At 37.5% G+C, this 123,891-nt stretch overlaps 3 protein-coding genes across 5 annotated transcripts in view; all 3 read right to left on the bottom strand.

Annotated features, from left to right (window-relative positions):
- Positions 1 to 3,929: 3,929 nt before the first annotated feature.
- LOC134804080 (calcium-binding mitochondrial carrier protein SCaMC-2) lies at positions 3,930 to 69,998 on the bottom strand. Of its 3 annotated transcripts, XM_063776988.1 has the most exons (7): positions 69,611 to 69,998; positions 63,400 to 63,526; positions 61,288 to 61,375; positions 56,247 to 56,358; positions 5,463 to 5,621; positions 4,532 to 5,105; positions 3,930 to 4,327 (listed from the first exon to the last, which is right to left on the bottom strand). In XM_063776988.1, exons 1-7 carry the CDS (start codon positions 69,782 to 69,784, stop codon positions 4,143 to 4,145), a joined length of 1,419 nt encoding a protein of 472 aa, XP_063633058.1. In that variant the 5' UTR covers positions 69,785 to 69,998; the 3' UTR covers positions 3,930 to 4,142. The 3 variants fall into 3 exon arrangements, with proteins under 3 accessions (XP_063633058.1, XP_063633059.1, XP_063633060.1); XM_063776989.1 differs by lacking the exons at positions 56,247 to 56,358; positions 61,288 to 61,375; positions 63,400 to 63,526; positions 69,611 to 69,998 and adding an exon at positions 21,448 to 21,715; XM_063776990.1 differs by lacking the exons at positions 56,247 to 56,358; positions 61,288 to 61,375; positions 63,400 to 63,526; positions 69,611 to 69,998 and adding an exon at positions 21,269 to 21,407.
- A 6,545-nt stretch (positions 69,999 to 76,543) lies between these two features.
- LOC134805134 (nuclear receptor subfamily 2 group E member 1) lies at positions 76,544 to 80,839 on the bottom strand. The gene is made up of 4 exons (XM_063778433.1): positions 80,831 to 80,839; positions 78,374 to 78,662; positions 77,427 to 78,100; positions 76,544 to 76,726 (listed from the first exon to the last, which is right to left on the bottom strand). Exons 1-4 carry the CDS (start codon positions 80,837 to 80,839, stop codon positions 76,544 to 76,546), a joined length of 1,155 nt encoding a protein of 384 aa, XP_063634503.1.
- Positions 80,840 to 98,167: 17,328 nt separating this feature from the next.
- The window catches only part of LOC134804132 (ras-related and estrogen-regulated growth inhibitor), a 38,894-nt gene continuing 13,170 nt past the window's right edge, over positions 98,168 to 123,891 (bottom strand). Inside the window, exons 2-5 of the mRNA XM_063777076.1 lie at positions 101,313 to 101,369; positions 100,774 to 100,847; positions 100,024 to 100,200; positions 98,168 to 99,438 (exon numbers count right to left, since the gene is read on the bottom strand). Of these exons, the coding sequence (XP_063633146.1) occupies positions 99,205 to 99,438; positions 100,024 to 100,200; positions 100,774 to 100,847; positions 101,313 to 101,369 (542 nt within the window). The 3' untranslated portion in view covers positions 98,168 to 99,204. The remainder of the gene's footprint in view (positions 99,439 to 100,023; positions 100,201 to 100,773; positions 100,848 to 101,312; positions 101,370 to 123,891) is intronic.

A 123,891-nucleotide genomic window follows, 5' to 3' on the forward strand; every position in this document is an offset into this window, starting at 1 on the left:
ATTGTTTTATATATTATACTTAAAGTTGAATTTAAAGAAAAAGGATCTGATTTCTTAGGGTCATCTGAGGCGAGACGTAATTTCTCAACTGCCAGACATATTCCGTCACCACACACATTCCGGCTGGAATCCCGTAGCGTCTGCGGGCAGCCTTAGAATTCTTAGAAAGTCAGATGCTTTAACAGCGTCTACAGTATAATTTATACCTACCTACACTATTTCTTGGCCATTTTAATTAAACTGAAATGGTAAGAGATCCGTTATTTAATACGAATAATATAATTTTGACAAAGCTGAATAACGAATGATATCAAGATAGGTATATCCATTTTTCTAAAACAAGAGTGGCCCATAAATAATTTCCCTAGAACTTATTCATGGGGCTTTCTTACCTTATATGAAAATGCTTAATACCTATTAAATATGGAAAATCACTGTATATTATTTGAAAGACTATCTAAGAGACGAGTCAATTATAAAGACTGCATATGTCCACGCAATGTTGCATTCTTCGGAAATGTAGGTACAATATCCTGATGGCTTCACTTTACTTATTGTACTCGTCTTTGCTTAAATAATAAGGACAGCTTGCTAGGCAAACTCCCGCTACGGACTTAAGATTAGGTACTTTGAACTATACAGGCTGTCCCTAGCCATTGGATAAAGCCGAAATGTACATATGTATTAGGGTATTTAGAACCAGTATACAAAGTATCATAACAATCGGTGTAGCGGTTACGAAGAAATTAACAAATTACGATTTTTTTTACTTTGGAGCAACCTGTATGTGTTAGTAGCTCCTGAGGTAATAAATAGTATGAAACCTTCTTCGACCGTTTTGATGATCTTTTTTAAATATGACATTAATAAGATTCTGACTTTTAACAAATGTCATCATTGCCGCACATTTTCAAACAAATTGTCAAAAGCACTGCCAATGATTAATACAGTAATATGTTTCTTTTTGTTGTCTATTATTGGAAATAACTTTTGTTTGATAATTTTTTATTTTATTTTTTGTTCTAATTAAAAAAGAATTACCGTTAGAGCATTTCTGAGAAGTAACTCTACGTGGCATTTCAGGGTTTGTCCAATGGCTAAGGTCATCCTGTATATGTACAGTCGTCATCAGATATACCATAGCGGCCAAGGTATTCACAAATTCCTTGACAATGTCCCTATTATTAGAACGTTAAAGTGCATGTTCAGATATTTTTGAGCACCTTGTCTGATAGCGACTGTATATGAAAACTACCACTTTACATGGAGTTTTTAAACAAGACATGTATCGAAGTTTATTTAGTAAATACGTAGGTAAATCGCGTCTCCCCCTTTTATGAAGGGACACTGGAGATATAGGTAACAGAAAGACTTCAGAACTAGAGAGAAAGATTAGATACTTTACTAGGAGTACGCCTTCTAATATGGGATCTCGGACCCCACCCCAGACTCCAGATAGGTACGTATAAGTAGGTATATGTCGTTAAATTTCTTAGGCATCCTATACCTACCTACAATTTTCAAAATGGTTCGATTAATAATCGAATAGTGATTTTTCTCAATGCCTATCTAAAGTTTAAAAGAGTTCAAATGCCTGAGGCACATAAACATTTATTATAAACGTAAGTTAAAATGATAATTTGTGACTATGTTGTTTGAATATTACTGTTAATTTAATTAAGAATTAATAGATCGATAAAAAAAACCTCTATTTTGATTGTTTAAACAAGTGAGACGGATCGGATCTATTGACATCTTCTACGCGCCTTAGGGCGTCCGCTAGATGACGTGGTTGCACGGAGCGGGTGTTAACGAAAATTAGTGTGAGGATGGTATTCCACCTATCCAATTTCTTTGTCCAATGTGTATTGCGTCTCACATTTTGCTTAATGAGAGAGTGAAACTGAAAAGCAATGACATTTGGACAGGTGGAATACCACCTAGAGCAACGCTAACTGGCGTGGACTCGAGCGACGGATTTTACCTACAATGGCACCCGCGTGCGTGCGCCCTATTCCTGCATCTAGCGGACGCCCTTAGGTCCCTAATACATCAGTCTCTAGCCTATGAGAAAATTCCGAATATTTTACATGTGGAAATTTCGCAAATATGGAAACCTTCTGACGGCACACCAGTAGTGGAAAACGCTGGGCGAGGCAGTATAGGTCCTTGTATTTAACATGGCTCTGGCGCATTCACAGCTAGATTTTAAGTATTTTTGAGCTTTAGCAGCTAACTGTACATTCCTTAAATCCTTCATACCTTACTCTAATCACAGCTCCCACATTTGACATGATTACTCGTCGTTTTGTGATTACTTTACTTAAATTGGAAAAATGGACATTGCATGAATAAGTATGTAGTTTTTTAGATACCTATCATATATTAAGATGAAGCATAGAATAAGCAACTTACTATACTACAGTTACTTACGTTTATGTATGGTGGTCTTATACGAGGACGTTTGATTGCTATATTTGCTATTTCTTTACTTCTATCTGCGCATTCAGAAGTTTAAGAAGTATTTTTTTTAACCCATATATGCCCATTGGGTCGTTTTCTATTACAATTAATAGGAAAGAAAGTTGGTAATCTCAAGTCGTTCAGAACAAAAACTAGATCTAGGCATATCCACAGTATTGCCGGTTCATTTACCGGATATTTTCTGCGAGATAACTTTAGCTTCTGCAAATATAAAATCTGGTACTATTTGCAAGTTACAAGAATCAGTTGCTTTTTCCCACATCCAAGTAAATTATTGAAAATATAACTCTGCAGTGACTTGGCAAGCGACAGTGTGGAAGAGTCACTATAGAGGTCCAATTCCTTTGTCAGCACCACCCCATCTCGTCCCGTGGGTGTCGTATAAGGCGACTAAGGGAAAACTGGCGACAGATATGCATATGAGCAAGGCTCGCCCGTATCCTTAGCGGGGTCCTTGCTCACAAGAGCTGGGCGCGCGCCACATCGAAAAAAAAAATCCTTTGTCACTGTCAAGTTGATGTAGCTTAGCTTAGGCTTTATCTTCAATCATATTATTTTAAAATAACACTTCTATTAACCTTGACCAATTCTATAGCTCAGTTCCTATAGAATAGTAAGTTTGGAACAGACTAAGCAGGCCACAAGCAGGCGCTGGCACCCCCTCGATAGAGTGAGGCGAGGCTCGAGTACAGTCAGCAAAACCATTAGATTAGCACCCCTGCATACATATTTGTATGCAGGAGTGCTAAACGAATAGTTTTGCTGACTATGTAGTCATTGCATTATTATGTACTCCTTAGGTATATTTAGGTAAACGTTGTCTCTTCTGTTGGTACTGTTGACAGTACAGTGACGTCTAAAATATTTTAACTATGCACCCTATGCCGTGGTAATACGGCACTAAATAATCAAGGAAGACAGTGAACTGTCTTTCCTTGAAGTCGGTCTATCGGCGTAACTAGCAAACCAAGAATAAGTCTCACGTTTTACGAATCCAGCCCATGAAATATTTCCTGACATAAAAAAAAAAATTAACAGCAATTTGAGTTCTGTGTAAGTTTATTTTTAGAAACGTTGAGGTTATAGTTATTACGCTATGTGTTGAAAACCGTTTTAAGTACGCTTGATGTTACCAATTTTATAATAGTAAACTAGTACAACGAAATAATGCCTATCTATACTTGTAAGGCCGTCCGCTGGCGCGGTTGCTCGTTAACGAAAAATAGTATGAGCGTTGCTAACTGGCGCGGACGCGAGCGACAGATTATACCTACAATGGCACCCACGTGCGTGCGCCCGCTCCGTGCACCCGCGCCAGCGAGCGGATAGCGGATGCCCTAAATGAGTTTTCAAAAAGTAACACAATAATAAAAAAAATAAAAAGAACCCAGACTGAGAGAAGCGCTAGTTACGCCAAAACAAAAAAGGAACGAAAAAAATCAAACTTAAAAAAAAATTACGTTATTTATTATAATCACAGATGCTACCCAACCGGGCCGGACAAAATGCAATCATTAGCTCACCATAGTACGACGCGTACTCAAAAATGGAATATGTCACATACATAGAATAAATAAGACTTACATACAGCTATATACAATCAAATGCAAAATTTGCTAATATGCTTAAGTGATAACTCAATAATGTTCGGTGCGTGATCACGTCATATTGACGCCTAGGGACCGGCTAGCGTACTCGTAGACGACGTAGGAGATGGAGACGGCGGGTATGACCTTGATGAAGTTGGGGGTGATGCCGCGGTACAGGCCGCGGACGCCTTCTCGTTGGACGATGTCCTTGAACACGCCGCGCATCGTGCCTTCGGCTACTTTTGCTGCTTTTTCTGGAATAAGGAAAAGGATTGGTTAATGTTTTAGAATTTTGTCTCTAGACAAGTGTGCCGTTCCACAAACCGTTCCGTTCTGTAATGGGAAACATTCTAGAAGCGACCGTAGAATACACTCCACTAAGACATCATTTTCTTCAAGCTCATGAGCGCTATTATACCAAACATTATTTTAATTAATGATGTTTTCTCTATATTTACCTTGCGCTTGCAACCTGGTCCTGACGAGCGCCAGCGGGTACGAGCACACCTGCCCCAGCGTGCAGGACGCACTGCCACACGCCAGCAACAGCAGCATTCCCGGCTGCCCGTTGTGGTGATACTTGTTTATGTACTTCTTCTTCAGCGTCTCGTAGACCGCCAGGTCTATCCCGGCGTACGGCACGATCCCTAGGATATTTGGAATGTAGCCTTTATAAAAGCATCTGAGCCCCTCGCGAGCGTATATTTTCCGCGCGGCGTCCAGAATGCCGCTGTACTGGCCGGTTTTTCTAAGCGCTAGTCGCGTTTTGAGGACCTCAAGAGGGTATATGACTGTTTGGCTGATTGCCCCGGCTGTAGCGCCGGCGGCGAATCGCTCATATATCTCTAGAGGCTGGTTCTTTCTGTCGCCGAGGATTAGACGCTTGACTTGCTCGTAGGCGGCGAACTTTATAGCGGATTCTGGCGCTATTTTAATGACGTTGATGCCGTTTCCGCGCCAGAGGCCGGTGATGCCGCCCTCGCTTATCATCCTCGCTAAGCACTTGCTCATGCCTTCTCTTGTTGGATTCACCTGGAAAATAAGAATCGGGGTTACTTGAGCGGTGGTTGAAATCCGGTTGGATTTGCTATTATCCGTCCAAACTTAGTACTATTATTATAAATTCCAAGCTTTGATTGCAATTATGCTGAAATATAGGTATGTAATAATTAATATCTGTGACTTTTAGAGAGTGAGTTTATTTTGACTTTGGAAAACAATCACCAGAAAGACGCTCACAGTTACGTGCCAATGAGCATGTCCCAAAAATTCTAACAATCAGCCGTGCGCTGGCTCGCCCCGAAAACCTGCTCTTGACACACTGACTTGCGAAGATTGTACGCTATAGGTTATGTAATAATTAACTTGCAGAACCGAACAGTTAGTTACCTGCAGGAACACTTTAAGTCGGTCCAAAGGCGCCGTACAGGTCCGGCTGAATGCTCCGGCGATGCCACCCGCCAGCAGATGGCGCCACCACTTGCCCGTCTGGAGTTCGCTCTGTGTAAAGTCGTCGGGTACGTTCATGTCCTCCCCGATGTCCAGATACTGGAAGGAGAAGGTTCTGTTTAGTTTATGATTGCCTGGTATCATGGAATATGTTAAATATACAACCAGTTCAGTTTACAATATTGAAACAGTTTAAAGCAGATGCTCTTGCTGCTGAGAGAGGAGTTTCGTAAAAAGTCTTCAGAGGTAGCTACTGTAAACACCTTAACTTATGCTTGCCGAGGACAGCTGGTTGAACTTTTAATGCCCTGCAGTGACGTGTAGCCTTGTATAAAATACTCTTGAAGAAACTACTTTTCATGGGTAATTCTCTGCAGCCGATCGTGCATAATTTTATAATATCCCCTGGAGCGCCGCAGAATTACCGTAGTATGGAACTCCTATACTAGTTACCAGCACACGTGTCTGTGTAGGGCGCTCCACGGGATATGAGCGAGATACGTTCTACTGACAATGGAAATAAAACGGAGTCTTTAGGTGACACGAGGCAAAGATTATTCTTTTTCTGGCGGCATTCAACTCGCGCGTTTGCCAAAACGTTAAAAATACTCTAACCATTCGTGTGATAAAAGAAAGATTTTTGTTAGGCTCACAACATTACGCTCATGACAATATGTAGAGTGAAGAGAGAATGCATCTAGAGTAAACGTTTAACTAAATTGTGAAAGGACTAGGAATGGCGCGATTAATCTACTGGTAGTAGCAGTTAAGTAAAAATCTACATATCTGTTTATCGTATGGTAAGTTACTGAATTTAAATTAAATATTATTCTAGAGATTGAGGTTTGCACTCTACCTATGCCTATGTGACACTCTATGACCTTAACGTGTTGCGAAGCAATTCCAAAATGTTGTAATAATTGAATGAATGATTTCGCGATATGTTATATTTTCCTGGCATGATTCGACTAGGATGTGCCTTAATCTTCTATTATTAAATGTACAAGAATATTAACCAGTAACTGGCCACTTAACAAAATCTCATTTATACTTGGTCAAGCAAATCTTGTCAGTAGAAAAAGGCGCGAAATTCAAATTTCCTATGGGACGATAACCCTTCGCGCCTACAATTTTTATATTTGCTGCCTTTTTCTACTGACATGATTTGCTTCGCCAAATATAGTTAGTAGCAACTAATTTTATTCTCAAACATGGTCCACTAAATTGTTTTGAAATTGTAAAATAAAAATAACCGAAAAATTCGATCAAAATTGTTAAATAAAAATAACCGAAAAATTCGATCAGGATTCCTATCAAACACAGACGAAGGGTTATTACTCGTAGTAACCGCACTGTTAATAGATTTTTTTAAGTTGTGAAGTGGCCAGTTACTGGTAAGTATGTAACTATGTAGCTAGTGATAAGTATTTTACCCTAATACAGGGTCTACATGTTGTTCATGTTCATACTCTACATCGTTATCATCATCATCCTCGACGACGTATGGCTCGTCCACTTCGGGTCTGACGTATTTCACTTGTTTGAATTTAATATTAAAATTAGTCCACGCATGGTACAGAAGCCGCTCCGCCTGTGAGAAACTAGGGTCAGATCCTCCAAGTATACAAGGCCTAATTACCTAACGGATATAGAAGTCGTTTTGACGACTGTGGAAATACTTAAGAAGCGTCACTTCTCTAAGTAGTCGTGAATAGAACTGAAATCGAATCTCCGTTGCAACTCAAATACAAAATGATAGCTATTTAATAGAAACATGTTACTTGCACATGGTGCCTCTTACTGCTAAAGTTATCGAATTTATAGCTTTTTCTCGTGGTATATACAAATTACACAAATAAAGGAAGTATGTTTATACTTCTTTATTGGAAATGTTCTTTAGATCCTAGTGCAGTAATATTATTTGACAATTGTATTTTATGATTCGCATAAAGCAAGTCAACGACCAAGCTACAGTAAGTCTCGGCAAGATTTTCAAGTGCTTTAACTAACATTGATACAAGCTAGCTTACAAAACAATGAAATTAGATTTTATAGTAGATTGATTAATATTTGCGATAGAAACAACTAGATAAAGAAGTGACTGCTTTCAAATGTGTTTTTATTATACCTATTGAATTCTCATTGAACTTCATTTAGGAATTCTCAAACTGATATTGGAGAAATGTGTTTAAACAAGCCAGATATATTACCGCAGTCTCCTTCAATCTGTAATGACCCATGATCGTATGTTCCAAGTCAACGGTGAGAGTCAGCAAAGCAACGTAGGTCTGCCAAAGCATGGCTTCCTGGTATCCTGTATAAACGATAATTTTAAACACAATTTTTCCCTTGCTAATCATTATTTTTAATTTTGCCCACCAATTGTGCGATGCCTAAGCATGTTTTCAAGACTGTTACTTTGACAGATGTCAGTTTACAGCTGGCATGTAAGGGAGTTTGTATATGTAGGCAAGCGATGTTTACTGATGTGATGTAGCATTTCCATTTTAACAACTCCCACCTGAACCACCCTCACAATACAATCTTGTTCCACCACAATCACCACATAGCTGTGCTCTGAAACTCACTTCAGTTTTCAAGGTATGACAGTAATTTACCAACATATTTTCTGGTTGCACTATCTTATTACGTTACGTACGCCTTTTTTTCATATACAAAACAAACTTCACTACATTCCTGGTTTTCCTACCACCGGTTTGGGGACACCTAACACCTAAGTACCCAATTAACATATCATTTGTATTATTTCTTTCCCATTCATCAGATAGCTGAGTCTGTGCGGAAAGAGAAGAGTCGTGGAACGTATGGGGCCCAATACATTCCATGAGTCTTCTCTTTCCGAACAGACTCCATGTTATAATTTCGAATCATTAGACTCAATACAAAGTTACGTATCCACGCTTAACCGTATTATGTATGTATGTATGTATGTCATTAGTCATTAACGAAACATCCGGAACCTCGGACTAGCGCGAACCGGTTCCATCCAGAAATGGAAAGTGGGCGCCACACATTCGCCAAATTCTTTCTTTTGTGTTAAGTAATTAGAAAGTTATGAGAAACGTTTCGGCGTTACGTTACATTGCTGCTGTTATATATGGACGCAGAATGCTAATGAAACTATACACACTAATACTACGTTTAGACTAGCTGGCACGACCGTTTTGGCTTTATATCTGCATTTACTAGCAAAAAGTCGAAACATTTGAGCAGGTTGACACATCTGCTATTTCTCAAATATTGATGAGATGATCTCGGATCCCAGTAGGAAACGAACTCGTTAATACTAGGTAGAGTTGGACCAAGCTGAGTCTATATGGCGTTTGCAGAGCAAAGGTGTGACAGTATCATCATTAAAGTCAAATTTCTATGAAAATGAGTTATATAATGAATATGACACTCCCTCAGTTTGTTCAGTTCAAGTACCTAGGTGCAAAGATAGCTTAGACTCTAGCTATCAGTGCTATCACACAGAGTCAAGCGCAAGTTTAGAAGAAAGGGGCAGTACTATAAGAAAAATATCTATAAGGCTTATATTAATATTTTAGTCTAGTGGTTCATTACTTTCATTAGTTATTACGTAAGTACATCATTCGGTTGCTTTCTAGAGGCGAGTCTGCCATTCATGGCACAGGTAACATCTAAGTATGTATAAAATAAATACGTTTTAATAATCATGTTACGTTTACGTGGTGGGTAAAAAAGTCCCTGTCCGAATTAGGTAGTTATTCGCTAGTACTAATAAATACCTAATATAAAATTTAATAAAATGATGGAATTAGAACAATTGAACATTAATCAGCTCTGCGCCACAAAAGGCGGACTTTGCTCTGTGTCACACATGCGGATGTAACTGTACCTACCTATGGTTTGATATTTATATGTAAAACGTGTTGGTATATGATATTTTTCCTAGGATTTAAGACTATGAATACCCAGATATGATGCTTAGGCTTTACGCTTTCACTCATTGGGTCTATGATTCATTATACTTAGAGGTCTACCTACTATCACTCTGCCTGGAAACATGTTCCGTTCAATTCCATTTAAGCTTGGTAATGACAAAGACACATTGATTGAGTAAGATGCATAAAATCTAAGACAATTTCTTGCTTTGAATTTGACAGGTAAAAGAGATGGCGCTGTACAGCTCTATACATTTTGCGGTAAGACTGATTGTACAAAGTTCACGTTAGACAATTCAGTGACCGCAAAACATACGGCGCATTACAGCGTCATCTGTCATGATGTCAAACTAAGGGGCACGTTTTTTTCTTAAACTTTACCTCTCTATTACAATCAATTCCCTTAGGTAATGACCTTTTCTATGTATAGACAATTAACCTTGCTGCAGCCTTCTTATACCACATTCCTTAACATTGAGATCTAACCGTGACTATCACTATCGTCACTTTGTGGGTGTTTTTGAAATGTCAATGCCACTTCTACAGAATGCGGGACTTTGATATGATTTTAAAGTTCCCAAATTGTAGATAAAAATTATGAACAGAAGATGAAAGAAAAGGGACCACAGGATATAAAATAAAAAATCCTATTTAGCGTTTATTTCCCAGATATAATGTATTTGACCGAGTTAAAGGATTAAGAGAGGAAGAGTTCATAGATAGAAGGAAAGCCCAATAAGCTACGGCAATACAGGTTTAATGTTTTATTCCGCTAGGTGGGGTAAGTACAGTCACCACACGGGATTGTTATGCCATTTAGGGTTCTTGTTAAATTGGAAATTCTATAGCATAAATATTGAACAACCAATTTAGCTAGGAGTCCTAGCTCCTAGGTCCTAGCCTAGGACCCTAAATGGCGTACCTAACAATCGCGGAGCGTGATGGTACCTAAGTATCATAGCAATTGGGTCGCTGTTGCTCATAACCTCGTTTTTGGTGTTCTAGCCGACCAAATTCGACACTGACCCCGATAGACAACCTTCGCAATGCCGGGTTATGAAACTGTTACTTCAATACGGCTTGATAAAAAGTTGTGTGATCGATTGATAAAAAGTTTAGTAAACCGTTTTGTTACAAATTGTTTCGGACTGTGTGATCGGACTTTAGTTAAGGGTCTTAATCAACAACGCATCACCTTAACTTAAGACTTAACTCCCTTTGTGATTAAACTCTTGGAACGGCATATGTCCTAATCAAAATGTCACTTACAAGCCAAGATCGTGGGTAAGCGAAACAACATAAACCTCAGGGACCTGAAAGCATTGAAATAGCTATTATTGAAATAGTTAGTTATTGACAGCGAAAGCCATCTCGGAACACTTGTCTTATAACTCTTATAAGCGTTCTTGGCACTGTGGGCACAATTATATTAAGTGTCCTTAAGACATCGGTTACACGCTAATTCTGGCGTCAGTTCAGTCATAAGTTCGAGTTTTGGCTGATGCCAGAATGATGGAAAATGGACACAGTTACACGATCAGTCCAGACTAACAACAGACTGATAAAATTACGACACAGTCGTCGTTTGGACACAGAACGCAACACAGTCATTTAGTCTTGTCTAATATGGTGTATCTCGGGTCGCTGATAACCTGTGACGGTGGCTGCACTGGCGAAATACGCCGTAGATCTGGCATGGCAAAAAGTGCAATGGCGAACCTCGACAAGATATGGAGGAACAGAAGTATTCGTCGTTCAACCAAGGTGCGCTTGACCCAATCTCTGGTATTCTCGATCTTCGTTTACGGTGCCGAGACATGGAGCTTGAAAAGTCGCGACAGGGCAAAAATCGACGCTTTTGAGATGTGGTGTTGGCGAAAGCTCCTACGCATACCCTGGACGGCTATGAGAACCAATAAGTCTATCCTAGAGGAGCTGAAGATCACCACACGGCTCTCTACAAAATGTCAAGAACGCGCGCTCAGCTTCTTTGGTCATATCATGCGGTCTAAAAAGCACGACCTAGAAAGGCAGATTATCTTGGGCCAAATAGAGGGCAAGCGAGCGCGAGGAAAAGCACCCACGAGATGGTCTGATGTTGTGAAGAGGGTGGTTGGCGGCAACATGCAGTGCGTGACCCATATGGCCTATGATCGCACACTGTGGAGACGTAGCATACATGGTCGCGATCCTCAGCAATGAGGGACCGAGGAAGAAGAAGAATATGGTGACTGACGAGAGAATGACACAAATAGGTTACACGATCAGTCTCCTATCAGTTTTATGTCATTCAAAATGGACTGACGAATATTATCAAAAAAATATTAAATTTTCATCAGTCTCGACCATCAGTCCATCAGTCCGCGTGTTACACGATAATTCTCCCGTCATTCTGACCAGAATGATGGACTGAACTGACGCCAGAATTAGCGTGTAACCGATGTCATCGCCCAAAAGGTTAAGAAAACTTTTAAAATGTGAAGTGCTTATTAATGGGCTTGGCCGGCCCAAGTATTTTACAGATGGCGCCAGCATAGGTTTTACCTGTCAATCCTACGAATAGTGTCAAATACTTTTTTTTTTGGAAATGTATGCCCTGGGTACGAGTCCTTTAAGCCAAATCCCATAAGTAGAACAAACCTAGAAATAGGTAAAAGCTAATGCTGGCGCCATCTATAAAAACCTTTGACAGTTGCCAACCCCATTAGTTAAACATACCTAAAGTATATCTTAATAGTTCTGTGAATTGGCAACGCGTTCGGATGATTTGTGAGTCATCGCGTCATTGCACGAGACACACTCGTGATATAACTTATTATGTTTAAAAGTACCTACATGTGGGTATGTATAGCAGTGGACATCCCCAGCGTTCGTAGAATAAAACATAAGTACTTTTTGGTATTATTAAATGATATTTAGAAGTACATTATTTATATTAGAATTAATGACGTTTGGAATTGATTGTTTCTCGACTGTTAAGTTTGCTGACGATAAGATACGAGTATGAACGAGATTATTGCTCTGTCTGTGTGATGATATTGAAATGTCACCGCTGGTAACGTACGCGTGCCAATAGTTGATAGGATCATTAAGAGTAATAAATAAATCCATTGCGATCTAGAACGAATGATGTTCGCTCATTGTGTGCGGTGCGTTACCGATGTCTAAAAGTAAGTGTCGTACGTAGTTAGAGCCAAGTTAAGGATGACAGGACAGGTGATCACGTGATGCTTTCCATAGAAAAGGATGCGCCGGAAGGTCCGGCCCGGACACGGCCCGGTCTAACGTGAGTCATCCTTTAGAGCTCGAATCGATATCGGTGGACAGTTCATACAAATCCATCGGTCTAACACCAATATTTCGAATTAAAGGATATTTATAAATTAATATTAATAATAGTATATGGTGTGGAAGGCTATATATGCACACTAGAGATTCTCATAGAAGGTCAAACTTTGCACGATTTCAACATCTATCATTCCAAATCTATTTGAGCGTTTCTTTTATTTTTTGCCATTTTTATATCATCATCATCATCATCATCTCAGCCTATATACGTCCCACTGCTGGGCACAGGCCTCCTCTCTTGCGCGAGAGATTGTGACATTTTTATATATTTTGCCACTTTTGTGTTACTCCTACTCAGAATCACGAGCTCTTTCGATTCTAATGGGATAAAAAAATATCCCAGAGTTTTTTCCTATTGTGTTACCATTTCCCCATATACTTTGTATGGCGGTAACAAAAAGGAAAGTTTGAAAAATGTATGGAAATTTAAGGACACTTTTTTTCTCCTATAAGGATGAAAAGGGCTCGCGATCCTGACTAGAAATAACACAAAAGTGACAAAAAAGGTCACAATATATAAAAATGGCAAAAAATAAAAGAAACGCTCATTTAACCAGTTGACCGCCAGAGACGTCAAATGACGCGCGCGGCGGCAGCCTAATACCAATCTCTGTGCATTGTGACAAGGTTTTCGATGACGCACCGAGCACACGATATACGTACCGTTTAAAGGCATTGTATGTACAGTTAGCTGCAGAGATAACTGCAAACAAGTTTCTATGCAGCTTACTGTACATACAATTATGCACTTTCTAAAGATCGTTTAATTCCAACCTGTCCAGATTTGGCTTCAAAATTTGATGTGCAAATTATGTAGGTATTACCTACAAAACTAACCAATTCATATATGTATATAACTACGACATCATAGATAAACTTATCATATTTGTTGTACTTTGCCTTCTAATATCGGCGTGGCGCGTCACTTACAATTTCAAGGAAAGTCTAAAATATTTAGTAATGAATGTTATAGTAACGCGTAAACAGTTACTTAAATTTGTAATCAGTGTTATCAAGATAATTTTATCAGTGAGCGTCACCGTCATCTGTTTGACAGGAATAGGATGAAAACATGAAAACTAAGCGAGGCAGACTATGTTCTGATTTTGGAATGTGTTTGTAAAATTTGGAATGTGTTTGTAAAATTCTGTTGGATGAAAAGATAACTTTGCGCCGTCTTGAACAGTACAGTTGTAGTGCATAATTATTTTCCATCGTATTTTCACGGAATCGTACGAACGTGATGTCTTGCTATTTCAGTCAGTCTCAGTACAAATGGTACTGACGTTGACGGAATACGAACGTTTCCCAGAAAATAAGATGGAAAACAATTATGCACTACTTACATCCGTACAAAGTGTAAGAAGTAAATAAACTTAATATTTTGATAGAAATTTGACATGATCAATGACATAGCCATTGCAAATTATGCCTTGCAGAGTTAGCTTGGTCCGACTCTAAGTTTGTATAACTATATTTACTTGTTTTATTCCAAAGTATTGGCAATGAATAATATTTTAGTATAAATTACACATAATCTATGTCACTGTTCCAATTTCAAGACTCTTAAGATAATTTCAGAGACACGTGTATTGAATAAATCTTTCCAGTTGACATATATTTATGTATTAAGTACCTACTTATATATATAGTGAATGGATTCACAATGACATTTAGGTCGGAGCGGTATCAGACCGAGTTTATAGGTCATAAAATCAACGTGACCGTCTATTGGACATAATTACATTAATACATATAAAAACGCAGAATCTACATACATATTATATTGAAATGTGTAGGTACCTTTTTTTCATGATTCTACCAAATACCGAGCAGCTAATTATTCGTTACGTTATGACGGGATTCTACTCATAAAAAACCAAGGGGCGCAATTGCAAACTACCTATATATGTACACAGTCAGCAGCAGAAGTTAACTTTATTGTAATTATTGCTAAGAGAATAAGAACGTGTGTAGATCATTTTGAACACCTGGACCGCTTAGCCACTTCTGCTGCTGTACCGAGACACCTGTTGTTGCAAGCATTGGAATTATCAGCTTTTCCACTAGAGAGGTGGGCATTAGTGGCATTACCAATACGCGTACTTAGCGACGGGTGGTGGTTAATCCCGTTGTATTTAATGGGTTTTACGTAAAGTACCATCGCAGCCGGCTTCGTTTACAAAACCATTCAAGCATTTGAGTATGAAAGATATATTGACTATATGTCATGCAAACACAAAAATACTATAAAATGCAGTTGCAAACATGGAGCATCGTCATGGGCAATTTATCCTGAAATCTTGGGATGTAAGGCCATTCACATACAGAGCGATCTGCCACGCTGAGCCACAAGCCTTAGTTATTTACCTAACAGTGTGATAAATAAATATATAGATAAATATGTATAAACACTGTAAATATAGTTCAGTTTTAGTCTTAGGTAAGCTAAAATGAAAATGTTTAATTAATTAGGGTATTGAGAAATAGGGCCGGACTTTCCGGCCGACTCAAATTACAATGTTATAAAAAAAAAAATCTAGGTAGGTAGGTATTTGAGTAAGTTTCGCCCATAATATTTATATTTACTTAGTTGGTGAAATAAGAGCTAGAGGTCGTTCGCGTGTTTATCACTTAAATAGTTAATAAGTTTTTGGCAAAAATTTAAATTTTGGTACAAGCTTTTATTGCTGACTGTACGTTTCTTTCCACAGGCAACTAATACTCATTGAGACAATTCTAAAAACTCCAAACACAATTAGGTTGCATTGTTTTATCACAGAGTTCCTATGGCCACCTTCTGTCTCCATCATCAGATCAGCTCGATGGTAGGTACCATAATATTGCATTGTCACCCGACTTACATATGTATGCAAATTTTCAGCTTCATTGGATGTCGGGAAATGGGTCAAATTAAATTTGCAAGATTTGACCCGTACAAACATACATAGTTACATACATAACTACATACTTACATAGGTACATTGCAAGTTAAATAAAAGCTTGTAATAAAGCGTGTCATTTTTACCGGCTGGTTTTGAGTTACGTTTTAAATATGTGTAATTCCACGAACACTAATCCTGCCATGTTTTCCTGTCAGTTATCGGAGGCGTAGTTTCCCGCGCGCTGCGCGGACGCATGACGTCACGCGCACGCGTCGACGCCGCGTCACGCGCAAATAGGGCTGTTACGAATACTTATATTTTTATTTACGTTTTTGTTTTATACGTCGGCTGTAACAATTAGTGTCTTTGTATGTTGACAGTCGTAATATATTTATAATTTCATGTGTCACGGCCGCCAATTTAACACCAAATACACATAACATAACTGCAGTAATTCGGAAGAAGTAACAGGTTACGGAATTATTTACCTAACTGAAGTAAAATGAAATTAAATAAGCCATTAATTATTTAATTAGAACGAAAGCATATTTAGATTAGAACCGAGCATATTTAAATACTTATTTAATATAGTGAAAGTACCTATAATAAACGTACAAATGATGGTTTACAATACCTACAAGTCTGGCGCTTGTAAAAATATCATTGAACTTGGTCCAAATATCAGTACGCTGATAGTCGTGACTTATCATTTGTTTGGGAGATATATTAAGGCGTATTAAGTCTGCCATTTCGAATGTAATAAGCCCGCTAATGCAGTGACATCCCTGGTTATTATACCTAAACTGAACAACGGTGATTGTCGTCACTTTACGTCTGGAAATACAATAGGTATTAGTTCCGTTCCGGTTGAGGAAAAGTTAACGCAAACCGCCAAATTATGTCAAGTTAATACAGTTAGACCAAGAAATTCTGCAGCGATTTTGATAGCCCACGCAGTGCAAGTGTTATAATTTTATAGAAGTATGACGTTTAAAGTAACACTTGCACTGCGTGTGCTATCAAAATCATTGAAGACTTTTCTTGGTCTAACTCTAACATTATAGAAATCTACAGTCATCGTGATTGTACGAGAATTAAATACAGTGTGACTCAATAGTCCCATAAACAAACACAAAGTCCATAAATTTTGTTTTAAAAAGCTCAATTCTTATAAATTTCACTGTCACTTTTTACAAAAGAGATCATCTAGATTCTAGACAAAAGTCGGAATGGCCTCCTGTACAAACGGAAGTTAGAACAAAATTTTGACAGTTCCGAACAACTGACTGGCCGATACCGTCCGGCGGACTGTTAATCAGTGGGCCCCTTAATTAGGACAAGCTTAGTCCTTGCATAAGGTACTTATACAAATTGTCAGCTACCATTTTTGTATACAAAAAACTATGCTACTTTTCTGGGTCAAATACAATATTTGGTGGACGATAGAATTACATTATTGTTCTTGATTTCTGTCAGTCGCACTCAGATATATCGGTTAGGAGCGGCCAAGTCGCTCACAAATATCTGAACACGCCTCTATTGTCAAGGGGTTAGAGTGCGCGTTCAGATATTGTGAACACCATGGCCGCTCCGATATATCTGATGGCGACAGTACAACGAGCGACCCGCCAAACGGTAACTAGGTCTATAGCGCTGCACGTGTTAGTTTAACCCTATTCGTTATCTGATACATATATACTGTCATATTGCAGTTTTGTAATAAGTCTAGGAATGTGTTTATCGGGCTGGGTATGCGATAAGCGTGCTTTTGGTATAGTTATACGATGTATAACACACAACTCTTGAACAGAAGTCACCCTGGTCTATGCAATACCCAAGTAACATTTTAGTCCTATAATTTTAGTTTTTATCGCTAAAAGCTTGTATAGACGTCGTATTAAGGTTTCAGAGATGACCACCTGTCGTATAAAAGCGCTTGGCAACACCTTTTTGCTCTATAGGCTTATACAGCTAATATATTCTATAAGCAATTGATGTAAAGGTTTACATCATCATTTTATAGAGCCGTTACAGGCGTGTACTATAACAGGTTCAAATATAATCACTATAGAGCAATATTACTGTATAATAGTATTTGGAATCACTTTTATGCAACTAATTTGCGCTATTAAGGTTCCCTGCCAAGCCGCTATAGTTTTGTGTTTTAATAGTGACAAAAACCCAACTATACAACGATTTTAGGATATAGTGGCTTTAGAGATGACTGCTATAGTACATAATACTTTAGTAGTTTGCGCTATTAAGGTTCCCTGCAAGCCGCTATAGTTTTGTGTTTTAACAGTGAGAAAAACCCAACTATACAACGATTTTAGGATATAGTGGCTTTAGAGATCACTGCTATAGTACATAATACTTTAGTAGTTTGCGCTATTAAGGTTCCCTGCAAGCCGCTATAGTTTTGTGTTTAAACAGTGACAAAAACCCAACTATACAACGATTATAGGATATAGTGGCTTTAGAGATCACTGCTATAGTACATAATACTTTAGTAGTCATATGAACACTATTATAGAACTGTTTTGCTCTATAGTAGCGTTTTTGGGACATATTTATAGCGTTAAAAAGCGCTTTAGTAGTTTTAAAATCCCTATTATATCTCATCGCTGTAAACGTCACAATGACTCTTTTATATCACAAAACTGTTGTATAGTGGTTTTGTTTTTTCTTTTAAAAGACAACAGCGTTATAGCTGAGTTTTTATGTCTTTTATAAACCGAGTTAGATACATAAAGGTAGAAAACGACTACTTGTAAATGATCAATTTGATCTGTAATGGCTACTTATATCTTGCTTATATAAGTTCAGGCCTAAGCCACATAATGTGGTTCCGTACAAAATATTTTTATATTTTAATGAATTGATAAAAAAGACCCCAGTGATATTAGTGATTGTAGGTGAGATTTATCATCAATGATTTAATACAAGCATAAAATCGTGACGGTTTAGATATTTATCGACATCCATTATTAGCACATTTTTTTTACCAATCTCATTGAAAAAGGAAACAACAGTAATGACTACATCTAAATTAAAAAAAAATCCTATATCTTTCTAAAGAGTTTGTAGGTGCAACTGGGTCACAGCAAAATTCTTTTGGAACCCTAATTTTAATCATGATGGCGGTGAATATTTCGTCCTAAGTTCTATAGTTAGCCTATAAAAGCGTCGGATTTACTTCTTGGCTGTATAGTAGTAACTATGGTGAATATCATAATATTTTATTAAATTATTTTATTAAAAACATAAATAAATCTAGGGGGCATTTAAAATTCCTCATTAACCTAATACTATTCTAACGGTAAAACTTCCGTCCCATATACTTTTTGCACTAAAGACCGAATTATTCGACATCTAAATGGCGCATATTAATATAACGTCTTTATTTATCACCATTTTACTTAGTACCGTTTTTGTGAAGTAAACACACAACAAGTAGTAAAGGAACTATGAATTCTACAATAGTATAAAAAAGCACTATAATAGAATTTCAAATACTACTATAGTATAAAACAAGCACTATAATGGAATCTCAAATGCTACTATAGTATAAATTAACACTATAATGGCGTTTCTGACAACAAATTAGCACAAGAGTCATGCATTACATCACTTTTATAGACCTAAAACGTCACGGCTGACACTGCTACAGGTCTACTATATCACTGAATGGCACTAAAGATACGCCATTTCGGCTTTATACAACCTTCTTAGGTCTTTTATAGGACCTTAGGTGGTATTTAGGAAACGTTCTATTGACCACTATAGTACCACAAATTGTTACTTGGGTAATAAGTGTCAGTTTAACCTTATGTAGACCTATAATGTTCTAATTTTATAAGCACTGTGTGTGTACAAACAGCAACACTCCTAACTGTACATCGGTGGACCTTGTTACAAAAGGCATAAGGTCCACCGATGCACAGTTAACAGTGTGGGCGATGGTACGCACAGGTCCTATAGTGTTTAGCATAAGTACAATCATGGTAAAAATTGTATGGGAAATTGTTAATTTTTTTGAAAGATAAATTGAGAAAATTATGATTTTAAGACATGGCTGTATTATAAAACAATACTTATAAAATCGCATAGCATAATAGTCTAAAATACATATAGTGCAATGTATGTATTAGGTACCCTCAAAAGAGCTTCAAACTCTTTTGACAATTCCTCTTTACGCTTTCTTCTTTCCTTAACATTTAATGAACCAGCCAGTCTAGCATAACTTGCGTTCTCGCGCGCGAGTCCATACTTGAAGTCGCGCTTGATGTATGGAGTCGCGCGCGAGAACGCAACTCATGCTAGCAGGTCTGATAGCATGAGTTGCGTTGTCGCGCTCGACTGTATATATACTTCAAGTCGCGCTTGACATATGGCGTCGCGCGTGTCAACGCAAGTTTAATTGTACGCGTACAGGGGGCCTACCGCGAAAACCGAAATTCGCAAATTGCGGGGATCTTTCTCTTTTAGGTACTCTCATTAAGACATAATTAGAGTGACGGAAAAAAATGCCCGCAATTGACGAACTTCGATTTTCGCGGTTATAGCCCGGGCTGATTCAGCCAATGATTAGCTAACTTGCTCTTCAATGACAATTGATTCATTGATTTGCTATTTGTTGTCAATGAATGTCGGACTCGGAACTAACCCCGAGTGATTTATATCTTTTGTAATTACAATTTAAGACGTGATTTTTATTATTTTTTCTCTAGTTTAAGAGCATTTCCTTGAATCGTTGTAAATACTTAAAACACCGATTGTGGTAGTAATTAGTCAAGTGATTAGTTTCAATGTGAAACATACTTTCTCCAAAGTGTTGTTTTTTTTATCTGTATAAATAAGTAAGGAGATCTAGAATATTCCCTACTAGGGACTTTTAACTCGTTAATTACAAAATTCGCTCCATAGAATGATTGGATGAACACAATAGTAGGTAAGTACTCGTACCTACATAAAATCGATTCTAACATTTGAAACATCTTGAGATATAAGTAAGTAATTTATTATTATTTAATCAAATACAGATTAGTATAAGTAAGTACATTAAATGTATTGAATTCATCCAAAACGCTTGTATATCTTTCGCATAGCAACACCGAAGCTTAATTCTAGAATAATCAAGAATAGCTCCAAACAAGCACATGTCCATCGCATTCCCTCACCCGTTACTAATTGTAATTTTACCCATTTTTAACATTTCCAACGCTCGATCATTCTGTCGTCCACCAAAATGTCAAGGTCCTTACTATTATTGACATAAAGGCGATTACGGCCTGCATTATTAATTTTAATGGTTCCATATGTCGAACCGTTTCCCTAGCAACAGTCCGCACCGCACCACGTGAGTACAAGACATTCCGCACGAGAATAAAAGAGGGCGAGACACCTTAGAAAGAGTGGGTAGATTTTGACAGTTTGCCAGTTGCATTGAAAATTTAGTTCCGTATTTAATAATGCAAGAATCAGACATATTCGCGATGGCTTGAATGCTTTCCAAATGCCACAGGTGTCATATCTAGACAGCTCAAGGCTAGAAAGTGGCGTTGGAATTGTAATGGTTCTCGGTTACCTTTACGATCCATTCCCAAGCGTCGTAATAAGATTCCATATCCATGGTGAAAGTCACTTATAATTTCTACTGTCACTAAGAAGAAAGATCAAAGTATTCTCGATCGAAGTGACCGAACAGAAGTCTAGACTCGGACTGGCACTAGCGGGCCGCTAAGCACTAATTTAGAATGCATTTACCTTTGCCAAACATCTTCGGAAGACGATCAGGAAGTCCTCGAAGACGTCGCCCGTTCCGACCGTGAGCTCATCCAGTTCCAGAGACATTTCTATATTATCTAGTTTACACGGGTAAATAAGATAAATACTATTAAAAATTAAATTCTATGATCACAGATCGTTTGCTTTGGACTGTCAGATCTTATAGTCTATAATACTAGTTTAGCTAGGAGTGCGGGACGCGAAACGCGTTCGATTCGACCAGCGAACGGTGTCACACTGGCCAGGCGGTCCTCATGTCGGTGTTTCGTCATCCTTCACGGACATAATTCCACACACTTTCCAACTAGAACGCTCAAGAGAACCATTGTGGGCGCGCTCTCCAACAACGTTAAGTTTATACGGTAACAATTACACGTGTTCGCCTGAGCTTGAACTCGGTAAGCGAATCGGAATGTGAGACGAGTTTGTAGAACTGTGAACCGCATGGCAGCGGTGCGAGGCGACGAGCCAGTACCACGATACCGGACGACTCTAATCAAACGAGCAGTTAACAGTGAAGCTAGCGCGATAAGCAGCCGTCTTGGTGATACAGTGGTACAGGCATAACAGCTGATAAAGAACGTTCGGTCAGGACAGGTTACTGGGGGCTCGGCTGCGCGAATTGCGATAGCGAGTTTAGTTAGCAACTTCGGTTGGATGTAGACGAAGGTGAAAGCGATTAATGTTGCGCCGAGCTCCTTAGTGAAGATAAAACATTCCATATATGTACTTAAATTTTTGCCATTAAAAAAAAACAATAAACTACGCTTTGCCGTCAATACATCGGTTAAAAAAACTTAGGTACTTAATTATTTACATTTAGTGGTTAGGGTAAATGATCTTTCCGAAGAATGCACTTAAGTAATGTCACAAGTGTTTATACTATTAGAGCTATTAGTATTTACCACACAATAGCAAACACTAAAACTTGTAATTACTAATTAATTGCGTCTAATTAATAATAAAGCTCCAAGAGCTAACCAATAGTTCTGGGTAATTAACGATCTAGTAAAATAAAAGTAATGCTTAGATGGCATTTGTTTTTTGTTACTGTATTACAATAGACTAGACTATACGAGTAGATAGAGGAACCATGGACCCCCCGCAAATAGAGCGAGTAGCATTTTTGTATGTAAAACATCTAGTCGCTATAATTTCTTTGTATCTACTATGTATTTTCGTCGTAAAACTGTTTTTTTTTACTAAGATTTTAGTTGGTGCCTACTTCTATACATTGGGGTATGTTCTATGCATTGAATTTCAATGTTCAAATTCAATATTCATTCTTGCTTCTTATTTAAGCAAAGATGACAATTTTTTTGGCGGATAATTGTCTGGACCAAGTTAACTCTGCATACCATTTGCAATGACAGAGTGTGGCAATGTCATCATTAATGTCAAAATTCAATGTAAATATGATGTTTATAATGACATGTGACATGGCCTCACTTTGGTCTATTCAAGTTAGCTTAGATGGACTCTACCAACAAGTCACCTTAATCCTTAGAGCATTTAATAACCGGAGTCGCCTTTAAGAGCTTACCCCTCTGCCGAAAACCTTGCACAGTTGTGCAAACTTTTGTATGGACTGACGTTTATCTGACATGGCTATTTGTACGTTACGTAGAAATCATGTACAAATAACATTTGGCGTGCCCCTCCCCCGCAATAATAATCGGCAGACTGTTTTGTACAGAAAATGACCGACAAGGCGTCTCCAGTTACTAAATGCTCTAAGGCTTAATCTGTCACATTTGGGTTTCCTCACTCCGTCCTTAATTGTTTTTCAATAAAAACAACACGAAAAAATATAATAGCATCAAACAATTGTGGTCAAACGTATTGTTCTACTATAAAAACTGGACTGCACCATTACTATTTTTTGTCACATTACTCACTTTTTGTCGAAACTATCGTTTCCCTTACATTACATTCCTTTCTAGATAGTCTGTCTGAAAAGGGACAGCCGATTTTAAGTCTAGTTCAGTGAAACATTTCGTCACAAGCGTTCTGGCATCTTACACTAGCCTTGGTTACATCAGAGAAATGCGGAAGTGTTATTTTTGGGGCTGCCGACTGACAACGCACGAATATAAATCGTTAAGCAACAAGCCAATCGATGCGATTAATAATCGCGTAATCGATTTGATAGCACGAAAACGGATTCTGTAATCGTCGACGGCAATTGTGCCTAGGTATTCTACCTATCTAGGCACAAGTGCCAGGCACTTCGCATTTTATTACGAAAATTTGACTGCGCGTCTCTAATTTATAATAAAGAATAGAGCCTCTACCATCAGTTTTAACATTGACATAACGCTTACGTCTACGTAATTTACTTTCTGTACATCTCTCTTGCACTATTGCTCGCATATGTGAGTACGAATACGTTCTTTTATTGAAGGCTAGAAAACTTTGTACTTCGTATCGGATCGGAAATACTGAGGCGGTAGATCATTCCACATTGATATTGTGTTTCAAATTGTGATTATGATTATGTAGTCTGTCTACGCTAAGTTTACAGTTAGGCAGTGACAATGTATGGGAGCTCTATAAGTACTTGACGTATCACTTTCACGAAAATTTGGTAGCAGTCTAGCTCACAGTTCATACTTTTAAATTCTGCTTAGTATTTGAATTGAGATGCAACGGCATTATTATGTCTCCAAGTTTTAGGACCTTTCAAAGTCAACATAAACGAATCTGATTCAGATCTCATTAATGCCATTCATAATATACAGCAGCGCTTAAGTAAAAGCTGTCGTTAAAAGCACTTTGGCCTGGACGTAAGGTCGAAATTTGCTTAATTTGTATGAACATCGTTTGTAACTAAGTCATGCATGCTGAGCTCATCCGTCCGTCATTCAAGCGCTTTTATAAAATCTAGACCTGAGCAGTTTTTAGTAGTTTAGTGCATACATCGAATTTCTAGAACGTGATTTAGCCAATTAGTTATTTATTAGACATAAGGAGACGCCTGAGGCACATGTCTGACCGGTGGCTAAAAAGCGACTAGCTCTGGGCTACGAAGTATTTACTCTCGCAATAATGTACTTGTACAGCTATTTCTTATTAGTATTTCATTTAAACCGACATGCTGAAATAACATGAAACTTTGGTCCACCCCACACTAGCGTCGGCGTCTAGTCAGCGCTATGGAAAATGGCGTCGCTGCAAAGTTGCGCCAACGTTGCGTCGAGCAGCAGCCATATAGTTGACTAGACGCCGACGCTCAAAAGACGCTAGTGTAGTTTTCATTTAAATGTGGAGGTGGCTTTTCGGGTTCAGATTTTGGTGAGTTATTTTCTTTAATTAGATGGGGTTAAGGCTTCTTAGAAAGCGCTATACTATAACAATTGAACTATTAAGAACATATTCATTTTAAAGAGTCTGATGCAATCGTTCACATAACACGCCCTCAATGACTTAAAGATGCGATACCACTTTACAGACGAGATAAGTTTACGCGATTCACTGTTTTTGTGTTTTCGCGATATGAACGATCGGGTCAATCTTACATATCATATTTGTATATTTGTATGGAACGTAGCTGCTAAATTTAGCGAAAACAAAACGTGAAAGTCCTTCGCAATTCCAAAAAAATTAAAACAAAGAAATTAATTTTATTTTTATAGTCAGACGAAGAAACGGAAAGCTCATGGTGAAACACACGCAACTTTTATGCTTTTTACTGATTAAGTAAATCGGTAAAGGTTTTACACCATAATATTTCATCATCATCATCATCATATCAGCCCTTTATCGCCCACTGCTGAGCATAGGCCTCTCTTCTAGTACGCCACTTGTCCCGGTCCTGAGCTTATCTCATCCAGAAGTGACCCGCAATTTTCCGGATGTCGTCCACCCCACCATAATATTTAGTGAGATCAAAGGATACGTCTCTCTTATGTACCTACATACCTACAGTAAAAAAATTAAATTTCATAAAGAATAGTGACTTGATTCGATAAATGTAAATAGCTTATTGACAAACTGCTAACGTTACATATAACATTGGCGGTTACCTTTATTTTATTTCATACAACTTACAATAACAAACAAACTTTGCTTACGACTACAGACGGTTTGGTGCACGGAATACATTTTTTTTTTTTATTATTAGTTTTTTATTTAATAAAGTAGAGAGTTATTCTTAAGAATAGTCATAGCCCCGCAAAACTCAACAATGAGTTTGACTGTGGGGTCATCAGTCTCTAGTTATTAACTTAATAACTTATAGTAATTAAATTACTACAATATATTATGGTAGTGTTTTTTTAACATAGTTTTATATTTAGGCTTATTATTTTCACGTCTTATGGCTTGGTGCAACCTAGTCTTAAACTCTTAATAGTCAAATCAGTTTCTTTTTTTAGAACTGTCAAAACGATTTGCTAATATGGAATTTATATGAAATATTACACAAAGACGTCACGGTCAACTACGTTTTATATTTTTATCCGATTTATTGAATAAAAATTGTGTTTAAAAATAACTGCTATCTATGTTTTTCTAATAATTATCTGGTGCTTTTCATGCATGGTGTGCAATAATTTCTTTTAAATACAGTCATATGCAGGGACCGGAACCGGTTACCTTAACCGGGGTTTTTCATAGGGTTATTTTAGAAGTGGTTATAAAAACCCCTACCATAACGGTAACCGTCTGATAAGGTAACACTTTGATTCGGTAACCGTATCAGATCGAGTTAACCTCGGTTACCGGTAACCGAAATAAAAACCCAGTCGATTCAGTTACCTCATAATAAGGTTTTGAACCAGTTCAAACGATTGTAATCTTTACGCACACTTAAATTGAACTTATTATTGAATAACCTTGGTTGGCATGGGCGGTCTATTGAATCTCCAGCACAAACACGTTTTTTTGTCGGTAACTTCGCTTATTGTCAATTCAAACAATATTGTACTTTGAGTCCTTAAGCTAAAATTGAAAACATTATTGAGCGATTACAGTATTATTTTGGAGCGACAGCCGCAGCGCGGCCATTCCTTTGTTTATCTTTATACCTGTGTGTGTTCTTATTGTTTTTGTTCATTTCGGAGCAATACTAGTTTGGAATTTTTAGAAAAGGGCTTACTGCAAGTATACACCATCCTATCCTAGCAATATCTGCTATTATTTAGTTATATTTTTAATGCTACTTAGATATTATTTTTCTATTTTCGGGTTCAAACTTGGTATGTACCTACAGATTAAAGACTGATTTAAGGAAAAATTTTAACCTAACTAGTAATTTTACTGGTAGGTATAGTTTATCTTTAGATAGAGTGATTAAAAAAAACACTTTGTGATAAAGATACATGCGTTAGCGGATTGTGGTAGTGTGGTAGATATTTAACCATTGTTGACAAATGACATAATAGTTATTATGAGCTTATTTTATAATAAGCAATTACTTTTAAACGTTTTCAGATGCGGTGAGTTGTGTCAGCTAAAAGTCGTAATTTACCTTGTTTTGCTTAATGCAGCGAGCAGAAAAAAAAATATATATATTATCTATAGCAGTGATAACCTTATTTTAATACTTCAAATCTTTCATTAATACCAGAATTCATTATATTTATTAAGTATCTGTAACATTGGTAGGTGAAATAATTTTGATTAAATTAAATAGATACATACTTAGTAAGCAGTGTTGGGCATTCAAGAATAAAATCATTATTTGAATAAGAATTCCTAAGGATAAAATCATGTTGATTTTATACCCGTCAAATTTATGCAAAAAAAAATTAATAAGAATAATCTCATTCTTAATCAAGTAAATGTAATCATGATTTTATATTCTTAATAATATTCCTGGATTAAAACGTAGTCTGGGTGCCGTATAGATAGAAGTAAATAATAATAATTTCTTGTCTAATTTATACCTAATTTTGTTCAATAAAATCTTAAGAATTTAATTTACTGCCGCATAGTCTTTGTATTGGTCGATACCCGTATTGCTTTTAATGTGATAACTAAATCATCAGGTACAATTCAGCTGATCTGATCGGATGGTGGATAGCGAAACACTTCAATGGCTCACTGTGCCTAATTTAATGTAAAAAATAAAATACCGGCCAAGTGCGAGTCGGACTCGCGCAGGAAGGGTTCTGTACCATTACGCAAAAAACAGCAAAGAAATCACGTTTGTTGTATGGGAGCCCAACTTATATATTTATAATATTCTGTTTTTAGTATTTGTTGTAATAGCGGCAACAGCAATACATAATCTGTGAAAATGTCAACTGCCTAGCTATCACGGTTCATGAGATACAGCCTAGTGACAGGCAGACGGACAGCCGAGTCTTATAGGATTATTAGGATCCCGTTTTTACCCTTCGGGTACGGAACCCTAAAAAAGATGTTTTTAAAGGTATGATAAGGAATAGCTCGATATGGTGTATTCCTATTTCTCTCCGCCGGGCACAGATGGGAATAGGCACTTCATTTAAATCATTCCCATATATATGTCCCCACCTCATGTATCGCGGCGGTCACGTTGGGCAGGAACAAATGGGGAAAGTATTCATGATTTTTTCTGTTTTCGAATTATGTTTAGTATGTAGTTTCAGTGTCCGAGTTACTACCGAGACTCATTGTGTTTTTAAAAGTTCAGCTGATATTTAAAATTTGCATTCATTATTAGACGGAAATGAATAGATATTAATATCGTTTGACACACCGCCTACCACACGTGTTTAGCAAATGCTGACAAAAAATTCACCACGCCACGACTTAATCTTATTGTTATTGCCAATGAGTAATAAATGACGGTCTCAAGTGGAAACACGCCAAATAATACAATACAATTCATGCTGCGATCTGCGACTTTCTGCAAATCTAGTGATAAGCGTAGGACTATTTTCTTACCTGCTGTAATTTGCTATCTCATTCACTTTCCGTAGGTGTGAAAGAGATAGAATACGCAAGACCTCAAGGCTGATAAGAATAATAAACAAAATACATACTTAATTGGCAAAGGAATATACATTGAAACCATCATAATTATAATTTCGCAGTTTACTTTATATGTAGTTTCATTATCAAATTATCATCGCCACAAAATAAACAAAATAAACAAAATAAACAAAATAAACAAAATAAACAAAATAAACAAAATAAACAAAATAAACAAAATAAACAAAATAAACAAAATAAACAAAATAAACAAAATAAACAAAATAAACAAAATAAACAAAATAAACAAAATAAACAAAATAAACAAAATAAACAAAATAAACAAAATAAACAAAATAAACAAAATAAACAAAATAAACAAAATAAACAAAATAAACAAAATAAACAAAATAAACAAAATAAACAAAATAAACAAAATAAACAAAATAAACAAAATAAACAAAATAAACAAAATAAACAAAATAAACAAAATAAACAAAATAAACAAAATAAACAAAATAAACAAAATAAACAAAATAAACAAAATAAACAAAATAAACAAAATAAACAAAATAAACAAAATAAACAAAATAAACAAAATAAACAAAATAAACAAAATAAACAAAATAAACAAAATAAACAAAATAAACAAAATAAACAAAATAAACAAAATAAACAAAATAAACAAAATAAACAAAATAAATAAATAATATAAATAACATTCATAAAATGAATATTATTAATAAAATAAACTACATTAATAAAATGAATATTATTGATAAAATATTAATAAAATAATTATTATTAATAAAATAAATATCATTAATAAAATAAATGAATTATAGTAAATAAATAAACAAAAAAGTTAAAACAAAATTAAGAAAATTAACAAAGTTAACAATTAATAAATTCACTATTTTTTTTAGTATTTTACTGACGGCACATCACTAAATACGGATGTAGCAAGTAGCAAACCTATAAGCAACCGATAATAAAGGTTACCATAACTGAATAAAAACCTGTTAAAAACCCCTAACAAAAACCCTATCGCGATTGGGTTTTGAGATTAACTCGGTTAAAGGTTAACGTTACCGTTTCAATAAGCTTACCATTACAATCAGGTAACAGCATGATAGGGTTACCGAATGATACGGTAACCGAATCGATTGGGTTACCGAATGGATAGGATTAAGCGTAAAGAGGGGTTTTCCGGTCCTTGGTCATATGTATAACGGTAAAACATCGTCACAAACTAGTTTCAAGATCAAGCCATCAAAAGTACCAGGCGATCATAACGAACAAAGAACACGAAACACGAGCCAGTGATAATTACGTAACGATAATTGTTTGGTCACGGGCCATTTGAGTACTTAGGCTGTGACTGGACAGTACTGACCATTAGGTACTTTGCACTAATGGAAACAGGACCGGTCACTAAACAACGTAGGATATATCTAAACTTAGTATATTTAAGGAGCAAGTGGTTTGCTTATCTAATACCTTTAAACGAGCAATTCTTTTTTATTGATTTATTTATATGTTTATTTATATATATATTTTGGGGATCTCGGAAACGGCCAGATATTTAAAATAATATAATGACATTGTTATTATTGACAGTCTAATGATTGGAATGAAATTAATTACTACGGAAATTGTAATGGAACGAAGGAACTCCCACATTGTTAACGTCATTCTCACTGGTAGAGTCTTACCCTCAATAAAACATTTAGAGCCCATCTACGTGCACACTAGCGCAACTGCTAAATAATCGTGATTATTTAAATTTAACGAAAGATATTTAAAAAAGGGGGCCGCTACGTACTGTATTTTGTATTTAAGTATCTTTTGTGAATACATAAACTAGTTTTTATGTAGCTGGATTCGTCGATCTATATGAACTCAAAACAAAAACGGCCGTTTTAACTTTGGACGCATAGATTGACGAATCAAGCAACATAAGTAAAAACTAGTTCGTAACGTCAGCAAGCTGCACACCTGTGTGTATAAAGAGAACCTTATGATAATTAACGCCTGTTTCGCCTGACTGAATTGACGTATGTAACACAGTAACTACTATTACTATAGTCCTTTCAGAGTTGGACTGACTGAATTAGCAAGTGCTTGAGCGTTGCGTATGATACCGGCGAGATCCAGTTTAGCTTTTGGCATTTCGCAGAAGGTATTGGATATTTTTTTACATAGTTTGCTCGATTTGGGGAGAATGGAGTCTGGCGAACGAGTTGTTGAGTTGACTAGGTACATATAAAATATAAATTTGAAGTGAGACAATAACAAAAAGTAGAAGAGACAGCTAGTTTTGTTTTTTGCCCCATACATGAGGCCGGCTTTGGAGATAAAATCTACATTAATTAATTAGGTTTCCAGAAATAGACATCTTGTATGAAACTAAGCCAATTTCCGGTCTGTTCTGGGCATCAGTTTGGCAAACAAAATGTCAAGAGCTGTTTCATATGTAGTTCAGACTATGCATTTCCGCAAAGCTACATGGATTATGGATGGACAGAATTAAGAGAAAATATCAGAAGATTTTATAACAATACTAAAAGAACATTAGGTATTTACAACAGTTATTAAAACTGCTGATTCTTGGCATAAGTTCGAACAAAAGAAGGAAGAGATTAGGTCAATGGCATTCAGCCATTTGGTTGGTGTAGTTGTATTTAGTTGTATATCGTTAGACTGCATACCATAGCACCATAGCAATATAATGTTAGTACAAAATAGTTAGTGATATTGCCGAGATGCCGAGGGATCTGACGAAAAAATTTTTAAACAATTTTATTTTCTGAGTAACAGAGAAACAGTTTTAATAACATGCTAGCATGCATGCATAACTTCCATGAGACACAGACATGTTATAGTACATTATTGTCGAGTCTCGGAAGTAGCTACTTGCAGGCTGAGGATTCGTTTTAAACGGACGACCTTGGGAGTCCGTTTAATTGAATCCGAAGCCAGCAAGTAGCCTTCCAGCCGAGTCATATATAGTGCTTTTCTCAAAAATGGTGCAAGAAATATAAATATCATAGAAATATTTTACAAAAGCAACGTTATTACGTATATATTTTCACAGAAAAAAGTAGAAACAATTGATAATAAAATTAGCTTTGCCGCCTTTTTATTTTTTTTAATAAAAAAATAGAAGTGTATTTTTCTGCCGAAAATACGTCAACCTATTTGAGACAGCTAAATAGTCGCGGTACTAATCATCTGTTTGGCTGTTTAATGGGCCTGTGCCTTCATTTGATATGACCATTTCAACTTTTAAAAAGTTTGGAACTCGACAAATAATGGAATTTGTATGCAACATTGCAGTCCCAAAATCGAGACTGCAATGTTTTTAACTTTTTATTTTTTGACTGACCATAAACTATGCGCTTCGCGACCTATTTTTTAAACGGCAAAGTCGACTTTGCCGTCCATTTTTGAGAAAAATATATTAAGAACGTAAGTGACCCGTTCTTAATATATTTATCAGAGAAACAGGTAAACATTTTAACACGATTTTACAAAAAAGAAAAGGAATTTAAAGAGGCGGCCATTTTTTCCAATCTTTGACAACGAATTCATATAAAGGTACCTTTCCGATCCTCAGATGTCAATTTTTATCATGATTAGAGCAAATTTTCCGTCGGACGTACCGTTTTTGAACTACGAGCAAAAAACTGAAAAAGAGTAAAAAATTTTCCACAACTCCTCGAATAGAGCAAACTCGGATTACATTAATTAAGAACAAAATGAGGGTTTAAGACGTTTTCCAGCTTGCTGGGAATTAATTCCTGGAAAAAAACTAATTTGACTGGCCTATTATAAGTAGAGGGAAACGGTTGATCATTAACAAATATTACTCGTAATTATAATACCTATAAGTGCTTATTAGCGTAACGTGATTGAACTATGAACCTTGATTTCTAGTTTATAGCGTAGGCAATAATGATAAAATAATTGGCATAGCATGATCTTAATAATCTTATTTGTGCGTATTTGAATAGTTATTAACAATTTATAGAATTCCTAAAATGTGTGTGACGTACATGCCAAGTAACTGCATTTTTTTGCAGTAATGCCTACCGGTAAGGTACCCTTTGTGTGTATTTAATTTGCTTTAGCGTAGACAAATCTAGAAACTGACCGTACGCTCGCTCCCTGGCGTCGCCAATTGGGGCTGAGGCCGTGCTAGACCGACAACGGGGAAGTGCCGCGTCACATTGTTTGTTTATAGTGGAATATTCTGTGGTGTTATTCTCTTATTTATTTACGTCTGGCTGGTCGCTAATAATTACCAAACACTGTCCAATGCAAAGTGTTTGCAGAGTTAGCTTAGTCCACTCTATATAACCTATAGATCATATCAAATGCGAGGTTAAAAGCCTCATAATGGCTGCATTCTGTCTCGTAGTACCAAATGTTGAACCTTATTCTCAAATGTCAAGATCCAAATCGACTGTGTACCTTAATTCGGGCCGCGACAGTACATTTCAAGGTGAAGGGCGCGCACTGTTAAAAGTTGAAGGGAGAAAGGCTCGTCTTTACGCCAATACGTTTAAGGATTTATTTCCCTTGGAGTTTGTTTAGTATTGATGTCCGCCGAGGTCACCATGTGGGGTTTCTAAAGGCGTTCAAGTTCAATCCGCTGCTAAGCCGAACGATACTGCATAGGAAAATGTACAGTGGCGTTCAAAAGTGCATGGATAGATGTCGACCGTAATGCCTTAAGGCGCTCTTATACTCGAGTTTTACGTTTTCAAGGGGGTGAAGCAGACGCGTGGTAGAACGGGCAGGCGGGCGCCCCGCGCGGCGCACCGCACCATTCCCGCGCAGGACGTCTACGTCCTTATTCTGACGACATAGGTATTCTGAATTGTCAGTTCCGGGATTTTTTCCGGCATTTAATATTGAACAAGATTTATTAGCAAATTCGAATTTTGATGAGTACTTAATGAAATTAGTTAAAAATGGTAGGTAAGACGGTGAGTGTAAATAATTGTTATTATATACAATATGAGTGTATACCGCGACAAACTGAGAATCTAATCAAATGACACCAAATTAATATGAGACAAAAAATAGTACTTAGACATTAAAAATTTAATAGAGCTAGACCAAGAAAAGTCTGCAACGTTTTTGATTGCACACGCAATGCAAGTGTTATTTTAAACGTCAAACTTCTATGAAATTATGAATTACACTTGCACTGCCTATGCTACCAAAATCGTTGCAGACTTGGTCTAACTCTAGCAGTCAATTTCGGGCAAGTAGGTAGTTAAAATAAGGTATCATTCCACTGAGTATAGTGACAAACAATACTCCCGTTCCACAAGTTGACGCCACCAAGTACCTGGGCTTCGTTATCGACTCCGGGCTAACATGGTCTCTGCACATCGACTATGCGTGTGACAGGCTGTCCTCGGCGTGCTATGCCCTCTCGAGACTGGCACCAACGTTAACGAGTGAAAACTTAAAAAAAGCCTATTTTGGCTATTTTCACTCCATTCTAATACAAGGTGTTGATCTCTGGGCGGCATCCGCTGGCCGGGATAGACTGTTCAAATTGCAAAAAAGAGCGTTGCGCATCATTGACCGAAAGCCTACTGATCACCCGGCTCAGGACCTGTTTAGGAAACATAGAATCCTGACTTTGCCATGCGTCTTTGTTCTAACTGCCTGTAAATATGTTCGGTCCAACCTACAAAATTATAAAACTTACGGTGACAGGAATAAAAGGCTGTCACGCAGACAACACCTTCTAGTAGCACCCCGTCGACGACTAGCGAAGGCCCGCGCGATGCTCGAGGTTGTCGGACCTAACCTGTATAACCGTGTCCCTGTGGACATTCAAAATTCGCCTAGCGATGCCATATTCACCCAAAAACTTAAAAACATGCTCATTGAATTAGCATGCTATAGTATAAACGAGTTTCTTCAAAGGGATCGTTGCACTCACTTATACATTACATATAATATGCCTATTGTAAACCTACTCTATAACGTAAATAGTCATAAATTATATAATATAATTTTCTAGTTTTAAGATATTGACGTGTAAACTTTACTTTGTGTTTATAAATAAAAAATCTGAATCTGAATCTGAAAAGGAAGAATACTAGCAAAGTTAAGATAATTTGTGGGACTATTGAGTTATGCATAGCTCCAATAAGTAGATAAAATTAGCTATCTTCACAAAAAAGAATTATAACTCTAACTGTAATTACTTACCTACCTACTATTTTTCTCAATTTTGAATTGACGAGTAAAAGTTAAGCATTTAAAGATTATAATGACAAAAAACACTTCTACTTCGACATTCGAATTAGTTAATAGCTCAAGAAAATAAAAAAAATCTGCGGAAATAATTCGTATAATTTTGAAAATTGGCACAGTTATACCTTGTGGTGTCCAGATAACCATGCTTAGCGGGTGTGATGAGGGTGTAGGGGGGAGGGGGGTGAAGGTACAGAAATAATCGATCTGAAAGAAAAAAAGTGTTTTCCCCTCTAGTTCCCCTAACTTTTTAACCATATGTCCAAAAAATATGAATAAATCGTGAAAGTGCTTAGTATACTTTCAAGGAAAAATATAGCAAACCTGAACGCTCCAGCCGTTTTTGGGTTTTGCCACAGAATAATTAATAGTACTACCGTACAGAAAGGAAACTTCCTACAAAAACGAAGTTTGACAGCGGTTCAGGGTCGAATCATGCTGTCCCTTTGTAATATATGGCACTATCCCTTTCGGCTATTTAGGGTTGTCAAAAATCAAGTGATTATCTTATCTGTGGTCGTGCACGCAAAAGGAAGTCAAGTGGTGCCAACCCTAATAATTGCTCGGAGCAATGCTGAGCCGAGCGGAGCCGAGCTTGACCGAAGTCAGGAGTTTCGCACCCCTGGTTTTGCAATCACTCAATCAGACTATTTTGACGTACGGGTAAATGCGGAACCCATACTGATCATGGCCCGACATGCTCTTGACCGTTTTTTTATGTTTCATGAGCAGGTCGCTAAGTTTGCTTATTCTAAACACAAAAAATGATTTATGATGAACAATTACGAAAAAACGACGTTTTCTTAATTCGTATTTTATTGTCTCTTTGTTAACTTCAACCTGTAGCTCCTAAAGAAATTACTGCTAGATATAAAAATCACATTTTTCTTCCTGATTTCGAGGGTGTCAATAACTCAATTTCGCAAAAATTGTCACTTATGGTTTTTTTCCTTAAGGCGGCAGAATTGTACTTACACTTATTTTCCTTAGAATGTAAATACCTAATCCAATTAAACACAAAACCATTATAGCCATTTTTCGACCACTTCCACAAAAACGCATGTAGGTATCTCGGAAACTAAAAGTGTTGAAATGGTTACCACCATACACTAAACACTCCCACATATGTGAATCCTGTATATCTATGTTTAAAAATTATTCAATCTGATTAATTTTATAGCCTTTTAAAATATGTTTACACAATTTATCAGTCGTGACTGAATTCCGGATTGGTTAGATGGGTGTGTGCCTTTGCTGCCCAACTTGTTATAAAATGGCAATATGACGGACGAATGTCTGAAATGTCACCGTATTTAAGTATTATTTTGCTTTTCTTCGTAAGTATGTTGAAAAACATTGTGTGTATAACATATTTGCATATTTATACTGTGATTACCCATTTTATGAAACGTCCGCTAAACTAGCATAGGTCCGACGCTGACAGTGGTCACGGGCGTACTTGCGTGAGGAATGGGCGCAAGGTATTGCCGCGTAGGGTGTAATTTAGTAGGCAAAATGTTGAATTCATCAACTGATGAATGAAAAAATTAACGTATCGATAAAAGGACAAGCAATAATGAAGATTTACTTAAAAGCTATCGACTGAAGTAAGTTTCATATACATTTTCGTTGTAGTACTTCTAACTTAAGGAAATAAAGACAGCGTTAGGCATGTTTTCAACTTAAGATTCTATCGAGAAAATAATGAGCCGTCGTGTTTCTGACAAGCAATAACATAGTTCAAGGACTGAAGTCATACATACTAGAAAATAATGCATGAAATCCTTGTAAAAGTCTGTAAATATGGTGACAAAAAAGCGCATTTTAGTAGTAGTAGTATCGCTGAGGATAACTTTCGCCGCAGATTATATAAGTTCTTACACTTTTGCTTAGTAAAGTAATATCAGACCTACTTTTCGGCTTGCCTCAGTTCCTAAACAATGGGCTTGCGTGAAAACTATAGCCCAAATTCTCGTCTTGTAGGTAGTCCAGCTCAGCTATGACACAGAATCAGTAATAGTAGGTACACTATGAATCGTTCATTCGTTGGTTATAAAGCAAAAAACAACGGATTGCACTCCGGGAGTGCCGGCAGAAGTGAAAACTCAATGACATTGTAACAGTTTTTCGATCAGGTCACGTGTCCGTCTTACGAAGCGTCTTACGTCTTACGCCGTCGCGAGTTTAACATTTTTTCCCCATCACAAAAAGTGCACAGCGCCGCTAAAGAAGTTTTCACTTCAAAAGTATGTTCTGTATTCTGATAAAGTGTATTCGATAAAGCAAACTAGTAACCAAGCAGCTATCTTTAAACTTTTATTTTCGGCAATTTTATCGTAACACATGATTCGCTTATTGCCTTGACCGCTAAGACGGCCCCGATATTGACCCTGCGCGATACCGGACTTGAACCAAAGTACACACAAGACATACGTCCAGTCTTACATGACCCTCGAGTATAATAACAACTACGCGTACTCAGAGCTCTGACTTATACTAGTTCTTCTACTCACAAAGCATTGCACAAGTTTAGTCTTATAAGACCCTCAAGTACGTAATAAATACGCTCACTCAGGGCTCTAAGCTATACTGGTCTTTATAAATGCTGAACAAGAAGCGCTCTCAATAACATGCAAGTTATCGTACTTGTAAAGTGGATTTACTGTAAACATGTATGGGTTCAGCGGTCGGATAGTTTCATATTATGTTATTAATTGTCGTGGCAATATTATAATAATAGTAATATCGAGAGATATAATATATATAATTTGATTTGCCTACAGTTTGGACAAAAAGTTAACACGTCAAAAAATACGAGTATTCGGAGCTCGAGCGAAGAGACCGTCTAAGATCACAGAGGCGTTGACATTGTTTCTGATGCAATTGGATGATGCAAAACATATAAAACTTGCATAAGCTCTTATGTATATTAGGGATCAAAGGTCTTTATTTCACATACTAATTATAATATGATTCTCAGTATAGGTATGAATTCCGTCGTTTTAGTGTTTTTTTATTTATTTATTTATGCTCACAAAACAGGTTATTGTGTTTACATTAATGTTGGAGGTGCAGCGTTCTGAACTAGACTTTAACCCTTATGTACACATGAACAATATTTACATCGCGAAAGTGGACCGTTTGGTAAAGTAGACAGACCGGAAAAGTGGACCGATGGTAAAGTGGACACATCGCGAAAGTGGACCTTTTGGTAAAGTACACAGATCGCGAAAGTGGACCCTTTGGTAAAGTAGATTATGCTCTAGCGCAGAAAAGTGGTGTACTCCTCTGCGTCCCCGTCCCATGAACAACTGGGTGGAAACAAAATGGAAAAATAGTGTCTTTATTTCCTCGTCTGGAACAATTGGTAATTCTTTAATTTTACAAATCCCACGTTGATCCTTTTTTTATAAAAAATGATGTAACTAATTTGTTAAAAACAAATTATTCTTGATTTCTTTCGTTGAATTCTATTTACTCGATTTCATAAAGCGGGAACCAAAAGGAATACACCAAAAATATTTTTTTAAACCTTACGCTTGCGTAAATGAGCAAAGGCAGAATCTTATACAGCCACAGTTAAACGTTTGTACGATATTAAATTGGTTTTTAAAGTTATTTAGAACTATATTCATTAAAATAAAATAAAATACAAGATAAAAGTTTCTTATATTATTAATTAAATTGTTATTTAATATTAAAAATACTTTTATAATATTATGACGTGGTGCGGCGCACCATGGTCGCGGTGCGGTCCGGTAGTCTGTTGCGGCTTTTAGAACGAAAAAGTATAAAATTAAAAAAGTACGAGGCAATCCCGCTGATTTTCATACTATAATGAACAAATTATTTTAAAATTGTTGTAGTTTGTAAAAAAATGTGTGTTTTCGTAAATATTGCAATCTAAATGATTTTCGTTAGGGGTGATTAATCTTCACGCATGTAAAGTCTCCGATTGCAAGTAAGTCCTAAGGAAAAAATCATGGCCGTAGGTTTGTTATGTACTTCAATTACTGATTTTGCGAAATTGCCTTGTCTTGTTTGCTTTCCTCGCATTCGATATGAAAAGTAGAGTGTTTAACTCGGGTGAAAGGCACCGTTTCTGTCTCGGACTATTGGCGCTCTCACTGCGTTCGAGCGCCAAACTACCTCGACAGAAATGGGTGCCTTTCAACCCTTGGTTAACAATCTACTATTTCTTTACTTCTATGAAATGTTTACTTCTAGTTATGAAAAAGTCACTACCTACTACCTATGTACCTACTTGTAAATTTGTGTAATTCGATATTGGATCAATTTTAACTGAGTGTTACTACTGTGTACACTAACTGTGGAACAGGTAATAATTGGTCGATTGTACAGTAAGAACAAAAGCCTCATAGCCGTCATAGGACACGGTATCGAAGCCAAATGACGATCGTTCTATTGTTTGAAACAGCTGTTTCGCCCAGCAACTGCATTCACTTCATAACATCTTACGTTACACGGCAAAAATAACCATATTACATTAAAGCAAGGTTTAAATTAGCTTGTTTTGTACTAGCTGGTGGCGAAATCACGGTATGGCTTCATGGGAAATGTCTAGGGCAATATTAGATATATAGTTTCGTTCGACTATCTGAGTTTCGACCTCATGTGTTCAGATCATCAGATTCAGATAGTTAAGGAATTTGTGAAACAGATTTGTATGCAGCTTCGTATATATAATTATAACCAATAACTTGATTTTTTCCTACAGGGCGGAAAAGCGAAGTTTTATATGCGACAGGCGTTTTCTTAAGGGGCCGGTATATGACGTTTTCGATTTAGACCTCACTTTGTGACCATAATTTGTTCAATAAATGTTTAATAATTGCATTAAATTACACGTAAATCTGTTCACGAAGAAACCGTGTACCGACTCTTCATGCAATTATATTTATAATTTGCTGTTATTCTCTACAAATCGACACTAAAAGTATCAAAAAATCATAATATGGAGTTCCGTTTGAGACAGAAGCAAAACAATTTTGTCTTTGACAGTAATTGAATTATTGTGTGATTTTGAAAGCTAGATAACTCAACTACCAATTTATTATCGATTTATATTTTTACTCACAAAGACAACACAGAAATTCAATCTCAAATGTAAACTTTCGAACAATTTCCATACATTGACGCCATCACTCTAAATTCTTCTTTGACTCAGATGCCCGCTGGGCTCGAGTCAAAGCAGACGTATAGCTGCTTTGACGCTAATGACAGCTGCTTTAGACAATTATATTGACATTAAATCATATACGCATACGAGAAAGTAAACCAGTAGATAAATTGTATTTCAAAAACTAGGGTAAATAAATAATAGCTCGCGTCTCATTTCAAATTTGATTTGCTATTATTAACGGGTCATAATGGTCGAAAACCGCAGTAAACTATCTTAAAACATTACGATTACAGTCGAATTTAAGTATTATGTTACTTCAAAACCCGCTTAAAATGAAAAAAAGTTTAAAGACTCATCTTTACTGGTTGGGATTAATTTTCATTATGCTGGTATTAATTTTGGGTAATTTTAAAAACATATATGACTTCTGTACGTCAATGAATTTTGATGACAATTGTAATTTTGTATTTATATTAGAGATTAAAATATTGCCTATTAACCGGAAGCGTTATGTAATTCGTATAAGTAATACCTGAAAGCCTTGTACCTAGATCTGTAGGTAATACCATGGAACATGGATTACGACGAATAAATGATTATGTAGGTATATGCCGTTCGTTCCCTCTACATATATGTATAATGCGTGTACGTGCTGTTCTCTTCAAGAAAAAATAACGGCTAGACCAGCACTAAGTATTAGCGAGTTTTTGCGGCTTTGGAGACCGAGATAAAGCTTACAGGCCAATACCGCTCCGGCCTGGTTATTGTTATGTATACCTATGTATCGAATGTTATATAAAGGACCATGGGCAGAAATGTCCCCACCCACCAACAGAAATGAAACATGTCTCATTTAATAGATCTTAGCAACCTGATGATTTTTTACTATGACGAGGATCGCCATATGTATGGGGTTTTCTTGGAAAACCGTGTTTTGTTTTTACATATTTTTTGCTCATTTCATTGAAAGTTTTTGTTTTTTTATTATACTAGTTGATTGATAAACAAGCATGCGGGGCTGCGTGATGGTAAACAGTCACCGCAGCCTATAGACGGATGTAACAACTCATGGTTATCACGTAATACGCGTTACCGACCATGTGACGTAAAGATCTTATGCCACAATACCCAGTAATTGCACTGCCATGTCTCACCCTTCAAACCGGAACACCGCCATGAAAACATAACTGCTTAGGGACAGAAAAAAACCCCATACATAGGGCGATTCTCGTCATAGTAAAAAATCATCAGTTTGCCAAGATCTATTAAATGAGACATGTTTCATTTCTGTTGGTGGGTGGGGACAGTGCCCATACAAATTTGCCCATGGTCCTTTACTATAAAAAACAATGTTCGATTTCAATTAGGTCTACATTTTGTGCATATCTGAAGTATTTTCGTACTAAACTTGAAAATTACGTTGAAACTAAATAAAATAATTATTCCAAATGTACAGTCACCTGCAATAATATGTTACACAACGAAGGCCGCAAAAATATCTGACAAGATCTTATTTGTAGTGTAGTGCGTAGACCCATAAGAGCATGTCACATATTTTTGCGGCCTTCGAAGAGTAACATATTATTGCAGGACTGTACATAAATGTTTCGGTGATTTTGAGATTATTTTCCAAGTTCACATTTCTCAACTGATTCTCCGGAAAAATTGTAAGCAGGTTCGATAGAATTATCCTGTTTCGCTTTTTTTGGAAAAAGTTCAAATAGGCAAAAATTTAAAGGACTAAGGCGCTAGTAGGGTCTGTGACACTTAAGATCATTGTGATTACGCCACGTAACTATCGACAACTACATCATAAAGGCTACGATCGAAGTTATTCAGCACTAAAACAATACCGGTATAATTTATTGATTTATTTTCATTTTATTAATTTAATAGCGAAACAAACATCGAATATACCACATAAAAGTTAATCAGTGAAGATACCTATTAGGGGTACATTATTAGCCAACACTGTTTCCACTTAAGCGGTATCCAGACTAGTCAATTTTTCGCCAATCTGATTAAATTGCCCGATCGAATCAGGACGTGTGGATACAAACACCAATTTGGCTCGCTGCATTCAACCGCCGATAATGACCGATATTACCGATAAAATGAGGTGCGGATGCAAGAATACCAATTTGTGACACCAGTATTTTCGTTCTGGAGCATTTTTTCAATTTAGAAGGCTCTAATATCACCATAAATCTAAAATTGGTGATTAAATTGGAGATGACATATTGTTTTATTCTGTAATTTTACAAAACGCGTATCTCGACAAAGCAATATTAAGTAGTAAAACAGTCAACAATCAAATGAATTAAATAGGTACGTCACGTGTGACATGAACAGACAAGGAAAGCAAGATTAAATGTATTGTTTCTCTTTCATCTTTCAATGGAACGCTTTTAGAGTCTCTGTTCCTCAAAGGAGGCTAGTGGTCAATTCTAGACTAAAAGTCAAATCTTAAAAAAACATGATCGGTCACTGACTTGTCTCAGTAAAGTGAGGTAGTGTGCGCGAAGTGCGCTTGTGTGTGAAATGGGGTAAATTGACAGAATCTGAAATTTTACCCACCGCTACCGTCGCCTTAACGATCGTAAGGTCTCCGAGCTACGAATAGGTAAGCAAGCATTTCGAGACTGGAGGAGCTAGGGTGGTTAAAGTAGTGCTATCCCCTTGGACTAACTACAGCGAAAAATACCCAGAAAAACTAAGTAGCCCCAGCGTTTCATATAAATTTTACATACCAGACGATAAACAATACAACGACCTTTGGCTACAATACGGTATCTTTTTACGTCTAGACAGAGTTCGGTATCTTATCTTATCTTGTGCCTACTCAAGGGCTTTTTCGACCATCTCCATGTGTCGGATGATAGAGCACAAGGGCAGCGCTTTGAATTCCTTTGGTTCTAGAAATCCAGAGCTATACAGAGTTACAGACACTATTAAACAATTCCATTGCAGTACCCAAGTAGCCCTTACTGCCATTGCACGTTCCTGTTCCTATAAAAATAAAGAATATAACCCTGAGCGAGGGTTCAAAGGCCACTGTAACTGTAATTTGAAACAATCTCATCTCAACTTAGCCCTGTAGTTTTAAATTGCAGTATGAACTCCTGAATGAACGGTTTAAACTATCTTTGTGAACTGCACGTTGCTCCGACCTTTGACCGACGTGGACGCTTAAAGTGATGGATGGCCGAAGACTGGTAAACGGTTCAAGATTCAGGCAAACCAAGGGTGATCTCCTGTTCTAACAGTCGTTACAGATTTTAAGGTCAAGTGATTAGGTAGGCACTCGAGTTGAAGTCACGCACACAACCAAAAAATCAATAAAAAGTCATGTAATAATGACGGCGATATTTTGAAATGAGTGTTCTTTTTTCGTACCGATAGCAAGTTGAACCGCCAACTGCAAGATGGTCTAAAAAGTTTTTGTTTGCCTTAATATCGTGCGCTGAAATCACATTCATTCATTCAATATTGTTTTTGCGATTTACTAGTATCTGTGTAGCTGTGTGTGTAATAATTTTCGTCAACTCTCCTGGCGATACCTGGCGAGGGAGAAGATTATAATAGACTTGACTATTGGTGAATTAGGTCAACTGAACATGTGATCAATTTTTAACCCTATTGCCGCCACTTGAGATGTATTTTTTGGTTTTTATTATCATGATTTTAGGCGCGTCAAGTGGTCTGGCCCCTTGTAATTTGCGTCGACGGCGTCATCCTTGCGACGCAATACTCAAGGGGCTTGTCGGTACACACTCTAATGTTCTCCAGGCGTTTTTGAGCCTCACTTTCATTTTCTTTTTTCAAATTTATAAATTTACTTTCATTTTAAATATGCACCGAGCGTATGCTGCCTCTGCCCTGCGGGCAAGGGTCTGTGAAATAAGGAAATATGTATTTGGTTACTCAGTTACTTCAACGGATAACCCGAAACGCCATTTAAATCCGCCCTGCCTATTCTACAAAACATTAGTACACAAAAATCCACAACGGTGACGAGTTAAATCTGACTAAAGACCACGGGTTGGACCAAACAATCTGTCAAAGTCATCATCATCAAAATTCAATAACATTTTACTTGTATGAACTTGATAAGTTTGACAGTAGGTACTCTATGTGACTGCTTCCTCCTCCATGTTTAACGTTGATCAATTTGTGAGGATGAGGAACCCGAAAGATTTAAACAATATCGTAATAGTCTGTGCGGAAAGAGAAGAGTTGTGGAATATGGGAGTCCATAACATTTAACGAATCTTCTCATTCCGCACAGACTCTGCTAGTGACAGAAATTTCCCACAATGTTTTATCATTCGGCCTAGTTTAAAGGAAATTATGCAATTTCCCTCATCTTTCTCAAATCCAGGGCACAAATAAGCGCCGACCGTTGACCTCAATGTCTAGATTGTCTAGAAGGTGTCCTGCGCAATTCGATGCGTATTAGAATTAAAAGAGCCTATGTAACATTGTAACTCAAGGCTGTTAGAACATTTATTAGTTAGAGCAGTACAATTGGTTCAAGAGATTTGGGTGTGTCGATTTGGGTACTTGGATTGATTATTCGGTGAAGTGATGGAGGCATCGTTAGCAGCTCATCGGGTTGGTAATCCTAATAGTTAAATAGAACGTACGTTTATATTACTATACTTAAGAGACTTAAGAGGAACGAAATCAGAGGGCCTACCGCGATCATGTTCGACGTGTTGCCTCTCTGTCGCACTTGTAAATTCGTACATAAGTGTGACAGGGAGCCAACACGTCGAACGCCATAGGCCCTCTGGTACCACGTCATACGTTTTTATTGCTATTGGTTGTAGCTATTGGCAGTGGATAGGCAGCAAGTGATACAATTCGTTTGTCTTTATGTCACCTTTGAAATTAGTGTTTGTAATAATTACTACGAAAAGGTCTTCGGTACATTATCGGTTCATAATACCTTACTATCGGTTCATAATACCTAACTTTATGTCTGAAATTTATTTGAAGAGCTTTGGATAAAAATGATATAGGTATATGTACGGTACGGCCAGACGCTATCGCTATATGAAACTTTAAATAACAACACGAAGTTATATAAATAATGGCACAAAACATAATATATTTACTAAAAATATTATGTTATATTTAATAAATATATTATGTTATGTGCCTGTATTACTACTGTATATTCATTAACAGTTAAAGATAATATGTTTAGGAAGGAAGTGTCAACTAGTTCTATATTTGAACACTAGAGTAACACAACCTATTCTAGGATATGATGTAGGTATCTACTGTATTTAGCAAGATTAGCAGTACAATACTACGACAAACAAACGGGCATTACGATTGCTAACTAAAAACAGTCTAAGAAAACATATACATAAGTCTAGAAGTATTGACATAAACATGAGGATTTCTTATAATCTGGTCCCTTAAGGGGCCGGTATATGACGTTTTCGATTTAGACCTCACTTTGTAACCATAATTTGTTCAATAAATGTTTAATAATTGCATTAAATTACACGTAAATTTGTTCACGAAGAAACCGTGTACCGAGTCTTTATGCCATTATATTTTTAATTTGCTGTTATTCTCTACAAATCGACACTAAAAGTATCAAAAAATCAAAATATGGAGTTCCGTTTGAGACAGAAGCAAAACAATTTTGTCTTTGACAGTAATTGAATTATTGTATGATTCTGAAAGCTAGATAATTCAGCTACCAATTTATTATCGATTTATATTTTTACTCACAAAGACAACACAGAAATTCAATCTCAAATGTAAACTTTCGAACAATTTCCATACATTGACGACATCACTCAAAATTCTTCTTCAAGTCAGATGCCCGTTGGGGCTACACCGGAGCACACATGTACTTCTTCAAATGAAAATGACAGCTTGATTTTCTTGCTTTTGACAATTATATTGACATTAAATCATATACGCACACGAGAAAGTATACCAGTAGATAAATTGTATTTCAAAAAATAGGGTACATAAATATCAGCTCGCGTCTCATTTAAATTTGATTTGCTGTTATAATGGTTGAAAACCGCAGTAAACTATCTTAAAACAATACGATTACAGTCGAATTTAAGTATTATGTTCCTTCAAAACTCGCTTAAAATGAAAAAAGTTTAAAGACTCATCTTTACTGATTGGGATCAATTTTTATTATGCTGGTATCATTTTGCGTCAGTTTAAAAACGTATTTGACTTCTGTACGTCAATGAATTTTGATGACAATTGTAATCTTGTATTATATTATAGAACTTTTATCTTTAAATATTGCCTATTAACAGGAAGAGTTATGTAATTCGTATAAGTAATACCTGAAAGTCTTGTACCTAGATTTGTAATACCATGGATTGCGACGAATAAATGATTATGATAATGCCGTTCGTTCCGTCTATATGTATAATGCGTGTACGTGCTGTTCTCTGAAAATCTTCAGGAAAAAATAACGGCTAGACCAGCACTAAGTACTAGCGAGTTTTTGCGGCTTTGGAGACCGAGATGAAGCTTACAGGCCAATAGCGCTCTAGTTATTGTTATGTATACCTATGTATCGAATGTTTTATAAATTACCTATAAAAAGCAATGTTTTATTTCGATTAGGTCTACATTTTGTGCATATTGCATATCTGAAGTATTTTCGTACTAAACTTGAAACTTTCGTTGAAACTAAATAAAATAATTATTCCAAATGTACAGTCGCCTGCAATTGATGTTACACAACGAAGGCCGCAAAAATATCTGACACGATCTTATTTGTAGAACCATAAGACCATGTCACATATTTTTGCGGCCTTCGAAGAGTAGGTACCGTCATTATCACCAACTTTGCCCGCTTTTTTTTTTAAAACGAATTTCTCAAAAAACATCACATCATATGACTTTTTTTGCTCAGCACGTCCATTGTCATCAAACGCATCAGTTTATTTGAAAAAAAAATATTTTTTATCGTGTTTTTACCCATTTTTTTGCGTTTTAGAGGGCGGGCAAAGATATCCGGGGTATTCGCCAACATTGCCCACGTCAATTTGGTATTCAAATACAGCTCGTATGATGATGATGTCTAAGGATCACTTAAAGGTTTTGGGCAATCCTACCATTCCCTGTTAATAACTTAAGCGATAAGTGTAAAAACTTTAAAATAAATTTGCTGGACAATGTTGCCTACCCGTTTTTGCCCATTTCCAAATAAGGCTCGCCTAAGCATTTTACAAAGGCTAGGGTTGTCACTTTTGAGAAAATCTGTTACAATAGTTTAATGGCCAAAAATATGATTTTTGTTGTGTTTTTCATTCGTTAACGGGTTAAAACATCTAAATAAAGGATAATAAGACAAATAAATACAGTATATATTTATAAACTTATTTTAGTGTACAAACATAACCTTCTTTTACTTGCGAAGTTGGGTAAATTAGATGAAAGTGACAACCCTAATCCGTTTTTGGTGGTGTGCAATGTTGGTATGGATGCCAAATTACCGGATTACTTTGCCCACCGCTAAAACTTTTGTGTATTTAGGCCTTTTTAGTTCAAATCTCAATAGACATAATCTATGCTTCATGTGTTATAACTCAAACCCGGAAACATTTGTCAAAGGGTTCTTAATTTTTTCTACTTGCATTCATTATTTATCAATTTTTTGCCCGCCGAAATATACCCTATATTAGACAACTCGCTCAAACTCAAAATTCCCAAGTCAAGTTATGCACAAGTTTGTTATATAGTTTTGTCAGAAATATACCTAACCTTCTTCTCTCTTCTTCTTCGTCGTAACCTCATGACTAAGGGTCGTGACCGCCATAAGTTGCGTTTTCTTGGATTGCTCTCCAACCTGGCCGATCTTCTGCCTTCCGCATAGAGCCCTGGAACTTGACGCGTGTGACTGCCTCAATGGCATCAAACCAGCGTGTGGGTATTCTGCCTCTGCCTCTTCTGCCCTCAACCTGGCCACCGATCATCAACTTCTCTAGACTGTCGGGTTCCCGCCGGGCCAAGTGCCCAAAGAACCCGAGGATACCTAACCTATTTTCTACTAAAAATAGCAGGGTGGCCATAACTATTATAATTTTTTCTACATTAACGAATTTGTTTAAAATTGTCGTTTTGGGCAAAGTTTCCCTGGAGGCAAAGTTGGCGCTAATGACGTAACATATTATTGCAGGTGACTGTACATAAATGTTTCGGTGATTTTGAGATTATTTTCCAGGTTAGTTTACTAACAATCAAGTTAGTAAACTAACCGACGTATAAGTAGTAAGGTACCGCTATTGTTTAGCGATACCGATTATTTTTAAAGGTAAAACTATACCGTTTGAAATATAAAGATATTAAAATTACAGCAGGGACAACCATTTTTTATAGGTGTACCTAAACCATCATTGGCCGAGCGTTAGCAAAGGTCTCCGTTTCAGCTTGGGCAAAAATGCTTTTGTATGTTCTCCTTTGCAGATCACATTTCTCAACTGATTCTCGTGAAAATTTGTAAGCAGGTTCGATATAACTATTCTGTTTCGCTTTATCCGCCAAAATGAAATTGCCACCCTGCCGAAACTTTATTTATTTAAATTCCTATTGAATGGATTTTGCACCTTATGAAAAACCGTATAGAGTAGTAAATAACATTTTACATCTGACTTAATGACATCTTGTTTTATTCGCTTTAATTGTACAAAACGCGTATCTCGACAAAGCAATATTAGGTAGTAAAACAGTCAACAATCAAATGAATTAAATAGATACGTCACGTGTGACATGAACAGACAAGGAAAGCAAGACTAAATGCATTGTTTCTCTTTCATCTTTCAATGGAACGCTTTTACCCTCAAAGGAGGCTAGTGGTCAATACTAAACTAAAAGTCCAATCTTAAAAAAACATGATGGGTCACTGACCTGTCCCAGTAAAGTGAGGTAGTGTGCGTGAAGTGCGCTTGTGTGTGAAATGGGGTAAATTGACAGAATCTGAAATTTTACCCACCGCTACCGTCGCCTTAATGGGTTATTTATAGTTCTTTTTTTTTTTTAATTAGAAAGAAGGTAAGCGATCATGACGTCTTTTAATTGAAAAGCGCTTTTTAAAAATCAGTGCTCAGAAGCGCTTTTTAAGAATATAAAAGATCGTATTAGATTCATAATTGTTACATATTTGCCGTGACTTATTTTTAAAACGTGGTTTTCAATTAAAAGTCACATCAAGATTCACCTTTTTTCTAATGATAAAATAACGAACTAACGTATGCGGAGTGAAATTTGGACAAAGTTCAATATTGTTTTAAATAAAAAAACACCATTATTTTTTAAAATAATTATGTTCTTATAATAATGTATATATCAAGGCTTAATGTAAAATATAGTTTACTCCCATGCGAGATGCTTTACGGCAGTTCTGTGGTACTTTGTCCATCGCTGTCGAAAACACAGATGTCGGCATTTTATTCAGCTCCGATTTTATTTTTCGAATCAAACTCTGTACATTTTTGGGACGAAAATTATTGCAATATACTCGCCTCTTTAGATTTGCCCAAAAATCTTCTATAGGGCGAAGTTGCGGAACATTAGGTGGATTTGATGTCTTCGGTACGTATGGGATGTTTAACTCCGCCATTTTGCTAAGGGTTTTTCTGGAATAATGGCTTGAGGCTAAGTCTGGCCAAAACACTACATTTTCTCCTCTATAACTCGTATTTATGAAATCACGCACTAATGGCAAACAACGCTCTATGTAGCGGTCGGCGTTCACAGCTAAACCTGACTCAAAGAATACAGGCTTAGACATTCCGCGTCGACTGATGGCAAGCCATAGCAAAACTTTTTTAGGAAATTTTGTATGCTCAACATATTTGACGTTCTCATCGGTTGGACCATTGGTGTTCTCAAAATAGTATTTGCCTTGCCACTCGTTTCCATCTAACGTGAAATATGACTCGTCATCCATAACGCAAGTGACATTGTTTTTAGCCTAAAATATTTCTTTGACTAATTTACGCAGCCGTACTTTCTGAGTGATTTCTTGGTTTTCAGAGACAGTGGGCTTAACTTTTCTACATCGCTTATCGACCCATGTCTTTAAGATATTTTTTAACAGTTTTGCCGTCAGTTTTAAATTTTCTTCCGAGCTCTCTATAAAATTTTGCGACACGGCCGGCCGTAATTTTCTTTAATCGAGCTCTCTCAGAAACCTTGCTCAAGCTGGAATAGTTTCCAGAACCAGGCTTTCTAGCAGTGGTTTTCTTCAAGGCAAAGGACGCCAGCATATTATAAATAGTGCTTCGACTCTCACCCATTTGCACAAAATGTGCCTTTGATTTCGGCCATAGGGGATGGCTACTATAGAAATTACATACTGTTTGACGACGGCGTTCTTGTTGATTTACCATAATTACAAAATTAAACACCCAATCTTTATTAGACTTGCCAAACTGATTGACAGATATATTGACTTTAAATTGACAACACATATTTTTTATTTAGATTTTTGTGGTTTTATATTTTATATATACAAATTTTGTCCAAATTTCACTTCGCATACGTTATAGCGTACAACCGCCATTTTCACTTAGGTACTACGCGCAGACACACCCATCATTCAATCATACAATATACTACCGATCAGTCACACTGATACTGCCCGTCAACGCAATTGGACTACTTGATGAATCACGCCGCACTTTGACCATGTCACAATGTCGTTGGCTCTAGGGTTGCCATGTGAATAACTATGTTAAAAACCTCCTGCGCATTATAGACTGGTCATATTTTTGTAAAAATCGATTTCGACTGGCAAATCATATTACTTTTTGGCAACCGGGTTTTTAAAACCTAATTAAGACTCCGCTGAATCCGATTTTGCCGGTTGCTTAATCGAATTCTTGACTGCAAGTGAGATATTTAATATTAAAGGTCCTTTTTTTAGTTTTTCCTAAATATCTCTTAAACGGTGGCGCATAGCAAAAAATGTTCTACTACATAAGTAATCTGCATAAAATTGCCTTCAAGAAAGATACCGTACAATTTTTCGCTAGGAACAATATTTAAAGAGATAGAGACGCGGGAAAGTTAATTATAATCACTTATAACTCTTATAAGGTCCCTTTTTAGTTTTTGTAAATAGCTCGTAAACAGTGGCCAATATCAAAAAATCTTGTTAAAAGTTAATAATCTACACAAAATTTTCTACAACGAGCGATTGTAAACAAACCGCCTTGATGCATTAATGTCATAGGTATTTTACTGTCTGTGAAAACTAGTCAAAAATCAGTTTAAGGCACAGTAGGTATAAGTTACTCTATGGTTTACGATAGGCGGTAGTCTTCGAGCAACACCGGCTTCCGACAGTGTTGCTCGAAGGCGGTAGTGCTTCACTCTGGCGGCAGAACATTGCAGTAATACCCACTATTCAACCGCCCATTACACCTTTCGTGGGATTCGTGGGCAACTACTAGCCCCTTAACTCGTTACAATATGCTGTGGCTACAGTATAAGTTTCCCTCTGCTTTGACCAACTCCAAACTTTTAAGTAGCTTCCTGTGGTTAGTTGCGGTTTCTAAAAACCCTGATACCCGCCAAGTTCCCGCGCAACCTGACTAAGGATCCAAGAAACGTACGAGTAATACTTTCTAAGAGATAATAACTCGCCCGTGAAGAAAATACTCACTTATCGCTGATTGCCGTTCGTCGGACGATACATCTATCTAGTTTCTATTTGTACCTATAGCCATTTTACAACGCCACAGGGGATGGCACGATGGCAGTATTGACCGAACAAGCACTTTGCAAAGCAATTTGCCTGAAGTGGACGCTTCAATTGCGCAATGTTGTGGAAGGCTGGCGAACAAATATGTTTACGCGCCGTTACAGCGTAGTATCAAAACAATACGGTATTTATTTTGTTGTGTATCTATGTAAACAACATGGAAAAGTGATAATCAGAACCAATGTGTATGATTTTTAACTTAAAAACTATAGTCTTGACTTGACTAGGATTTTCGTACTGGTAAAACTACTTACCGAGTGAAAAGCACTATCTTTGTCATGCCATCTAACCATAGCTGAAACATTCGAGGATTTTTACCCAATTAACATTCTAATAAACTAGTGGCTCTGCTGGGAACTTAAGTAGACCCCGAGAACCCCCATGGCTCCGACATTTTGAAAATTTTCCGAAATTGAAAGGCAAAAAAATCTATAGTACATTGTAGGAGAGGACGGAAAACCGCTAAAAGATGGACGAGTGCGTTTGAGGGCCGACACGTTAGTGGAGGCCCTCAAATAATACGAGTCCATCTTTAGCGTTTCCGGCCGAGGCATTACATAGTGCTTTTCACGACTACTGCGAGGAAATAAGAAAAATTTGCATAACTATAAGTACTAGCCCGCGATTTCTCTGGTAGCAAATTACTAGCCACTGCCTGTGCTGTCTCTTGAATTTCGGTAGGCGTCAGCGTAAGAATATCATTTTCTTCACTAGAAGAACTCATTTTTATAGCGAGCGTAGATACGTGTTTCTTGTATTTTTTAGTCAAACACAATTTACACTATCCAATTCAGTAAGTGTTTTCAGATCCCGCCTTCTTTACTTTTTTTTATCACTTTTAAGAGGTCTTTTTCTGTTATTTGCTTCAAAACGACTCTAAACTTAGAAGCGTTTTTGCTAAAAAAAAAAACCACAAACAGCTACAAAAGTAAAAAAACGCCTTAAGCATGATGCACTGAATGGATAATTGTTAAAAAAAATGAACTGAATGGTTTTGATATTTCTTTTTTTTTAAACAAGAAATTGGTCCTATAAATAACCTAATTTTATTTTTGAAGGAAAAAGTTGCGCCAATAAAGACCTTTTATTGATTTTTATGTTTTAAATGATACTCATTGCTGTAGCGAACCGTCACCAATGACAGATGATGATAACAATGGAGCATTGTGGTAGTGGTGGTTCAGGTGCTACAGCTATTGCCTACTTTCCAGCTTGGTTTTAGACCATCTATTGCCACATTTCCGAACAGTGGCGTGAAAAATAATTATCGAACGTGCTCATCTAATTTCACGAGAATCTGTTGAAAAATGCGACCTGCGGGCGCAGCATGGTTCCATTTTTATCTTCTATCACTATGCCCGTCACTTTCGCACTTACATGCTCGTTAGAACGTGACAGGCATGGTGACAAGCGATAAAAATGCGACCGTGCTACCAGGCCTGTAGAGGAGAACAGGCCGACAGCCGGACATTCGAAAGCATTTTTGCCCAATCTCAAAACGGAGACCATTCTCGGTAATAAAATGCTATATATACATGCTATAAATACGTGGACACTATCAGAAATACCACCAAAACAAGGAAATGAAATATTCGAAACAAGTAATAATTCGCACGTTCATGTCCGCAAATACAATAACTGATAAGTTGATAACATATCGTCGAGACTTCCGCCTTCGCCGTAACAGTTACAGATGGTAGGTAATCCGGTGTCAAAACACAAGGACGCTGTCGAGTCCGAAGCGGAAATAGATAAAGATAATAATGCATAATTTGCGAAAGTAATTCGGTCTTAATAAAATGTGACTAAATTGCATCATAACAGACTTGATGACATTTTGGGCATACCAAACGCTTATGGACATTGGGTACTTTGAGGAGGATAGATACTGAGGGGAAGGAGCAGGAATTATTCCACTCCAGCGTCGCCATGGTATCAGCTACGGTGACACAGTTATTTTAGTAGGCAGGAATTATTCGAGGAGTAGATAAGGTAAGTCCCTCTTGGTAATGGTTGGCCAGACTATAAATAGGTACTGCAAAAAGAATCTTTAAACAGCACACCATCGGTTTGCAATAATGTTAAGGTTTACGAAATTTAAACATCGTGGGATCGTACAGATTGAATGACAAAAGTAAATTACAGAAGAATAAATTGTATTTCGTCTAGCGTGTGTAAAGTATTTATTTAATACAAATCGTAAAAGCGTGGTATTTGTCATTATTACAAAAACATAAAAGTAATTTAGTTAGCCGCCTAATACCGACAATCTGTCATGGCAAATAGCTAAACATAAGCATTGCCGTGACTTAATAACCAGGCGCTACGTTAACGACTGACGCACTGAAGACGTCCTATTCGTCCTATTTGTAGTGCACACTTATTTTCCATCGTATTTTCACGGAAACGTACGAACGTCTTGCTATTTCAAAAGTACTGAGCACTGAGGTTGACTGAAGTGGCATGACAAATACGAACGTTTCCGAGAAAATACGATGGCAAACAATTATGCACTACATCTGTAGCTATTTTGACGACAAATTGTGTTAAATATTACTTGATTGTCTGCGTTATACCCTTATAAATAACTAAAACTATAAAAATGCTGTAGTATTTCTATCAGAGATGTAGATGATTAATTAAAATGCTTCTATCACTATGTTACACAATTGTTGTTTATGTTTAGAACTTATTATGCTATGCCCTAACAGGATTGGTCCATGACTTAACTATGTATGTAATAAATACCTTTTAATAACATGGTTGTAATGAATATGCTATGAAAATAATATAAATCAAATGTAGTATCTGTCAGCGCATCGTTACTGGCGATGATAAAATTTCAGACGTGGCTGCCGTTTAGGACGTTTTATATTTCTTGCAATAGATGTCGCTATAAGCGCTTCCCGAAGACGTGGTATAAACGAATTCAACCGTTACAGTGAGTTTACAGCCCGCTGACAGACAGACAGAAGGATGGATGCTTAGTAACGTTCTGGTACGGAGGACTGTAAAAAGGTTCAAGAATACTTAACATTCAAGAACAGAAAAAAACAACTTTTGACTATTATATATTAATTAATAAAGTAATATAGTTCTAGGATGTCTCATATTAAGTGTGAACTACAACATAGTTGTCCTTACATCAACAGTTAATACCGTTAATAGTGAGTATTGAGAATAGGAGTGACGTCACACGACCTTCGATTGCCGGGCAATCAGAATTCTGCGAATCAACGCTGATGATCTCATGGCATTGTTAGATCACCATAAAGGGCTAACCTTAGTTAACCAATGTTGAACTGATTGACAGTATTGACACAGGTTCCGATGTTAACTAAATTGTATTATAGTAATATTAACTATTTTGAGTGGATGTATAGGGTCGAGGTGGGGTAAATATAAGACTAAGTTTTCTACACTCCTAAACTTATTATATTTCATTCCTATTCCATTTAAAAATAAGTCTACACATAGGGCTGCTTTTTAAGCGGAATAGGAATTAAGTAGAATAAGTTTATGAGAGTTAAAAAGTTAAGGCTTATTTTTACCCGTGTCTTATATTTACCCCACCTGAATCTAGATGTTTATTCTAGGGATGTACAGATGTTTGTTCTTCAGTAGCTAATGCAAATACGGCAGACAATTTTTTTTTATTTTTTTTATTTTTTTTTCAGAAAAGTATGGTACATTTTAAACTTATATTAGGTTCGCCAAACTTACGTTTAACGGCGTATTCTGACATAGGATACTTTTTATCCCAGGAATCATCCCATAACCATGGATGAAAATGGAAGTATAAAATTACTATGGATTTCGGGCTTGAGTTATAGCGCGATACATCAGTAGAAACAAAGAGAATTTGAAACAGAGGAATATTGTCAAAGTAAATTATGAAGTCAGTACATTTACGCCATTTGACTTTGATTCTTATTCTTTCACTGACATGTGTTAAATTTGTTAAATATCAAAAAGTATCGCCATCTACTCGAGAGTAGGCCAAGGGATCGCTCGAAAAGATTGCACCATACGTTTGGCCTATCATGGCAAGTTTAAAACTTGTATTGTTGATAGTTTTAGTATAATAATATGTTACATTAGAAAACCAGACCGCACATGAATTTTATGAATAGCGTTACGAGGGACGTCGAGACTTCAGTGCGTTCTATTGGAGGCCAAAAACCGCCATGGAATTTTTAACTCGCAGAAATTATGAAACCACCTAGGGGCTATTCATAAATTACGTCATTTCAAATTAGGGGGGGGGGGGTCTGGACATCGGATGACGGTAGCATGAAGTAGGAGGAAATGGGGTCATTTGAAGCATGATTTTTGGATGATTATAGGGGGGGGGGGGTCCAAAATCGTCAAAAATCGATGACGTAATTTATGGACAGCCCCCTAGGTTCCTTCTAAAATAGCTGACCCTGCCTTCTTGTCTATTTACAGTAAGTACATCCTGTATTTTTTTAACGAAAACGAAACAACGAGGCATGGTAAACGACTCGGAGGTCTGCTATGCCTGTCATGCCATGCATTAGGCACAGAATGAACCACCTAGCAAGGAAGTTGCCTACCTATAGAATATAGATATGCCTCGCGCGCCTTCGATACCTAGATACCTCACCATGCGAATTGCGTACCCACCAAATAGTGGCCGTCGAGAGCAAATAATAAGGTACTCACAGTAGAATGCCTCCAGAAGTGGATCAGGGCGTGGATGTCGGTGGCCGGAGCCAGCAGCAGGTAGTCCCGCCATTCGTCGTAGCTGATGTTCAGACTGCCGTCCTGGTCCATCCTGCGGACAAACTGGGAGGAGTGAAGAGACTGACACTATGCGTTCAAGTGTAAGATGACGAATTCACCACGCTTTTGCGTCGTAATTACTAATTTAGCATGAGAGAGCGCTTTTATCGGTTACAGTAACGGTGGAAAGTAGCATGGTGCGGCTTGCGATGTAGCAGTAGGTTAAATACTTTGCAAGCATACGAGCGCCTATGTGGGGTGATCGCGAGAATTCATATATGCCTCAAATGTGTATTATGTACCTAAACCGAGCTGCATAATTGCATTTTCATCACGAATGTTCACTCATAAAGTGGCCATGCAATTTTGCAGACGGGTTTACCTAGGCATATGTCTAATGATGTCGCTGTAGCATGGCTTAAATGTAGAGAGTAGTAGAGAGTAGATAATGTTTATTCGTGACAAAAAGAAATAAATAAAATAACAAGTAACACAATAACACGGTCACGAAATGGTCCTGACTCAGCAGGTGCTAGCCTGGTTAGGCTAGCGCTGGCCTTCCGTCGGGGCCATGATCTTTTACATCTAAATTATAAAAAGAACACATTATGACTACAATAATGTTATACAATAAAAATTAAAAATTAAAGATTAAAGTGAGTGGCGGTTGTGGAACAGACAAAAGGCAGTAAGTACTTAGGTACGCGTCAGGAGTACTTAAATGTAGCTTGTCTCAAGTTTGAGACACTCTTCGTTTAATTGGTTGAGCATAAACTTTTTAAAAGTTTATTTAAAACTGTGAATGTAGTTCTCTTCAGTTTGTAGATACAAAAGCTGTGGCAGTATCTTTTAACAATTATTGCTTACCTTAAAGCAGATAAAAATATACGCTTGCCCAATCTAAGTAGCCTATTTATTAACATATTGTATAAAAAAAATACAGCATAAGCAGTTGGGGTAGCTTCTATACAAATAATACCATAGGTCTAGCACAACTCAGACAGTTGGTGAACCGTTATTATGGTACAGTTTGTTATTATTGTTTAGCTATTTGCGGCTGATTTTAAGCAACAATTAGATATGTACTCATATTCAAATTCCAAATCCACTATTATAAATATCTTGTAAACTTCATTTTAAGTGGTACGCTGGTACGGCGTAATGGAACTGCCTACAGACACTAACATATTCTAACAAATTAAATACTATGCAAGAAGCATGTAATTTTCGTGTTATCTTTTTTCTATGACTGTGCTTTTATGGCGATGTGAGGCCATGATGTGGGATTGCATTATTAATAGTACATACATTATTGTCGAGGTAAGGAACGTTGTCATTTGCAGCCTCCAGTGTCTACATTTAACGTACGACCTTTGGAGTCCGATTAATTCACACTCAAAGGTTTAGCCTACAGAATTTGGCCTACTTTTGAGTTTAGACAATTCCAAGTACTTTAAGTTTGTCAAAAAGTAAGCCGATGTATTTCTATCGCATGATTCCAGTATTCAATGACAAGGACAACGATAGGTATGTACAATGGTGTGTACCACAAGTGGAAGCCGGCTACATGATGACTTACCACCAAAAACTAGGCCACGCATCTTTTCTGAAACACCAGCACTTAATTACCTACATTGTTAACATTTTGTAGGTAGTTGTCAATGTAATGCAACAACGAATAGTAGGTACGAATAAAATGTATCTACCACTGTCCACACAGTAACTAAAAAAAACTGGCCAAGTGCAAGTCGGACTCGCACACGAAGGGTTCCGTACCATTATCTATAAAAACGGTCACCCATCCAAGTACTGACCCCGCCCGACGTTGCTTAACTTCGGTCAAAAATCACGTTTGGTGTATGGGAGCCCCACTTAAATCATCTGTGAAAATTTCAGCTGTCTATTTGTCACAGATCACGAGATACAGCCTGGTGACAGACGGACGGACGGACGGACAGCGGAGTCTTAGTAATAGGGTCCCGTTTTACCCTTTGGGTACGGAACCCTAAAAAGGTCATCCAATGGTCAGTTAACCCTTTGAACGCCACGCCTATCGTGCGCGGCGCGTCATCGTGAATCTTGCCGGAATGCATGAAGGTTGATATTTGGCTGTAGCATTACGACCTCAGTCGCCAATTTATATTGCGGTGAGTATAGGTCCTAGGCACCCGCGTGCGTGCGCCCGCGCCAGCTAGCGAACGGGACGCCCTTATGCGTGGTCTTTGCATACAGAATATTCTATTTTAGTATGAACTAGCAATTTCATTGGCCTTGGCAATTTACCATGCAGACATAAACTCTGTACCTTAGAGGCATAATAACTGAAGTCGATTAGTTTTACACGCGACTGCATTCCTTATTTTAAGTAGCATATGTCATAAAATGGTGTAAACATTCGCTCGTTAAATACAGCTCTCAGGCATAGATTGTCGTGCGGACGGTCTAATTTAAACAATACGTAAATTAAATTGTCTGTAAAGAGAAATTTGGGAATATCTATGTAGCAGCATGCAGAATATTGATTTCTTTTAACCGATAAGTGTAATATAAAAGATAAATGGGACGATATTTATTTTGTTGTCAAATACTATCGTCAAATTTCGATAAAATTAGGGGGGTATATAGAAGAGTTCACTACTTATTTTGAACAGTATAAGCGCAATATCCATTCCAAACAAACTTCCACTGAGTTGCGAAGTATGGTACTTTATAGTTTTTTTAGCATTAGGAAAAAGGTAAACAATATTCACGTGTTTTTATTGAAAAACGCATTGAAAAATAAGTCACGGCAAATATGTAACAATTATGAATCATACTTAAATGATTATTTACATTCTTTTGCTTTCATAAGTAAAAGTTACTGATTTGTAAAAAGCGTTTTTCAATTAAAAGACACGTCAAGATCGCGTAGTCTTTTTCTAATGCTAAAACGAACTATAGTAGGTACATATCTGAACTGAAAATTACATAAGTACACTACATTATTATCGGTAGGTACAATTTGTGATTTAGTATTTATCCCGCCCACAATGAGGAGCTGTTAAAAGCATCCAAATTTCATCCAAAAGTAACGAAAACGAAATCGGACCAAATGCGTGCGAGCTACATCACAGAGATAAGTATTAGAAATTCGCTGTGCAGAGAAATACTTCATAGAAAATAGAGATGCATTAAAAGAATCATTGCAGTTATGACATAAGTAAGATCAGAAAGGGCCTCATTCTCGGTTGCCCCTTAACAACGTCGTCGCGTTCTAGAGAAGCTATGATAAACGCTGTTGTACGCAGCCTAGGCGTCAGCCGGAGACCAAGGCCTAAGACACCCCCACACTAGCGACTCTAGACGAAACTACAAAACTGTAGACGGAGTCCATTTCGGAGGCTCGAGTCCTTTTGGGTTGCGCTTTAAAAATACTCAATAAAAGGGACTTCAAAGAATCGATTTTTTTAGCGCCATTCGTAAAAACGAGTCAAGTTCTTCAAATTCCTACCAGCACTAATTATACACCTTTCACAGATTGAAACAGCCATACATTTATCTATATCATTCTGCCGCATAAGCCCTGTACGTTGGCTGTTTGCCATGAGAATGCAACAATATTGTGTGTTGACAATTGTCATAAAGATAAATCTGGTATAGCCAGTTTAAAACTGTTTTAGTTCCTTTTCATTTAATTTCTACTACCTACCGCTTGTCGGACGGTAGACTCTGACTCTCAAAAGACAATAGTGTCGCTCTAAATTACATATACAGGGTGATTCATGAGACGTGAGCAGGACTAATCCTGCACACCCAGTAACTGATAATTGATATTTAGGTGAAACAACCACACTTTTTCCTATTTTTTTAACTTTTTGGTGAGGGCAAATTCAATTCTCTACAATCATGGTCACCCTACAACACCTAATTAATAAACATAAAACCTCTTTAACCGTAATGCCATCATTTTGATTTCGAAGAAAATAAACTGTCAAACTTGAGTGAGATACGAGTTTTCAAAACTAACCAGGCCCCAATTTCACCACGGTGACAGGTGCGACAATTGTAAAACATCACTGTTGCTGACGTCACAGGCATCCATGGGCTACGGTTACCGCTTACCATCGGGCGGGCCGTATTCCTGTTTGCCACCATCATTGTATTATTAAAAAAAACTTTATTACATCGGAAAAAAACAGATATTTCTCTTGCTAAGTTTATGACAATTGTCACAAGAAACACGACAATTGTCACGAAATTCCGACATATAACTCATTTCCTGTCAAGATTCACCGACAATTCTACAAATATGTCAACTAGAAAAAATAATTCTTGTTTCACAACATAATTGGCATTTTGCTACAATTGTAATACGTACAATTGTAGCAAAATGCCTGTCATGTTTGTAGGTATTTCTATAGAAAATATTTTATAAAATTGTAATATGTCACCTGTCGCTTGACAATTGTCGCTCGACATATGTCACTGACAGTTGTAGCCGTGGTGAAATTGGGGCCAGACCGTGATGACACTGATGACAGTGACAATTTGACACAGAATATCGGTAGTTTAGTATTCTAATTTTAGGATCACCATGCATGTCGTAAATAAATTAATAACTTTTTTTTCAACACGACTAGAAAATTAACGTTAACCTCGCTAACTAATACTGATACGAAACAGTTGCTTATAATTTACGAAATGCGCAGTGTTAGTCCTGCTCACGTCTCCTGAATCACCCTGTATATGCCGTCGGAAGCTTTCCAAGATTGCGAAATTTCCACATGGACAAAAATTCAGTCTTCTCATATTTTCTACGGGAATCGAAATTCTCCATTTTTTTTTAACTTTTGAAAATATTCCGCAACAGAGGGCCTACTGCGAGTAGGCCCTCTGTTGAAGAGAAAGATTTCTCTTTTACTCCAATTAGGGCGTAATTAGAGTGACAGAGAAAGATGCCCGGAATTTGCTAAATAGCAGTGAAATCGCATTGCAGTCTCACCTTTTTAGCAGGTTGGTGGCCTCGTTCCTGCCGACGGCTATCCCGAGATCGGCGAATGCAGATATGAGCTCCTCCAGGTCCACTTTCCCTGTAAAAATAAAGATAAGACTAATCTTAATTTTGAAGCATTATCGCCAGCCTTTATAAGTCCCAATGTTGGGCACAATCCTCTCAAAAGATGTCGTGCCTTAGTCCCCATTCTATAAAAATAAGAATTTAGGTTTCTTGATATTTACTTCACCGAAAAGCTACCGAGTTGGTAATATCAAAGATATTACGTACGTATGTTTTGGGAAACTTATGAGAGAGGGTCGAACCTACGCCCTCCAGCTTAGAAGATACAAGGGTCGCGAGAAAATTAAATTATTGCCGTAACTATTAAGTAATTCGAATTTAGTTAATTTTGAATTTTTGATAGACAATGAAATACACCTGTATTTTTTGTAATAATAATAAATATATTTTGTGTATTCGAAACTGATTGTAAAAAGTAATTAACTGTAAAAAAATTAACAGACGTTTCATACATAGGTATTTTTGTTTAATGATTTGGCTATTCGTGTTTCTTAAAAAGTGCGAAGTCATAAACTCTTCATTAACTGACTGTTGTTCCTTAGTGGGACACTAATTAGCGAGATTCCATTAATTACAAGTTGTTGTTGTTATGTCTATTGTGTTTTGTTTTGATAAATTTTAAAACACAACTGATATTTTGATAAAGCATCAGCAATTTTTATTCATATCTACGGTCATAGTCCAACGCACAAATAAATAAATAAAACAGATCTTGTTATATAGATACTGATAGACGATGTATGTACTTACAGCAAACTTTTCAAAATGCGACCTAGAAATTGAAACAGGTAAGTACAAACAATAACACTCCTATTTGTACATCGGTGGACCTTATTACATAAGGAACAAGGTCCACCGATGTACAGTTAACAGCGTGGGCGACGGTACCTATATTTTTCAAAATCATTAGTTAATGATTTCGCTTCAAGGGGCGAGAATTAACGATTTTTACACGGACGAAGTCGAGGGCAAAGGGTAATTAATTTATAAAACTGCTAAAAGTGGCATCAAGATTAAAAATTGCTTCTAGCGTTATTTTTATTTAACTTTAAGGATTTATGTTTTCGTAAAACAAGGCATTCGTAGGCACTCTTTGTGCCTAAGACCAATGGAGTGTACGTACTAAGATTCGATTGTTATTGCTCGTGTTTGAGCGTGACGTCACCACACATTATGTATGGTGATCTGGTCCCGTTTAACAATACATTATGCATGCGCCTGACAACATCGAGAAGTCCATTTGAAAGTAAAGGTGATGTCAAGATAAATCCTTGGGATTAGTATATGATTAAATCTGTTAAAACGTTATGCCAAGCTAAACAAGGGACATTCAATGAGCTGTCCCGTACAAATGCATTTTTATATAACCTAATTTTTTTCAATGTTTCAAGTCAATGATTATTTCACTGAGCATCTTTCAAATCCCTCGTGACAAAAAATAAAACTCATATACATATAAATCTTCGGAAAATTCACATTTAAACGGGGCAATGGTAGACAATTTCTTGGAATGCTACAGAACATAATTTTAATGGCGTAACTATACTTAAGGTGGCAAGCGGGCAAAATGCCACGGGCTCCTAGCCCGATTGGCGCCACAATTTGAACGAAAGCCCGTGACCACAAGCTTCGACATTTTGGAAACTGGAAGTCGTTAATATGCTACTCCATCTTTGTTCTTGTCGAGATGCGAAAGCTATAGTGTAGGTAGTGTATGAACTCGGTGAGCGTGATGTTGCCGGCATCTTTACCGTACTTGGCCGTGAACTTCTGAAGTGCCGTTTCCGTGAAGTGCAGTCGACGTCAAAGAGATGTTTACTTTTTTCGCCTTATTACAAAACAGTGAGTTACAAAAGTGTAAAATATCTTTGTCGTCGACTAAGTTAAGAAACCCGCGCTATGCACTAACATACGTGATACACAACATCTTTCTTTCTTTCTTGTCGAGATGGGAGAACTGCAGTGTGATGTTGTCGGCATCCTAACCGGACTTGGCAAGTAATTACTAGTTCAATGTTAAGAGGGCAGGATACGCACCATCTTGGTTCTTGTCGAGATGGGTGAACTGCAGGCGCAGGTTCTTCTCGTGCTCGCGCACGTAGTGTATGAACTCAGAGAGCGTGATGTCGCCGGCATCCTTGCCACCGGACTTGGCCAGGAATTTCTGGAACAATAAAGTTATTGAGATCAGAAATGGGAAAACGAACTGTTTTCATTAAGCATAGGTTTTAAAACTGTGGAGTGTGGCAATTCTCGAAGGAGGGGTGGTGCGTACAGTTCTGGCACTGGCGTGCGCCTCTTTGAGGAATAACTGTAGCGACAGTACGAGCGATAAGCAAGTGGCATTCTCTGATCTAGACGAATCTTTTGACGTGCCGTGAGAGGTCAAGAAAACACTGAAATTAAAAGATGCTAAGCTAAACGACAGGCCTTCCGTAGACAACAAATGTTATTCCCAATAACCGTTTTATAACATTCAAAGTAATATGTAATTTTAATTGAAAATAATTATTTCGTAAAAACTGGTAGAAATTAAAAACATCGCACCATAAATTCAATATTTAGATGAAACTTGCATGTTTGCAGGCTCAGGCTCGTTATAATTAGTGCTACTTTTTGTGTTGGACAATACTGCTAGTGCATGTATTAAAATTAAATATTTCCTACCCCCCTTAATCATAAACGTCTACTAAAGTTGACAAGCCGCTAATAATCGTTTGTCCCTTTCCGACGTATTGGTATGATGGAAAGGGACAAACGATTATTAGCGGCTTGTTAACTTTAGTAGACGTTTATGAATAAGGGGGGCGTCTTTACGAGTCTCCAATGTATCGACAAATAAACCACATACTTTGATTCAGCGATATTATTAGTACGCCGACACAGACGGACTAAATTTAGGTCACTCGTAGGACACATGCGTTCACCTGCTAGTGCAGCTAATGGTAATTCTCTTCAATCATATTAAGAAATGAGAATCGATAAGCTACCTCCTATTACGTCTATAAGGGTGAAGTGTTCTAATATTGTATATTTGGAGAATTCAACAATGTATAACATCTTTATCTGTGGTAAGAGGTGTACTCGGCCTCGGCCTATGCTAAAAGTATGCCAAAATACTGTTCTAAATAGCATGTCAATCTGATATTAATTTATTAAAATATGTAATTATAAAGGTACCTAGTTAATCATAAAACCTTTTAAAACTTATGAATCTTATGATTTAATAGGTATATAAATTTCTTGCCAAAAAATGACTTGCTTTGCATCAAATCAAATTAACAGTAGTAACATATTAGATTAGACTAATGTGACGATCACTCTTTACGGATTCACACGCCGTTCTGGTGTGTGACTGAGACAGCACTATGCTGTGTGAGTGAGACAGAGTCACTAGTTTATGTCTTGATAGAAACTCCAAACCAAAAGGTCAACAAGCTAGTTTCCATTCCTTGCTTCTATAACTTTCATTCCGATTCAGCGTAAACTCGGAACATTTAATTAGCAAGTCGATTTCCGATCTCAACTAGTTCGCAGTGCGTTCAGGCGGAGAACGTTAAATACACGCCACTTCACACCGCTGCTGTTGCATTTACCCCGATCAATACGTGTCATAGATTAGTAGTACATTGAAACTAAAAATATAAAGCCTAGAAACCTAGTTACATTATGGCCGGCCTGTTAACAAGCTAAAGGCTCCGTCACATTGACGCGGAAGCGTTCCGAAGCGGTTGCGGGCGGCGCGGTAGCAAGGCGGTGATGTCACATTGAGCGCGGTCGGCGGATTGTAAACGTTTTGATCGCGGACCCACGTTGCAACCGCTTTGTAAGTTACCTTTATTATTCCCACTTATTCCCACTAGTTACCACCAAGTTGTTACCAGTGGTAACTACTGGGAAAAAAAATCCCACCGTATATATCACTAAACAAACACAAAGGAGTCAGTAACATATGTGAAATTAAATCTGGACAGAGTTTTGAACATGTAAAAAGTAAAAAAATACTGAAATGATATCTAACTCCCAATTGAATGTCTATACACTGTGGGCTAAAGTAACCCGACACATTTTAACCACGCATTTCTGAGTCATAAGGAGCAAAAAATGTTATAAGACTTGGTCAAATTCATCAAGAAAAATATTTATTGTTAGATACTTTTGGCGCGTTGTTTCATACTGTACTATTGATGCTGACTGACTATACACAATGTAATTCAGATCTTCACCTTTAGATCACAAACATGATTTTGTACTAATTACTCTGCTCTATTAAATGCCATTTTGTCTGCAAGTCTGCGCTTATGAACAGTGATGTCTGTGGTATTGATACAGCTGGAATTACACAAGCAAATAAAAATTGATAATGCATGAAACAGAACAACCATAAAAAAATATTCATTTTCAAATTATGTCAAAAATTGTACTATAATATTATATTATGAACGTGAAAGTAACTTTATCTTCTTTAGGGGCATATATGTCCAAACCTGCTAGCATGATTTGCGTTCTCGCGCGCGAGTCCATACTTGAATTCGCGCTTGATGAATGGAGTCGCACGCGAGAACGCAACTCATGCTAGACCGCCATGTGTCAGAGAAGTGTCTCCATGGTCAATTCATCCGAATGTAACAATGCCCTGATGTCAGAAAGCCCAGACGTAACAATACCAAACTGTTGAACCAATAACTGATGGAATGGAGACATTTAGAAGCCCAAGGTAGGACATAGGATAGTTTGTATCAATCATTATCAGCACACGCAGAAGAAGTCGCGAGCAGTAGCCAATAAGTAGTAACTAATACGAGGATGTAATAAAATAAATATCTATTCTTTTAAGCACCAGGAATTGCTTCGACATTTGGATGTTAGATGTCTTAAGTATGCAATACTAAATAATAATGTGTCCAATTGTAACAATTTTTCTAAAATGCTGTTTATGTTTCTCTTCTTATTACTTTTTCACGCCACTGTTCGGAAATGTGGTAATAGATGGTCTAAAACCAAGCTGGAAAGTAGGCAATAGCTGTAGCACCTGAACCACCACTACTACAATGTTTCATTGTTATCATCATCTGTCATTGGTGACGGTTCGCTACAGAAATGAGTATCATTTAAAACATAAAAATCAATAAAAGGTCTTTTTTGGCGCAACTTTTTCCTTCAAAAATAAAATAAGGTTATTTATAGGACCAATTTCTTGTTTGAAAAAAAAAAAGAAATGTCAAAACCATTCAGTTCATTTTTTTTTAACAATTATCCATTCAGTTCACGCTTAAGGCGTTTTTTACTTTTGTAGCTGTTTGTGGTTTTTTTTAGCAAAAACGCTTCTAAGTTTAGAGTCGGTTTGAAGCAAATAACAGAAAAACGCCTCTTAAAAGTGATAAAAAAAGTAAAAAAGGCGGGATTTGAAAATACTTACTGAATTGAATAGTATAAATTGTGTTTGACTAAAAAATACAAGAAACGCGTATATCTACGCTCGCTATAAAAATGAGTTCTTCTAGTGAAGAAAATGATATTCTTACACTGACGCCTACCGAAATTCAAGAGACAGCACAGGCAGTGGCTAGTAATTTGCTACCTGAGAAATCGCGGGCAAGTACTTATAGTTATGCAAATGTTTTCTTATTTCCTCGCAGTAGTCGTGAAAAGCACTATGTAATGCCTCAGCCGGAAACGCTAAAAATGGACTCGTTTTATTTGAGGTGAGTTGATTTACTCAAACGACTCGTCCATCTTATAGCGGTTTTCCATCCTCTCCTACAATGTACTATAATTTGTCCTAAGCAAGAATGTTCCTTTACACAAGATGATGGTTAAATAGTTTTGTAACACATGTAACTGGTAATAGAGCACACTTTGCTGCGGGTTCTAAAACCCGATGATGCAGTGTTTTATAAATGTTTTCATGTAATCAATCTAATGTGAAATAATGTAATATTGATAGCTCATAACAATTATTAATGTGTCTAGGCAGCCACCTAAGCCTGCATTTCGACCAGAGACATGCAAGGATGCAATGCGAGGGATTTGTTTATTAAGAACCAATAGAATCACTTCTGTCTGCACAGGACCGTGACGAATGGCGTAAAACGAAGTAGGCCTACACCCGAAGGGTAGAAAAAGGCTAAAGAGAGAAGAGAGAGAGAGAGAGAGAATCACTTCATTCGTTTTGCTCGGCGTGTAGTGATTCTATTGATTCTTAAAAACATGTGTTCACAATGCATCATCGATTCATTGCACATCTCTGGTCAACACGGAGCCTAAATGTAATTTTTTTCTTAATCAGTTTCAAGATTGTACAATGTCAATATACCCTACTTTGCATAACAATAACAAATATACCTAATCTTTCTTCTTATCACAGATTACCTGGATGAGATTTTTGGTTAAATCTTGACAGAAGATAAATCAATCTCTTTATCAACAAGTCAATGGCAAATATTGCAGTTCAGACAGTGAGAAAATTAGCTTTCTTTCTATATTTAATCATGGTTTACCATGGCACCTTTCATTATAAGGAGAAATTGCTACTTCAAGCTAGGTTTAGTCAGTCATAGAGAAATACAGTAAGAATACTCCATACATCAGTTTTGGTACCAAAACGACTATTATTTTCGGAGTCGACATCTAGCATTGAGTAGCGGAATTATCAGTACCGCTACTTGATACTAGAATTCACTAGTGTCGCGACTCACGAAAATTTTATTGTACAACAATTTACAAATAATTAACGCAACTAATATTAAAAGCAGAAGGAGTTGAAAATAAAGTTCTGGTAAATCCGGTTATAATATTAGCTGAAAATTGTTGAGGATTAGACTTTTCGGTTGGTACAACATCTATTGTCAATTTCTTTCTTCGTGGTCGTGACCTCATGTCTGAGGGACATGACTCCTATGGGTTATTCTTCCTACCACTGCTCTCCAGGCCTCTCGATCTTCGGCCATCTGCATCGTTGCCTGGAGCGAAGTCTAGGTAATATTTTGGACCACATCGGACCATCTACTGGGTGCACGCCCTCTACTCCTTCGTCCGTCGACACTCCCGGTAATAATGCGCCTTTCTAACGTGTCCGTGCCGCGTCTGACTGTGTGTCTGAAGAATTTTAAGAAAGGACTCTTTGGGTACAGATGGTGGATAGCCTTGTGATGATATTGAGCTCCTCTAAGATAGACTCGTTTTATGCGGCATTTAGTCCAAGATATATTGAGCACTCTGTGCCATCACCACATCTCGAACGCGTCTATCCTTCTAAGTGCCCGGGCTTTCAATGTCCAAGTCTCGGAAGCATACAGGAAGATTGAGAAGATAAGGGTATGCATGAGCTTTATCTTTGTTTTGCGGTTAATTCTTTGGTTCCTCCAGATCTTCTCAATTCGCTTCACTGCTGCTTTTGCCATCTGACCTCGCCTGACTATCTCCTGGTCACAGTCCCCATCATCGCTAATTTGTGATCCTAGGTATACAAACTTGTGTACTGTATCGAGGTCACGTAGCTTGTTTGTTCTCTGTGGATGGCCGCTCCGGTTGACAAACATCAGTTTGGTTTTACTCTGACTGATCAGAAGACCATATTCTGTGCTGATGTGATCAATCCGGTCCAGTATATCGGCGAGTTCAGCTTCTGTCAATTAGCAGTACTGATAATTCCGCTACTCGATGCTAGATGTTGACTATGAAAATAATAGTCTTATTGATACTAAAACTGAAGTATGGAGTGACCACTCTATGTATTTTTATCTCTATGACTTAGTTCATAAACTTTAGCATCCATAGATCATCTAGAAAAATGCTACTTTGACATTGTTGTAAAAAAATGTATAGCTATTGAAGTTTATAATAGGTTGTAAAAAAATATGATAGGTACATAGATAAAGAATGATAAACATAAGTAGCCACTAGCCAGACAATTAATAGAGCAAGAAATTTGAACATAAAGAACCTTCTACAATACAAAGAATTTCGCTTTTGGCACATGCAATCAAAACATCTATTTTGTAAAATTCTATTTTGAAACTGCGCAAATTTTAATGATATGACAGTTGCTATTAGGTATGTAGGTTTATGTACATTTGTATTGTTAGGTACTTTAATTATTAGTTGCTACTCCAATTTATATGAATAAATTAAAGTGAGTCATAACTCGAGCGAGTCACACGTGTGGCGTTTCGTCGGGAATAGCGAGGCGAGGTGAAACCACCGTTATTTATTCCATAAAGCATACAATAAAAAATGAAATTCTAACCTCTGCATAACTTCGGTTAATGTGTGGAGCCAGCTCCTTGAGCGCGACCGACAGGTCATGGATGTCGATCTTCCCATTACCGTCGATATCTAACTTAGCGAACACTTTTTCTAGTCTTTCTTCGTCTTCTTTTGGTAATTCCTCTAATTCCAACGGTGGATGACACTGCACCATAATGTCTATCGTCTGCGTAAGTACTTGTTAAACAACAAGATAGTGATATATCTTCGGAGGTATTGGTATAGTCATACATAACTCTAAGTTAAGTGAAAATTAATTAATATATTATAAATCATTTTTGGAAGATTCGCACTCGCTTTCCGAGAACAGCGAACCGTTGACAGCTAGATGGAAGGACTGCACTGCGCACCCACACACACTACTAACATTTTCCTTGTCGCACACACACATCCCTGACGGTACATTGGCATGAGCGTTTTTAGGTCATTCTGAAAAAATGCGCCATCTGTCGTGTCCTGCATTCCAACCAAATTCCAACCAACTATTGACTATTAATTTTACTTTATTTATTTCATTATTAATTATAATTCGTTTTGTTATTTCATAAAAGAAACGTGTATGTAAAATTAATAAGTAAAATCGTAGTAGGTTATTGCCACATTGCAGATTATTAGAGCCATCTATGAGCTTGCTTTAGTAAACAGCTTAGGACAGTGCCATCTCGTGAACGTTCACCAATATTATTATTTGCCTCCTACCATGCTCATTCGAAATGTAAGTGTAATAAGAAATATAAAGATGGCGCTTGCAACCTCAAAAAACACAATACAGAACACTACAGAACATGAAAAACTTTGTTCCGTGTCAGAAAACTACATATAATTTCAAATCGCTCTTTCAACCACCTGAAAAGGCACTTGTATCTAACCACATTGGACCATTTGGACTTGAAACTAAAACAGAGGCCTTGTTTATGTTTTAAACAAATTAAAATTGGATTTGTATTGGTTATTGGAGAGATGGACCTCGGGCCAGGAACAGATGTCCATGATCAATAGCATCCCGGGCGGGTGAAACCTCGTAAAGTGGTTAAGGGCGATGTGTAATGAGCCCTCGTGGACGTCAGCTGCCGTTCTGTTGGTGGGTTGCTGAGGAACGGCATCCACTCACGTAAAGAAAGCATAAAAAAGTAATAAATTTAGTCATCGCCTCCCGATTGAACTTTGTCAGAAGATTGCTGGGCTATTACTGTCATGTCAATGATGCTACTAATTTATACGAATTACTTAATGTCACTAATTCATACGAACCGAATAAGTTATAAGTACCTATTTACTTGTTTAAAGTTAAGGTTTAAATGATTTAATATTTTTGTTTATTAATATTTAATTTGATTTATTTCATAGCTTTTTATTTCCAGTCTCATATATGTACTTTAGCTTTTGGCTGTCGTGAAATAACTCCCTCGTTTCGAATATTTCACTTACCCCCCCTCGATGCACGATGTAAGTACCTACTATGTAGGTAGGTACGTTTTTAATCTTGAATTCAGAATATCTTTACAATAAATTTACAAAAAATGTCTAGATTTATTTTGTGTTGTTGAACGTGAGTATTTAACCCTTATCTTGGCATTGTAACACTCTGGATACATGGGACATTAAAAAATCTAGCAAGTTCACTTTATTACTTACCTAAAAAAATAAATACTTAGGTATGTCGTACAAGTACATTATAGAAAAAAAATAGTGCACATAAGGGTTCACCAGCCACATTTTATCCAAATCTAACGAAAAAAAAAATTCAAAATCGGCCCATAATCAGCAGTCGGTATAACGAGTGAATTCATCAAAGCGTCATCACGCGGTAGACAGCATTACGTCCCTTTGTTTGCGATGAGCCCTCCGTTGACGACAGACCGACAGACATGTGCGTTTGCTCTATATTGTGTCCAAATCCCCATTAATCTCAAACTTTTATGAGCTTTTGTTCACCCCCTTTCTATTTTTTTCCCAAACTTACCCATTAAATATAATATAAAATAAACCCTATTTCGACCTCTGAAAGTTCATTTTCAATAGCGGCTAGCGTGATCCCAATGCCAAGCTATTTTGAAGGGTATTGTATAGAGAATAGAGTTGGTTTTCTAGTGGATTAGGAAACAGGGTTAACTTTTGAGTTTATAGACTTTCGGTCGCGTCAATTTGTGAATTGTCATTTTGACATAATAGCGTGCCATCCCTAGATTATTGGTCGAAACCCGAGGACAGTCTTTACAAATACGCTTCGGTCTCCTTTTCTAGCAGGGAGTCAGATAGAGATGGAGATATAATAATAGAAATAAAAAGCTACTTAGCGAAATATGGCTTTATTATTGAGTGAATTTGATGAAGTATAATAGGGATGGGCTTTTATTCAGACGTCAGATCGGACGTGATGTTTTGAACTGACTTTATTGTCACGGATAAGCGACCCTAAATATCTGTGACCGATTTTGTAGTCATTTTTTGTGTGTATGTAATTATTTCCGTTAACTTTTTTTTTGAAAGGCATAGGGTTTGTAAGAAGTCATTGGGGCTAGAATTGTATGGAATCAACCAGTGCGTAAGTTACATGACAAATAGAATGATACAGAATCATTAGTCCACTAAAAACAATTCTGTGGGTTCCAAGTTTCTTTTTTTATTATTACATACTTAATTGGTTTTTTTTTATTAAGTATTTTAGGTAAGATGTTATAATAATTAAGCATATTTAAGGACGTAACTATGATGACAAATTGACAATGCAATGTAATGTACCTATAACACGGATGTTAGAGACGGAAGGGGGCCACGAGTTCTGTTATAATTATTGTTTTATAAGTTTTATAACTTATCTTATAAGCTTATAACCTTCTTATAACACAATCTCATAGGTACCTAATGGTAATGACGAAAATGTTATATTATGGGGTGTAAGTAGTATTAAAACAAATGATAAATTATAGTTATTTATTTTATTTATATCACTACCTACCTAATATATTCTAGAATCTAGTAGATGGTCTAGCTTATAGTACTGAATTAAATTATATTATAGATAAGTTTATTTAGTACACGACTAATTTATGTATTGCCCTAATAACTACCTACTATAAATATCAAATATTTATTCAAATTTTAAAATGTATTTAATACCTATTTTGAATATAGGGTGACACAACAAAAATAAAATACATACAAGGCTGTTATTTGTAACACGGACCAAGAGACATGTGAGTCAACCTGTATAGTCGCAAAGATATTATAGGACTAATGTAGTAATTATAGATGGTCAAGTAAATCTTGTGAGTAGAAAAAGGCGCGAATTTCAAATTTTCTATGAGACGATGACGACATCCCTTCGCGCCAACATTTTTCAAATTTGCCGCCTTTTTCTAGTGACAAGATCTGCTTGACCAACTATAGCTATCATTTCTTATTATATTACGTAGGTACGTACTACGAGGATTTATTATAATTTTTGAGTAATTTATATTTCTCTGTTGTTCTAGTCAAAACCGTAAACATCATTGTGTGGGTACCTACTAATTACGTGGTTAATGAAATAGACATCATGATGACGGATGAAGATATTGACATTACAATCGTAATTCTGTTATTTTGACAATATTGACAATTTGCGACTTTGACATAAAACCACGAGGAGTTTTTGTACAACAACTGGGGGCCTAGTCAAGATGACAAACGCTGATAGAAAACGCCGATCGAAACTTTATTAATGAATGAAAATAGTCACATGACATTTCGTATCATCTGTCATCCCGATTACATTCTTAAGCAGGCCACTGACGAGCCTTCCAAATGGATGCCGTTACAATGGATTCATCCAAATGGACGGTATGCTAATATTAAACATTGTACGTTTTTGACATTCACGGACCGATTTTGGATTGCAGCCACGCTATTTGGACTGTTGGAAGGCTCGTCAGTGGCCACCTTTAGAGCTCCGCACAAACTATTCGCGGAGCTCTTATGGCTACACTTCGGTCTTGCAAATCGGTTAAGTGCGTTTTTCTCAAAGACCGACCGTTGGAGTTGGTCGATGAACGATTGTATGTATGTAGGTATCTCACTTTATTGCACATAGGCCTACATAAAACGGACAAAGCAAAACAAAAAATAAAATGTTATGTACAACGGCGAACTTATCCCTAAAAGGGACCTCTTCCAGCTAACCTTTGAGGAAATGGTTGTCATCTTGGCCTTGGAAACGCCTTGGAAAGTCCTTATGTAAAATGAGCTTTTAAACTAATATAACTGGGATACAGTGATTAAATATTATCATGTTAAATATCGCAATCATACCTAAACCTAATAAAAAAATACCTACCTATTATCACTTCAATCACGTGCCAATTATAATTATGTCTATTTATCTAACAATTTTGACAAAATATATGCAGAGCCTCTACCATCAGTTTTAACATTGACATAACGCTCACGTCTACGTAATTTACTTTCTGTACATCTCGCTTGCACTATTGCTCGCATATGCGAGTACGAGCGAGATGCATAGAAAGTAAGTTACGTAAACGTGAGCGTTATGTCAATGTCAAAACTGGTGGTAGCCGTACAGGTACCTCTACCTAGTTAATTTGGTAGGTAGGTACCTACTTACTTAATTTACGTAACAAGGGATAAGGCAATTAATTTATTAATACGAAATCCTATAAGTATCTAAGTAGTAATTTACCTAGTAATATTATAAATTCGAATGTAACCGCTGAACTTATAGATGAAATGTGTCATGGAGATAGTGAGGCATTCAGTGTTGGCCGAAATGTTAATGCAATTGACCATTAACCATTACAAATTGAACCGTAAACTGTAACCATCCGTCACCGTTTACGGTTCAATTAGTAATGGTTAATGGTCAATTGCAATTAACGTGCGGCCAACACTGGGCATGGACATAGGATAGTTGGCACACTTTCATAGTCTGTTCGGAAAGAGAAGAGTCTTCTCTTTCCGCACAGTCTCCATAAAATGTGGATAAAATATACAAATATTCTTTTTCACCATACCAGCTCGTAAAGGTTCTCTTTATTATTCAAAAATGTTCAGAAAATTGCATTTCATCCACGAAAGAGGCAAAGTTTTTTAATACACGTTTTGAGTTGTTTCCTTATGTTCTGAATGATAAATATTTAATAGCGTTCATTTGGATTTGATTCGTAATGTACTAGTGCTTCTACACTTAGTACATATTTTTCTCGCATTTATGTGGTGAACATTTTGTGTTTCTCACCAAAGTTTGTTTAACCATCGTGCGTTGAAACCCTCGTTATGCTTAAGATGCCACGTTTCGAAATACTTGTTAAGCTCGTGGGTGAATTATGGAATCTTTCGCTTGCTCGGTTTAATACTAGCATGAGGAGGTAAACAACAACTTTGCCCCCGATGTAAAACAAATAGGTAAATATTATTGTGGAGGTTTGCTTTCAAAGCGTTTCCTATTTTCTAAATAATTGTTAAGATTTATTTTTTAAATACAAATCTTTAAAAACGCCACAAGCTATTTACGACATTTATGTTATGATTACTGTAACTTTTATCATGAATACTTCTTCGTATCAAAGAAAGTCACCCTTAAATTACAATTGAGTCTTAATTTGATTCTATGTTAATCTTTTTTGAGTCGGCAAAATAAACTACCATTAACGTAATTAACGGTTTTCTAGGTTACTGAAAAATCAATAGCTTGATACCAAACACAAAATTTTATGTTTTGTAATTGAAAACACGTGCGAGTTTTAATTTATAACATTCATATTATTAATAAAAGCGTTGTCATTTATAGCAAACGGCTGATCCAAGCAACGACACTTGGAAAATACTAGGATTACAGAACGCTGTAGGATATATGACTCAACAGGTGGTCTATTCACGATTAAAATTTTAATTTGGTATTAGATTGTAATCGTATTGTTTCATGCGTACCCGCGCGAATCTTAATGTTTTGGTAAGCGACGTACTGATAGATTGAATTGGAATGATATTTGGACTTATTAGTATTGTAGCCTTGGAATCTGTTTCAGCCTTCTACACTAGTTCGTGTTCGTACTGTCTGTTAAATCTGATAGATGGCGTATTTGAGGGCGAAAAAAGTAAAACGGAATTGCCCAAGGTACTTAAATAGTTATTGATTTTTCAGCGGCCATTCTACATAACCTCAAACCAGAAACAATATTCGAATTTTGAGTATGAAAGCTATTTAATAACCGATATTATGATGGTGCCTTCATCTAATTTAATTACCGTTTAGTTATTTCTACACTTGGGGTTGTTCTTCTCGTGTGTGGAATCGCTCCTAGTGTGGTATGAAGTCCTAGGACTTTTTTCACTGCATGACGTGTAAACCCCTTTTAACTTTTAACCTATCAAAGGTTTGACAACTACTGCGCATAGGTATGCAATTTTAAATTAAGAACAAGGTTTTAAAAATTTTTTGTAGAAGTACTTAGTAATTAATTAGCACCAAGAACTCCCTAAGTACTTTTAATAGGTATCTAACGATCAATCTGAATTTCGAAAATTTTCAACATATATATACAAATAGACTTACCTATTTTTATTCACTCATAAAATCATTCACAGGTCTAGGTTATTTTAAATCTGTACACAAGCCGGATGTACATATTTGCATTTATAGTCTGTCAATCCATTTCTGTTAGCAGAATAAAGCGGCTAATATAAAAAAAAACGTAGGCACGTAGGGTTATCGTCCCGAAGAAAATTTGAATTTCGCGCCTTTTTCTACTGACTAAGTTGCTTGACCGGCTATAATACCTAGCTGTTATGTGTACGATTATGAAGCGACGTTGATTTAATATGATTTTTGACATAAATAGTATATAGCGTATCCTCGTATCGTAAGTTCATACATCAGGTACAATATAACAACAGGTGTAGGTATATTGCTAAATGACTACACGGTATCCTTTCCCGTCCTATACATGTCGCTGATTATCCTCTCTATAGGAATGTCCCCAATGGTGGCTCTGAAGAACAGCTCGACGATGGCGTCGCTCGGCACCCGCCTCATGCTCGGCAGCAGTTGAACGAGCTGGCTGGCTCGGGATGTGTCTAATGGGTATGTCCTCAATGTGTACTGGAAAATAACGAATTGCTTAGGAATTATGACCGATTATGTGACTTTCGCGAGTGCAACTCTACGGTCGGTGTTGCAGATGGATAAATACACAGGACACATCACTAAGGTCGATGTTTGAGCGAGACAACGCTAAGAGTATGTGTGTATTATAGCGACATCCCGCTCGAACATCGGAGCGACGTGCGAATCGCACCAAGTGTAATAAGGTCACGCTGGCATGGCCTGAACTATTTAATGTATTGTGGAAGTAAAGAGTAAAGCACTTCTTCACTTTACTCTAGATATTTTCAGGATTTTAGTAGCGATTTTGTACTTAAATCCACTATTACACAGGATACAACTAATATCAAACGAATTACAAAAGTAAATTCAGCAAGTCTGTGGAATTATGTCAAAGATATTCAAAGACCGCGGTTAAGAGCTTAGATTAATATAATCTGCTCGTAAACTCACCTCATAGACTAGGAATCCTCTAGACCGAGTTTAGAGCAATTATTTCATGCAACCGATGATGCCAAAAATGCGGGGGGTGCGCGGGACGAGGTGAGCGAAGTCCCGTGCCGTGATTGGTCCATTCAAAGACACGGACGTCACACAAAGACACTTTCGACTTGAACATGGAGTAAAATTACCGTATGGGTGGCAGAGGGGGTAGCGCGACTATGCTAAGTCTGGAGGATGTTTGTCTGTGACTCACCTCATTGATAACGAGTTTTGAATGATCCTGCAACGCAGCAACCGCAGGCAAATCCTGTAGTCTTCTAAAACCCTGGCCATTCTTCTCGCCCACCGTCCTAAATAAAGCCACGGCCCTGAGACACGCAAACTCATTGCTATCCGGTCGCAGCTTCGCCACTTCAGCTAGCACCTTCTCGAATTCCTGTACTTCTTTTTCTACCGCAGTATTCTTGAAATTCATTAATACTTTCAAATCTAAAGGGTATAGAAACTGAGCCGCCCCTATGATGAACAGATCCCGCCATGATTCCTCTAATAGAAGCAGTCTGTCGGGTAAGGATAGGGACGTGAACGCTGGGACGTTCTTTGCCCATTTTACGTTCATGAATAATAGTCTCGCGGCAGCTTCGCATATGGTTTCAGGGTCGGATGGGGTTAGAAGCGAAGGAGTGATCGGCGGTGGGGACGGAGCTTTAGGAGAGCAGTGGCTTAGAGGCATCATGAGTCTGTTGTACGCGTAAGGGTGGAAGAGAGTCATAGGTGCAGACGGTATCATGGTGTGTTTCGGTAGTGCTAAGTCTAGGGCCGGTGGTGTTAACGCGATGTCTGGTGAGGGCATGGCAGGGTCTTTAAGAAAGAGTGCCATCTGCCGGCGGATGGTGGAGTTGCGGGGACCACGCTCATGCTGGACTGCTGTTGGGAATTAAAAATAATGGTGTTAAAATACTGTTAGAGCTGATGATAATAAGACAATGTGGTTAACGTGCAAGGCTCGACTCAAATCGCTCTACAGGAAAACAGCTGATATTTCGTGAGTTCAAATGCCAGGTTTAAGTCTTATTAAAAAACAAATGCCTTTGTTCATGGTGTTTAAAACTTGAAGCTCACAGCTGGGAGCGCTAATCGTAACCATGTCCAATAAGCATGTTATCTATAAATAGCAACTTGTCAACAAAAATATTTCACCATCTTTATTCATCCCCGCATCCAGACACTTAGAGAGCCTGCACGCCCGGCATTGGTTCCTATGCGCCTTGTCTACCAGACAGGCGCCCGGGCTGCGGGCTTTGCACGCATAGCGGCGGTCGCGGCGCACGGACCGCTTGAAGAATCCCGCGCAACCATCGCATGCGAATACGCCGTAGTGCTTGCCCGAGGAGTGGTCGCGGCAGACGGCGCAGGGTACGTCGTAGAGGATGCGACCTGGTGAGACATATTCGTTACTACGTTTATAGATTTGACAGTGGAAATTACCCTTTAAAAAAAGTGCGTTTAGATCTGGTGCATCGCTTTTGCACTGCTCATCGTACTATGTACTATGTACATATCTATAATGCTTGAGGCACATAATGGTAACTGGCAGACCGTCGCATGGGTTGTCTGTAGAGTGCTTGTTAGGGTATCATAAAATTACCATCTACTCAATTGCAATTCAATCGTATATTTTCTTTGTGTTAACCATGTATTAAAATTTGATTATATTATGATTAAAGCTTTTGCTCATTCGGTAATTAATAAAATTGTTTTGTTTGAATAGTTACAAAGTTGTCCAATCGTCCCTAGTCCTTTCATATCGATGACACTTCTAACTAAACGTTCCTATTACAAAACAAAACCGAAAGCCCTCAAGCCGAATCACATAACGGTCATAAAAGCAATAAATCAGTACTCAGTAAAAGTGTCACAATTATGTGATCACGGGGGCACACGCTCCGCCCAAACGCACCCCTTCAACAAAATGTTCTTATTTTAAACAGACGTATGTCACTACGAGACATACACACTGGCATATACAGCATCGGGCGACACGTTTTCGCAGTGGGATGTTTTCGCTTTGAATGCAACTTTGAAAGGCGCGACGGGCAATTAGAATGCGCTTTTAGATTTCACAATCTTGGGTATTTTGATTGATTGCCGGACGAATTTGAGCGTCATTGGTGAACTAAGGAGGGTTTGTGACGAAAAAAATGGTAAATAATACCGACTTATGTCTTATTTGTTAGAATGTGCATATAATTTATAGACTGAACGATTTTATCCCTTAAGTTTAATTTAAACGTGATATTATTGTTTTAAATGGTTTCTAATCGGAAGCTAGCTACATCTAAAACTCATTAATTAAATACCGTCTTTTCCCCATAATTTCAACTCGCCAAAATCTCATCTCCGACTTTATCCCAAAAAAGTCATCCGAGCTTTCATTCAACAAATTCCAATGCATTTTTTCAACCTCATTCGCTCGCAAACACGGTCCCACGAGCAAGATAATACGTCTTTATAACGAGTATTTAAGGCAAGTCACAAAGGCATCTCCTTTCAATAGCATCCGAATAATACGCACTTGCACGGCAGGAAGCGCGGTGTCTGGTTCAAAAAGAAAAAACTACCATAGACAATCCTGAACCGACTCGAACAATTTAATACGTCTTAAGCAGGATAATGACAGATCGAGGATAACTTGAAAAAGCCCATAACGCAATCGTAAAACGACCTTGACGCGTTATATTAAAGTTTAAAATGCATAATATAGAATATCGCGTTGTCTAAAGACTCCGTTTAAAGCCCAGTAAATAAAAGTTTTTGGTATTCAATAGTTATAGAGTTTATTTGAGTTTGATTTTTGATGAAGTTATGACATCTGCCGGTCTTGGGTCCATTGTTATAAAGAGTCAATAAATAGAGATGTGCGAAAAATTTTATTTAGAACGATAATTTAACAATAGTAGTTGAGATGAGACTGAGACGGATTGTTTTATATGGAAAGTTAAATGATTAGATTAGATCGGCGGTCGGCACCCTGCGGCCCGCGGGCCGCATGCGGCTCGTGAAACTGTCACTTGCGGCCTGCGAGCCTCTCTGGCTATGTAATATTGAGAAACGACAATGTCTGATAAAGTCATAAATATTAACAAAGTGCGGCCCGCGTCAACTTACTCATCGTTAACTACGCTACTAAAACTATGCAAAAAAAGGTTGCCGACGACCGCTGGATTAGATTATATTAGATGATTTATTTCATGAAAGACAATTACATAATAAGTTTGCATTGATGTCAAAAATATAAGAATTTCTATCATGATCGTCAAAGTAAAATAAAATAAAAATGTAAATAATAACAATAATAATGAAATAATAAAATGAAATTATGTTACTAACTTAGGTATGAAAGCAAAGTCTAAGTTCAGAATATAACTAGGGTTTACTTTTCATATCTTAATATTACCTACTTATATGATGATATTTACACCAAATAAGGATGTCCTTTGTAAAACGGTAGTGATTATTTACTTTATATACTACCTAGGTACTTATTCTCTTTGGGCCTTTGTTGCGCTATATTATTGTTCTCTAATCAGCCACCGATCCCTATTCATTTAAAACGGTTTTAATTTAAAAACGTTCATTATTAGCCCATAAACAAACCCTAATCATCTTTGTCGATGGTATCATCATCACCCCGTGTGACCGGTCACCTGTGTCCCAACATTGCGTGTCGGTTAACAAATTTATTCGGGCCGACGGACAAAAGCAAAACTAACATCCCCTACGTACTAATTTCATACTAACTACGAGACATTAGCGCCGCGATGGGTGTTGTTGATAAATTTGTAATTAGCAAACTAGGGATGGGTTTAAATATTTTTTAAATTTGGATGTGGGAACATCTATCGCGTGATATTTAGTGGCTGATTGCCATTATGACTGGTTGTGAGAGAATTGCCGATTATTAATGTTGCATGATATTGCGTGGGATGCTTGCACCCTTCACTTTGTAGGTTGGCACTTCACTTGTTAGTCTAATAAAATAAATTATTGCTTTTTAGTAGATTTTGATGAACTAATTTTTTATACTGAATATCAGTTTTACTTTCGAAAGATACAGATTTGTTGATAATGCTTAAATAAAGTTTAGTCAAAAATCTAACTTATAATAGGTATATGCCACACACTATTATAGCTCACTGTTCTTTTCTTTTGCACATCAATTAGGTTTACTCCTTCGGACGTTCCTAACGAGTAACGAGCCCAAATTTTATATTACGGATGTGGTATTTAAGAAAGTAGGTAACAATCTGATTGTGCGGTGACCCATACAGCTGCTTCATCATAGATAAAACAGAAAAATTTAAAAAATTGGCAATACAAATAAAAATGTACTTTCCACACATTTTGAATGACCACTTACGATTTTATTTTTGTTAGCAAACATCCTTACTTAAATCCTATACTTGGTCAAGCAGATCTTGTCAGTAGAAAAAGGCGGCAAATTTGAAAAATGTAGGCGCGAAGGGATGTCGTCTCATAGAAAATTTGAATTTCGCGCCTTTTTCTACTGACAAGATTTGCTTGACCATCATAGTTAATTGGTGACGCTGTCTGCTTTTTTGTTTTATTTTAAAATTTACTTGTTTACGCTGTGACATAAAAAAATCGAAATTCGAATATATATTTTTTCACTACTACCAGAGACAAATTAATTGTTTCCTGCCAGTGAGAACAATCGGAAACAAACGAGAGTTGTCATCGGGCAGATGCGCTCGTGGGAATCGATGGCAAATTAGCCCTCGGTGTACGCATCTAGTTATCAAGGGGTAGTATTAGTGGCTACTGGCACTGGCCCTCGTAAATTAGCACCTAATAAGGTAAGTAAACTTTAATAAATACTCGTATTTATTATTGGATTATTTTGTACTAGCTTCTGCTCGCGACTTCGTTTGCACAAATGGATAATTTGTATCATGATTAAAACTATCATGTGTCCTCCCCGGGACTCAAATGCAAGAGTTACTATTGCATTCATACAAATTATTTGGTATGTATGTATATCTGAAAACTATGTCGGGATCAGTTTTGAACGATGTACCGAGGTCACATCCAGAAATAAGGTACAGTAGGTTATGTTTATACATCGGTAACTCGTGGCATTTAGGTAGCACTTAAAAGATTAGTGATGAGCACACATCGGTAACTCGTGGCATTTAGGTAGCAGGCACAGACTAGTGATGTGATAATGTTCTTCCTATACGAGTCGAGGAAAAGAAACCACTAAAAAAAGGAAATTAATTAAACTAATCTTTTAAGATCGATACATAACTTATGTTATGTATACTTTTAATTTATGTGTACAGAAGTAACTGTTAGGTATGCTGGTTGAATTAAACTTGTTCAACACATTAATAATAACTAATAAGGGACCTTTTAAGCTTAGGTATACATATTAGCAGTTACTTATGCGATTAAGTGTTATTTTTAATTTATTTTTATGAGGTTTTATTCTAATGTTACCATTTAACTCGTATCGAAAATCGAAATTAATATGAAATCGATCAATAAGTAGTACTTACTCGACGAAGTTGGCATTGACTGCATCTCCATACTGGCCGGTTAGCTAAAACAAAAAAGAAACAATTAAAAAAGTTCACATTAAGCTTGGTTCACACCGTGCGAACCAAATTGAAGAAACCACAAGTGCACTTGAAAGTAAGAAAATAATCGAAACGCAACAATTGTATTAAAAATAAGTCTATTGTTGTGTTCGGCATCTTTGAGGGACAATGGTAAGTAGTGCTCGTAGGTAGATTGTTCTAGTGTTCGCGACCATGGCAGGAGTGCACTTCAGACCCTAACTTAGCGCTCGTGTGACCGATTGATGTTTCGTTGTTTAACAATAATTAACGTCTTTTGGCACTGCTTTGTTATTTTGTGGTTTTATAAACTGAAGTAAGTAAATGTGAAAAGAATTCTGATGAAACCATTTTCATAACTATTCCAATCATTATTTTTGATCGCCATTTTCAAATAAATTAGAAAAATGAAACCGGAATAATTCGTCGCATAAATATCATATGCAATTGATATGCAGATAAAGAAGCCTACTTAGATATCTTTAGGGACAAACAATGGGAAGGTTCACTAAAAATAAACTTAACACAAAACTTTCTCGTATTAAGAAGATTTTGTAACTACATATTAGAAAGACCGCAGAGCGAATTCCAAAGAAATTCTTTATTCAAATACAGAAGCAAACCACATACTAAAGTAATGTTTCTCCGAACACTAAGCTTGCGTCAACCGGTAGCGAAATCAGTCGGCCGCTCAGATGTTTGCAAAAACATCTCTCTTTTACCATTAAAGTTTAAAATTTGAGTTTTAACAGGTAATTAGGCCTGGATAATCCTCGGCGAGGACAAAAGCTGAACCATAGGCCCGGTGGGACGCAACAAAGGAGGGATAATAACATCGCAAAGTCGGTAGCTTCTGCCAAAAAAATGGCGTAAAAACTGTTGTTGGTTGTTGGCATTGTGATTTCACGCAGCTGGCTTTGAAAATGCTATCTGTTTATTGGCAATGCTGACCTCTTGGTGTTTAGTATATGCGAATTTGATGAACTGAAAGGGAAATATGAGTAAACAAGACGATAGCATAGTCGGTACAATTATTATAGAACTTGTATTCAAACTTTTTTACTTTCCTTTTCTTAATTTTTCTGACAAGTAAGTAATTCCCATAAATCCATGTCGGACGTACAAATATCTACTGATTGTATGCAGGGGGGTCACCTCTCTCCGCAGCTGACTGTACATATTAGTAGGTAATAGGTATTTATAAATATATTCAAGATGTTTTTTTTCTGTGCACATATTTTTACATACAACAAGAAATCCCAACTATTTGTGTTTGTCATTACTTTTTTCAGGTTTAAGAATCTTCTCATAAGAAGATTTTCCAAAACTACACTTAACCCTTCAAAACTCAAACATGTATATACCTACTCTAAATATCTTATAACAACGATATAAGATCCAATACTGACATCATATGATGTCAATGGGCAATTGGGCACCAAGGGGTTAAATGAGAAATTGACATTAAGGGCCAGTTGCACCAAACACAATTAACAGACTGATCAATGTCAAGCAGCAGATAACTATGAAACTTTCCATACAATAACATTTAGCGAACGCTTAAACGGTGACAGACGGTTTGGTGCAACCCTACCCTAAGTAAATAAAAAAAAACTCCTTTAAACTTCCGAACTTACTTTTTAATTTGTACAGACGTTTTTCACTGGAAATCTCTCGTGGACAAATTAACTTCCAGGCCGCGGAACCGCTACGCATTAACGACGCCTTTAACGACTTCACAAGTAAGTGAAAATTAATTTTAACATTAACCAGTGCTGTTTATGGTTTTCAATATGGATTTAATTTAACGCTAGGCGCGGGAGATTGCAATTGCGTCATGATATGAGGTTGATTAGATATTTGCTGAATTGTTAACAAGCTATTAATTGTACGACGTTAAAATATATATGAAAAAGCTTCTAACTTGCCCGCGACTTCGCCTGCGTGGGATGATGATTATGACGATTGATAAAAACTATACCTACTATAAAATGATATCAATTATACTATGTCCTTCCCCGGGCCTCAAACTATCTTCATTCCTAATTTGATCTAACTCGGTTCAGCTATTTAAGCGGTAAGCGGGAAGAGGTAACAAATAGATGGACAGATAGAGTTAAATAATTTCGCATTTTAATTATTAATAATAATGTAGGTGTAGTAGGGATTGTATACCTACTTACCTACAATTGAAAAAAGTATCTAAGTATTTTTTCACTTGTTCCCGACATACTAACTGCCAGGTCCGCACGAAAAAGTAATAAGATTCTGGCCGCGCTAACTTTGCACTACCTGGGCAGTAAGAATGCATACATCCTTAAGGATCCTTACTTGACGTAGCACTTGGCATGAAAACTTAGCGTGGTCCGGGGTCCGGCTCTACGAGGTATTTGTTTAGCTAAACTACAGCCCAAAAAAAAGCGGCCAAGTGCGAGTCGGACTCGCCCATGAAGGGTTCCGTAGCAGCAAGTAACATAATAAAATTGCGGTTTACGATTTATGACGTATTAAAAAAAACTACTTACTAGATCTCGTTTAAACCAATTTTCGGTGGAAGTTTGCATGGTAATGTACATCATATATTTTTTTTAGTTTTATCATTCTCTTATTTTAGAAGTTACAGTGGGGGGGAAGGGGGAGGGGCACACATTTTACCACTTTGGAAGGGTCTCTCGCGCAAACTATTCAGCTTAGCAAAAAATTATATTAGAAACCTCAATATCAATAAAAAAAATTGAGTTTCAGTTCTAAGTATGGGGAACCCCCAAAATTTATTGTTTTTTTTCTATCTTTGTGTGAAAATTTTAATGCAGTTGACAGAATACATCTACTTACCAAGTTTCAACAGTATAGTTCTTATAGTTTCGGAAAAAAGTGGCTGTGACATACGGACGGACAAACAGACAGACAGACATGACGAATCCATAAGGGTTCCGTTTTTTGCCATTTGGCTACGGAACCCTAAAAAGGTCAATGATCTTTTGACTAAAATTTCATCTCATTATCAATCTCAAGTTTCATTTTCACTAAACAATATTATGCCTTTAATAGTCCTCGAGACCCGCATACTTCAGTAGAAGCAGTTGACAGTTGAGTAGACCCACCGCGCTGCCGCCTAGGAGGTCTGTCATAAATCCAAAAACTTTAGGGATGCCTCTGGTTATAGGATTACTAGACTTATAACGACCGTAATATGGACCGTGATTACCTTTTTTAACCGACTTCAAAAAAAGGAGGAGGTTATCAATTCGACTGTATTTTTTTTTTCTTTTTTTGTTTGCATGTTACCTCATAACTCCGTCATTGGAGAGCAGATTGGGAAAATTATTTTTTGTTTGAAAGTTATGGATAAATATATAGTTCCAAGTTGGTCCCAAGTTTATCAAATCCCAGTTCTGATGATGGGATCCACGAGGAATCCAGGGAACTCCTCGAATCTTATAGGCATACATACAGCGATTTATGTATTTTCGTCAACAAACTAAGCATTTACAATTAAAAAGTGCCATTTGATAAAGTGGAACTGCCGATGAAGACTCTTGAAGTCGGTTTAACTTTTTTTTAAAGATTAATTATTATCCTATCGATATAGGTAAGTCTAGTGAAACTAACCGTGAATCATTCTATACTGTGGTTATAGTATCTTGGACTTACATCAATAAATAACTTAACTCTTACGTTTTAGGTTACCTCTACTTATAACCGACAAATACAAAACTATTTTTTTTTACATTATTTTAAGGAATAATGGAAAGCCATAGCAAAAACATTCTTACGATTTATATGTGTTGGCTTATACAAATTACAACTATTATCCAAACATCATTAACATACATGTCTTATAGTTTTCGAGTGAAATAACTGTGTCGTACGAAAACGGACGATACCTATAAGGATTTCGCTTTGGTATTTTGGCTGTAGAATTTTAAGAACCGTTTAGTTTTTACTACTGTTTTTAATTTATACGAACAATTTTAGAACATTTTCGTGTCACTATAATTCATGCAATAAATTATACATACATAATAAATTTTCAGAATTTTTTATTATAAGATAAGATAAAACAAGCGATGCTTAATTAAAACGTCTCATTGTTTACGGATATTAATTTAAAGAAAATAATCATTTGTTATTTTGAATCCATACTAGTCTTAGAGCATTTAGTAACTGGAGACGTCATGGCTTTCATTTTCTGTACGATACAGTCTGCCGATTTTTGCGGGGGAGGGGACGTTAAATGTACCCATTGCTATTTATATTCTACATGATTTGTACGTGACGTACAAATAGCCATGTCAGTCCATACAAAAGTTTGCACAATTGTGCAAGTTTTCGGCAGAGGGGTAAGCTCTTAAAGGCGACTCCAGTTATTACTCGTAAATGCTCTAAGATACTAGTTAATAGTAGGTAGGTACATAACATAAATACAAAAGAAACTCTGTATCTGTAATATCTCAATTGAAGTTATTAATTATTATTCCACTTACATTTCCTCATGTTGCGCCATGCTTTAGTCTCGAGTGACTCGTGATCAAGAAATATACCACATTGTTGTGTTATATATACCATAGTACCTATCTTCCAAAGCCTTTAAACTAAAAACATTAGACTAATCAGTCCGCACATTTTTTACAAAGCTAATTTCATTGAAATCTTTAATGTAGCAAATTAGATACCTACTAAAAAAACTAAGCGTCAAGTATATAATAAATTGAAGTGTTTTGAGCGTTTGTGATGTTAATATTACACTTAATAAATCAATTTAAAAATTGTGAGTTTGTGGGTAGATGGTTTTTATGGTTTATGCCTACCCTCTGTTTTGCAATGAGATATATTTTGGTAAATGTTGTATCAGTGGGATATTATTTATATCTGTGGCCGATTAAAGGCCTGTGCACACCGGCTGCGTGTGCGTGACGTGCACGTGCGCGTGCGGCGTTGTAGTATACTTACAGATTCTTATGAGAGACGGCACACCGCTTGCGTGACGTGTGCGTGTGCGGCTCCAACATTTTAGCGCACGCGCACGTGCACGTCACGCACACGCAAGCCGGTGTGCATAGGCCGTAAGGGTAAGTGCAAGCTGGCAGCGCAGGTGTAAAAAAGTCGTTGCGATTTTCCGATTTTTCGCACTTGTATCGTAATTGACTATACTAAAAAAATGCATGCACATTGCCCGATCCGATATCAGATGTCATATACGACCACAAAGAAGCAAAAAGTAAAAAGTGCGTTTTTATATTTATTTAATTATTGTATTGAAGTTAACCGTTAAACTATCTTATATAGGGGTCATCCATTAATTACATCACACGTTTAGGGGGAGGGAGGGGGTCAAGAAAATGTGACATATTGTGACATGGGGGAGGGGGGAGACACAAACTTTGTGACGTCACTTTAAATTCATCAGTAACCGAAAATTTATTTAAATTATTTTATTCGCTGTACATTTAAATAACAAGTTTTTAAAACGATAATCGTTTTTATTCGTATAATTTTCTTTCCTAAGCAGTTTTGGGTTATAAAATTACTAATATTTATATCGTCAAAAATATTTTGATAAAATATTAATAATACTTAGGTACTTACTTAATTCGATTTGGTGATTTCGTACAAAAAATGTGACGTCACACTAGGGGGGAGGGGTTTGCCAAATGTGACCAAATGTGACAAGGAGGGTGGGAGGGGTCAAAAAACCTAGAAATTCGTGTGACGTAATTAATGGATGACCCCTTATAGATGGTGAAATCAGTCAAATAATCAACGAAAATGGTCAGTTTTTAATATTTTGTTACACATATTCTAAACAATATACCAAATACCAAACCAAGCCCTCATTTTTCCTAATTTTTACAGTTTTCGTCGTAATTTCATCATTTTTACAAACCGAAACAAAAAAATTCCAATACCGGAATTCCGATACCTATTAATCCTCTTCAATTCCGGTATAGAAATATCGTAAAAATCGGTCCGATATTCCGGTATTCCGATATCTATGCCCTAAACGCGATAAATGCAGTATGACAGACCCGCATTATTTGTTGTTCCGTAGGACCGTAGCACTACGTGGTGCTACGTGCTACGACGCGGCCTGACTTTCGCTAAAATACTTGACAGCAGAGATGCCACGAATATTCGGCAACTATTCGGTATTCGGCCTATTAGGCCACTTTGCCGAATATTTTGTATTCGGCCGAATAATAGGCAACATCTGGATAGGAATCTGTTGCACCTAAATAAAAGGAAAAATTGCACAATTAAAGTAAAACTATGTAAGTACCTATATTTAAGATTTAAAACGAAATTCGTATTCTTGGAAAGTTGTTAAATACGAAGTCGGTCCCTTTTTTGAGCATTTGTTGATAAAAAAATATTTTATTTTTATCATGGGTCTGATTTGATTGACTAGAACCTACATTAATTAATTCCGTTCAACAAAAATGATATCTTAGCATCGGTGTGTTTTGTTGGCGAACAGTTTTCATAATAATTGTGACTTAAAAATTCGCATGTCATGCCGAATATTCGGTCGATGAATATTCGAAGCTTCAGCCGAGAAAGGGGCCGAATATTCGGTACTTGGCCATATATAATAACTCCACGGCCGACTTGGCCATAACCACCATTCAGGGCATCTCTACTTGGGTATTTTTATAAGGAGTATAGCTGTCACGTAAAATCTTTATATCGGTACATTTTTTGGAAGTTTAGCATATTAATTTATTTTGAAGTGTACCTAACAGTTAAGTAATAAATAATATAAATATACGGTAAAAACATATATCTTTTTTTTAAATTAAGCCCATCCAAAAGAGACTTGAAGGAACTGTCACAGGTACCAGCATCGACGCGAGAGCTATGGTATAAATATGTAGGTTAAATACACAGCAATATAACTACATTCATACCAACTTATTCATAAAACATTATAAGCCTCAACTAGTTAAATCATGTTTTATCCCTTTCTAACAGATAAATAAATCTAAACGACAAATTAAGACAATCGATTATTAATTAGAGAATTGATGCTTGAATAAATAACGTTCATGAATAACGCCAATAGTATTCAAATAAATACTAAATATAAGAATACATTTTATATAAACAAAGTCTTTATTTTCATATGTAGGTAAGTACCTATAATATTTATTATAGTAAAACTCTCGCTAGCAAACACTCGCACTGCCTAAATAATTTAAAATTGTTAAATAATAATACAGTACATATTAAGAACTAAATTCGCAATTTAATTTAAAAAAATACTTACATAGTCAAACTTGGAACATCACTAAACTCACACTAAAGTTTTCGCTACAAATAAAATTTCTCAAATCGCACTACCTACTTAACTTTTTTCGTAACTATAAAGCTTTATTCTTGTCCAAAGCGTCGAAAAAGAAGAAAAAAAACTGTCGCTCGAATAAATTCGAATTGAAATTTGAATTGTTGTGTTTACGTCAGAGGCGGTTGACTAAGTGACGCCTGCGCAGCGGCCGGGGATGACGCGGGGTGGAAGGGATGATAAGCTCATTCGGGAAATGGGGTTATAGCGTCGCCTGCGAATTTTAATTTTCATCTATTAGTGGTTCTGATGTAGGTACTTCGTTTTATTTAGGCTAGAGCCGAGCTAAATAATTAGAAAAAAGGTAAACAATCTTGACGTGTCTTTTTATTGAAAAACACTTTTGAATAATAAAGTTACAGCAAATATGTTTACATTCTTTCGATCTCATAAGTAATAGTTACTATTTATTTTAAAGCGGTTTTCAATAAAAATATACGTTTTGTTTACCCTTTTGCTAGTGCTAAAAATAACGAGTGTAGATTGAATTTACTTTTGGCTTTTTGTAGGTAAGACCTAGAGTTAGAACTTAAATGTTTTTTTACCTGTATACCTACCTAAAACTAGATTAGAATACTTTTCAAATCCAGATAAAGACGTTTTCTCTACATGTGATGATTTTAAATGAAGTAGGTTGATTTTTAGTCAGGCAATCTTAAAAAAAATACCAAAAGCACGTATAGTTATGTCGGAAGGAAGAGGTGCGAATTAAACGTACAGTCACCTGCAATAATAAGTTACTCTTCAAAGCCGCAGAAATATGTGACACGCTCTTATAGCCCTACATTTAAAATCGTGTCAGATATTTTTGCGTCCTTCGTTGTGTAACATATTATTGCAGGTGACTGTAAAAGAACAAATTCTAAGCTCCCTAACTCTGGCTGACTAACTTTTTTAGATTTAGATGAGATTTGGTATGGAGTTTGAGCCCGAGGAAGGACATACCTAGAATAGATAGTTTTTATAGAATAGAATAGAATAGATTTATTCGTAAGCACAAACAATCGGAACAGTACATAGTATAAAAGAAAACACAAAATAAGATTAAAGTGCCACGAAATGGCCCCATCTCAGCATGTTGCTGGTGGCTTCCAGCGCTGATCTTCCGATGAGACCATCAAGTGAGAAGAATCACGGAAGGTAACAGACAAGAAGAAAAAAGACAGAAATAACATACAGTAAACAGTTAGTTAAATAAGAAAAAAGTTACACAGCAAGAAGATACAACATAACGACTATTTACAATTAAGATTAATTAATACAAAAACAAGCATCGTGCTCTAAATCGCTGTATCGATCCGGTCCGACCATATCTTGGCTGAGCATTACAGCTGTATATACTATTAGCGCCAACGGTGGCTACACTAACTAAAAAGCAATGTCACAATGTCAGACCAAACCAATATCGAGCGTTCATGAAATCTACGTTAAAAAATCTTGTAAGATTAGCTTATTAGCAAAACAGCATTGTAGGATGACGAATTTACGAAAATGTACGAAATACTAACATAACAGCACTCTACTAAGTATGGCGTAAAGGAATGATGAACCCTTGTCAGGCCAAAGGAACAAAACACTTGAGGTAAGCATAAGTAAAATTACAATTACACAAAAGTAAAATTACATTTATCAGTCATCATCATCATCCCAAGCAGACGAAGTCGCGGGCAGAAGTTAGTATTATATAAATACCTAATACGGGGTAAAAAACATCCGTTTCCAATTTTGACTGACTGGTATTCATTCAAAATTGACCGCTGACTATAATAGCAAACATGGCATTGTTGAAATCGCAAACGAAGGGCTCATACAGATAATAATATCCCATTGGCATTTAAAAGGGCAAGTTGTACACTAAAAAAATTACATACTTACGTCCTTTTACAATAAAGGCTTCAATGATACGGTGCCATCTTTGAATCTGTTCCATAAGTGAATAGCATGACGTCACGTGCGTGCGGCGCTGTGATTGGCTGACAGTTGACACGCAAGGGGAGGCGCTTTTATTTTTAATTTATGGCCACTTGGCGAGGCACAGATTACCCTTTGTCATTCTGACTCTAGGGCTGCTCTTGTGACCGGCCAGTCAGTGATTTGGGAGTAAAGATATGATATGATATAATGCCATAAACCGTCGGGTCAAATTATACACGGTAAATTATTTTCGGTGTACTTCTCGTTCAGCTGTATTTATTCAGGTCAATGTGGCTAATTCCGTCATAGAGGCTATTCCATCCACTAGCGTTTTTCTCGAACAACGAACAACATTGAAATTTTGTCGACAAAGCAGCGATTGCTTTTAGTTTCAGCAATCAAAAACCAATGATTTTTTTTCTTACGATTGAAAAGCAAAGAAATATAACTCGTGGACGGAATAGTCCCTATGACGGCATTAGCCACATTGACCTTAATTATAAGATTTTGTGTTGTAATAATTGTAACCCGTGTTCTTCCTCTTACATCCTACATAGAGCAATATTTACACATTTTTTAATATCGCAAATTAATTATCTCGATTTGAATTCGTCATTGTATAGGGTAGGAAATTAAAAAAGTAAAGAAAGTAAGTAGATCTAAACATTGTTGTATTAATAAGATAGAAATGTAACAAGTTTACAAATATAATTTAAGTACACTAAAATGCATCTAAACCCTCGTACCTTGAAACTCTCGCAACGCTCAAAATTCCACTTTTCGAACCACTCGCTACGCTTGGCGGAGATTAATGCTACCACGAGGGGTTAACAACAACTTCTCCCCATTTAAAACAAATAACTATCTCGCACTACATCATAATAAAATAATGTTATGCAGTTACATAACTATGTTAGATATAACTATAACAGTGGAACAACTGGAACATACATACATACATACACTGCATTAACTACACACAATATGTGAGTCACACATATTATCGTAATGCGGTTCCTGAACACATCATAGAGAGATTATTATAAGGTTGTAAAGAGCTTATTTTATGTCCAGGAACCGAGTTGGATCGGCAGGAATCGGCATATGTATGTTACGACTTACGACCGCAATTATTTTGCATCATTTGATTTCACACCGTTTGGAATTGACATTTCATTTCTAATAGAATGTCATCTCGACTGATACTAGAAATGAGATCAAATACAAATTCCTTTGTTATTCAGAGATGTTCGGAGTAATTATGTCATTATTAAATCAAATTTTCACATCAGGTTCTAACAAAATAGTATATCTTTATGCTGGCCGTAATTTCAGGTTTTTGAACGCATTGTAGGTAGAGGTTTATTATATGTGTGTAGATACAATATTTATCGTTATTGTAAGCAAAACTTTAAGATTACGTATGCCCACACCCACACCAAGTAAGACTTCAAATCGTTCTGGTGTGTCGTAAGTAGTAATACCTTTAATTCCTGCTCCTTAGTGCCTCATGAAATAATGTAAAAAATTATAAAATAATATGTCATGCAATACATATGGGATGTCTCCCGTAACAACTAACAAGATAATCATTTTAAAAAGAGGCCTTGGGCCATGTTCCAATTAATTATTTTATACAATTTTTATAACCGTTGTCTACCTGTAGACCTGTTCTTGCAAAGGCACATCACTCACACTACCTATAGATATTTCATAATGTACCATCACGCTCCGGATTATTGAGCCATTTAGGGTCCTAGGTAAATTGGTTGTTTAATATTTCCGCTATGGAATGTCTAATTTAGCTAGAACCCTAAATCGCATAATACTCATGAAGCGTGACTTTACATATACCTACTTACCACAATAAAACTCTTTTATGATATATGTACATAAGTAAAGCCTGACTAGTAATATATGATCATTGTCAAGAGGGCGCTGTTATTCTCATGTAGATATAAGTTGACAGTTCAGTATAGTATTAAAAATTAGTTCCTGTGAAATTCCGCAACATGGCGCGAGATCATATTACATATATTCCTGGTCAAGCTTTATTAGACACAAATTACATAGAGAAACTACTCTTTCCTACTACCTTAACCACTTAACCAAATCACACATACATATAAGAATAAAATGTAAATTTATGACAAAATTAACACTAGTTATTAGCTTAATTCGTGGTTTGTCTTTACATTTTTAGTCACCAATAGGTACAGTCGGCATCAGATATAACGGAGCGGCTGAGGTTCTCAAAAATATCTGAACAAGCACTTTAATGCCTTGACAATAGAGGCGAGTATAGATATTTTTAGCGCTTTGGCCGCTTTGATATACCTACCTCATGGCGACTGCACTTAAGAAAACGAACATCAGCAAGACCCGACTACGACAGTTCAAATCACTTTATGTACCTATAGTCTGTTTTTTTTAGTATAAAGTAGGAACACTCATTTGTGGCTTGCACAGAGAATGTGTGGCGCAGTGTACTTAGTACTTTAGAGTTATAAAAACAGATTATAGGTACGCTGCAAACTGTTCTTTCAGAGATGGGTCTACGTAGGTATAAAATATAAACTCATCTTAATAACTAAATATAGGTATGTAGGTAAACCTTTTACTTCATAAAAACTATCAACATCATTCATAAAATCTCATTTTTAACAGCACAATATAAATGTACAAATATTAGGTAAAATAAATAGAGGTGTAGTCTGCAGCAGAAGATGCTAAGCGGGCGAGGTGTTCTAAATTACCTCGACACGCTCTTATTCGCTCATGCTAATTAGCAATAAAGTCGCGTCAAGATCATTTTGAACACCTCGCCCGCTTAGCAACTTTTGCTGCTGACTGCACCTACTTATTCATATACGAGAGTTTCCTTTTACACCTTTTACATTACCTAAAGGATTAAAATAAACTAGAGATGGGGGCCGATTTTTGAATTTCGACCACTCGATTTCGTGTATTTCGTTCAATAATATCTCCAGTACCCGGCATTAAAATTCTACTAATAGAATTGAAAACGAGTGGTCAATACCACTCGATTCCCAATACCATTCTCTACCGTTCGTATTTCAAAAATTAGCATTTCGCTGTTTTCCACCGATTTTCGAGTGACGAAATCGAGCGCTCGAAATTCAAAAATCGCCCCCCTGCCATCTTGCAAGTAACATTCTAGCAATGTACTTTTAACGTTTTGGCGGAAACATGAACAAAAAAAAATATGGTCTCGATCGTATTTTATTTTTAATTGTAAATATGTATGTCAAAACAATATCGTATTGCCAAGCATTGAATTGACACGCAAACATTTTTGCGCGATATTTCTTATTAATTTTCGACGCAGTCTTAGTTAACTTAAATCAATTTGGGGATGAAACACGACCAAGAAGTAGCTTATTGTTGGTTTTAAGTATTTTATAGCGGTCGTATCGTAATAGCGGAGTTTTGGAGGAGTTTCGTGAAGGTCGTCCACGGTAGATTTCAATATCTAGGAGACCGAGTTTTGCTTTTAGATAAGACCTAGCTAGATCGATTTATCGCCCCCATATAGCAAATTTCGTTGAAATCGTTAGAGCCGTTTCCGAGAACAAGAATTGCTCGTTTAAAGGTATTAGATGGATAGATATCTTTACCCGTAGGCTACGCACGTGCAACGCGCGGTCAGTGCCAGCCCTGTCGGCTACCGGGTTTAACTAACTTATCCTCGTTATCTTGTACATGAATTTACGTTACACAAATTGAGTTTGGTCCGTTGAAGCCCTGAGGCGTAATACCACATGTTTTTTTACAGATAGTGACAGCGCGAATCATGACTATCATGAGACAACGTTGCCCACTATGTCCACTGTGACGTTATGATTAAATTAATATCGATAAAAATACGTTTCAAGTTCGTCGGAGTTAACCGTTATGGGCAAATATAGAGGAAAGCAAAAAATAGTTTTATTTTGAAATTACTTTAGGTGTTGTAATCCTGGGGGCCGATTTTTTAATTTCGATCGCTCGATTTCGTCACTCGAAAATCGGTGGAAAACGGGGAAATGCTAATTTTTGAAATACGAGCGATCGAAATTTAGAATCTATTGGTATTGACCACTCGATTTCAATTCTATTAGTAGAATTTAAATGCCTAGTAGTGGAGATATTATTTAATGAAATACACGAAATCGAGTGGTCGAAATTCAAAAATCGGCCCCCAGTAACCCTCCAATTAAAATGCTCCAATTAAAAAAAAGACAGACACGAATGAAACAAATTCTGGAGGCCTTTACCCAATATGGGGTTCCTATCAAGTTTTAGTTTAAAATACACAAACATAAAATTAAGTTACAAATTAAAAAAAAAAAGTAAAACAGAAAAGAGATAAAATAAATTAAGAAATAATAATATGTACCTAAACGTTACCAAGTTTGTAATTAACTGATATTTAAGGAAATAAAGAGGCTTTTTATTTATTTATTTATTAATCCAGTAATTAAACTTTTTTCTTGCGTTCCTTTATATTTGTCCATGAGTATAGGTAGTTGGTATAACAATGTTTCTTTGATATAGGTACGGCGATGTCACAATCACAACATTGTCATTATCACGCTGTCAAATACGAGCATCATATCCGTACTGGAGTCAAATTAGCCCCTGCTCATTGGTCAAGGCTGCAATAATAGTAATACATAGTTACAAAGTTATCATAGGTACAGTCAGTACAGTGCCATCAGATTTATTGGAGCGGCCAAGGTGCTTACAAATATCTGAACACGCCAATATTACGCTAAAACATATCTTGGCAAGACAGTAATGTCTTGCCAAGATATGTTTTAGCACCTTGGCCGCTTCGATATATCTGTGTGGCTACCACCAGTTTGCCACTGACATAAACGCTATCGAGAACGTAACTTACTTACTTTCTACGCATCTCGCTCGTACTCGCATATTGGTGCGACCGAGATGTATAGAATTAGAAAGTAAATTACGTAGACGTTAGCATATATGTCAGTTTTGACACTGTCAGTGACTCATGGACCATGTAATTTACTTTCTAATTCTATACATCTCGGTCGCACCAATATGCGAGTACGAGCGAGATGCGTAGAAAGTAACTAACTCATGGTACGGGTACTGATGGCGACTGTACATAAGACTGTTCGTGTATAAATATCATTTTCCCTGCATTTAAATGACACCGTCACAAACTCACTTTCGTTCACTTCGTATAAAAATATTATATGAGCTCTATTTTGGATCCAATAAGAGTCATTTTCAATTACCTACTACAAATACACAAAATACGACATTTAAAGGTCTATCAATAGTTGGTTAACATGTAATTTGGATATTATCTTACCTTATAAACTATCTTTATTGTTTTTAAGAATGCCTAAGTGGTAATTCTAATTTTTAAATAAGTAACCGAACAAAATGATTGAGTACCTTAAATGTGTACTACTTACACATTGGCTATATTGGTGCTTCTACACATTCACATTGTTATAGTTTATAGCCTCAAAATGCAAAATGTCCATGTATTACCTTCACGCACCGCGATTGTTGCGCCATTTTGGGCCCTAGCTATTCTTCTGGTTCCTCAATACTAGAATAGAATTTCCAATTTATTAAGAACCCTAAATGACATAACAATCACGTGTGGTGACTGTACACTTGTACAAAACTCTGGCAAAACTCACTCGGTCACCCTTGAAAATAAATCAAAATTATATACATATTAACAATTTAGTTTAATAAGACGTACTCATTCCAGCTAAACGCTATATCTAGTGTCTAGACAAGTCTAGACACACTAATAAGCAGGGATCGTACATTTTCCAGCATTTTTGGTGCACGAAGTGTTGTTAACGGAATTGGTATAAAGAATTTCAACCCTAATTATTACGTTGATATTAACCTTAATTTACCATTTCAGTTGAAATTATCTATACCAATTCCGTTAACAGCACGCGAAACAATTTGGTGCAGCGGAGTGGTGTTAACGGAATTGGTATAAATAATTTCAACCCTAATGATTAATTAGGGTTAATTACGTTAACATTAACCTTAATTTACCATTTCAGTTGAAATTATGTATACCAATTCCGTTAACTCCACTCTGCTGCACCAAAAATGCTGGAAAATGTACGATCACTGCTAATAAGTGTCATAGAGCGGGATTTTGTATTTTCCATCATAAATCTGATTTGTTGATCTGTGCAGGTGAGTACTTAAGGGCCACTTGCACCATACAATAACCCGGGGTTAACCGGTTAAACCTGGAGTTTCCATGGTTACCAGTACAATTTGACACTGGGTTAACCGTTTAATCAGTTAACCCCGGGATAGTGGGATGGTGCAAGTGGCGCTAAGCTGCGGGCTCAGCACGGTTCCATTTTTATCGACTATCACTATGCGCGTCCCTTTCGCACTTACATACTTGTTAGAACGTGACAGGCATGGTGACAAGGGATAAAAACGCGACCGTGCTAAGCCGCCTGGAGCATTTAATATTTGTCTATTCCGTTTAGCAAAAACATTCTAGAAATAATTTAAACGCGAAATGTGCTTGTATGGAAATGCAAATCAATGAAGAATTTAATCCTTGAGATTCTGTAACGATATTGCATCGCTGTTATCCATATGTGTCGAAGTCTAGTCAAAGGACCCACTCCATTCACTCCGTTGCTTACCATAAGAGAGCAAAAGAGAGAAACATTCCTTTTTTGTTACCAGATTTCCTTACACATTTGGTAACAAAAAAGGAATGTTTCTTAGAAACTGTCTGGGACATTTTGGGAAATGTGGTGGAAGTTGTTCAGCTTCATGTAATTTACCAGCTTACCAATTTTTATAGAAATCTAAGATGTGATCGAAATGTACAAACTTTTTGAGAATTGCTCAAGAAGGAGATTTGCTTGTACCTTTATACGAATAACCTGTCAAAGCGTCCTTATGGCAAGCGACAAAGTGGGACATTTTGTTTGGAAACGACACATATTTCCTCCATATTAACCATGTACAAAACAAATCATTTTGCTATTTAAAATTTCCTAGGTAATTTGGACAAGAAGTGCAAGCTAGTCTGTATGGAAAGCCCAAGACTTCCAAAGCTTTGAAAACCAAAATAAAAGTCGATTTACAACAGATTAATCCTTCGGCAATGCACTGTCGCTCTTCCCTCTAGAATACACCCGGTAAGCCGTCTTCGTTCCCAGCATGCGGTCCAGCAGGCTGTGCTTGGCACGGCGTCTGAGCTGGAGTACTTCGCGGCACAGGTCTTGGAAGACCTCGCTCACTTGGACCACCTGTTCGGCTGCCGCGACCTCACGGAAACTGCACTCGAAATCTTTTGCCAGGATCTCGCCTTCGTCGGGGCTCACCTGGAAGCAAAGGTTACAAGAAGATTCAGTATTCTAAGGGTTCGAAAACGAGTGTCAGCGAGTTCTTTGAGTGACATACTTAAGTCCGAACATTTTAGTCTTGTTCTGTCTTAGGCATAAATATACTGGGTGGCCCTATAACGCCGGCAATAAATTATTAAATTAGGGTAGTTAAAACGCAAAAATACTGAGGGGAACACGCAGTCACAGTGAAGTTGCACGTGAAACGTCTTGTGTGTCTTGGCGCACCGCACGAAGTTGAACGACTGTCGGTCCGTGATAGAGTACACTAGGCACATACCGTCCGCCACTGTGCGATGTTATGCGTTGATAGATCCTCTGCGCTCTGTGCTAAACATTATCGTAGCTGCACTGACCAGTCTCAGATGCACCATGTCAGCCTTATTGCCCACTAGTGTGAGTGGTACGTCTGGCTGTAGGCTCTGCTTGGTGCGCCGCATGAAGTTGAACGACTGCCGGTCCGTGATAGATTACACTAGGCACAGGCCGTCCGCCCATTGTGCGATGTCATGCGTTGGAAGATTCTCTGTGCCCTGTGCTAACCATTATCATATCTGTACTAACCTGTCTCAGATGCACCATGTCAGCCTTATTGCCCACTAGCGTGAGTGGTACGTCTGGCTGTAGGCTCTGCTTGGCGCGCCGCACGAAGTTGAACGACTGCCGGTCCGTGATAGAGTACACTAGGCACAGGCCGTCTGCCCACTGTGCGATGTCATGCGTTGGAAGATCCTCCGTGCTCTATAAAGTACAGGAAATAAAATATTAGGGTCTATGGCGAGTCAATGTACGAAATTTGTCGAGCTTAGCGTTCTTACTTTATCTATTTATCACTAATAGCTGCATGCTGCATGCTTCTAAGTCTTATAATAACAAATAATCGAAAAATAATTAAACAAAGGAGCATAGCCAGCGAGGCGACACTCCTCCTTTCGGGCATTCTCGGCTCCGTTCGGCTCAGCATTGCTTCGAGCAATTAACTATTAGGGTTGGCACAACTTGACCTCCCTTTGCGTGCACTACCACAGATAAGATAATGACTTGAATTTTGACAACCCTAAATGCCAAAAGGTATAGTACCATACATAGCATGATTCGTCCCTGAATCGCTGTCAAACTTCGGTTTTGTAGGAAGTGTCCTTTCTGTGTGGTAGGCTTTTATTTATTCTGTGGCATAGCATAGCTATGGTCATTGTACATGAAATTCAATTTAAATTAATTGTGTAGAAATATTTCCCTTACTGTGAATATCCAGGGAGGGAAATGGGGAATACGTTTGTATGGAGCAGAGGTCTCGTAAGTGAGAAAACTGACCTTTGGGCACGTGTCCAAGATCTCAAACAAGATCGGGTCGCCGTCCAGTAACACTTCATGCTTGTACTTGCTGTCTGAAATAAAACAAATTCAAGTTGGTACAGTCACTGTCACGTCTGAAAATATCGATACCGGCAAAGTGCCAAAAATATACACTACCTTAATATATGGGCAATAAGGTAGTGTATACATATTTTTGATACTTTGTCCGTGTCGATATTTTTAGACGTGACTGTAGTAGTTTGTAATTTAGTAGTCAAGTCCTGGCTGTTCAAATCCAAGATTTACAATGTGTGTGAAAGGCAAGCCATCAGGGATATTAATATTTCATAAGTGCCGAAGAGGCACAAATGTAAAAACGTTAACTTTTATTGAGCTGCATAGCGGCCGCTAATACCAAAACGAAAGGGAAAATACGAAAAACTTGTATTCAAGAGATACACTTGTGATTACAGACAGGCAAAAGTTAATACATATTGGTACCAAGAAAACTAAAAGAGCAATAGGTATTAAAGTATGCTAATTACTAGTAGGTATACCTTGTTGATGATCATATTCGCCGATGTATCTTTTTGTTAGAAATCGGACCGTCAGAGCTGAAACGAAAAAAAGAATCGTTAGAAAATAATTTTTCACCTAAGCAGCTCCAACAAGGGTACTTTGCTTCTTAAAAACAGTGAGCAAAATGCGATTTTGCTCACTGAGTCATTTTGTCTCACTCAGTGAGCAAAATGCGATTTTGCTCACTGAGTGAGACAAAATGACATTCAAGTGACCTTTATAGTCAAATGTCATTTCAACATACGGGGTCTAATACAAGTTCGATATACTTGGGTTCTATTATCTCTGTCCCTCTAGGTATATTCTCACTGCTTAGGGTGAAAAATTTTGTGTACTATACGAGATCAAAGTTATTTACATCTCGTGCGCTTTTGAATCCCTTACTACGCTCAAGATTCTAAATTAGATTCACTCGCTACGCTCGTGAATCTATTATAGAATCTTTCGCTTGCACGGGACTCAAAATAAGCACTCGAAGAAATATCAAACTTTGATCTCTTGTTGTACAAATAACTATTGTATGCATTCATTGACATTGTTTATATTACGAGTAATAACAATAACATTACTCGTACATTGGTTATAAACATTTTGATCTAATTTTTAAATATGTAGGTATTTGATTCGTTGCGTGTGCCATCCTGTATAAAAACGCCATAACATCTCATAATTCTCAGCCCCGCTAATGAATCTCAAGTATTAGTACTAGTGATGTACCGACTATTGATTTGGCCGACTAGCCGACTAGCCGACTAATCGGCGCTCGAATGGCCGATTAGTCGGCCGACTAGTCGGCTAGTCGGCCAGATCATTAGTTTCATAAAAGTTTAGTCATTTATTCAATATTGTATTGTCATGTACATAATAAGGTGTTACAATTTAAAAGGCCAGTTCATGACACCCTGTAAGAGCACATAATAATAGTAGATACATACTTATTTACAGTTTTATACGATTTAAACAAGTCTATATGGTGATATAGTTCAGGTGAAAATTTAGTACTCTCCGGTCGACGTCGTGTTTACGAAACAAACGCACTCACTCTACACAGAACAGATCAACGCCAGTATCTCAGCTTGAGCCAAGGTACACTTTTAAATGCTTGCTCCAGGCTTGCTTGCTTGCTTGCTTGGTTGCAGGCCAATCTGTATACAAAAGCCATAAGCGGGACCGTAGCTAAGGGTTTGGAGTATAGAGTAAAAGGAGTGAAATCTCTTAAGGTAGAACAGTTGTAAAAGTGTCCAGCAGTCTGCTGTAAATAATAGTTCCAAATTTCTTCAGAGTAGCGCTAGCGTAGCTATTAGCTAAGGACGTAGGCGTTATTGACGGAGTGAAGTGCGCTGTCAATTATTTGAATTTTTTAATCAAATATTCTAGATATTGTAGTGCCACAGACGGACACTTTTTGATACATGGAGATTGTTTTCCTTATCTTTACCTACCTTCCTTAGCTAAAAGCTTGTGCACTACAAATCACGCGAGGTTTTATCGGTTACATTCTGACAACTGTGTGACACTTTTTACAAGTGTGTTAGTATTTAAGCTCTAAAGTACTTTGAGCAGTACGCGATACACGGCCGTCGTGAACGCTGCTCGCACTGTTAGTGCTTGAGAAAGGAGACCTAGGCTCTCCGAAACATGTCGCGCGAGTGACTAAAAACAACTGAGTCTAAACCGTAAAATTATTCAATGTTAGTATGTCTCACAACAGTTTAAATTCGACTCTAAAGTACTCTAAACTTAATTAAATATGTGTGTATATAACATCTCATCATTACTTCTTGTTCACACCGGTAGTAATCAGTGCCTGGTCATCAGAAATCCATCCTTTTGTTAGGAACACCGGCCTTCTATAGATATCAACTTGAAAAAGATGTAACATAATCTTTTATAGACAAATAGCGACTTCTCAAAATAGTTTGAAATGCCATATAAATTATCGGCTGGTATTTAACTGATCACCAGATATAGTAATCCACTTCGTCACCTTTTTCTGGTAGCATATTTCATTTCTGCAAGGGTCGCAGACGTCGCAGTTCTAACCTAACCTAACCTTACCCACTTTTCTAGTAGGTAGCATTTCGTTTCTCTAAGGGTCGCAGTTCTATCCTAACCTAACCCACAAAATCGAAAACGCCAAACTATGCGTCGTTGAAGAGTTCTATTCTGATCAACATCAGCAGTTCCATTTCATCAAATGCGACAGTTTTTAATGAAAATGCTTGATTTTCTGATGAAAATACAAAAATCTCTATACGCATGCCTTTAAGATTTGAGGAGTTCCCTCGATTCCTCATGGATCCCATCATCAGAACTCGAGCTTGACAAAAAAGTGGCTTCTAAACTTAACTTGCTTAACAAACATAACGAAGAGGACAAATCGCCAAACGTGAACTATCCGTCTTTGAAGAGTTCCGTTCTGATCATCAACAGCAGTTCCACTTGATCAAATGTCACTTTTTTGAATGTACTATTTATGCTTGATAAAAACAGAAAAATCACTGTATGTATGCCTTTAAGATTTGAGGAGTTCCCTCGATTCCTCATGGATCCCATCATCAGAACTGGGTTTTGACAAAAACGGGACCAATCTGTATACATATACATATAATCAAAAAAAGAATTTTCAAAATCAGTCCAGTAATAACGGAGATATGGAGTAACAAACATTAGAAAAAAAACAAAAAAACATACACCCGAATTGATAACCTCCTCCTTTTGAGATTTGGAAGTCGGTTTTTTTAAAAACAAGGCCTTCAGTTAATCAGCTCTTTGTGACATTATGCTTTTCGAATACCAATATTCTATACGCACCATGTTTCGAGCTACCACAAAAACACGTCAATCTTTCCTTTCGATTTAAGACTTCATACGCAAATGTAGTCAACGTACTGAATGCATGCACCGCACCCACAATAGATACAACACATAGCGTAAACAACAAGAATAGTACAATCATTCGTTTTACGTTCAATTTAGATACATTTGCGTCGCGATTCTAAAATTAATGTGAGGTCGGATTTTTACACGGATGATATTTGTTTTGACATAACGAGCATGCCATTCCTAAAAGTCATATGAAAATGATACCAAACATGCCCTAGTAGCCACCACAATCAAAATAGATTTTTTTTTAAAGATGACGGGTTGGCGACCATCTTTGTACCCCGCCCTCCCCGATTAGACGCACGCTTCTTATTGCCTCCCAGGCTAGAAATGCTTAGAATTACTCAAAGATTATATGTGATGAAGCAGTACTATAAGCTTTGTACTTTTGATACCTAGTTACGAACCAGGGATGTTGCGAACATCCGCATCCGCAACCGCGGAACTTCCGCATTATTTTCAACATCCGCATAAAATCGATACGGAGCTTATGCGGATGCGGATGTCGAACAAGTCGGTACAGGAACATATTAGCGGCGGCGTAAGTGCTAGGTAATTTCGTCATTACTCATTGCTTATAACGAAATCGTCTAGAACGTCTAGAACTCTAGATCAAGAAAAGTCGGCCATGTTACTGTTTATTAAATATAATGCACCTATATTCTTGCTCCAATACTAAACGTTTCGTTTTTTTTTAATAAATAAATACTAAAAATGAAATATTTGACGTTTTCTAAGTTGACATTCCTATTCTTGACATCCGCATCCGCATCCGCGGATGTCAAAAAATCTGCATCCGCAACATCCCTGTTACGAACAGATATTTAGCGTCGGGCGCGGGCGTCAAGTTAAGTAGCATGTGTTCGTATAAATTCTGAGTACGGACCGAGACAAATAAATAATAAGTACTGTTTTTTTTTGTCTTATCATTAGAATTTACCTGGTTATAGGTCGTTTTTTTAGCATTAGAAAGAAGGTAAGCGATCTTGACATGTCTTTTCATTGAAAAACGCCTTTTAAAAATCAGTAACTATTACTTATGAAAGCAGAAGAATATAAGTGATCGTATTACATTCATAATTGTTACATATTTGCCGTGACTTATTTTTAAAACGTGTTTTTCAATAAAAATACACATAAAGATTGTTTACCTACCTAATTTCTAATGCTCGAGTGAGACAAAATGTTGGAGTAGTGATAATCGATTGATTAGGGTGAGTTAACTAACTATATTTTCCAACTTCCTAAAAGTTAAGAATGCCTCACATATAGATGGTCAAGCAAATCTTGTCAGTAGAAAAAGGCGCGAAATTCAAATTTTCTACGAGACGATATCCCTTCACGCCTACATTTATCAAATTTGCGCCTTTTTTTACTGACAAGATCTGCTTGACCAAGTATAATTCTCATAAATAAATAAAAATAAATATTAAGTATAGGACAATTTTACACAGATCGACCTAGTCTCATAGTCAGCTCAATAAGACTTGTGTTATAGGTACTACACATATGTATATAAATACTTATATACTTACATAGAGTGGTACTACTAAACGAAATTAATAACTAGCTTAAATCTAAAATAGGCCCTTGAGGCATTGTACCAAGGATGCTGGCGGCATTTCCTCGCTGTATCGCAATGCTGATATATTGTGCGAGGTAGCCGCCAGCTCTTCGGTCACCAGTTACGTCAACCAGACGCTTCGCGATTTCTGCGAACAACTTATGCGCGCTGGGACCCCTTACATAGATAACATCCATAACTCAGGAACACATATTTGTAATGAACACACAAATAAATGCCCCTACTAGTATTTTGAACCCGGGACCTCCTGCTTCGTGGGCAGGGTCACTAGCGACTAGGCTAGGAGGGAGGGCGTTAAAAGAATTAATCGAATCGTTTTCTGCCAATAAGTTCCATATCCGTGATACCGCCCATTTTTAGGGTTCCGTACCCAAAGGGTAAAACGGGACCCTATTACTAAGACTCCGCTGTCCGTCCGTCCGTCTGTCACCAGGCTGTACCTCACGAACCGTGATAGCTAGACAGTTGAAATTCTTACAGATGATGTATTTCTGTTGCCGCTATAACAACAAATACTAAAAACAGAATAAAATAAAGATTTAAGTGGGGCTCCCATACAACAAGCGTGATTTTTGACCGAAGTTAAGCAACGTCGGGCGGGGTCAGTACTTGGATGGGTGACCGTTTCTTTTTCCGTTTATTTTAATTGGAGGGACGAAAGTGTTAGTTCTAATCATGAAATGATTAGATACTATGGTAAGGTGGGATAAGACGAGGTCGTTTCTCAAAAAGTTGGCACCGCCAGGTTAAAATTAATGTTTTTCAATAATTTTGCATTTCAGCATTTTTTTTATTGGGATCGCTAAAAGGCAACTTAAACTATTAGAAAATGTGGAAGGAAAGCAATTCCTTCAATTAGTCTAGAAGATATAGGCGTTTGAAATTCAGGTGAATGACATCAAGGACAGGTGAAAGATATTTTGTCCCCAGGTTATTGATAGTAGAAGCAGGTTATCGAGAAATAAGTACAAATTCCAAATAAAAATATTGACAGGTTATCGAGAGGCACCATTAACCCTTGTCCGTTGCCGTTAACCTGGTTTCTTGTCATCATTCACCTGAAATGAGTGTCATCCACCTGTCCATCACATAATTTTCAATGCCTTCTAAAAATAATCGAAAAATGTGTCATTTTCTATAAAAAGGGACCTTATTGTCCACTACGATGATTACAATAGTAGGTTAAAATTTTGGATTCTGACCCATCTCACCTTCGATTCGATTCCCAATTTAACAATAAGTTTCTGTGAATAAGTAAACATTCAATCTTGCTGTCACCCTGGCAGTACCTAGTGGAACTCAGGTTTGGTGCAACATAGGCACATGCTGTTTTGGTCATCCAACTCGTCTTGATGAGCACTTGGTAGAGCAGTACCCAAGATAGAGCTGATGCTGGACCATCGCAGTACCTAGTGGAACTCAGGTTTGATGCAACATAGACACACGCTGTTTTGGTTATTCGACACGTCTTGATGAGGACTCGGGAGGGCAGTACCCAAGTTAGAGCTGATGCTGAACCCTCGCAGTACCTAGTGGAACTCAGATTTGGTGTAACATAGACACACGCTGTTTTGGTCATCCAACACGTCTTGATGAGCACTTGGAAAAGCGGTACTCAAGATAGAGCTGATGCTGAACCCTCGCAGTACCTACTGGAACTCAGGTTTGGTGCAACATAGACACACGCTGTTTTGGTCATTGGACACGTCTTGATGAGCACTTGGGAGAGCAGTACCTAAGATAGAGCTGATGCTGAACCCTCGCAGTACCTACTGGAACTCAGGTTTGATGCAACATAGACACACGCTGTTTTGGTTATTCGCATGCCTGTAAGATTTGAGGAGTTCCCTCGATTCCTGATGGATCCCATCATCAGAACTCGAGCTTGACAAAAATGTGGCTTAAAAACTTAACTTGCTTAACAAACATAACGAAGAGGACAAATCGCCAAACGTGAACTATGCGTCGTTGAAGAGTTCCGTTCTGATCTTCATCAGCATTTCCACTTCATCAATTGTCACTTTTTTGAATGTATATGCTTGATTTGTAAATAAAAACATAAAAATCACTATATGTATGTCTTGAAGATTTGAGGAGTTCCCTCGATTCTTCATGGATCCCATCATCAGAACTGAGTTTTGACAAAAACGGGACCAATCTGTATGCATATACATACAACAAAAAAAGGAATTGTCAAAATCGGTCAGGTAAACAAACGTTAAGCATTAAGGTTTCAGATTATCATCATCATTCGCTTGCCCTTGCCCCATTCATTTGGGGTCGACGCAGCATGTCTTTTTCTTTTCATCCATACCTCTCTCTCTCGCCTGTCATCTCATCACACAATAAAAGAATTGAGCATGTTTTCACCTTTTTACAAAATATTTAAATATGTCTAAAACTAAAAACCCTCATAAGGTACCTTTTCCCATGGGACTTCACAAATCTACTTACGACATTAATGTAACAAAAATTTTTATTATAAAAAACCCAGGGAGGAAAATTGGGCTACGTTTGTATGGAGAAACAGTTGTTCACTAACGTCTTAACAAACATAATCACTGTTTGAGTATATGTAACGTGGATTTTAAATAGTTATAGTTCACCTGTCATATGGCAAGTGAATGACGCATCAGTCACCTGCTATTGCATCATTCACCTGACTTTTTTGGACAGGTTAACGAGATGTAAGAGAAAAGTACACAAATTTGAATAATATGCAGCTTTAACAGACAGGATAGTTTTTATTCCTAAATTAACACACAAAAGCGATATAACCGCTATACAATTAAATAGTTATGTACGAGTATTAGTTGTGGTATCAGTGACATTAACCTGCCGCAAAATCTCATCCACCTGGCAGTTTTAGCCAGGTGGATGATATGCAGGTGATGGGGAAAATGGCAGTTATATCGCGAATACACAAAATGTATTAAATTAGCTTGATGAACTCCATACTTAGGAATATAAAACTAAACTATTGATTACGTTACATATCTTAATAGTAATGCGATAGGTTACACAATTAGAAAGATATCCACGCCAGGATAAAGAGTACTTACCCATTACAAACTCCAATTTTCCATACTCTGTCGTTAGTGTTTTATTTGCGGAGCACAATAACCACGTCTTCGTCCTACCAGGTGATAGCTAATGACTGACGGCTTCGGCTCGTGCGGAGTGAGACGGGAAAGGTGCGGTGGGGGTTATACAATCGTCGTGAATGTGTCGCGACAGGTGAATGTTAAGAATTGCCTTGGACAAACTTTAAAGCCGAATAACTTAAAATATAAGTATAATGTTTGTTATGCGATAGTAATACTTTAAAAGTTAAGGATATATGTTAATAAAATACCGCATTGACGTTAAATTAAGTTAATAATTTGTGTGGTTTTTAATTTGTGTTTTTTCATAGCTCGGAACATCAGTACCTCGCGTTGGGACATGACAGGTTAGCGGATAAACGTAGTTACAATATTCTTTTTGTAATCAGTGTTTATTAAATCTTTTTCAAAGTATTAGGCCTCTGTGTAAAAAGTCTCTCTAAATATGTGTTAATATTTTATATATAAAAATTATACCTACATAATGAAAAAAAAGTTCTACCATAAACCTATTTACAGGTGGCGGTGCCAACTTTTTGAGAAACGACCACGAATATAGTTTATTTTGCTCGGGGCAAGACAAACATTATGAGGATTCCATAGAAGTATTTGTCTTGCCCCGGTAATAGTCTTACCCCACCTTACCTTACATGCATTTAATAACTTATTGCAAGTGTTTGATGGGATGTATTCCCCCATCAGATCAGAGCATATTTGCACGGTACTTTATGATTAAATTATCAATTTAGTTAATCCGACAGTTCATAACTTTATATGACAATATATCAACATTAAAGTCGCACAATGTCAAAACATTTCCATTCGTAATATTCGTAATTATAATGTTAATTTATCTGTAGGTTGGGTGGCGATTTGGCCCGATTTGCGGCCCGAAATAACTTTTATTTATACGTCGAGTGCGATTGCAAACCGATACACAATGTTACGCACTTCTGTGTCTATCGTTTGGTACAACAAACACTGGTACACGTAGACTGTACAGTCTATTGGTATTTTACACAGACCATTATATTGAACTAGACTACCTACTTTAAGGTGACGTTCGGATGTCAACTGCAGCTGCACTGTTGCGGGATCGTTGTTACCGCTGCTAACGTGCTTTGATAAAATGTGACGGAATGAACGTCATAATCGCGGCAGTAATGCGGCGGCAAACGTCACTCATTTTGTGAAAGAAAATTGGCAAATACAGCCGTGGCAGCAACGACGCCGCAACAGTAATGCAGGTGCAGTTGATACTTGAACGTCACCTTATTATTCAACTAAACAATGGTTTTTTCGTTGACATGATCGGTATCGGCACTTTATTTGACTATACATGACGTACGTAACGTAAGCTATCTCAGCGATACTATCTCAGGGCCAAATAGAATCTTGTCAGGCTATATAGTAAGGAAACGTTTTTTTATGGCATGCAACGCGTTTTCCGCTCAGTCGCGCTTCATTTCGATGCGTTCAGATAATGCATCATTGCAATGCACCATTACATAACTGACTCTAGGTCCAACTCAACCAAAACTCAAGAAAAAAAGTTATTCAACACAAAATTGCTCCTGGCGTCATAGTGTTATACAGGACGTTTAGTTTTCATGCCATCGAACGCTTGCAACGTCTAGTTCAATATATGGTCTGTGGTTTTGTAATCTACGGGAACGGTGGAGCCGAGCGTGACGATTGATAGTAAATACTCAACCTAGATAGTAATAGTCAGAGTAGATTTATGGTGGATCAACTCTCATGTTGTTATTCTGTCTCCTCAGACCACAGTGACCATAGTTGTAGGGAGGGTAGAGGTAAGGAGAAAACTCTTTTATGGGAGAATATTAGCAAAAGTGTTCAGCTGTCAGCTATAAATAACAGAAATTTCTCCAGAGTACCTAAGAACGTAGAGTTAGACCAAGAAAAGTCTGCAGCGGTTTTGATAGCTCACGCAGTGCAAGTGTTATTTACCTATACGTCATAATTTCATAGACGTTTGACGTTTAAAATAACACTTGTAATATTGACAAACGACAATGTCTAATAAAGTCATAAATATTAACAAACTGCGGCCCGCATCAACTTCGAAAAATACTATGTGGCCCATGGCTGCTAAAAGGTTGCCGACCGCTGACCTAGATGAAGCTCTCAATACATTTTTGACTTCGAAAAATGTCCCATGTAATTGACAATCACGGAGAGTTATCCGATTTCCATGGATAGCCACGCGCACAGCTTTAAATATTACCCAATACACCATTTACTGCTATTAAAAAGTGGTGATTGGTCGATAAAATTTGAGATTGGCTAAAATACGATTTTATACATCAAACTTCGTGCGCAGTGTTTGATATAAAAGCGTATTTTATCCAATCACAATTTTATAACAAAACAAGAGACAGACGAGACCATAAGCAGTGACAATGCCTTAAACTCCTTACAGGACTTCATTTTCGATGACGGGTGATCGGTGATCACGAGATGCTTTCTATGGAAATTGAAGTGCCGGACGCCTCGGCCAGGACCCGGGCCGTTCTAGCGTGACTCATCCTTAAAGATCGGTTTCCCTATGATAGCGGTGCCGTCATATAGCGGCCGTCTCCATACCAAATAATACGGCTAAATATGGATGTCGTAGATATTTGTATGGAGACGGCCGCTATATGACGGCACCGCTATCCTAGGAAACCACAGAGCATTACGCTTGGCGTGAATACTTGGCGTGGTCGCACTCTGCTTACCAATTACACAAAACAAAGCTCAATCAAATTACAAAGCGATCGAGCGAAGCGAATTACAGAGCGAAGTAATTAAGCAAAATCGATGTAAAAGCAAAACCATTCTTAATTTCCATCATCACGGTTCTGCGAAAAGTAACATTAGGTCATTAAATCTAGCATTGTTTACGAGAATACAAAGAAAAGCTTCAATTACAAGTGTTAATCGACGCCGATACGGGAATGGGCATTCCTGTAATTCCTGTAATGCAATAATAAACCGAATGCAATAACTTCCTCAGCCCACGGGAAACGTAGTGAAGAGCTATTGGTTAGCACAAGGACGTATTTCCGGAAAATATGTAATTTGCCAGGCGCTTTTCGGTGAAGGAAAACATCGTGAGGAAACCGGACTAATCCCGATAAGGCCTAGTTTACCCTCTGGGTTGGAAGGTCAGAACGGCAGTCGCTTTCGTAAAAACTGGTGCCTACGCCAATTCTTGGGATTAGTAGTCAAGCGGACCCCAGGCTTCCAGGAGCCGTGGCAAAAATGCCGGGATAACGCAAGGAAGAAGAAGATGTATGCTTTAACACCTGCAACTCTTTCCTTCATACTTACCTACATGCTGCGAAAGAAAATGACGCAGGCATATTTGCGTAAATACAGAGGTCAAGTTGTGGGACTTAGAGTAGGTAATAGTTAACAGAAAATGTCAAAAATACTAGTATTAACTTCATAAATCTAAACAGGCCTTAAATTATAATGTGTGTTTCTAAACGCATTTCGCCACGCTAAGTGCCAAAATGCGATATTGCTCTCTGAGTGAGACAAAATGACATTCTGATATCACATAATCACATTGACAAGTGACCTTCATATTCATATATTATGTCATTTCTAGTTAGAAATACTTGGCTTCTAGTCTCTCTGTCCCTTTCACGTCGTTGGCAAAAAGAAAGAGACAAAATCAAGTTTAAACGACATTCAATGGTATATTTGCCGGCTTATAATAGACCCCCGAAAAAAGTAAGAACGCATCGTTCCAAATCACGTACGAGTATGAATTCTTAATAATTAATTAATGAAAATAAACTTTGAAATTTGATAAAAAACACTATATTTGGCTCAAAAAAAAAAACAATTTGATACAATTAAAATAATGAACTCAAAAAAATGCACAGATTATCACGCAAAATAAATAATTTTACTTTTAACAATCTCTATTATGGTTGACAAATAGAAGTCCATATTATTTTACTGAAATTTATTTCGTTTTATTTTTGTGTTTGATTGCGGTATTTAAACTTAATTGTTAGAATATCTTAAGAAAACATGAGTGAATAACTGATGAAGGAGGATTTACCTACATTTTTCAGCTTCGGGTTGTTTGATTTTCACTTCTGAGGTTAAAATTTGTATGTACAAAACGAAATAACTATTTTGCATCCTCGCGAAACTTTATTTGCCAAAATGGTACCTATAGTTATAGTAGTATTTTTTAAGCACGTATTTTAACAGCAAAACCCTTGGTAAAACATACTTTTAAGAAATTTCCGGGAATACACGTAAAGAAACATCACTAGCAACCGCTATAAAAGCCGCCAATCCCTCTAATGACTGTTTTAAGTAAACATCCGAGCAATGCAACACCTCCATACTCGTATACCTACTAGGCGACGAAATTTTATACAGTAAAAATCGCATAAAAGGAAAGGGGATAACCGCATCTCCATACAAACGTAAGTACGGCGAAAAACAAATTCCATACAATTTTCAAAAGCTCCTGACTCCCATAGTATTAAAAATATCGGAAAAAGGCAAACGAAGAGGCATAGTCGTGCTTAATGTACACTTGTATAGTAAGCTCCAGAGATAGTAGTGCAAACAAATGTCTATGCAGGGGGGTCAGTTTATGATACGCATATCACGCATCATAGAAAATAAAATGTCAGATGCCTCGGCGTTCTAGCGTGAGTCATCCTTAATGCGGCGTGGAGTCTACAGGATATAGTCTGTCCATTATGCATTAGAGTCAGACCGTGAAAAGTCTGCAGCGATTTTGATAGCCCTCGCAGTGCAAGTGTCATTTTAAACGTCAAACTTCTATGAAATTATGACGTATAAATAACACTTACACTGCGTGAGCTTAAATCCGCTGCTGACTTTTCTTGGTGCGACTCTATGTAACCAGTACCGTCTTTACCATAAGGGCACACAGGGCCCGTGCCCAGGGCCCCCATCCTCAGGGGGCCCCGAAGGACAGACAGTGACAGTATATTTGACTACCCATAATAAGAAATATTAGAAGATTTTTTAAATATTAGAAGTTTAATTCGCTTTCTTTACTTTCCAAAAGGGCCCCAGATTCTTATGTGCCCAATAGTTTAAGACGGCCGGCCCTGTATGTAACTAAACGCCAAATGGTTCGTCCCAACGACAGCGTTGGATAACCCGACACGGCATGTCGCAGCAGCTGTGCCCTGTTTTACCGAACCACCGGCAATGTGACCCAGAAACATTATCACGTTACTTCTGTCTAAAACAAACACTCTTTTGTTTGTTTTAATACATATATTTATTACTTTTAACCAAGGACATCGCCAGCCGATTCTAATTTATTTATTTATTTAATATTTTAAATCAGGCAACTAGGCCCATATTACAAATACCTTACAGACTAACATATATTTGCATTTTATAGACTTAAAAACTAAACACTAAAAACTTAATTGATAATTTGATAAATAATGTGACATTATTTATCAAATTATCAATTATGGACATTATTAATGTCCATACAAGCGAAGCTAGCAAGCACAGCTAGTGCTTAAATTATTATGAAAAATTTCTCATAAAACCGCCAGCTTATGTGTGAAATGTGACCGGATGATCGGAAGTAGAAAGCATTTTTGCCCAAGCTGAAATGGAAGCGTCGCTTCGCGCTCTCTCCGTACATATAGAAGCCGTGCGTAGACGAGCGATAGAGAGGCAGATATAGTAGATTGTTAACCAAGGGACGAAAGGCACTCATTTTGCCGAGGTAGTTTCAATAGTCCGAGGCTGAAATAATGCCTTTCACCCGAGATAAACACTACTTTTCATTTCGAATACGAGGAAAGTAAAATGCATGTGTTTTTTTTTAAAACGTGACTAAGTATAAATTCTTATAGTATTTTTTGAGGGCACTTTCAATGAACAATTTAGGCAATAATATCGTTATTTATGGAATGGGGAGTCAAATATCAGAATGCACAATCCATTTATACCCAAATTTCACTTGCTTATCGTAAAAAAAATTAATTAAATCCTACTTGGAACCTAAAATGCTCTAGTGCAGAAACGTATCATTTTCTGCACATCTTTTAGAACAACAATGACCCTCTTTCAGAGCATGAGAAATGAAAAAGAAATTTCAATTTACATTTTTCGCGGTAGGGCCACTGTAGTTAGTACATAGGTACGCGCTTTCGCGGCCAAGGCGTAAAACACCAAAAGCGTGCATTTATTACCGGGGCACGATTAGGTAATAAACGTGCGCGCGTGAATGCTTTTGCTATTTGTGAATGTGAATGGGTTTGATTGTGTTTACCTACGTTCAAAACAACTGGAGCAAATCCTGTGCAGGCATAACAACCGTAAGTGTCAGAAAACTCATTCAATTGGTTACCGTATTCTCGCGTAATAAATGCCAAGCTCAAGTTTTTCAATGTGAGGGTTATACTTGGTGGGATAACATCCTGGTGCTACCAATTAACGATATTCGTCTTTAGCTTGCCCGAGTTCTGTTGCAAACAACGAACTAGAATAAGTACTATAGAAGTCTAACCTTAGCTCAAAAGTTACCCCATGTGAATGGGGTTGGCCGGTCGAAGTATTATACAGATGTCGCCAGCATAGCTAGATTTCATTCAACACATAAAATAAATAAAAAAACATACAACCGAATTGATAACCTCCTCCTTTGGGATTTGGAAGTCGGTTAAAAATATGACTTTAAATGCCTTTTATGGTCTGACAAAATAGAGTAGAAATTAAAAAGTGGCAATACTGTAGTGTCGTCCCTTTCAAATTAATCTATATGTCGGCGGCCGATCGTAAGATCAGGCATATCGTGAAATTCCTAGGCATATCGTGAAACGTGAAAATCTTTGACTCGTTCCCTGAGTCGACGGAGCGCCGCTACGCGGGGCTCCTATTTCTGGGCAGTTTGCCCTTCGGCCATCTGAAGCAACCTAACGAACCTATCCTACCTATGGTTTAATGTGACTATCGTCAAAACATTACCCAGGAACATTACGATCTGCCTGCTCTTACGATCGGCCTACGACATATAATTATAAGAAAACGGATATTTTTTTTTTTTATTAACGGACCGTTTTCCCAAATCCCAACCTAGTCTAGTTATGTCTGCGGTTGACCTTATACGGGGGCCATACTGAAAGTTTCTGGATTCTGATATACGAGACGACTTGTTTTTTCTAAGTGGCCAGTCCAGGAATTTTCAGTATGCCCAAAGTAATGAAATAAACGATATTTCCAACCGCGATCAATTAAAAATATAATAATAATCTAATATTGCGCCACGTTGCGAGGGATGACTTATTCTGTGCTAGGAATTATGTGTACATGGGTCGGTCGTAGTACTTAGGTACCTGTCTTTACTTAGGGCGTTGTACTTGTTCTAAGCATCAAAATGTATAATTTCAAGATATGTTTCAGATAATTGTCAGTCACATGGTCCGTTTTTCGAAATTACAAATGTACTAAGAGCTGACTATTATTTATTCTGCGATGAGCATTTGCCCTTTGCCTACCGAAGTATATTTCAGGAAGCTTATATTACTAAGAAGAATCTAGTCTACAATATCAACTCAAGTGAGTACTAAGTCCGGGAACTGCAATTACCTACAGTTTTCCTTTGAAAGATTTACCCTTTCGCCGGCGTAGTAAACATAATGAAATTCTCAGTACCGACTGGCAATTTTATTGAAAGAGGAAATTTCAAGGATAAACTTAATAAGCGGAATAAGCTTCAGCTTCATTTATTGACAAGTTGTGACATGACGGCCATATTGTGAAAAGTGACTGTATTATCGTCGGGCTTTAAAATTAGAGTCCGTCTATAGCAGTCTAAAGCTAACTTTGCACTGAATTGAACAGAACAAAGTTAGGTAGTGTCACTATAAACAAATAAATAAATCAATCAATAAATGTTATAAGGACATTCTTACACGCATAATTTTTTTTTTTAAACATATTTAATACCTTTCAAATACAATATATATGCAGTGGTACTACTAAACTAAATTAATAACTAGCTTAAATCTAAAATAGGCCCTTGAGGCATTGTACCAAGGATGCTGGCGGCATTTCCTCGCTGTATCGCAATGCTGATATGTTGTGCGAGGTAGCCGCCAGCTCTTCGGTCACCAGTTACGTCAACCAGACGCTTCGCGATTTCTGCGAACAACTTATGCGCGCTGGGACCCCATGGGCCTAGAGTTTCAACTCCAAATGGTACAAAATGGTACTCTCTACCGAGGCTCTTATATTTGTTACGTTTTAGAATTTCGGCGCTTTCCGCCGCTCCGCCCGCTTTTACAGTAGTCCGTTGGAGGTGGGACGGTGCCAGTGTGTCTACGCAGGTAGCATCCCACACCAACATCCGTCCCAAGCTCCAAGGAACTAAGGACACTCCATCGGGCCTCTTGCCATCATCTCTGATAATGCCAGTCGGCTCAAGAAGAGCAGGCACATTGATGGTGGCAAGAGACCGACGGACTATGTCATTAAGCGACGCATGTCTCGAAAAACGGCCTGCACTTTTTTGACAAGATAATCCGTGGTGTCCCAGTCGGTCCACGTCCGTGCCACAAGAGCATATGTGTGGCCTACACACGCATAAATTAATATTCGCGAATAATTTCACCACGAATAATTGTGTATTCGAATAATTTTTTTTTTTACTTACCTAGGTACCTAGAAATCTGCCTAGTGGAAACGGAAACGAGTACAGTGCCCAGGCGTTATAGAAAACTTTACATTATTATGTGGTATTTCCATAGAATATTTATTTATTTACATGACGTTTATAATTACACTTTCTCACTTTGTTCTGTTCAATTCAGTGCAAAGTTAGCTTTAGACGGACTCTATCGAAATTTTAAAGCCCGACGATTTATGTAGTAGGTTATTTATAATTTAATAGATAGATGTCAGGTGGGTGGGTGTTGTTTTCACCTCTGTTAAAATCATTGTTGTGACCTTACTGGATGCCCTGTGGCGTTTCTCAAATAAGACAATAATATAATGAACATTGTTTTTACAAGCTCACTTCTCAGAATAGCTGCGTAAGAATATCGAACATATTTCAAGCTTACAAGGTACAGTTTTCTACGAAATTAAAGTGTATCTTTACGAATTCATAAAAGTCCCTGGCATTCCTGTTTTAAAACAAAGGGGTAATTAGCAGAATCAGAGACCTGTAAATATTAGAGAATACTAAATTCGAATACGAAGTTAAAAATAACACCGGCCTAGATTATGTCGAGCCATGCTTCGTGTTAAGATTCCATGGAACCCTATCGATAAGGTTTCGTTATGCGTCACAATAAGTACACTAAAAAGGGGGCTATTTCAGACAAGTGTCGGGTATGTGTCGCTACTTTTTAGAACAGTACTTCTGATAAAGCTATAAAGCCGATATTTGGCATGATAACGTTTGATAACTTAGCTTTAAATTCAACAGTATGTATATGTTATACAAATTCCTGCAGGTTAGTAAGGTAGTAGTCAATTCCCCGACAAAGTAATCGCTTTGTGGAATGCCTCAGTCTTTATCGTTCGCTTGTCTCCCGTAGAATTTGTGAAATACTGGCAAAACATCAAATAAATAGATTCTTTAACATTCGCTGCGCGCAGTAATATGGAATCGCGTGCCGTTGTCTATAATAAAATTAAAATTGTAACAATGAAACACGTTGATCGCTTCATTGGCTGTTATAATTTCGTATGTAGCATGCGTGATGGTTAGATTTGTATAGTTAGGTATATTAATATTAAAGCTTTTATTTAATTAGCCGCTGCTAGGACCGGTGCCCACTATCCTTCGGCGTAGGACTGAGGACGCCTCGGTAATATGCCGAAAGATCCCTCACTATGCTGATAGTGGGCGCCGGGCCCTGACTAAAATCTTGTGGGCTAAATTAGTTCTGATATTTAACCAATAACCGGTGGCAATATTAGATGACAAGAAGCTAAAATTTGATGTTGGACACCGAAAATGCCCGTTCGAAGTAGGTAAGTGCATGGTCTAATAAAACATGGTCTTCCATTCCCAGAGTGACACGGGCCTACGTCACAATAACATTGCCACTTTATTTCAACATAACATGTTACATGGGTACATTATACCTATGGTTAATAAGTTAAAATATTTCTTTATAATTTTATAATTTTCATTTATATGTATTTTAGCTTAAATTTTACAATAACACGTCATTTTTAATTATTCGTTAGCAATATCTTCCGATTCACGAAAGAAATTTCAGACTTTCCGGTAATTCTGTTTATACTACTGGCAACACAGGATAGCGCTGTGCACATTTGACAATTCGGATCTAGATAACTTCATGCCCTGACCGTCATCCTTGTTGAACGCGTGTTAATTGTTATTTCCTTCTCGCTCAGTGTCAGCAGTCGCAGTGTTTTCCAAACTTTTCACGTCGTAAGCTTGGTAATTAATGTGTAACTGTGAATTAGTTTTTCAAACGTTTGTCTTGTATAGATAAATAAAGTTTAATTTAATACATTAGATTTGTTTTATTTTACTATGTTTCTACATGAATAACTTAAAATTAATGCTGTTAAAATAATTTTCACCGTTGGTTAAAATTCTCCCACATTTCAAAGTTTGAGAACCTGTAAACAGCATGATGACGTAGGCGCGTGTCAGTTAGGTCATACGCGAATCTCGGAATAGAGTACCAGGCGGAGTATATTATTATACCATGGGTAAGTGATAAAACTGATAAAGTAAAACTTTTTTTTTTAAGTACCACGTTTAGGACTTGTTAGAGTGCAGTGCTGCCAGGGCTCTTGACTCATTAGTTACGTTTCCTTTAATGAAAAGTCATTTTTATTAAACCAATGTTATTATATCAAGCAGATACGTCTGCGAGTGATATTACTCATTCTACAAATTCTATACTGAAGGAAAAATTGAAAATTTTACGCTTACTGCAGGCATCAGAGATCAGGGGTTCAAGTCCTGCCGGAAGCGTAATTATTTCCATTTTTCTTTTAACATTAAAAAATAATTTTTGTCTATAAGTAAATTATAAGACAATTGGCCCAAGTGTGGCCAAATCATAAGTCACGCACATTGTCGCACAAACAGACATTAAGTACCTACGTACTTAATAAGTTCGGCATGTATTATTTTTCAGAGAACAGCTGCTTTGTAAAAGCTAGATTTATTTTAAATACCGTGTAATTGTTTTATATCACGTCGGTGGTAAACAAGCATACGGCCAGCCTGATGGTAAGCGATCACCTGAGCCTGCGGACGCCCGCAACTCCAGGGGTGTTACACGCGCGTTGTCGACCTACTCCTACCTTAAACCTCTCTTCCATTGCATCCTAACGGAGCCTGGCCCCGTAGACAACTTGCCAATCGCTAACGCTCCGTACCGAACGAAACGCAACTGTCACTGTCACTCTAATATGGAAGAGTGATAGAGAGACACAAGGCGATTCAATAGCGAAGCCCAAGCGATTACCACCTTGGCTAGGCCGCCTGATTGGGTTCACATTATTGGCATACTAAATAAGAGACCGATTTGGACGCATTTACTTTACGCATTGTCAAGTCGGTGCAAATTTAGCGTGGTCGAAGTTTATACTTACTTCATAAGTTTCATAACAATTATTATTGACCGAAGCGAAGCGAAGGTCTACGTTTTGACTCGGGCATTTTGCTTTCGTATGTCCGGATGTTCTCCTCTACAGGTCGCAATTCTTAACCGATTCTCATGAAATTTTGTGACCAGATTCTATGACTAAATAAATTTTTTTTGTCAATCCGGTTTTTGGAAATTTTTAAAAATGGCGGAGTCGTGATACCTGTCGCCTAAACAAATAGTCGTATCGATATCATAAGAGTTTTTTCTTTTTGATATATGTTTATAGATTAAATGGCCAAAAATTCAGAAAATTTGTATCGCTGGTTTCTGCGGTATTTAGATATTTAGTTTTTACTTGAGAATGAGTAGCTAAATTTCGTCAGCTTTAGTAAGAACTATCATGGCGCATTTTGCAAACGTTCGCTTTTTTGTTTGCATAGGGAGGTCCCTGGTTCTATCCCCAGTAATTGTATGCTGCTACATAACTTTTTGTATTTTTTTATACTTAAATTTCGTATCAATTGTTGTTTTTTATTTTATTTTTTTATTTTGAAAAAATGAAATAAATCGTATTTTTTATTTATCAAGCGCGGGCTAAGCGCATTCGTTTATTTTTTGCAAGAGATGATGGCTTTTTGCGCTTTAAAGAAATTCTTGAATATACGGCGCCATACCTTTGGCCTATGCTCGTCTAGATGGCGACACCATTTTATATTTAACAATTTTTACTCATATCAGTAAAAGAACATGGGTCAAAATCATATGGCGTTCTAAAAATAAAAAAAATCATTTATCCATACATATATACATTTATTGATATTTTTTTTCATTTTCATTTTAATCCTGTATCGAAAGATGGCAGTAAATTTACTGTGACTACAAAATTTAGTATGACAATAACCCTCTACTACATATAGGGACCATGCGCGTTGGAGGGTCTGCCATCTTGTGGCCTGAATCGGAAACATGTACATTGCCAAAACAAGTTCTACCATCTACCGTTCTTGTAGTACGTTTCCTTATGCATAGTAGGTTCTGTCATCTTGTGGGCTACATCGGAAGCATGAACGTCACATTTACGCCTCACGCCAAAAATCTGACGGCTCCTATGCTACCCCCTATAGTTCACGCGCGCCCACTATAGGGACCGTGCGCGTTGGAGGGCCTGCCATCTTGTGGCCTGAATCGGAAACATATGTGCACATGTACATTGCCAAAGCAAGTGCTACCATCTACCGTTCTCGTAAGTACGTTTCCTTGTGCATAGTAGGTTCTGCCATCTCGCGGGCTACATCGGAATCATAAACTACTCATCTACGCTTCGCGCCAAAGATCTGACGGCTCCTGTGCTGCCCCCTATAGTTCATGCACGTTCCCTATACACTTTATTCTCTTTAGATTAGATATTTAAATTCTTACTCGAGAATAAGTAACCAAATTTCGTCAGCTCATCTAAATGCTATCATAGCGCAGTTGGAAAGAGGCTTACAAGCAAGGATATGGGATAGGTACCCGGTTCGATCCCCAGTAAATGCAAAAATTTTTATTTATTTTTGCACTTAAACATCGTATTGCTGATTGATCAAGCGAGCGCGAAGCGCGAGGTAAGCGTATTCGTTTGAGTTTTTGTTTGAACATTTTGACATTGGAAATGTCTTTTCGTTCGCTCCAGTATACGGTCCGATTTCACGAAAAAGTGCGATCCCCTTATATCTCGGAAAGTTGTGAAGATATGATATTAAAAAATAGGCTCAAAAGACGCATAATCACGAGAGCTGTAAGGTGCAAAAATAATTATTCGAGAAAGTCAAAAACAAAAAAAGTTATGGTCGAAATAGTGAAAATAAAATTCAATTTTTTCCGAATTTTTGATTTTGGTGCTCGATAATTTGGAAACGAAGAATGATATCAAAAATTTGAGTAAAACGGCTCTGGACAATTTAGTCAGCTACAATTTGAGCCTAAAACAAAGAGGATCGGGTTAAGGGTTTGCCCTGTAGCCTAACCTTAAAATAGGCAAAAAGTCAGAACGACATTTTTCACAGGACATTTATGACTTCATGTTTCGCAGAGTTCGTTATCGGTATTTGTTGTGAAGGAGAGGGAGAGGGAGAGGGAGAGGGAGAGGGAGAGGGAGAGGGAGAGGGAGAGGGAGAGGGAGAGGGAGAGGGAGAGGGAGAGGGAGAGGGAGAGGGAGAGGGGAGAGGGAGAGGGAGAGGGAGAGGGAGAGGGAGAGGGAGAGGGAGAGGGAGAGGGAGAGGGAGAGGGAGAGGGAGAGGGAGAGGGAGAGGGAGAGGGAGAGGGGAGAGGGAGAGGGAGAGGGAGAGGGAGAGGGAGAGGGAGAGGGAGAGGGAGAGGGAGAGGGGAGAGGGAGAGGGAGAGGGAGAGGGAGAGGGAGAGGGAGAGGGAGAGGGAGAGGGAGAGGGAGAGGGAGAGGGAGAGGGAGAGGGAGAGGGAGAGGGAGAGGGAGAGGGAGAGGGAGAGGGGAGAGGGAGAGGGAGAGGGAGAGGGAGAGGGAGAGGGAGAGGGAGAGGGAGAGGGAGAGGGAGAGGGAGAGGGAGAGGGAGAGGGAGAGGGAGAGGGAGAGGGAGAGGGAGAGGGAGAGGGAGAGGGAGAGGGAGAGGGAGAGGGAGAGGGAGAGGGAGAGGGAGAGGGAGAGGGAGAGGGAGAGGGAGAGGGGAGAGGGAGAGGGAGAGGGAGAGGGAGAGGGAGAGGGAGAGGGAGAGGGAGAGGGAGAGGAGAGGGAGAGGGAGAGGGAGAGGGAGAGGGAGAGGGAGAGGGAGAGGGAGAGGGAGAGGGAGAGGGGAGAGGGAGAGGGAGAGGGAGAGGGAGAGGGAGAGGGAGAGGGAGAGGGAGAGGGAGAGGGAGAGGGGAGAGGGAGAGGGAGAGGAGGGAGAGGGAGAGGAGAGGGAGAGGGAGAGGGAGAGGGAGAGGGAGAGGGAGAGGAGAGGGAGAGGGAGAGGGAGAGGGAGAGGGAGAGGGAGAGGGAGAGGGAGAGGGAGAGGGAGAGGGAGAGGGAGAGGGAGAGGGAGAGGGAGAGGGAGAGGGAGAGGGAGAGGGAGAGGGAGAGGGAGAGGGAGAGGGAGAGGGAGAGGGAAGAGGGAGAGGGAGAGGGAGAGGAGGGAGAGGGGAGAGGGAGAGGGAGAGGGAGAGGGAGAGAGGGAGAGGGAGAGGGAGAGGGAGAGGGAGAGGGAGAGGGAGAGGGAGGGAGAGGGAGAGGGAGAGGGAGAGGGAGAGGGAGAGGGAGAGGGAGAGGGAGAGGGAGAGGGAGAGGGAGAAACACAAAATAAAAACTTATACAGAGAAACATAAAAAAGAAAAAGTGCCACGAAATGGTCGCACCTCAGCATGTTGCTGAACC

The sequence above is a fragment of the Cydia splendana genome, chromosome Z (genome assembly GCF_910591565.1).
Source record: "Cydia splendana chromosome Z, ilCydSple1.2, whole genome shotgun sequence".
Taxonomy (NCBI): Eukaryota; Metazoa; Arthropoda; class Insecta; order Lepidoptera; family Tortricidae; genus Cydia; species Cydia splendana.

Excerpts from the sequence above, each read along its gene's own strand:
- LOC134805134 (XM_063778433.1), bottom strand. Across the intron at positions 78,101-78,373 it reads TGCGGGGATGAATAAAGATG|CAGTCCAGCATGAGCGTGGT; the intron begins GTGAAATATTTT and ends AATTCCCAACAG. Across the intron at positions 76,727-77,426 it reads CAAAACTCGTTATCAATGAG|TACACATTGAGGACATACCC; the intron begins GTGAGTCACAGA and ends GTTATTTTCCAG.
- LOC134804080 (XM_063776988.1), bottom strand. The coding sequence starts at position 69,784 with ATGGTGCAGTGTCATCCACCGTTGGAATTAGAGGAATTACCAAAAGAA. Across the intron at positions 63,527-69,610 it reads TTAACCGAAGTTATGCAGAG|AAATTCCTGGCCAAGTCCGG; the intron begins GTTAGAATTTCA and ends TTATTGTTCCAG. Across the intron at positions 5,622-56,246 it reads ACTTCTGGAGGCATTCTACT|TATCTGGACATCGGGGAGGA; the intron begins GTGAGTACCTTA and ends TTCTCCTTCCAG.